The sequence below is a fragment of the Emys orbicularis genome, chromosome 11 (assembly GCF_028017835.1).
Source record: "Emys orbicularis isolate rEmyOrb1 chromosome 11, rEmyOrb1.hap1, whole genome shotgun sequence".
In the NCBI taxonomy this organism is placed as follows: domain Eukaryota; kingdom Metazoa; phylum Chordata; order Testudines; family Emydidae; genus Emys; species Emys orbicularis.
The window spans coordinates 42,519,009-42,663,187 of NC_088693.1; the positions used below are offsets into that span (position 1 = coordinate 42,519,009).

Sequence of the window (144,179 nt, forward strand, 5' to 3'; positions counted from 1 at the left end):
TGTTTGTACAGTGCCTAACACAGAAGCACTAGGACCAAGAGGCGCTATCACACTACAAAAATAGGTTAGGGAAGGAACGGACACAGACATTAAACTAGCTTCCTCCTCGTTTGGGTAGGTTAAAGATGAGACACATTGCTGTGGCAGCTCACAGGGCCCCTATGTTTCTCGTCGATCATTGAGTCCTAAACATCACTTAAAAAATGAAATTCACCTAAAAATAAATAGGAATTGGTCTTTGCAAACATAAGGCCTCATCCTGCAAACATTTGTGTGTATGAGTAACTTGACTCGCGTGAGTCATCCCATTCAAGGCATACTCGGGCAGCTGAAGCTGCAAGTGTACGTGCTTGCAGGATTGGCCCCTTAGCTGGGAACCAGAGTATGGATAATACTATAGAGCTTTTCACTGTATTGGAACAATGGCATTAAACAGCCTAGAAAATAACCTCTGTCAGAAAACAGTATTGCAACAAAATGCCAACTGCACAGGAGCAAGAGCTCACATCTTTCTGCTACTGAACTATGTTAATTTAAAAGCCAGGATTCTCTTGAAATATAATTCACCCTCACATTTTGTAAATCAGAAAGTTCCCCAAGATTGTATCCATTTCTGCATTTGCAAAATATATTTAACTTAGAAGCATCCTCTTTTTTTACCTGACATAATTGCTTACAAGAGGAGAGCTAAAACACAATCTCAAGTGTAGTAAAGGTAATTGCTGCACTTACTGCTCATGTCATGTTGATGTATTACTATGTATCAAAGGTCACAGTTCTGTACTCATACATTATCAAATTTGAAAGAGCAATATTCGGTTCTGACCAACCTTTAAACTGCTCACAATGTGTGTGAAAATGGATGGAAGGCTACCTTGGGTTTAGAAAAAAAATAAACCCATGTTTCGGAAGCTGAGAGGTCAATGAGCCAGACTGACAGGGTTAGATGGCAGTACTATGAATCTAATACTCTCTTAGATTATCAATGAGGTGCAGTGCAATGATCACAAGCTAAAACCGCTACGCTAATGAAAATGAAACAGTCTACAAAAATTAGGTGTTACAGGCCTGTGACATAGGGCAGAACCTTGTGGACAATAATGCAGAAATAAGGACATAAATCACCATTTAGAGACAATAAAACTGATAATACCTACCCTGAAATGTCTATTGAAAGGAATATCCCAGGACAAAAGCCTGCAGCTTCACAATGCTGTACTTTCTTGGGAAGTTGCACTAAATAATCAAGGCAGGTGAGGTTCTTGAATACCCCTACCCCATCGCACACACAAAATTGAGTAGTTTGCCATCCTTACCTTAGAGGATAGGGGGCTGTTCATGCCATGATCCAACAATTTTCACCATTGTTTGCTGTACAGATAAATTGGTCTTATTAGAATCTACTCAACCCTGAACAATTTCTGTATTCTGCCTATACCTCCAATGCAATGGTAGTGGTGGGGGACGGGGAAGGCAAGGGGAAATCCCCATAACTGTGTCAATAGCACATATAGTCATTTTAAGAAGACATGAAATCTAATTGTATTTGATCACACACAATTAGAGGAGAATGGATTATTAATAAAGAACCACATCACCCCAGAAAGAGACCACAGATAATGTGAAACCATTGAAAGGAGAACTAAATATATGTGCCTATGAAAAATTTGGGCAAATCCCAATGCCCTTATTTTGTAGTACAGGTAACTATTAAGCATGTACAGTGCATCAGCTTTGTTTCAACTATAACCACAATTCAGATCAGATAATAAAACTTTCAATGGCCTTTCCAGAATCATTGTTCCTACAGTAAGATGACAGAAAAGGGAGAACACACATTTACACAGTGGACTAAATAATTCTACCAAGCTGTGTGTAGGGCTATGTCTATACAGCAAAGAAAACCCTGTGGCTGGCCCAGACGAGCCGACTCGGGCTCATGGGGCTCAGACATCCGGGCTGTTTCATCGCTGTGTAGACTTCTGAGCTCAGGGATCCCAGAGCTCGGGCTCCAGCCTGACCTAGAAGTCTACATAGCAATGGAACAGCCCCACAGCCCGAGCCCCACCACCCCATGTCTGCTGGCATGGACATGGGCCAGCCACGGTTTTTTTCTTTGCTGTGTAGACAGACCCTAAGGGGGGACTGCTCCGGGCTACCTGTGCCTCATTCAGAGCTTTGTTGGGTCCTGATAGAGGACAGGTGTTCCCTATAGAAAGCCAGAGAGGAACAGGAAATAGGGAAAGTCGGCTAGCTAGGTTGAACTGGCTGGTCAGGGGAGATGAAAGTGATAAATTATACTGAAAGCAGGCTAGAAAATGTGGACAGAGAGTATTGAGGACAACTCGATGCAAACAAGGAAAAAGAAAAGGGTAGGTCCTTTAGAACCAGCAGAAGGAACAGCAAGTGGGAAGGAAGGAATGGGACATGCGGAAAGTTATATCATAGTAAAATCCCTAGCTTGGGGATGTCAGCTCCCTGAGGATTGCAGAGTGGTTCAAAAAAATAAAAATAAAAAAAAATAAAAAAAAAATAAAAAAGTGTTGGAGATATAATAAAAGCTAGGAAACTACCTGGTGGAGACTTGTTAGCAGAGTTCAAAAACAAAGAAGAAGTAGGGAAGCTCCTTAAAAGAAAGGTGCTAGGAAAGCTAAAAATAAGCTGTCAGCTATCAGCTATGTTCCTAATTGAAACGAGAGGGGTAGTATATGGTGTGCCACTTGAAATGTCAAAAGAGGAAATAATGCCAGGAGTTGGTGAAGATGAGGGGATATATGCTAAGAGGCTAATCAGCAGAAGTGGAGGTGATAGCAAGCCCCCCACAGTTATGCTAGTCACATTTAAGACAAGGACAGATCTAGATTCTCCAGATTATCTGATACCCTAAAGTTACTAAGATGTATTTCCCTCCTCCACTGGAATGCTCTAGGTGTCAAAGGTTTGGTCAAATAGGAAATAATTGCAAAGGGAAATTAAGGTGCAGCAAGTGTGGAGGTAACTATTCATATGATGGATTGTGAGGAAGGGACAGAACAAAAATGTTGTAGCTGTGGAGGAAGAGACAGCTCAGCATATGGAGGATGTACTGAGGCAAAGCAAGCTAGAAAAATAAAAAAAACTAAAATCATTAATAACTTCTCATATGCAGAAGCTGCTAGGAAACACCTTAAAGGGGAAAAAAAGGAAGAAAAAAGAAAACTCAAGATGAGGACAGGGATTAGAAAGCAACCCATATTATTGATATGATGACAAAGCCTGGTATAATATGCATACCAGAGACTTGGCCAATACAAAAAAATATGGATATGGTATAGATAGATATGATAGAGAAACAGGACAGGGCATGGGTATCTGTACCCTTGTTAAGGAGAACCAGAACTACTTTGAAGTAGATGTTAAAAAGCTAAATCTCAAGTATAATGCTGTTGATACACTGACACAAAACAACTCTGCATCTCTCAGACCACATAATGCTTCTAACCCATGCAGAAAACTAGAGGCTACAGAACTGAAAGAATTAATTGCAGATGTCACACTCCCATACATTATCTGCAGTGATCTGAACAGACGCAAAAGATTGTGGGGAAGCAGGACAAATGATAAGAATGGAAAATGTCTAGAGAAATTTTTTGAAGATAATGTAGTAATATTAAATGATGGAACACCTACCAGGTTCAATGCAGCGGATGGAAACCTCTCCTGCCTAGACCTGGGAATAGCTTCTAGTAACATAGCAAGCAAATGCTGCTGGGAAATTTACAAAGAGGAGGGAAAGTGACCACTTCCCAATGTTAATTACATATCCAGGAAAAGGAAATACCAAAGACAAGAATACCACCCTCACCTGGAACCTACAAAAAGCAAGTTGGAAACTCTTTAGACACAAAAGTGAAGAATATGTGGGCAAGCAGTGTGTAAGTGAGCATATTGAGGAATTCTGTAGTAATATTACCAAGGGAATTATAAAGAGACAGCCTGGCTATCCCTAGGATACCAACTTTAATTAAAGATAGGAAAAGTGTACCGTAGTGGAACAAGGAATGTGACAAGGTGGTTAAAGAAAGGAACAAGGCTTATAAGAAAGCAAAAAACTACATTAAATGGTGAGGAGTTAATTACATATAAAAAAGTAAGGTAGTTGCACAACGGGCTATAAAAAGGACGAAAAGAAAAGCTGGAGGAAATACTGTGGAAAAATAAATAAAGATACCAATACATCAGAGGTATACAAGCAACTTTGGAAAATGAACGGAATAAAGCGTGAAAGCAACACAGTACCAAGCCTTGCGGTGAAAGGCCATGGAGAAAATAAGCACCAGCAAAGAAAAAGTGACAGAGAGTCCTGTGGCACCTTTAAGACTAACAGATGTATTGGAGCATAAGATTTCGTGGGTGAATACCCACTTCGTCAGACGCATGGAAAAAGTGGAAATTCTGACCACCATGTTTCAAAAAGTCAGTAATGACAAGGATCAGAGGATAGAAATTAGGGAAAGGAAAAGAACATCCCTTAATGATAATTCTGGAATGAAGAGCTGGGAGGCAGATGTGGATCTTATTTTAAATGAAAACTTCGGTGTGAGGGAACTCCAAAAAGTGAAAATAAGGAGGAAAAGCACTGCCCCAAGCAAGGACAAAATAAGCCTTGAAATGCTCGAACACGTAGGTGACGAAAGCCTGAGGGTAATACTAAAATTATACAATAGTATATAGAGAAAAGGGGAAATACCTGAAACATGTCATTATTGTTTCAGTGAGGAAACCAGGCAAGATGCACTGCAGGCCTGAGACATACAGGCCAACTGCCCTCACAGCACGTTTTGGTAAAATGGAGGAAAAACTGGTGACAGAGATTAGTAGCCTACTTAGAAGGAAACAGGCTCATAGATGGAAGTGGGTTCAGAAGAGGTAGGAGTGCAACTGACCACATTGCAAAGACACACACAGAAGAACAAAGAACACATGATAGTGACCTTCCTGGACGTAGGGAAAAAAAACTACGTGTTATGGAGAGAGGGATTATTATATAAACTGAAAACCATGGGTATTGTAGGAAGAACGTACACATGGATCAGAGATTTCCTAAGCAAAAGAACTATGCGAGTCCAAGAAGGGAAAGCCTTTTTCTAATGTATATCCCATTACAAATGGAACTCCATATGGGAGTGTCATTAGCTCATTCTTTTTAACATCATAATAAATGATCTTCCAAAGGGGATGAGTGCAGGAATAGGCATCACATTATTTGCTGATGACTGTGCCATATGGACCAAAAGCTGAAACCTTGAAAATGCCACCAAACGAATCAAAGATGTCCTTCAGGGGAATACAGAAAGAGGAAGCAAAAGTGGGGCTTCAAGTTCTCCATTGATAAAGCTAAGGGAGTGATTTTCACAACACAGAAGATTCAAAAAGACATACAATTATATCGATATGACTAGCAGATAAGGATAGTGAAAAAGTACAAATTCCTAGCTATAATATTTGATAAGCCCATTTGGACGGAGCTTATTGAAAATATTATAGATAAGTGCAAAGGAAGAATCAACTTACTTAAAAGTACATCTGAAATCTCCTGGAGAGCAGATAAAAAACAAAACCAGTGATAAGGCTATACAGAGTGCTAAATCACAACTATTAGCGAGTATGGCTGCCAGGCCTGTAGGTCAGCATAAAAAAAAAAAAATCTGAGAAATCTAGACTCTATCCAAGTTTAGGCATTGTGTATAGTTTATAGTGCCTTCATTACTGTGCATGTAATGCCTATCATGTTTAGAATGAAGCTCCTAGACTTACTTTTTATGCCAAAGTACTAGGTAGTAGTGATAACACACCGAGCTAATATATACTGATTGCTGAGAATTAAGTGGAGAGCGGGTAGGACACTCCAGGTAAGTAGGGTAAATAAGTGGATAAAAGGAACTCAGTGAAAAGAAAAGCTTGAAAGAGGCCACAATCAATAGCTATGGGAAACCATCCCTCTCCCCTTAGATAGACATGGAATTATATAATAAAATAAACAAAAAGGAGAAAAATTATAACGATACATGATATAGCAAATCAATATATCTGTGTCAGATGAATACTGTAAGTGTACATACAGTACTGTATGTAATGCTGGTTCCAAACAGGAAGGAACGGGGAGAGTGGGAACAGCTTTGTGTGCGCCTGCATTCAGACTCAAGAAAGCTATAAGCTAACAGGAATATTGATGGCACTAATCTGGGCCTTAGATGTGGAGTCAGACAGGACAGCCATGGCAGCTGACTCCTTATCAAGGCTGCAGGCTCTATACAATGGCAAGTCTGACAGCAGAAACAGTATACTTAATGAAATATTACTGCTAACAACTGAATTGGCACAACTGGATAAGACCATAGTAAAAGCATGGATCCTGGTGCACATAGGAACAGTTGGCAACGAATTGGCCGACAGGCAAAAAATCCTATTAAGCATGAATGAATTGACCTAGAGATCCCCTGTTTAAACTGGAATTTAAACACTTCATCAAAAATGAGCCAAGGAAGGAGTGGCAAGAACTGTGGGCATGAAATGAAGGGGAAAAAATGCCATTAAGTATGCCCAATAGTTGAAAATGTTAATGTTATCCAAAATCCTGAGAGGAAGAGTGAAGTGGCTTTATTCAGAATTTTAACAGGGCATTGTGGATTAAAGTAGTAATCTATTTCTAAACAACAAGCATAAGGATGGACTATAAGAAACATGTAATGTCCAGGGAATGATAGATCATCTCTTATGGAATTGTGAAGACTGGATCAGTGAAAGGAGATATTCATATGGAAAAAACTTAGAAACCTTAAAGTAACATTTTTTTCTTTGTAACACCTATACAAAATACAAGGAAAATGGCTAGTCTGCAATTCTTTAAGAATACTGGGAAATCTACAAAATCCAGTGAATGGTGGTCATAGACTCGGGAAGTGAGTCTGCTGCACCACTCCCAAGAAGAAGGGCCAGGGAGAGGAAGCTTAGGAAACTGCAGAGAGTGAGAAAAACTCCTGGAGGGAAGAAACAGCAGGAGAGTTTGGAAGGAAGAGCCAGAAGGCGGAGCTCCAGCCAGGGGAGAGAGACAACTGAGTTCTGTTTTGACAGACTGTTTCCAACCTGAGTGGAATGGGTGAAAGGCAAATCAAAGGGACCAGGGAGAAGAACTACTCAAGCCCCAGAAGGAGGGCTATGGGTTCCATTAGTCAAGAGGGAAGGGTTTGGGTCTAGTGGGCCACTGGAGACTGTGAGCAAGATTAAATAAGTAGATCCCACCCAGGCGGTGTAATTTTATTTGAAATACTGTGGGCTGTGTAGTTCTTAAGAATCCTAGACCAGGAGGAAACAAAGGCAAGGTGCTTCTCTGGCCATAAGGAGGCAGCTGACCCTATTACATAGAACAACTGAGCTTTACTGAAATATACCAGATCTCAACAGGTAAGCAAAAGCTTAACATTTTTGCAGATTGCAATCCACAGAAACTAAGAGAGACAGAGGTATTTCATGGTAAGGCATATCTACTTTGATGATACATTCAGAGCATGTGCTGGCAGATCCCTTTGCAATTGACTTTATTGGGGCTCCATTTGAGCACAGAGGTTCACTTGTATATGATCCACTTGTATATAAGGACTGGGGGTCATAGCGAATCTGAATTACTTTTCTGTCCAGATGAAAATCCCCATCTGATTAAAGCTATTGTTTATATAACATTCTTTGAATGCACAAAACTCATACTAATGCAATGTAAAGGCTATTACAGCAACATGACTGGGCCAAACTATACATATGTTGTATTTTCTATCCCTGTTTCTCTGGTTAGAGATATAGCTCAATAAATAACTGTTTATGTACTAAAGTCCATACCATCCTATATCCAGAATGTGTAACATAGTTGACTTAACATTGCACTAGGAACCTTAATATTTGCATTTCTTGACTTTTTATCCTAAACCAGGCAACTTCAATATTATAGAAAGAATCAATTAAAATTTAATTGTCTTGTTTTATTTTTAAAAAGTTCATATGCACGATATTAATAATTAAATGGCTCTAATTAGGCTTTAAATGAATTCACAGCTCATTAATATGAATGGAAAGAACAACTTTCCTCACTGCGATGAATGGGGTGGGGCAGCGTAGAAGTCCAGTCTTCACTCTTCCCATTTTACCTGAGAGTTTTCTACAAGTCTAGGTTAATGGAAGAGATGCACATCCATTTTCTTTGGAAATGAGACAACCAAATTTCGTTTTTAAGTTTAACTTTAACATTTACAGAATGCAACAAAACTGTGGAGAAACCCTAAAAACTTGTGAGATTCTCCAGTTTTTACAACCTCAATTTTCTCTTATCCTGACTATTTAGAGAATTTTGCTGGGTATATTTCAGTCAGCCAGTTGCAATCACCCTTGTGAAAGTTGCTCCAGCAACAAAGAACAGCAGCCACTACCCCACAGTGCCTTTGGGCAAGGCAGGGAGAATGCCTAATGAGCTCACAAAAGGGGAAGGCTTTGTTAGGCTGTGCTGGAAAAATATTAGTGACTTCTTACTGAGCATGCTCCCAAACATAGCATGGAAGCTTATAACCATCTAGCCAGATATTAGAAGTTTGCTTATTTCAAATACTGTGCTCACTGTGCCTTGAAAAGGAGAGAGAAATGCATGTGATGGGAATTGTAGGTCAATATTAGTACATTATGTGAACGAGAGGTGTATCGGCTTCTATTAATTCTCTTTGCAGTCCTGCAGAATCTCTTTGCTGTTTTGGTATGTTCTGGAGTAATCCTGAAACATGCTAGTCTTATACTGGTGGCAGGCCTTATGCTGAGTAAAAAGCATGTGAGGATTAGAAATAGTATTTTATTTTTTCTGGATACAAATAAAGAGACTGATTATAAAATGTTGTTATATAACCCAGAGATGATTAAAGTACAATGAAGTGATTTAAGTTTTGCAGTGTTGCCAACTCAGGATTTTATCATGAGTCTTGAGAAACTTCATTTTTTTAAACCGTCCTAATATTCTGGGGTTTGTCTGACCTGACTGTGCACAAAAGTGTAAATTAGAATTTTCATGCCAAACCTGTGCACCTTCATACTTTAAGTATTCTTAAATGAGGATGAAATCAATCTTTCCGCATTGGTTTTATCATCCTACCTGCTGTGGTTTTTGTGCAGCAAACAAAGTCACTAAGCAGGTAATGGGATCAGTTCGACCCCTCAATATTAATCAATAGGGAAAATGAAAGTACTACACTACCAAGGTCTTTGGAGGTCTCTTGGACCCCAAACAAGTACAAAAATTTAAATAAAACACAATAGGCAAACCACTGTCTCTTAGACTCAGACTTTAAGGCCAGATGGGACCATCATGATCATCTAGTTTGATCTCCTGCGCATTGCAAGCCACAGATCACCACCTATCCAATCCTGTAATAGGCCCATAACCTCTGGCTGAGTTACTGTAGTCCTCAAATCATGATTTAAAGACTTCAAGTTACAGAGAATCCACCAATTACATTAGTTTAAAGCTGAAAGTGACCCATGCCCCACGCTTCAGGGGAAGGCGGAACCCCTCCGGGATCTCTGCCAATCTGACCTGGGGGAAAATTCCTTCCTGACCCCAAATATGGTGATCAGTTAGACCTTAAGCATGTGGGCAAGACCCACCAGCAAGACCCCAAACACATACAAATATTTAAATAAAACATAATAGTCAAACCACTGTCTCTTCTTTCATTCTCAAGCTATGATGAGGACAACCAGTCAGTATTGGTTTTGTCTGTATAGCGGACTTTGTACTTTTAGTGTAGCAAAAATGTCACTCAAAAGATATTGGTGTCAGTTAGATCCCAAATTAATTACTGTATATATTCCAGCATCAGATAGAAATGATGATGATAAAAACTATGTTTTTTGTTTTTTTCAAAAATGCACCAAAAGGATCTCAGGGGACTGTGAGATGTCGGATAACAGTTGCCTCATGTATCATCACAATTGTTCAGCCAACTGAGTTTCTTTGAAGATAATGTTGTCAAACTGAATCTCTGGGACACCTATACTTGCTATGAAGAGCTTCTGGGGAAGCCACAATTGTCAGATACGTTTTCTGGCAAGCCCACACTTGACAGCTACTGTTGCTGGGGCAAAGACTCGTTGCACTCTGCATGTCTGAATGCATACCGTGTTTGGATTTTGTTGAATTACACACAGCATAATAAATCCCTGAGTAATAAATCTCAGTGACCTGGATACCAAAATGGTGAAACCACTGGTGCTGGTAAGGAACATTGCAGCTGTGCCTCAGGGTTCCAGAGAAGCAGCTTCTAGTGTGCTGGGTACTGAACCAGAGCCTAAGAAACCGGAAGATGTTACATCTGTTTCAGAGAATGACAGAAAAACATATCAAAAAATGTTCAAAGTAAAACCCCAAACAAAGTAAAACCTGTGTACGTTCAGAACGTCACCTATTTGCGCCATTTGTTCACAGTAGTAGACCATTTACTGCCACTTTGCTGTGCTACCTAGTTTCATTGTCTAAACCTGGGGTCAATTAGACCTCAACACTTGTATAGTTATAGCATTTTTAAGATGTGTTTGATCATGGGGCCTCTCTCTTTCTCTTCTTAAATCGGGGTTTTCCCTCTTCATGACTTGGCCCTCTGGCCAGGTCACTAATATAGTCCTCCCCTTCTAGGGTAACAGTCTTTCCAGACCAGCTGTCCGGTGGCATTTTCAATGCTCCTGTGCCTGCTAGGGGAACCCCCTGCCTACCACACCGGGTTCCATTCCAGGGACCCTATAACAAGCAACCAAGATCTGCACAGTCCTACCCCCTACTTCTGTTTCCCTGTGCTTCTTCCTACCTTGCCCTCAGGTTTTCTTTCACCACAACTCTTCTGGGGTTGACCCTTCTTCCAGGGCTAGAACCACAGTGCTTATTCTCCCTCTTGGGTTTTCTCCTCCCCTTCTCTCTGCTCCCAGAGAGTTGCTGCAGACTCTCCCCCTGCGGCCCCCTTCCTCTGCAAACACTTCCCAGGCACTTTTGCTGACAGTATGAAGGAATTAATGGGCAAATTATTCAGTGATGCCATTGGGACAGGGGTAAAGTACAGTAGAGAAGACACAGGATATGTCTACACTGCAATTAAACACATGCAGCTGACCCGCGTCAGCAGACTCGGGCTCATGAGGCTCGGGCTGCATAACTGCAGTGTAGACGTTTGGGCTCAGCCTGGAGCCCGGGTTCTGTGACCCCATGAGGGGATAGGGTCTCAGGAACCTGAGCTCCAGCCTGAGCCCGAATGTCTACACCACAACTTAACAGCCTTGCAGCCCAGGTCAGCTGCAGGTGTTTAATTGCAGCATAGATATACCCAAAGGGCCCCTCTTTTACCCCTGTAAGACACAAAGTAACTTGTAAGGAGGAGTTATTTTAACTTCTGATTTTCTTTCAGGATTCCCATTTTATAGAGATCAGAAATAACTGCATGATGGCAGCAACTGAAATTATATTTTTTATGAAATAAAATATTTAAATTACAAAATAAAGGGGGTACAGAGTCAAAACACATTAAAGGAGAGGTAATTGTGTTTTTTGTACACCTGAAACTTACACCGGAACAACACAGCAATTAGGACTGTGGACTAATTACTTTTTGGTATTGAAATGTTTCTTAAAGTTTTCAAACAGCCAAAAGCCATTTTTTTCCAAGCTAAATGTCTGAGCTTGTTTTTTCAATGAAAACCCAAAAACTTTCATTAAAAATTGACATTTCCCTTGCAAATATCAGTTTAGATGAAAAAGCCATTTTTCTTAAAAAAAGAAAAAAAAAAGAAAAATTTCAACCAACTCTACTTTTTATAACTATACCTCCAACCTTCAGTTCCATGGATAGGCTGTGCATGCAGCCCTAACAATTACTATTTTTAAGTGGTTCTAGGACACCAGATAAGTGCTCCATGAGAACAGGCACCTGCAAGAGGCAATTCTCAAAGGAGAATTCTATATAGGAGACCATTTTGCATGCAGGGACCTAAACTCATGTCATTTTAACTTCTGAAACACTAACAACATTCACCTGTTGGCCACTCCACTCACGAGGCTTATAACCAAAGTGCAAACAAAACCTTACTCGTAACAGTGCTAAAGGAGGCTAGAGAAAATGTCTCAACTTGCTTAGTTAATTTGTTATAATACCTTGAGCTTCCTTTCTGAAAAGTAAGCTTTATATATACACAAGCCACTGAAATACAAAGTAAAGCAGCAGATATAGGTATGTACTTGTACCAAGATAACACTCTTGCGTTTTTAGATCATTTTCATCCAAATAGTTCCCATAACACTTTACAAAAAATTAATTGATATTTTAGGATGGGAAATTTAGCATGTTGAACATATTTCTAGTAAGATGTATGTGTATCCCCCTTAGCACTTTGCTTGTATACTGTATCCCTTTTCTCCACCCTCTGGTCTGAGACAGTACATTCTTAAGACAGAGACAGTGTGTCTTATTTGAGAGCACATTTTGGATGCCAGCATAGACTAAATCAATATCTGCATATTGTGTACATGTGCTAGTGAAATGACATGAAGCCAGTCATATGACAAACATTGCATTTATTATGCTCTTTTGACTACCTCATCTGCACTCTGCCCACGGGGCCTACTTCTAACAATCCACGAGCATCTTAAGGCAGCTGCAATTAACATGTTCCATAAAAATATTTCCCCGAAATATGGGGCTTCCCCGCAACACAACCCTTAGTCAATGACAGGTTCAAGTTTGATATCTTAACCATGAAGGTCAAAAAATAGCATATAATTGAAAACTGAAGATTACCAGCTTTCAAATGAAACTACTTGTGTCTCTCTCACTTGTCAATATATGAAACCTAAAATCATATTTAGCAGAAAAGTACACTGTTTTTTGGGATAATTTCATCTATCCTCCTGAGGTGTACAATTTGACTCAAGAGAAACTGGTTTTGCAGACAGAAAGACATGAAAAATGTTGTTTGCAGCATTGTTGTAGCCGTGTCGGCCCCAAGATATGAGAGAGACAAGGTAGGTGAGATAATATCTTTTATTGGACCCACTTCTGTTGATGGACAGGACAAGCTTTCAAGCTTCACAGAGCTCTTCCTCAGGTCTGGAGAAGGTAACAGAGTGTCCAAACTAAATACAAGGTGGGACAGATTGTTAAGCAGAGGTTCTCACATGTAGGAGACCACTTAAAATGAAGTGGAAAAATGCACCATGAAACTAACAATATAATCAACGATATTTTAATCCTCTGGACAGATGACCTGAACTCCCTCAGACTTCCACCACAACTTCAACCACCACCACCACCCATCCAATGAACTCTCTGGAATACTCGCACTCTAGCATCAACTTCCTGGACACCACGATCAGCTTCAGCAATGGAACACTACACACAAGAAACCCGTGGATCACCATACTAATTGCCACACATCCAGTGACCACCCCAGATACACTAAGATATTTTATGTACAGACAGGCACTCAATTTGCTCCAAAGAGGAAGTCTGGGATACACACCTAAACTCACTAAAAATCACCTCCACCAAACAAGGACTCGCCCACCAGAGAAGTAGATCATATCATGGAATGGCCACCCAAAAACCCTGGGAGAACCTGCTTCAATACAGAAAAAACCACACTGACAGCACACCCCTAAGTTGTCACCCACCACCCCAAACTAGAACTCATACGGGGTATCAAATAATTACAATCCATACTTGATAGGGACCACTTCCTGAAAGAAATCTTTCCCAAACCTCCTCTTGTAGCCTTCAAACAACTGCACACCAACCTGCCAAGCTCATCATCAGAAGCAAGCTTCCCACAGACCAGGACATACCAATTCAAAGTGGAACCAAACCCTACCAGCACAACAGACACAAAACCTGCAAGCCTGGACACAAAAACTGCTACGAGGATTAATTACTCCCCCCGCAAAACACACCTTTTAGGATCCATGGGTCCTACACATGCCTATCACAACATGTGGTGTACCTCAATCAGTGTATCAAATACCCCAACAACTACTATGTGGGTGAAACCACACAATCACTAAGCTCTCAAATGAACTCTCTCAGAAAAAATGAGAGAGGACATAAAAGACAAAAACACCCCATCACCTGTCGGTGAACACTTTTCACAAAGCAATCACTCCATGTCTGACCTCTCAGTCCTAATCCTCAAAGGAAACCTGCAGAGAGAGCCTGGAAATTTAAATTAATAACTCTGCTGTACTCTAAAAAACATGGACCTAACGGAGACACTGGCTGTATGGCTCATTAAAACAATTTGTAACACACACTACTGCCTGCTAACCCTTAATTGCCCACTTCATTCTAAGTTGTCTCCTATAGCATGCATGAACCCCTTATGCCTAACTATCTGTCCCAACTTCTATTTAATTTGGACACATTGGTTACCTTCCCCAGACCTGAAGAAGAGCTTGAAAGCTTGCCCCTTCCACAAACAGAAGTTGGCTCAATAAGAGATATTACCTCATGAAAATATTAATATTTTAACAATACTTGAAAATATTTTTTCTGTGCAACGAGGCACATGCAGAGTACATGATGGTGCGGAAGAGGTTTGACTGACAATTATTTGGGATGGCCTGCATTACTCTGTGTCAGACACAAATGGTTTGTTCAGGCCATCCCAAACATGTCAATAAGACTTCTAATATAAGAGAATACATAATAGTCATACATTCTACATACACAAACCAATGAAATATCACCACCTCGGGGGTGAAATGTGACATCAGCTTAACAGTGTAAAGCAACTAATTAAAACTCCAAGGATAATTTTAGGCAGGTAGAATATAACTAGCCAATATGGAAATTGGTTAGGATGATGTGGATCAAAGTCCTTTCTGCAAGTACTACATAGAATTTTTAAAGACCACCAACTACCAGGATCTCTGTTTTACATGCCACTCTTAGGAGGGCAGCTCCAGCAGTAGAACCACTCAACTGTGCTACAAGGTTTTGTTTTTAAAACATAATGGCAGCTCTGCAGTAATCAGCTAAGTGGAAACAACTAAGGCCTTGTCTACACTACCAGGATAAGTTGACCTAAGTTACGCTACTCCAGCTATGACTATGTGAATAACGTAGCTGGAGTTGACGTAGCTTAGGTCAACTTACTGTGGTGTCTACACCACACTGCATTGACAGGAGACGCTCTCCTGTCGACTTACCTTATTCTTCTCGGGGAGCTGGAGTACCGGAGTCGACTGGAGAGTGCTCTGTGGTCAATTTAGCAGGGCTTCACTAGACCCTCTAAATCGACCCTGCTGCATCGATTGCAGCAGCGTCGATCCCTGGTAAGTGTAGACATGGCCTTAGTAATTCAATGTGCTGTTAACCAAAAAAACTGTAATTGTAAATTAGGCACATTTAGAAAACAGTGGAATGTACTAACATAACTCTACAAAAAGCTTCTAGGTTAATTACCAGCCCAGTTCAATTCTACCAGCGAAGTCACATAAGTACTAAAATACATGTTCTTTATAAAGCAAATTGACATATTCCTTCAAGAGTCTCCAGAAACTGTTATAGTTGCTATATAGCACATGAAGTTTTCCCATGATTTCTGGAAAATACAAAGCAAATATTGCTGCTAGATAGTCTTTATTTTCCTTTAACAAAAAACACAAAGGCACAAAATTCACTTATATATTGTCATTATTATACAGGTATAAATAACTCTCAGTATTCAAGTACAGTCAAGTAGAGACTTCCTATACCTTATGTAAACACAAACTAATTTTGTATATCATGTGCCTTCGGCCCATCTGCACATAGGTAATGCCAAAGGAGTTACAATACAGCTTAGTGCTGTTTAACTGCATTCTGTCAAAAAAGTTAAGACAATGACTAAGCTGTTACAGTTATAATGACACTTTCATACTGCTTAAGCTGAATGCCTAAAGACATTTTAGCCTGTAAACATCTAGATATTTAAAAGTCACTCAATCAATTTTAATGGGTAAACATTAAAAAAAAAAATCGAAAAGTTCACAAAACCAAAACTCCACTAGACAAGTTGTTGCCAATTACTGCAGCTTATGTTCAATAACCTAAAACTTAGTATGCATTTGGTTAAGTGTATGGAAAATAAACCTGTAGGTAAATTTTAGTTTTCAAATATACAAAACTAAGCTAAAGCGACCTGTGATTGTGTTAGACTTCAACCAACTGTACATTCTGCAATGCATTAGCTCACTGAAAGAATACATGCTTAATTTTCAATACACAGTAGTGCACATAGCTTCGACGTACTGTGGTAGTGAGGCAGTCTGAGCTCAAGAGTGATTTTAATTTGTACCATTTTCAAAAAGCCCACCTGAAGAGTAACAACTGGCATGAACAAAGCTAAAAGAACTAGCTACAGAAGGCACTTGAAGTACTTATTCTGCTTCCGGGACAGACTCATCACTTTGTTCAGTTGGAACAGCGGAATCGATTTTCGTAACTGAAGGTTCACTTTCATTTGTTGTTTCTTCTTTCACAGCCTCTTCAGATAATTCAACCCCTTGCTGCTCAGTACTCGATGCCTCACCATCTATCTGGTCTGCCTCAATAATATGTGTAATTTGTTCTATGGGTTCTGAGAAAAAAAAATGATTAAATTAATCATTTGATCACTTCCAGAAATACTGAATACACAGTTGACGTTTGTAAGGAAGTGTGGGACTTAGACTTGAACATTTTCTAATCACAGGTTTAGGGTACTGTCACTGTATAGAAGTTCTTTATAAATACCAGGACCAACTTGCAATGGGTTGATATTTCTCTAATGGTAAGGCCAAAAGTAAGAATTTGCAGAGTTTTGTGGGGGGAGAGAAAAGTAGACAATGGGAGGAAGAGATATTGAAAATTCAAAGCTATCAAGGTAGGCATTTATATATTCTAGCACATTTGATACAAGATTACACACAAGAATGTTATTATAAATTGCGAATTTAAGTGCTCAAAAATTAAGTATCAGAATTAAGGTTTCCTATGCAACCTTAATTCAGTACCCTTGTGCATATGCATTATGATATAGTCTTTAATTACATGTTCACATACCATTTTTTCCACAGGACCCCTGCCTCATTCCATGGACAGGACAGCCCTACTCTGGAACTAAATCAGAGCTGGGCAATGAAGGAGGCTGTTTGTAGGACCCCTTGCAGCTTCTGCAAGAGATGAGGCAGCTCAGCTTGAGCTGACTAGGATCTGATTTTTGTGTGTTCACATACCATTTTTTCCACAGGACCCCTGCCTCATCTCTTGCAGAAGCTAGAAGGTGTGTAATATTTATAGTACTGGAGGCAGGGGGGTTTAGGCCTGCCTATAACTATAGGCCCAACCCCTCAACTACGGGGGAGGAACTAATGAGCCCAGACTACAGTTGATTTCTGGGGACAACAAATGAAAAAACAGGCATGGGAGTGAGATCAGAGGTAAAGAATAAGAGATCCAGAGGGGGACACAAAGCAGAGAACCCCAGACAGCACCCACTGCTTCTCTAAGGAGGTTAGGCAGCCAGTGGACACTGCCCAGAGGAACTCTGCCCAAAGACGTAAGCGGTAAAGGGACTGAAAATAGGCCCCATGGTCACAGAACACCCCTCTGTCTAGCTTCCTCCTCCTGGAATGATGGATGGCCATCTTGGCCAGCACCAGGAGGAGGTTGATAAGGAGGTCCTGCAACTTTGTTAGGACACAGATGCGGTGTGCATAGATCAGGAGGTGTGGGAAAAAATGTGGCCAGAACCGGCTCCTCCAGAGCCTCTTGCTGAGGAAGAGGGGCTGCAACCTGATGTGCACCAGGGTCTCCTCAATGCAGAAGGGGCAGGCATCAGGGGATTTCGTGAACTGCACCACGTACATGCCTGTGCTCACAGCTCTGTGGAGGAGCCACCAACTGATATCCCTGGCAGGCTGTGGGACCAGACTGGAATATAGGCTGGCCTGCCAGGGTTCTTAACCCTCCTCTGGTGGCAGCAGGTCCTGCCACTTGGTGTCAGGGCAGGACACAAAGGTGAGGATGTGGATAGTATGAAGCATGAGCACATACAGATGTTCTCTGGGCAGGGTTCGGAGGCAGACTAGCTGGATGCTGTGCAGTTGGCTCAGGTAGCATGTTGGGAATGGCTGGGGAGGCTTGCAGGATAAGGGTCCAATGATGAGTTTCGGAGGGGCAGAGGTGAGGGATGGGAGGGAAGCACCCTCCTGCAGGACTCGCTCGAGAAAAGCGAGAGAAGCAGGAAGCAAGGCTGCCCTCAGCTCCTGGAGTGCACAACAGGTGATGTGCAGGATGGAAAGCCCCATGCACTGGCCTACAGTTGCAGGGTCCACCTAGCCCCTCTGATCAGAGTCCAGGTGTGTAATGAATGAGGCGGGGATGCAGGAAGAGAAAGGGTGGTGTCTCAGTTAAGAATGCTGCCCTGGAAAACACTGCATTCTATCCCTGCCTCTACACAAAGTTCCTGTGTGATGCTAGGCAAGTCACTTAAACCAACTTTTCACAGGTGGTTACTAATTTTGTGTGCTTTATTTTCTGTATGCACAACTTGAGATCCAGATTTGAGTCTGATTTGCAAGAAGACTGAGCACTTATAGCTGCAACTGAAGTCACAGCTGTACTCTGATCATATGAACGGTTAAGTACTCTGAAAAATCAGATCCTAGTCAGCTCAAGTTGAGCACTGAAAGTTAAGGTCAGAAGTGTCCACTAATCTCCAAGCTTCCCATCTGTAAAATGGGGATATCACTTCCCTCTCATCTCTCACAGGTGTTATGAAGATACATTAATGTTTATGATGTACACAGATACTACAGTGATGAGCACCACAGAAAGGCCCCCCGAGCAAATTAATAATTTTGTCTTCAGAGGAGAGTTTCAATACTGCGCAGTAAAGGCATGGGGACACTAACTGAACAATGAGGAGGAAACAAAATATTTAATACTTCTCATTAGCTGGGCATCATTTAACCTGCATATTGAATGAGGCAGGGGTCCTCTGGAAAAAACTATATGTGATCATATAATAAGGCTATCACAAGGGAGCAAATTAAAGTTGGACAGACAACCTTAATTCTGGCATTTCCTAACTTCTGAGTGCTCAACTTTGCAACCTTAATGTAGTTTTTTTAAAATATAATTTACTAGGTCTTTAAGAAAGCAAACTATAAAAACAAATTCCATTATATGGCATCATACTGACACTCATGAGGTTCACCAGCAGCGTTGGAATCTTTAAAGCCACCACACTGATCTCTGCCACTTGAGCTAATGTTGTAAATGGTAGCAGTAGAAGGTACCACCAGACTCCTTGTTGTTTTTGTAGATACAGACTAACACGGCTACCCCCTGATACTTGAGTAGAAGGCTGTCATCCTCTACATGGATCAGCACCAGAGTGGTAAGACATACTGATGGGGGGTTCACAGATATTTGCTGACCACAAAGGAATGGGGAGATTCAGGCATCTTGGATTCCATTCCAGGGTCTAGAGGGGAGTATGGTCTAGTGGGCACAGGCTTCTGCACATTCCCTCCAATTTGACTCCTTCTGCTCTGTCCCTCTAACCAGTCCCTGTCTAGTCTCTTCCCCACCCATCTCATCATCCCAGCCTCATTCTCATTGTCTAATGAGTCTAAGACTCCACTCCTCAGGCTTCTCATCCCAACCCGTTTCCTGGCCCAGACAGTCTGTTTCATCTCCCAGTTCCTCATTCAATCTGTCTCTCCGCTCCTCCTTGGCCTCTAGTCCTTCCCGCCCGCACTGGTTTCCCAGTCCCAATTATTCTCCCCAGACTCCTCATCTAGTGTGTCTCTCTTATCCCCACCCCACGCCCTGGCTCCTTGTCCCAGTCTCAGTCTCCCAACTCCCAGATTTTATTCTATACCTCACTTCAGTCCCTGTCTCATACTCCTTGTTTGAATCTACTCCTTTCTTTGCCCAGTTCTTATCCTCTCTGCATTCAAGTCAGGTAGCTTTCTCCTCCATGGGCTCTGGCCCCAGAGTGGGTGGGAGTGCCATTGAAAGCACAGGAGACACACCCTTCCCCTGCTATCAGTTCCAGTGCCCAGCCGCAACGTAGCCTGGAGATTTTAGCAGCTCCACCAAGAAGTCTGAGCATGTGTGAACTGCAATTTTTCAAAAGCTTATAGCAGCCAAATTTGGGTGGATTTTCAAAGGGAAAGCAAAAGGCACATTCTTGATACAGAGACCACTCCCCTGCCAAATTTCAAGCCCCTGAACTGAAGCATAGAGGCACACTAGAGGTCTCAAAAGAAGATTCCAAGAATGTGAAAAGGTAAGTAAAAAGTAAGTTTTTATCATTTAAAAATAATTCTGGCAAAGGGCTGAACTGTTTGGGCTGAAACTTTCAAAAAATATTCAACCTGAGGAGACACTATGCATAAAAAAATTCAGCATAAATGCTTAAAAGTTGGCAAAGTTATATGCAACTAAAAACAGGGTCTTATAACAGCTCCACCTATTATATAACAAACTCTAATGTTTAAAGCTTTCATGTGCAAATACAAGGATTTAATTTTACATTATAACAAATTGGTTATGATTAATGTCTAAAGTCATTTAGATCTCAGTAACAATTTAAATGCTAGTAAAAGCTGTAATTATAGAGGGCTAAAACTCTGAAAATGAAATTGAAAAGGACAAAATATTACAATGCAAATATCTTATTTAGTTGAAGTCTTTGAGTATTAGCAATTAGCCTTGATTGATTTAATTGAAGGAAAATACACCTACATATATCGGCCTTCCACACAACTGTTGTAGATTGCTTAAGACAGATTTTAATATGTCAAAGCCATTACCATATTATAGCACTCTTAACAAAAACCTGATTCCAACAGCCATGCATTTCTTAACATCCTTGCTTAGCGTTTAGTATTTAACAAAAACATGTAAACAGAGCCTTCTTCACAGTCAGCTAATGAAGTCAACTGTCCTACCTTTGCGGTAGGGAATGTTTCCCACAACAACCAGTGAGCTCACAATATTATGATTTCAGTTTGACTAAGATGGTAGGCATTTGTTATGAGGGAGTTCACAAAAATCATGTAATAAGTAAATACCAAGTGGAAAGGAATCCCCCTACAACCTAACGTGCAACTAGTTATTTTTTAAGAAGCTGTGGTAGCAACACATGAAACCAGATTCTTAGATTTTGAGTGTCGGGAGGAACAGCAGGAGGAAGGAGAGGGAAAAAGGAGAGAACAGAGAAACAACCTATTACCTAGTCTCTCAAATTCTGAAGCAAGAGGCTTTTGTAACACTTCTGCAGCAGTGATGGCATCCAGCCACCTGTAATTCTACACTCAAGGAATCCACCACTAGCAGCAGAATTTCAAGAATTCTGGCTTTTCATAACTCTGTTCACAAAGGCTTAGAAGCAAGGGAATTTAAATCTTTCTGAACTAGAAAAATCAGTATATGATTAAATGGTTTCAAATTCAAAAATTCTCTGAAAACCTGGGTTATCAAAAGTGAAACAAGTTTATTTAATTCAATTCAACCTAGCACTCCACAGGATGTCAATTCTGTATGACAAGAATGGAGCAGCAGAATTACAGTTCAGGGATATACATAAAAGGTATGTGAACAAGTTACTGTATACAAAAGCTTTTCTGCATTGTACTGTGCTTTATCCGGTATTAACAGTATTTCACTCTAAATAATAAAGGTCATCCAAAAAGTTTCAAGTTCGAGTCCGGGGATGCATATGTCTTACTCACTAAGAGTGAAGTGTGACACAGGAAGGTAATATTTGAAAGTTTTCATTTAGTTACACACAAAGCAAAATGTCTATTTTCAACGCAGAATGCCAGGTTTCAGTTTTATAGACCACGTGACATCAGTATTGTGTCATGTAGTCAGCTCCATGGTGTCACATTTAGATTGACTGGCAAATCTCATACTACCAAAGTGCACATTTTGGGGAGCTGTATGGAGTCTCTTTATTAAGTGAATTTTAAATGTTCAGAAGAACCAGCCACCGGTTAAATAAGGATTACTGAGTTAAATCAACTCTTCAACTCCCAGCTTTAAAGAGTCTCATGCCCTGACTTGCAAACTACAGAACTTTTACTAGTAGTAAAAGCATGAGGGGCAGTGCATGCGTCACCTAGCTTGGAAACATTCTGAAACAGAAGCATAACACTAACACTAACACATACCCCAACCTTCTAATCATTTCTTTAGTAGTTCCTTCCACTGACAGAAGTGATCTCAGAACCTTCATTTGCTCTTTTGCATTGGGCAAACTCATTGTTATTTTTATTATTCTTGGTACAATGCAGGATAGCTTAGGAGTTGACAAAAGCAACCAAAGGTCTTAAAGTAACTCAAGTTTTTGACCTTATATGAATTTTCTCAAAGGCTAGGTTTTCTTCTCCACTGTAGCAGACCCAGTGAAATAATCTGACTTTTAAAAATGTGCACTAGTGAGGTTTGCACTTTCCAGTGTCTCAAATACCTGCCTGAGGGATATTTGTCTCACAGGTATTCCGTGTGCATGGCTTTTATACCATGAAGGAAGGAAGGAATACATGCATTTTAGTTTTTCTTGAAGGAGAAAGCCTAACATTTACACAGCAATTGCATCCATATGCCCTTTGCAGTTTTGCCAAAGAGGTAGATGAGAGCTCCTCAGCAAGTCAGACTGAACTGAGTAAAAGGGTCAACAACTTAGGACATTTTTACACTGAAAAAAAGTCATATTAGAAGTAATTGAATCCAAGAAAAGCTGATTCATCTCCTCAGTCCTCTGTGCCAGTGTCAGGAGGTCTGAAGAAAAAAAGCACATAAGACATTTGGAGGCAGAAATACTATTCTTCCAGAGAAAATATCTTACGGGTTTAAGAAATGGTGCCCTAGTGCTGTTCTCTTACAGAGCTAGAGGATGTTAAGCCTTACTGGTTAAGAAACAAGCCAATTCTTTGCCAACAAAGTTTGCTTTCAGATCCAGTTTCTTGATCAGTCATTCTGAGCTGTCATTCAAACCAAGCTAGATTTATTCCCCTATAGTAGTTACTATGTCTCTGCTGCAAGTATCTCAAAAAACATATCTGACATTTGAACCAGTGTCTATTCTTCTGGAGCATCTGGTAGGTAGCCAAACAATGAGGTCAGCACTTAGTCTTAGAAACATGCATGGTTGTCTTCTGAACTTCAGTCTACATTTCTGAATCTCCCTTTTGAAGGGTAGGACTTTTTTACAGGTAAAATAGACGAGCCAGGAAAAATAAAGATATCAGATCATCTGCCACATTGGCCTATCTCCTGGCCTGCCCCAACTGCCATTAAAAAAAAAAAAAAAAAAAAAAAAAAACTTTGAGCATCTTTTTGTTTCTAGTAGTCACCTCATGGAAGAGGTGATTGGTGGAAGAACACTTCATGTTGGGTATCTCAAAACATCAGATACCTAAACCATTGTCAGATCAGCAGTTTAGGAAGGGTCAGATGTGCAGTCATCCTCTCCTGCTTGATGTGCAGTGAGGACTGTGCCTGCCTACCGTTAGCTGCCCTGCGGCAGCGAAGACGTCCTTTTCGCTATACCGCCTGTGGGGGCTTTGGTGTGTGGGGACCCCCTATCCCCTTTGCAGTGAGGCAGGATTTCTGTACTTTGGCAGTGAATTATATGGGATGTGCCCATGTGTGGGTGTGTATACAGATTTTTGAATTTAATGGTTTTTATTCCACTTCTGATATGCAAGAAAACCAATAAAATCTCTATGGGGGGGAAAAAAAATCAGTCTTAAGATAGGATAGGGGACCTAGAGCTCATATGAAACTCCTTGACTTTCTCTACCTTTCTGGATTATTTGTTCCAATATTTTCCAGCACTGCAATCACCTTTGATTGATAGGTCTTGGAAGTTAAAGTTTACATTGAGTTAATGGCATATCAAAACCTAATCTCCTCTCCGGGGTCCTTCTAATAACAAGTTTCTAATGGATAACTCATGTCCCTGTCAGACAGAAGCCATGGAACTAGAACCAGAGCTTTATTGGGGCAGAAGTTTTACTCCAACTGTCCTCAGGGAAAAAGATTTCTGTCCCATTTTTGAGCACTGAAAATGGAAAAAACAGTGAAAAAAGGAAGTTTAGGATGGCTTCTCAGCAGCTAGTATGGCTTATCTGCTTTCTCCCATCCCTTAGTAAATGGACTCATTTTTATCTCCCAATTTATAATCCTATCAACCCTTGGAACACTTGTATGGCTCTGATTAATTTTACATGTTCCTTTCAGACACATTAGCAATATTACTAAGATTACTGGGTTCTTCTTCAGCCTTACACTATTTTTCCTAAAGACAACATGGCTTTAAATCCTCAAGATACATTTTTGCATCCAAGGTGGTCAGAGACTTCTACATAAATCAATGTATTTTGCTTCCACTGTTTCTTCCAAGACATGATCTCCTTGGGGAGAGGAGATTAGATATCTCTGTTGTTAAAATGATTCAATTTTGTTTTATTTAAAAACTCAAATGTAAAAGACTGTACACTTGGGGCTATGGGTGCCTTTGCCATCAGCTAAATGCACAATACAAAAGCCAATTACAAAAATAAAATCAATATAGCAGAATTCTTCCACACACCAGTCACTAGTCAGCATATTACATATTATCTGCCAAACAAAAATCCTACAATCACAGCTCTACCCAAATATCAACTCAGAGGAACTTTGTAGGATGCTTGGATCAGATCTGAGTTATTTTAGAATGAAGCTGTGTACCGGGGGGTTGGGGGGAGGATGCTTTCCCAAAGGACCCAAAGGTTCAAACTGAGTAACTATGCAGATCTCAAATTGTGGCAATATGGTATAACGAGACAGGAAGGTCCTTGGCCATTTAGGTTTAGGGCCTTATAGGTCAAAACCAACACCATAAACTCTGCCTGGAAGCCAATAGGCATCCAGTGCAGATACCGGAGCACAGGTGTCACGTGTTCGCCACGAGATACCACACTTATGAAGCAGCTTCCAAACAAATGTTAAGTATGACCACTTTGAAGAGCACATTACAGTATTATAAAGTACAGGTGACAAAAACATGAAACAAGGACAAGGTCAGCATCAGAGAGAGGACTGCTATCTCCTAATCAAATAGAGAGAGGAAAAAAAGTCCTTATCACTGCCACTAGTTGATCATCCAAAAGCCCCTAGTAATCTAATCAGACCACCAAACTACAAACTTTGGTTACAAGTTTTGTAGATTCACACTCAATCAGGGGTACTGATAACTTCCACCAGCTCGTCTGCTTCCTTACTGCATCTTACCATTAATTACCCGAGTCTTCTCAGGACTGAGTCTCAATCAGCTCACTCTCATTGCACCCAGATACTAGGAAAAAAACACTGAATCATACTCTCTGGATTGGTGAAAAATAAAGTTGGGTGTCACTAACTCTAGCAGCCCCATATATGCAATGAATAAGAGGGATGAGAATAGGGTGACCAGATGTCCCGATTTTATAGGGACAGTCCCGATATTTGAGGCTTTTTCTTATATAGAAGCCTATTACCCCCCACCTCCTGTCCCGATTTTTCACACTTGCTATCTGGTCACCCTAGATGAGAAAGTAGATCCTTGTGGTATACCATGACAGCGCTTGGGGAGAGAGGGAGGGGTAAGAGCAAATCCAATACTATCTTCCACGATCGATCAAGAAGAAAGAAACTAAGGCAAGGAAGTGCAGCTCTGTCCATTCCCTCCAGAGATCCCGGGCATGTTCAACATCACCTCATGATTTAAGGTACTGAAAAGCTGATTGAGGCCTATCTTAAAATGAACACCTGATCTGTTTGCATCAGGTGGTTGTCAATGCAATAAAGCATTCTGTGCCATACTCAGGTTGGAATCCCAGTTGCTCAAGGTCAAGTAAATCAGAACCACAGATCTTCCAAGATTTGTCACATTGCTGCCTTTCTACAGTTTTAATTGGATATTATGCTCTATTTTTGGTTATCAAATATTTTCAGTGTCAAGATTTGGCTTTTTCCAACAGGGATTAAATATGGTGCACTCAACAGAAACATTTGGAGACACAGAACAACAGCTGCTGATCCCAACTAACAGGAGACAAAGAGAAGACTACACATGATTACTTTAAAGCACTCTGTGCTCTGTCTTCAAATGAAACCAGATGAGCAAAATGGATACAACTGTGCTTTGTAGCTTCTTAAAAATTCTGTTGGAGTTTTAGTACTAAAATGACTCAGGTTTTAATCTACTAGAGGGAAGCCAGCTACCATGGTTTCCCTAATGAATTTCTCAATTACTGAGATATATTGAGGCTGCCATTTGGAGCTCAATTCAAACATTTACTAAGCACTAGTCTTTTGATTCAGATGCAAGATAAGATGGTAGGCATGTGAGAGCAATTTGCTCAACTAGTTTTCCTCTGGAATATCTCTGCTGGCTAATCTCTATCGAGCTGAGATCTGCAGAAGCAATTTCATGGAGAAAAGAAGAGCAATCACCTTAGTGTTTTAGTGTCAACAGGTACTTTATCCCCATCCCTCTAGGTCTGTGACCATAAAAGATTATGCAGCAGGCTAGTGAATACTTGAACACAAAAGGGGGAGGGGGGAGAGAGAGGGGCAGGGGAGGGAATTGGACCTGGTCATCTTTACTGAAGGTGGTTAGTCATTTTGCCCATGCGACTGTGGTTTTGCTATGTTGGTAATGGCATTAGCCTTACTCCAAGGCTATGGTTTATCAGGGTTACTGATCCAAATCATGTTTCTGAATGGTGCCAACATTTTGGTAGAAGTTACTTTCCTGTTGCCAACATCTATTGTAATTATAATTAAATATGCCACTTTTTGCCAGGAGAGAACCGTCTTAATAGGTGATCTGCAAAAGCCTTGCTTACAGTTTATACCTCATTAAAAGGAAAGCTTAGTAGCTTAAGTTTACAGAGTTACATTAATTAAACCCTTTAAAATAAGTATGGGTTAAAACTATCTGTAAGCAGAGTTTATGCTATAAATTAGATCTGACAAAAAATGGCTTATTGAAAATGCTTTTCAACAGATTGAGAGAGTATTATTTTCATAAGAGAGGGCTGCTCAAATGAAATGCCTTGACTCAAGTCATGGTCAGTTTGTGCATAATGACAAAATTACAAATTAGCATCAACCTATAGTGCACCATCTAATATGGGTACAAGAAAACATTTTCTTTTGGATAGTACAGTTAGAGAATTAATATTTTGTTTTATACATCTATTATAATGTATTAAAAGACAGTAGGTACAGTATTTATCTAGTATATTATATGGCTGAGATTTTCAGAAGATAAGGAAATTAGATGCCCACATTCCAGTAATAGTGGGTGTTGGGAACCTAATTCCTTCTTCTGTAAATCCCAGCCTGTTTTAAAAATTTAGTCAGATGCACATAGATTATACTTTCACACTTTATTTATTGACAATTAACTTACTGACAATCTGGATTGCATGTTTTGTTTTAGAACACCTTAATCCTTTTTCAATTATATCAATGACTTCCCTGCTTATCTGCATTCTGACTCTGCATTCTACACAGAGAACTTTGGAAAATAAGAAATGGTTAATACAAGGGAGGGATACTTTACAATTTTATCTGCAATAGCAGCAGGAAGATCTGGGTCTGCATTCAATAAACAACTCCATGTTTAACTAATATAACTCAAGATCACACTGGCAGGGGTGGCATTTTTGTAGAAATTTTGGTGGTGCCCAGAATCCGCCCCTGCCCAAACTCCGCCCCCCCCCCCCCCCCCACCTGCCCAAGGCTCTGGGAGGGAGTTTGGGTGAGGGAGGAGATCTGGGATGCAGGCCCTAGGCTGGGGCAGGGGATTGGGGTGCAGGCTCTGGGAGGGGTGCAGAGGGATGAGGTGCAGGGGTGAGGGCTCTGGGGTGTGACTGCAGATGAGGGGTTTGGAGTGTGGGAGGGGCTCGGGGCTCTGTCTGGGGCTGGCAATGGGGGGTTTGGGGTGTGGGAAGGGCTCAGGGCGAGAGTAGGAGTGTGGGGGGTGAGGGCTCTGGCTGGGACTGGGGATAAGGTGTTTGGAGTGCTGGAGGGGCTCAGGGCTAGGGTAGAGGGTTGAAGGTGTGCTGGGGGGGTGAAAGCTCTGACTGGGGGTGTGGGCTCTGGGGTGGGGCAGGGCTGGGGATGAGTTTGGGGTGCAGGCAGGCTGCTCCGGGACAGGGGACAGAGAGGAGGACTCCCCCCAGCCCTTTCCCTGCCAGCAGCAGCAGCAAGCTCTGGGGGAGGAGCCCCCCTTTCCTGCCCCCCCAGCAGCACACTGTCACTGCATGTGCTCCTAGGGCCTCTCTCAGGTCCAGGATTCTCCCTCGCCTCCCCCGTGGTGGGTGCCATGGGGTGCTGCGTGCACCTCCTCCCCTGCTGTTGCCCCTGACTGTAGCTTCACTGGGGGTGAGGGATGGGGCTGCCTTCTTGCCCAGCATGGGGCAGGAGTGGTGACTGCGGGTGGGGGGGGGGTCCCATTGGAAAATGAAAGGGTTTGAGGGGGAAGGGCAGGCTCAGGGTCAGTCTGCCCTGGCAGTGGAGCAGGGGGGCACTAGGACCCTGTGGCAGCAGTTGCTGCAGGGAAGCAGCATGGAGGAGGCAAAGACAGAGACCCCATGCTCTGCTCCAGCTGGGAAGGCGGGGGAACAGCAACTCGGGGCCATGGGACACTCAGGGGAGGCATGGGGGGGCAGCAGGTGGGGCCGGGGGGGGACACCCGGCCCCAAATATTGGTTACCATACATCCGGTTTTTCCCAGACATGTCCGGCTTTTTGGTAATCAAACCCCTGTCCAGGGGGAATTGCCCAAAAGCCGAACATGTCCGGGAAAAATACCGCCGGCCGGGCACTTCCCCTCCCGTGGCTGCTGTGCTCCTCCCCTGACTCTTCGGCTCTGTTTAAGAGCCGAGCTGCCCGAGTGCTACCGGCTTCGGGCAGCCCCCTTGCCTCCGGATCCTGAGCCGCCAGCCGGGCACTTCCCCTCCCAGGCTCCGGGGGCACAGGGTCCAGAGGCATAGGGGCTGCCCGAAGCCGGTAGCGCTCGGGCAGCTTGGCTCTTCAACAGAGCCGAAGAATCAGGGGAGGAGCACAGCAGCCGGAGCCCGGGAGGGGAAGTGCCCGGCCGGGGGCGCAGGGTCCGGAGGCATGGGGGCTGCCCGAAGCCCGAGCGATACCGGCTTCACGGTTTGCTGGGCAGCCTCCAGACCCTGCGCCCCCGGCTGGGCGCTTCCCCTCCCGGGCTCCAGCTGCGCTAGGGAAGCGCCGGCCGGGGGCACAGGGTCTGGAGGCTGCCCAGCAAACCGTGAAGCCGGTAGCGCTCGGGCAGCCCTTTTCGCGTGGCTGGGAGGGAGGAGGGGGAGTTAGGGCAGGGACTTTGGGAAAGGGGCGGAGTTGGGGCGGGGCCGGGGATGGGAAAGGGGCGGGGCCAGGGCCCGTGGAGTGTCCTCTTTTTGTATTTTTTAAATATGGTAACCCTAGTGGAGCTGGGCCCCTGGGTTCTGAATATTGCTGGTGCTCGAGCACCATGTGGGTATGGAACTCGCCGCCTATGCACACTGGTAAAACCAAATTGATGGCCATCATGATTTTCATGATTAAAAAAATCAGTTGAAAGATGATCCCATAGTTAATACATTTCAATATAGGGAATATTAATGTAACATACCTGAGAAAATACAAAGAAAAAATACTTCTTTTCAGAGAAGCAGAATTACAAGGTATCGTCTTTAAAGACAGTTTGCTTCACCAGCAAGATTTTCTCTCTATGAAGATTGAGTTCACAGATAAAAGCAACTACACCCTGGGCTGCTTTAATCTATGCTGGGGACAGTTACAGTTACAGTCAGCTTCAAGAGCAAGTGGGGCCTGTAAACAGCTACTTTGGACTTCCTTCACTTAGTTGCACCCAATAAACTCTGGGTGCAGCAAAGGATTGAGCCTGAAACCTCTTGGCTAAAGAGATTAAAAGGTAGGAAAGGTGGGAAGACTAATAAAGCCAATATGGCTCCATCAGGAGCTCTTTAATTATATGAAAAATCAAAAAGGAATCCTACACAAAGTGGAGAGATGGACAAATTGCATGAGTTTCTTCCTCCTTGTTGTTAATATTAATTGTTAAGCATCTGGCCACGGTTAACCTTATTAGTGAATGCTGAAGCAAAATAGGCATTAAACACCTCAGCCTTTTTGATGTCATCAGTTATTAGGCTCTCCTTCCCCGTTAAGTAGAAGATCTACACCTTCCTTAGAGTTCATCTACACTGCAACGTAAGACCATGCTTGAGCCCGGGCTGAAGCCAAACCTGACCAATGCAAAAAGGTTAAAAAAATTAGGCATGTTAGGCTCGAGAAAAGAAGACTGAAGGAGGTCCTAATAACAGTCGTCAAATATAAGGGCTATTATAAATAAGATGATCAATTGTTCTCCATGTCTACTTCTTGTCCTCCCTTCAGCTTAATCTGCAGTAAGGGAGATTTAAATTAGATGTTAGAAAACTCTTTCTAACTATAAGTGTAGCTAAATTCTGGAAGAGATTACCAAGGGAGAATGGGAAATCCCCATCACTTTTAAGAACAAGTTGGATAAACCCTGTCAGGGACGGTGTAGGTTTTCTTGGTCCTGCCTAAACTCAAGGTTTCTTCCAGCCCTGCAGTTCTATGATTTTATGATTAAGTAGGATTGACTAGAAACTGGAGAACACAACAAGGCCCTGAATAAGGGCTAAAGCAGCAAGAGGCACTCCCACATCAGAGCCACTGAGCAGCTCCTTCGCTGACCAATCAGAAAGGAACTGTCTAGAATGTTCTGGAGCTTCTAAGGTTATGTCTACACTGCGAAGAAAAACTCACAGTGCCAAATCTCAGAGCCCAGGTCAATTGGTTCAGGCTGTGGGATTAAAAATAGCAGTGTAGACATCCCAACTCACACGGGAGCCCTGGCTCTGGAAGCCAGAGAGGGTGGATGGTGGTGAAGCCTGTGTCCCAGCTCGAATGGGATGTCTACACCTCTATTTTTAGCCCCGCACCCCAAAGCCGAGGAGCCCGAATCAATTGACCTGAACTCTGAGACTCCATGCTTCAGGTTTTCCTTTGCGGTGTAGACATACCCTGAGGTACGTGAAGTTGGAGCATATTCAGTAAGTTAGAGCTTTCAAGCCAGCCTGCAGGTGCCTCACTGGATCAAATTTCTCAAGACCTAGAGGCAGTTTCCCACATGACTCATGCTGAGGCAGGAGACATCAGTAATGAGAATTCTGTACAAGTGGTATTTTTAGAGAACTGCAGCACTATTAGCAAGTAATTAGACACTAATTGTGTGTGTTTTTAACCAGTTTAAGCCATTAAAGATCTTAATACACCACTACAAAAAACCCCAAATTTATTAATCTGTCCTCTGTGCAATGGCAAAGATGATCACCCTGCCTCTTCATGCCACATACAAAGTGAAAGACAATGCCACTCTGTCCCCAACATGAAAAGATTACAACGGAAGGGAGTTTTATTTGTTAAACTACTAGAACTATTTCCTGTAGTCAGCTGCCTTTTAAACCTCTTCAGCTAAGCACATAGTGACATGAACTGCTCCATACTCCCCAGCCCCACATGCTTGAGATCTTGTCTGGTTTGAACCAAACCGTAGAGAAATCCATACCTCTTTAGTAAGTAATCAAAATTAAGTCTAACTGAAGATTCTTTGGTTTTAATTACAACTATTTTCTAAACTCTCCTGAAAACATTGCATCTTCTTGTTGGTTGAACACTAGACACCTACTGTATTTGCAGACTATAAAACTTCTCAAAAGGAACTTTGTTAAATTAAAATTGACAATTTGTCTTTGAACTCTTGATTTTAAGCAAGGCAGTTTTACAAGATTTTCCTGCCCTGGGGAAAATAGCAAAACTAACTTAAGGAACAAAGGCAGGAATTTCAACCCACCTCAACCAAATGACCTGCTGAAAAAACAGTGAAATTTAACCACTTAGGGGCAGATTGTCTTGTTAACTATGCACGTAATAGACAGTTTAGGTTTGCTATTTGTTTATCAATGATAAAAAACAGGGATTTCATAAGACAGTATTTTCAAAGGGAAAATAAACTTGCCAGACATGAGTGAAGTAAGACTGAATTTTAAGGAGTTGTATGGCTAAAAACCCTTCAGCAATGCAAATGAAGAGTAAACTACAAACACTAAGGAACAAACAATGCAAAATACACACACTACAGGAGAACAAAAAGGTTAGAATACTTTAAAAACTGCTGCACTTTAAGGAAAAAAGGCTGAACCAAGAAGAGTAGTGACAAAAGGATATCAATGAAAATTAATAATGGCAAGCTTCACAGGATTAGTACACACCTTCCCTTGGTGGATTCTCTTGAAGTTTTACCCCTCCAGAATGCAAAGGTTCAACCATAGTCAGCAATTCTGTTGGCTGCCTCTTTTCACAGCTGAAGTCTGGGAGTCGTGGAGCTTGCGGTCTAGTTTTTCTTGCAGGATTCAGGAAAAAGCAGTATGCACACCTAAATGCTGCACAAAGGTTTACAAAAGCATACACAATAATAGTCTCACTAAGTTGACTTCAAGTCTCAACATACTAGTGTTCTGATACATATTTCCCAAGAAATAAAACTTTGAGTTTCCAAAAAATAAAGCAACGTGACAATATTAAGACACTAAAGGACCTTTGTTTTTAAATTAAAAAATAGTTTTAAAAAATTGGTTAATAGAGCTATGTAGCATGTCTCCCAACTTCAGGCTTAAGAGCATCACCACCAAACCTACTCGGGCCCCTCTATACTACTTCGATTTTCCTCTGTGCGCTGTTGAATGCATGTTCACTTTCAGCTCTGCTGCTGCTACTTGTGAACATTTCTGGAAGGCATTACTAGGGGTGTCACAAACATCAACAAAACATGCACCTCATGATACACACAGTATTGCCAAATGCATAAACTGAATCTTTTATCTATGATTTGGAGTCATTGTGTATGGAAGAAAAGTATACTTAAAGACTTATAATATAAGACCATTCTCTTGGTTTTGTTTTGTTTATAAATAGTCCAGTATGGATATCCATTGCCTTTAAATTATTCTGTCAATTACTACTCAGGCATTTCCTTCCCTGAGGGCTACACCTTGATGTGGTGGGAAGACTTGAGAGTTCTCATGACCTGGAGAGCTATGCCAACAGGAGTTTAACTTCTGGTAAGACCACTCCAGCCAGCCAGGTCAAAGACTAGGGACCAGACAAAAAGCAGTCCATTGCTGGATTAGACAAGACTCCTAGCCCCAGTAGGCAGCTCGTCTAGGAGAAGACATACTCTGTATTAAAACCGGAGCTAGCCAGTCATGGCCCACAGACTTTGGTGGAGCAGCCACTTTCTTCTTCAGGCTGCAGCGACCTTAGCAAGTGAAATTGGCACAGCCCAGGCACTAGGCTGTGGTCACTTTAGCCATCAATGGGATCGGCTTATGATTGTCTCAATTGTTTCTCCTGCACCTCACAAAGTGCTGCATCTTTGTTTGGCAGACCATCTGCACCGACAAAATGACCAAAAAGGATGAGAGAATTACGACCAACTTGCTACTACTTTGAAAAATTCTTTGTGTAGGTCTACAGTCCTTAAATGTACCTCATCCATCAAACTCGATGGGAGACTACATTATTACTTGAAAAATAATCTGCTCTCGTGGCATTTAGTAAGGAAAGCCACATTTGTGTTGGAAAAACATTATATGCTGTCCAATAATTTAAAAATACACTTTTACAAAAGACCAAACAAAAGTCCCTTTCTTGCACATTTTGACTGTTTGTTGCTCAGACTGATACACAGCATGCATGCTGGAATATCAATCAGAAATAAAATAATATATTGCCTATTGTGCTGTATATTTTCTCCCAAACAGAGAGACAGACCCCCATGCGCAATGGAAAGAAAAGAGAGATGCCTGAAACTCTCTTAAACATTAGACTTACTGTAGTTTTATTTTGCCTCTTTTGTACATCATGTGTTCAATAAAGAACTGTGTCTGTCTTAAGTTATTGTCAGCCATAAATTGACATATAACCTCCAGGGCTTGTTCCTACTCCTGTTTTGATGCCTCCCTGAGATCTTCTTGCCAAAACAAGATTTTCTTTAAGTTCTGGTAAAACGGAGCACTTTAATGTCAGATAGTTTTTAGCTATAAAACCCTTTTGAGAACTATTCATAGCCCGTAGTGATTCTCAAGGATGTTTTGGAAGAGGCTTATTTCTCCTGAATAGTTTTACACACACAATATCCTTGGCCTAAAAGTTGTAATAAAGTACTTTTTTAAAACTTAAAATGTATCCTAAGCTACTGAATAGTAAATGACCATAAGTGGCATTTCTTAGCTTGTACTAAGTACTTAACTAGAATCAAAATGTTACAGTGCTGTAACAGTCTCTAATGAAGTACAAAACTTATATTTGAGAAGTATTTTTTTTTTTTTTAAAAAGAACAGACTATGCAAGTTAGTTCTTACCAATGTATTCAAATTCCTCCTTCAGAGCCATACCATTATGAGAAAAACACTGTTGACATATAAGGGCATACCTTAAAAAAAAAAAAAAAAAAATACAGGTGTTAAGTTGAAGCTAAGTATTGAGACAATGGAACTGCTGTATAGTATTTAAGCTGAGCAACTTTTAATATACTTAAAATATTATTAACAAGTAATGCCCAATTCATTTATGAAAAATGTACTGTAAGCAGGGTCTCTTCACTTATACATCAGCAAAAGACAAGTTTTTAATCATAATCTTAAGAATTAAACCAAGATGGCTAGCGCTTAACCGGTCACATAGCTGCAATTTAAGCGTCTAACTGTTTCATACTAGACTCAATAGAAGCCACATCAAAAATACTGGTAATTCAACTTTTATGGTGAAATACAATGATCTGATTAATAGCTCCTCTAACAGAGTTAGCAGGCCAGCTCAAGTGGGTTTGGGACACCTTCAGCAGGCAATTAGTTATAAGCAATTAAAAATACGACATATGAAAAAAGATTAAGAGTCTCGGATGTTTTTAGGTGATAGTTTAATTCATTCTCCCACTCACGCTTCAATCAGGCTTTTCTTTTTCACTAGAGCACTATCATTTTAAAACTGCTCGTGCTAGAGTTTACGCTCCTGAGAGTGGGGTAAAAGAGAGTTCAGTTCATTAGGAAAACTGTATATAAAGCCAGCAACAAACATAAGCAGCAGAATTCTAGAATATCTAATCCTGCACAAACAAAAACCAGACTTTTAACTCATTGTACATGTGCTTTGTTACTTACTATCATTAGCAAAATGTTACCTGTTCTGTGGACCATCACCAACTAAGTATTCAACAACTCTATCCAAAGCTCCCCTTTCTCGAGGAAGAATAGGTCTTGCTAAAGGAGGGCCTGGTGGATGGAGACCTAACAAATGAAGTAAACATAATGAATTGACTTTTAACTACAAAGTCCTACTACATAATGCACTAGTTTTACTGTACATGCTAATACAGTGTATTAATATGTGCAGTATTTCCAAACTGTCCCATTTGTGAAATCCACTAGGGAAGTTGTACCACTTTAGTTCAAGCTCAACATAGTTGGACTGCAGCTAGTTTTCTTTTTTCCAATATGTCATTCTTAAAATGCAATTGCTCTTGCTGTTTAAATGTTTCAGTTTTATCAGTTACTAAATGTGGAATCAAAGTTATGATTTCTAAATCACTTATTTAAAACTACTGGTAAGTTTAATACTAAAGTTACTGTTGTTCAAAAGTCAAATCTTTGAGGAAAAGGATTATTAAAAAAGCAAAAATCCACCCTTGTAAACTGAAGAACATTTGAAGGAATGTGTATGAACACACAACATGCCCAATTCTCATTTATCTTAAGGCCCTTTAACACCATGCTGTCAGCGTAAAGGGGTGCTTATAGTGGGTGTAAATATAAAAGCACACACTGGTGCTTGTGTATTTGCTGGAACAAGGGATCTCACCTCAAAACACTTTTGCTCTCACTGCCTATATTAGCCAGACTAGACAGAAACTAGGGGGAAAACGTTCACCTGCCCCTCAAATGTAGATTACCAAAAATCCAAAAGGTTAGACAAAGTCAGTCTAGATAGCTCAAAATTAGATTCTTAAAAATATAATCTTGCATATCAGCATCTTAATACCAACAATGGACAACAGATTCTCTCTCAGTACCAAAATGGCATTACTTAAAAATAGGTACTGCAGCGAACAGATGAGGAACCCAAGATTGAACACAAAAATGCTGTTATAAAACAAAGAAAGTAATAAACCACTGCATGGTGATGCTAAAGAGTGATCTCGTTTAGCATTACAGTAGTTGGGGAAGGCTATCGGTGCATTCTTCTCTGTTAATTTAAAGGATCAAACAGAAAAAAATTAAAGTAAATTTATGACCCCAAACTATTTTAGAGGGCAAGCCTTAACTTTTTGCATTGCCATTAATATTACAGGAAATTTATGAACACCTGTGGTAGAAAATCTATCAACCGTTGCTTCAATGAAGTTTCATCTCTAATAGAGATACCATATTATGGATCATCTCCCTCCCATTTAAAATCAAGAAATCTCCCTTTTGGAAACTTTGGCAGTTGATGCAACATGAAAAAATAGTGATGAGGAAGAATTTACGTACTTTTAGTCATGTTTCATAAGTGTTTTGTCCTCTCAAATGAATTAATCTCACAATCAGATTTTGCTTCTTTTTGTCTCCCCTCACATATAGAAATAAGACCACCCAACTCTCCATAGACCAGAGTTTGGGAACAGCGGGTCTGCTGTACAAGACATAGGCAACCTTAAAAACCTGCAAATTCTATTTCCTGTAGCTTTAACTCTTCTCTTCCTTACTCCTGAAGTGGTCAGCCACATTATGGAAAAATTCATGTCAAATTAACTTTTCAAATCTAAGTAGTCTCAATTATACAAAACCAGTCAAGTATTAAAAATTATTATTTCATCTCCCTAAACTCACACATTAGCGGACAAGAGTCAAAATTTGGCCAAGAGCTTAACAAATAACAACAACACAGGTACCCTGTGATACACTGATAACAAATACTGGACAGATTTTACTACTGTCATTTCCAGCTGCTTCCTCTGCCATTACTGGATGCCTACATAAACACACTGAGTAGCATTCTATGTTTTAAAGGGAAATTTGCCTCCAACCCAAAATAGTTCTATGCCCTGAAATTTGCAATTCTCTGATCTTCAGAAATAAATCTTACATTGCCCATATCATTCTTCTAGTGTCCCATAAGTGAGTTTGAAAGTTTGCCCAGACTTTATACTGAAGATTTTTTGTTCCAAATTTTAAGCAGTTCATCAGTCAGCAAAACTCAAACTGCTTTTGAAAACAGGGTAACAATGCAGGTGGTAAGGATGAACAGCTTTGGCTTAGACTTCATCCACACTTAACTTTTATGTTTAACAAATCTGAAATGAAAGCATTTATTAATAGATTAAAGCTACAACCCAAATGCTGATTCATGAATAACCAATTTTAAGGTAAACAAAAGTTAACTAACATTAATTACAATGTACTGTTACAGTACCATTAAATGTCAAGGCCCTAAAATTGAGACCCCTCAAAATGCAACACAGGAAAATTTCTGATGAAGTTTTTTTGGTAATGATTCACAAACAATGCACTTTGAATGAAAAGGGCCTTTGAAAACCTACGTTTAAAGACAATAAAAAATGCTGACAGAAAAGGGTTAGTGTTTTCCATAACTCCCCACTCCTGCAATAGATTAAGGGGTAGAAAAGTGACATATGTGTACTGAAATATAGAATGAAGAATTGCTAAATGGTAAAATTAAGAGCTTTGTAAGCTATATTTTAATAATTTGTAATTATGGATAGTGAATGGGTTTAGATGAGGTAACACTTAGACCAAGGCCTTGCCTGGCATAAGTGTGGTTTTGCCAATTCTTCTTTGATATAAATTGCTGTTTTGTTTAAAATGATATTATTGCTGGCAAGACACATAATGTGTCATGTTGGAAGATGTAAACAAGAGATACAAATATGTAATGATAAATATAAAATCCCAGTTTTCTGGGAAAGCTAGGAACAGGGTGACATAGAATGACATGACCCCAAAACTGCAAAACCAGCAGGAAAATTCAGAAGTTGGGTAATTGAAGTTTGCGCGTGCATATTGTATGGGTTATACGCACACACAAAAATGAAGGGGTGATGTGGTAAAAGCCTAGTGGATAAAATTAAGTAATCTGTAATGTAAAAACGTATAAAAGACTCAAGTGAACAAAGCCCAAACTAGAGAGACACTGCACCAGAAACTGCAGGAACAGGACTGAAGGACTAGACCAAGAGATCAGAGAAGGTGATGATCATCATGGAAGGTAGAAGAACTTTCCAGTGCCCTGGAATGCAGTAATTTGGGCCCATTTACCTATTCCATCTGGTCTGTTATTGGCATAAGCATACGTTCAGACATTATAAGTGACAATACTTCTGTCTGAAATTGTATAAAGGCAAAAATTGATTAAGCCTAAATTGGGTGGACTTGTGACTCAGTTTCCCACTTTAATATCCAACATTGGCATCCCTAGGTGGCATGAGTCCATGATGTCTTGTTCCCACTTCTGGCTCTTCAAGATTATGAAGGCTCCAGATACTATCAAGGCTTGGAAGGCTGTAGAGAACAGTGCCCTTGCCTCCAGCCATGGTGTTGTCCAACACCGAGACAAGAAAGTAAGTTCTCATAATCATAATGGAAGAGTATGTTAATATAATTTGCCACAGAGGGATTTGATAGAAAAGTCTTACCCAAGGAAGAACCTTGGGACATAGTTAAAAAGACTTAAGAGTAAAGTTGGGAATAATAAGAAATATAAAAATTCCCATGAACTGTATATGGAAGTAGTATATTTAATAATTTTGTGTCTGAGGGACACGTTAAAGAATGCTGCAAACAGTTAAAAGTACAGAATAGAGAAGTTGTGGCTAATGATCAAATGACAAACTACAGTATTTGCTCTTGGTAAAAATCACTGAGCTATGACAGTGAGAAACTAAGCACAACACAGATTATTGTGCAGTTATGGAAAGACGGAACACACAGTAATATGTCCAAGAATATAAAGTGCAATCAAACTATAGAGAATTTAAGGAAACGTAAGGACATTGGTACTAGTGAGGATCTGTCCTATCTGTACCTTTCGGAAGAAGATAATGGCTATTCTGATTTGTATTCCCCCTCAACCTATAAACCTTTTTGCTAAAATGCTGGCCAGTAGTAACATTAAAGATTATAGACCTCTCTAATTGTTAAAAGTTTGTGTTAAGTCACGGAAGGACAAATTCAGTGGTGGATGCCACTCACCACAAGGATCCATGAAAATATGTTTGTTTGTGCTAGAAACAGAGAAAAAGGTTGGGAGGGGGCAGTGTGGGGGGGGGCGCTCTGGGCTGAGCCTGGGGCAGGGGGTTGGGGTGCAGAAGGGGGCTCTGGGCTGCGGCAGAATGGTGGGGTGCAGGGTGTGGGCTCTGGGAGGGGGCTCAGGGCTGAAGCAGGAGGTATGGGGTGCTGGCTCTGGAAGGGGGTCAAGACTGGGGCAGAGTGTTGGGGTGCAGTAGGGAGTACAGGGTGCTGGCTCTAGGAGGGGGGTCAGGGCTGGGGCTTTGGGTTCAGGAGGGGGTTCGGAGTGCAGAAGGGGGTATGGGGTACTGGCACTGTGAGGCGGCTCATGGCTGGGGGTTCGGGCGCAGGAGAGGGTTTCGGGTGCTGGCTCTGAGCAGGGGCTTAGGGTGGGGCTTGGGATGCAGGAGGGGGGTCAGAGTGCAGGAGAGGGTTTGGGGTGCTGGCTCCAGGAGGGGGCTCAGGGATGGGGTGTGGCCTCCCGCTGGGCAGCACTTACCTCCAGCGGCTCCCAGTCGGCGGCGGGTGCAGTTAGGCTAAGGCAGGCTCCCTGCCTACCCCAGTCCCACACCGCTCCCGGAAGAGGCCAACCCGCGCTGTCCCTCTGTGCAAGCCCCGCCCCACACAACTCTCCCGGCCAATGGGAGCCGTGGGGGAGGTGCTTGCAGCATGTGGAGGGAGACTCTGGCCCCACCCACGGGGCTGTGGGGCTGCGCTGGCCGCTTCTGGGAGTGGCGTGGGGCCGGGGTAGGCAGGGAGTGTGCCTTAGTGGCAGCCACACTACGCCACCAGAGATTGCGATCAACTGGGAGATCCTCTAGGATTGACCAGTCGATCGCAATCAACTGATTGGTGACCATTGTTCTAGACTAAGGCCTGGTCTACACTAGGAGTTTATGTCGAATTTAGCACTGTTACATCGAATTAACTCTGCACCCGTCCACACCACGAAGCTATTTAGTTCGACATAGAGGTCTCTTAAATTCGACTTCTGTACTCCTCCCCAACGAGGGGAGTAGCGCTAAATTCGACATGGCCATGTCGAATTAGGCTAGGTGTGGATGGAAATCGACGCTAATAGCTCCGGGAGCTATCCCACAGTGCACCACTCTGTTGATGCTCTGGACAGCAGTCCGAGCTCGGATGCTCTGACCAGCCACACAGGAAAAGCCCCGGGAAAATTTGAATTCCTTTTCCTGTCTGGGCAGTTTGAATCTCATTTCCTGTTTGGACATCGTGGCGAGCTCAGCAGCACTGGCAACGATGCTCTCCAGCAGAGATGGCCATGCAATCTCAGAATAGAAAGCGGGCCCCAGCATGGACTGATCGGGAAGTCTTGGATCTGATCGCTGTGTGGGGCGATGAGTCCGTGCTTTCCGAGCTGCGCTCCAAAAGACGGAATGCAAAGATCTACGAGAAGATCTCTAAAGCCATGGCAGAGAGAGGATACAGCCGGGATGCAACGCAGTGCCGCGTGAAAATCAAGGAGCTGAGACAAGGCTACCAGAAGACCAAAGAGGCAAACGGACGCTCCGGATCCCAGCCCCAGACATCCAGTTTCTACGAGGCACTGCATTCCATCCTAGGTGCGGCCGCCACCACTACCCCACCACCGTGGACTCTGAGGATGGGATATTGTCAACGGCCGGTTCCTCGGACATGTTAGCAGACGGGGAAGATGAGGAAGGAGATGAGGAGGACGACGCAGTCGACAGCGCTTACAACGCTGATTTCCCCGACAGCCAGGATCTCTTCATCACCCTTACAGAGATCCCCTACCAACCGTCCCCAGCCGTTAACCTGGACACAGAATCAGGGGAAGGATCAGCCAGTGTTTTAAACATCTAAACATTTATTTTTAACAGAACAGGAATATTAACAATAACAACAATGGGTTTCTCATGATTAGTTTGCCCTAGGCGCTTAACGTTTCAGTCCTGGGCAGTGCAACTATTGAAAAAAAATCTAACAATGTCCGGTTTAGCATGATTGTTCTGCCCAAGCCGCTCTACTGTTTAGTCCCTGCCAGTGCAGCTACAGTAAAATGCGGTCTATATGTCCGGGGATAGAGCTGAAATCCTCAATGGACATCTCCACGAAGCTCTCCTGGAGGTAATTGGAAAGCCTTTGCATCAGGTTCCTGGGGAGAGCGGCCTTATTGGGTCCTCCGTAATAGTAGACATTTCCGCGCCAGGAGACAAGCAAGTACTCCGGGATCATTGCCCTGCAGAGCATGGCGGCATACGGCCCTGGTCTTTGCAGGCTTTCCCGAAGCATTCTTTCTTTTTCCGTGTCTGAGATCCTCATCAGGGTGATGTCGCTCATGGTGACCTGCTTTGAATTAGGTAGGGGAATGTTAGTATTGGGACTGCTTGCACGTTCCTTTACAGAGCTGTAACCGGCGGTTTACAGCCACGCGGTGGAGGCGGGAGAGGGGCAGCATACAGGGATCTTTCCCTGGGACAGCCGCGAGGGGGTGGGACAGGGGCAGAGTTCATGCTTGCCGGATTGCTGGCAGCAGGGACTGGCATTGCTTTCAATGTGAAAGGAGGTCAGTGCAACTATTAAAGTTTTAAGCAGCCACAAGTCTACGGCTTACCATGTCAGCCTGCTACCCAAATTCCGCTGTCCTGCCCCGCTTGTCAGATCTGCACTGCAAGACCCCAGGCACTGAATGCGAAGGCCGAAAATTCGACCTTGTCCTGAGTGCGCATGTGATAGGTGCTGTGCATGGTCTTGTTCACAGAGAAAGACTATGTTCTTTGTTCACAACTAAATTTATCTTTCTGAGGAATTCACTCCCTTTTTCCCATTCCCACAGCTGCGACTGTCTCCCAACGTAGCCTGGCATCACACTCCCAGAGGCTAGCGCAGATTAGGCGTAGGAAGAAGAGGACACGGGAGGACATGTTCTCGGAACTTATGGGCTGCTCCCGAGCCCAGGCAGCACAGCAGACCCAGTGGAGGGAGAACTTGTCCCAAATGCACCGTTCACACATGGAACGGGAGGAGAGGTGGCGGCAGGAAGACCAGCAGGCGACTCAAACGCTGCTTGGACTTATGAGGGAGCAAACGGACACGCTCCGGCGCCTTGTGGATGTTCTGCAGGACCGGAGGCAGAAGGACAGAGCCCCGCTGCAGTCTATCTGTAACCGCCCTCCCCCGCCACCAAGTCCCATACCCCCCTCACCCAAAGTCCAAAGAAGGAGGGGTGGCAGAGTCCGTGAAAACTCTCACTCCACCCCTGCAGACTGCTCTACTACTAGAAGGCTCTCATTCCCCAAAATTTGGGAAGTCCTTTCCTTCCCGCCTCACCCAAGCCCCCGTCCAAGTTTCACCCCCCAGTTTCATGTGTAGTTGCTAATAAAAAATACATTTCTGTTAATTACTGTTTCCATCATGTTCTTTAGAGGAGAGTCTGTCTGAAGGGGGGGAAGGGGGTTGGTAATTGGACAGGACAGTCACCTTTACCAGGGTACAGAGGCGGGGGCAGGTTCAGCAGCAGGGCACACACACATTGCAGTCACTAGTTACCCTGGTCAGTCTGGGAGGTGGTTTTAGTGTTCTGTGGGGGGTGGGAGGTGCTCTGTGACTTTGTGGCGGGGGAGGGCAGTTACAGATCTTATGCAGCGGTCCTTATCCTGGATCACAGAGCCACACAGCAGGGGATCTGTAACCGTCCTCCCCCTGCCACAAAGTCACATAGCCCTCCCACACACAGAGTCCCGAACAGGAGGGGTGGCAGGGTCCGTTGAAACCACCAGTCCACCACTGCGGAGCCTGTCATTCCTGGAGTTTGGAAGCGTCATTTGCATCACTACACTACACCCGCTCCCCACCACAGTCTGCGTCCCAGGTTCAACACTTTCCCACGAAAACAGTAATAAAGAAAACGGTGTTCATTAACAAAATTCAAGTGATTTTATTTTTAAACGTGTGTTGGAAGGGGGGGAACGGGGTATGTAACTGGAGAGGATACTGAACATTTAGTGGGTAAAGAAACGGGGGCAGGTTCAGCTTCTCTGTACACAAACTGAAAAGTCACTGGTTACCCTGCTCACTCAGGAACCTAGCTTTCAAAGCCTCCCGGATGCACAGCGCGTCCCGCTGGGCTCTTCTAATCGCCCGGCTATTTGCCTCAACCTCCCACCCCGCCATAAAGGTCTCCCCCTTGCTCTCACAGAGATTGTGGAGCACACAGCAAGCTGCAATAACAATGGGGATATTGGTTTCGCTGAGATCTCAGCGAAACAGTAAGCTTCTCCATCTCCCCTTGAGATGGCCAAAAGCACACTCCACCACCATTCTGCACTTGCTCAGCCGGTAGTTGAAGAGTTCTTTTTCAGTGTCCAGGGCGCCAGTATAGGGCTTCATGAGCCAGGGCATTAGCGGGTAGGCTGGGTCCCCGAGGATGACTATAGGCATCTCCACATCCCCAAGAGTTATTCTGTGGTCCGGGAAGTAAATACCTTCCTGCAGCCGTCTTAACAGACCTGTCCTGAAAACACGAGCGTCATGAACCTTGCCCAGCCATCCGACGTTGATGTTTGTAAAACGTCCCCTATGGTCCACCAGTGCTTGCAGCACCATTGAAAAGTAGCCCTTTCGGTTGATGTACTGGCTGGCCTGGTGGTCCGGTCCCAGGATAGGGATGTGAGTTCCATCTATAGCCCCACCGCAGTTTGGGAATCCCATCGCGGCGAAGCCATCTATGATGGCCTGCGCGTTTCCCAAGGTCACTACCTTTGAGAGCAGTAGCTCAATGATTGCGTTGGCTACTTGCATCACAACCACCCCCACGGTAGATTTGCCCACGCCAAAGTGGTTCGCGACTGACCAGTAGCTGTCCGGCGTTGCAAGCTTCCAGAGGGCTATGGCCACTCGCTTCTGGACAGTCAGGGCTCCTCGCATCCGGGTGTCATTGCGCTTCAGGGCAGGGGACATCAACTCACAAAGTTCAAGGAAAGTCCCCTTCCGCATGCGAAAGTTTCGCAGCCACTGGGATTCATCCCAGACCTGCAGCACTATGCGGTCCCACCAGTCCGTGCTTGTTTCCCGGGCCCAGAATCGCCGTTCCACAACATCCACATGACCCGTTGCCACCGTGATGTCCTCGGCGCTGGGTCCCGTGCTTTCTGACAGGTCTGTGCTACTCTCAGACTTCAGGCCCTCACCGCGGTGCCGTAGCCTCCTCGCCTGATTTATCTGCATCTGCCGCTGGGAAAGGTGGATGATAAGCTGCGAGGCGTTGACAACGGCCACAACTGCAGCGATGTTTGCAGCGTGCTCCATGCTCGCAGTGCTGTGGCGTCCGCGCTGTCACTGACCAGAAAAGTGCGCGAACTGATTTCCCGCCGGCGCTTTCAGGGAGGGAGGGCAGGAGTGACGGTTGGATGACGACAGTTACCCAAAACCACCCTCGACACATTTTTTTCCCCAGAAGGCATTGGGGGCTAGACCCAGAATTCCAATGGGCAGCGGGGACTGCGGGAACTGTGGGATAGCTGCCCACAGTGCACCGCTTCCAATGTCGACGCTTGCCCCGTTAGTGTGGACTCACAAAGTCGAATTACCGTCCTTAGTGTGGACACACACGTTCGACTTTGCAATATCGATTCCACATATTCGATTTAAGTAAAATCGAACTACTCTCGTAGTGTAGACATACCCTAATACATAGTCTTACTTCAAAAGGCAGCTTTGCATATACACACAGACTAATGTATTATCATAATACATATATCTGATGCAATGTATTGTATTTTCCTAATAAAACAAAAAGTAGGTTGAAAATCAGAAAAAACAGAATAATACTTTTTGTAAAACTCGGGAATTTTTCAGTAAAAATCTGTTTAAACTGAAAATGAAGGGGCTTATAAATTATATGTTTATTTCGTAATTTTTTGTTTTATATATTGTAGGCACCTGTGTTTTGAAGAGCTCAAAATATAGAGGGAAAACACTTATGAATGGATCAGTCCTCAAACCAAATACAATCTGAGTTTATATATTTGTGGCATAACTTGCCAATTGAGGAGCATCAAAAACCCACATTAATCGGTTAAAAATGTTTAAAGGGAAAACATAATATTGTTGATATTTTGCAAAATGGTTATAGGAATATTTTCTAAAATGCTTTTTAAATTACTAAATTAAACTGTATTAAAACAAACTGTAATTTTTAGGAACAACAGGCTTCTCTTGGGAGTTTATAGCTGAATATACTGAAATAGTTGCTCCTTCATATAGTTTACTTTAAAAAGGTAATAGTTGGGAATGGAACCCACAAGTGACTGAAGCAGTCACTAAATTGAAAGAGGTATTAGCCTCAATTCCAGTGTTGGTTCAGTCTGACTAGTCACAACCTTTTGTACTGGAATTAGCTGCTACAGAAATAGCACAGGCAGTCGCCTTGGGTCAGCATAGGAATTCAAAACTCAGACCCACTGCTTACGCATTGAGTTACTAGCTCCTGTAGAACAGAAATATACCTGGTATGAAAGACACGTTAGCTACATTTGGGATGATACGCATTTTGCTTATATTGTGGGACCATCATCTTTAATTATCAATATACACCCCAGTCCAATTCTTGTTCTTTGCCCAAGTATTAATGGAAACCCCGAAGAGGGCTAATCAGTCACAATAATGAGGAAGCTGAAAATCACACTATAGCTATAGGTAATGTGAAATGCAATGGGTACATATATATTGATAGATGCTTGACAAGCTTTAAAAGATATCCGCATAGGGAAAATGCATAGCCTCATCACTTGATCATTGCCTGTTAGGTTCACTCCCTCTGGGGCACCTGGCATTGGCCACTGTCGGTAGACAGGATACTGGGCTAGATGGACCTTTGGTCTGACCCGGTACGGCCTTTCTTATGTTCTTATGTTATGTTTTATTTTCTCATTACCAACAAATATCTGCTGGACTGGTATAGGAATGAAACAACTAGTCACAGAGGTTAATATCCTCTGGAATCTAGCTGTGGTAACAATGTCACCTCTTAATTATAATTACTATACAAAAGGCTATTTTTTAAAGTCTTTCCCCCCACTTTCACTGCCAATAAAGCATCCTCAAAGACTCCAATTTTAAGGAACATGTCCAGCCATGTACCTCACATACTGGAAGACACATGGATGGTGGCAAGCACCTCTTCTGGACTGCTGCACAGAGGTGCAAGCCAAATGGATCTGTTGATGTGATGCCCTAGGAGCCATGCAACAAATCTGTGGTATAGATCATAATAATGAAACAGAAACCCAAGAAAGAAATCTCAACTGCCAGTACAGCTGAGTACCTAGAATAGACATAAAACATGTGGGAAATAAAGACCACTGTGTGGTTATACAACAGTAAAAATACAATCATGGAGGGAAAGTGTGCCCATTCAATCAGCTCAATTGGTATTTTATTCTTAAATTCAAAACTATAATTGAATTACTCAAAATTATACCTATACTCAAATTTGTTGAGCCAGTAACAGGAAAAAGTCAACTAAGCTTTGGCACTAAGGCTATACAATTACTTCCTAACTTTAAAATACCTATTGTAAAATTAAATCTGCACTTAAAAGTCTTTATTAAAATAACACACAAACCATAGAATTCACATGCAAGAACAATTAAATACAATAGATAGTGTGTTACAGCCAGTTACTAGGACCAAATGAATACAATTGGGGAACATCCAGATATGGCATTTAGTTTTAAGATAATATTATGGATACAAGTGTTGATAATTGTAGTAATGCTTATAATGTGTTCAAGATAAAGTGGATTTGTGGCTCAGTTTCCCACTTGAAGCCCCAACAAAAATCAGTTAATCTGATGAAAGCTATAAAAATGAATAGTTATGCTTTCTACCATCTTCAGTTGGCTTGAAGACTCTATCCCATCCTTATGGAGGATGACCAGTTATACTGTCTTTATCACCTCCTCGCTGGACTACTGCAATGCAATATACTTGGACAAGAAGCCATCAATGCTTAGGAAACTCAGAGTATAGACTGTTGAAGCATGTCACCTAAGCAACATGGGTTATGATGAGCACATCAAACCTGCTCTCTGCTCTGACACTGGTTTCCCCACAGACTATCCAATCAAGTTCAAGATATTGGTCCTTATCTTCAAAGTTGCTTAATGGCTAGGCCGAGAATATTGAAGAGACTGCCTAAAGCACCAGAAGGAAGTGCTCTCTCAACAACTCTGCTCCTCAGGCACAACAGAACTTACTACCTTTAGTATTTCTACTTTAAGAGTCAAGCTTGCCTGTGCAGGAGATAAAGCCTTCTTTGGTAGACAGTTCCAGACCGTGGAATAAACGCCCACAGGAACTAGCTACCACCACAAACCTGAGCATCTACCACTTAAAGTGAAATGTACCTTTGCCTTCCCTAACAAAACATAAAGCAACATGTATTCATGTACAAGTATATAATACTAAACTGTACAAGACTTCACCCCGGGGGAGAAGGTGAGAGAAAAAGTTAACCACACATGACAGATGTTCATCAGATTGCTCAATGCACTACTGCAAAAAACTCTCAGATACTACAGTGATGAGGGCTATATAAGAACCTAAACAGAACACAATATATGGAAGAATCATATTAATGACATGCTGTGTCAAGACAGACAAGCGCTATAATTATACACAGTAAGGAGGGCAACCCAAAAAAAGACCTCTTTTTTTGTAACTGGTGGTGTTCTTCGAGATATGTTGCTCATGTCCATTCCATTGTAGGTGTGTGTGCGCTCGCCACATACACACCGGTGCTGGAAGTTTTTCCCTCAGCAGTATCCATAGGGGACCAGCTCTGGCACCCTCTGGAGTGGCACACGTATGCCGTGGTATAAGGGGCGCTGCCGGCGCCCCCCACCCTCAGTTCCTTTTTGCCGGAAACTCCGACAGTGGGGAAGGAGGACGGGTCATGGAATAGACATGAGAAACATCTCGAAGAACACCAGTTACGGAAAAGGTAACTGTCTGTTCTTCTTCGAGTGCTTGCTCATGTCCATTCCATTGTAGGTGACTCCCAAGCAGTACCACCAGAGGCGGGTAGGAGTTCATGGACGTGTCAATTGCAACACAGCTCTGCCAAATCCAGCGTCATCTCTGGCCTACTGAGTGATGGCGTAACGCGTCGTAAACGTGTGCACTGAAGACCATGTGTCCACAGATGTCCTGGATGGGGATGTGCACTAGGAAGACTGCTGAGGACGCTTGAGCTCTGGTCGAGTGGGCCTTCAATACAGGCGGCAGTTCAGCCTGTGCTAACTCATAACAGAACCTCCGGATACAGGAGGTGATCCAGTTCGAGATCCTCTGCAAGGACACTGGAAGACCTTTCATCCTGTCCACTGTCCCAGTGAAGAGTTGGGTCGACCTTTGGAAGGGCTTGGTACGCTCCAGGTAGAACTCTAGGGTGTGCCAGACATCCAAGGTATGCAGCCGCCTCTCCTCTGCGGTGGAGTGCGGCTTTGGATAGAGAACCGAGAGAAAGATATCCTGGTTAACATAGAAGTGGGACACCACCTTAGGCAGGAATGCAGGATGGGGTCACAGCTGGACCTTGTCTTTGTAGAAAACTGTATAAGGAGCTCAGGAAGTAAAGACTTTAATTTCAGATACTTGTCTCGCCACGGTAATGGCTACAAGGAAGGCAACCTTCCATGACAGGTGTGAAATGGAACAAGAGGCCAGGGGCTCAAAGGGAGGTCCTGTGAGCCTCAAGAGGATGAAGTTGAGGTCCCACTGTGGAACCGGATCCCAGACCGGTGAGAAGAGTTGCTCTAGGCCTTTTTGGAACTGGATGGACATGTCCTGTGAGAACACCGATTTTCCCTGGTGTGGAAGGCCAACATCGCTGCCAACTGCATCCTGATAAAGGAAAAAGCAGGGCCTTGATGCTTAAGGTACAGCAGGTAATCCAGGATAGACTGCAAAGACCTTGTTGGGGAAATGCCACACAGGAGAATCGCTTCCACTTTGCTAGGTAAGTCGCTCTGACGGAGGGCTTTCTGCTTTCCAAGAGGACTTGCTGTACCTGGCTGGAGCAGGCCCTCTCCTCCGTGTTCAACCATGAAGCAACCAAGCCGTGAGGTGAAGGAAGTGAAGGTTCAGGTGCAGGAGCTGCCCGTGGTCTTGTGAGAGAAGGTCTGGGCAGTGGCCATAGAGGGGCCACTGCCAGAGCCATGAGCTTGCTGAACCAGTGTTGGCGAGGCCACGCTGGAGAGATCATGATGACCCGTGCTTTGTTTGTTTTGACTTTTGCTAGGATCCTGCTGATGAGCGGAATCGGCAGGAATGCGTACATCAGATCCCCCTCCCACAACAGAAGGAAGGCATCGGAGACGGAGTCCCTGCCTAGGCCCTGGAAGGAACAGTATTGTTGGCACTTCCTGTTCTGTCTGGTGGCGAACAGGTCCACTCAGGAAGTTCCCCACCATTGGAAGAGCACTTGGACGATCTCTGGATGAAGGGACCACTCGTGGGGACAGAAGAACCACCAGCTGAGGTGATCTGCCAGCACATTCCAGATGCTGGGGAGGTGCGACACTTCAAGGTGGATGTTGTAGTGGATACACAAGTCCCACAATCGGAGTGCTTCCTGGCAGAGAGCTGATGAACAGGCTCCCCCTTGCCTGTTGATGTAGATCATCGAAGCTGTGTTGTCCGTGAGTATCAGTACCACTCAACCGGAAAGATGGGGCAGGAAGACGCCGCAGGCTAGGCAGACTGCTCTGAGTTCCCTGATGTTTATGTGCAACATCAGCTCCTCTGGGGACCACGTCCCTTGAGTTCGCAACGTGCCGAGATGCGCTCCCGAGCCAAGGTCGGAGGCATCCAATATCAGAAATACCAAGGGTCGAACGGAACTCCTGCCAGCACCACCCTGGGGTCGTTCCACCACTGCAGGGAAGCTAGTATCTTTGGTGGGATTGTGACAACCTTGTCCAGATGGTCTCTGGACAGGGCGTAGACTGTTGTCAGTCACTGTTGAAGGGGTCGCAGCCTGAGCCTTGCATGACAGACAACACAAGTACATGCTGCCATGTGGCCCAACAGCCTGAGGCAGACCCGGGCTGTGGTGAGGGGATACGCAGAGACACTGGCAATGAGACTCGTCATCTTCTCGAATCAGTCTTGCGGCAGAAATGCTCTGGCATAGGTGGAGTCAAGGACCCCCCCGATTAATTCTATTCTTTGTACCGGGATTATCGTTGATTTTTCCTCGTTTATCAACAGGCCCAGGGCACAGCACGTGACCTGCAGTGCTGAGACATCACACTGGATCGGAGACCTGGAGCGGCCCTTGATGAGCGAGTCATCGAGGTACGGGTAAACCTGGATACCCCGACACGTGAGGTAGGAAGCCACCACTGTCATGCACACACAGCCTCGGGGCTGTAGCCAGACTCAACAGGTAATGAGTGGGACCCACCATGAAACACAGGAATTGTCTGTGTCCTTGGAATATTGATACGTGGAAGTACGCATCCTTCAAATCAAGGGCGGCGTACCAGTCTCCCAGATCCAGGGAGGGAATGGAGGCCAGGGAGATCATGCGGATCAGCGACGGTGGCCTGGCAATCTACGCCTCACGCTTCTTGAGCGGTGCCAGTCCGTTGAGCGAGAGCAGGAGTGTGTTGGCTGCTGAAACAGGGAACTTCAGCCCAACCATGGTGACCAATACCAGCACTCCGGTGACCGGTAGCGAGGCTCTCAGGACCATCGCCTTGGGTTTCCGGAGCGGTCCCGAACACTGGGGGAATGGCTAGGTGGGTCCTGGTTTCGGGGCTGCAGGGACGGGCACACCTCCATGGGCCTGCACCATGCCACTGGCAATCGGCGTCTCAGGCCTGACGAGCAGTGCCCTGAATCCGAAGACCAGTGGGAGCTCCGTTGGGCTGGCCTGCCGATGTCCAAGGCCTGATAGCTACACACACACTATTACTGAAAAATTGCTTACTTTTTAATTTTTACCATATAATTATAAAATAAATCGATTGGCACAAATATTTTACTTACATTTCAGTGTATAATATACAGAGCAGTATAAACAAGTCATTATCTGTATGAAATTTTAGTTTGTATTGACTTCACTAGTGCTTTTTATGTAGCCTGTTGTAAAACTAGGCAAATATCTAGATGAGTTGATGTACCCCCGGAAGACCTCTGCGTAACCCCAGGCATACATATACCTCTGGTTGAGAACCACTGGTCCAAACTATTTATCTAAAACTACTTAAATTATCTAAACAAACAAACTACTAAACTATTTACATAAATTTAGAGTAAAACCACTAAGGGATGAGATTGCCTAAGCAACAAGAGGTTCCATCAACCATCACGGGCAGTAAGAAGGAACTTAAGAAGGGCAGGGTCGGTGGGGCCTTATGCCACCACCCAGCTCTAAAGGCAGCACTTTAAAATAGTGTTAAATATAAAAAATATGTTTTTAATTTATAAGGGGGAGTCGCACTCAGAAGCTTGCTGTGTGAAAGGGGTCACCAGTACGAAAAGTTTGAGAACCACTGTTTTAAGGTCACTGAGGCAAAACACTCCCATTAAAAAGGAGTGGGCATAGCTGAATACAGATGTGAATATAAAGCTTTAGAACACTCTGACAGCATATATAGTCTGGAAGAAAAGAAACTGAACACCTAAAATAGTCTAGTAATAATACTTTAAATGGAGGACTGAATTTTTAAGTATTATAAGACTCCCCATAACATTTTATATTGCAAGCACATTTACTTGCTACATGTTAATAGTCAATGCAGAGAAATACATAAAGAAACCTAGAGATATTAAACATGAGAACATGCTCCACAAGAGCATCTTCAATCACTTGCATACTAATAACTCTCAAACCATGCATCTTAGTCTTCATGCTGTTATGGACAACAGTAATTAATATAAACATCAAAAGCAATCATTGTACGAAGACTGGTCATCTTTGCAAAGCTTGGCAAACTCTCAACTACCTGCTGGTTATTAATTTTCAAACATATGGGAGCTCTGTTGTGGTTCATGTTAAATTGATTCTCTTCTACAAAATACAGTAATAAAAATGAATGAATATTCTTACTTTAGAGATAATTAAACCCATTCATATTTGTTGCAAGTGATGCATAAACTAAGGTGGAAAGAGATTTACTCTGATATTGAATTTAGTTTAGACTAAAATGTTGTGGTTTAGAGTGTACATGCACCAAAGTCAGGAAATCCAAAGATATGTCTTCCACAGTAACCATGACATCTCACACAGTGTTTGCAATTTCTGTATATGAGAAATAAGTGAATCATCTTTATATATATATACACACACACACACACATATATACACACACACACACACACACACACATATACACACACACACACACACACACACATATATACACACACACACACACACACACGGCAGAAACTACATATATGCAAGGGAAACATGTCAGTTACTAAAGGAAACAATTTGATTTGTGCATGTAAAATATTAGCCACAAAACTTTCATTAATAGTTTCTTTTTACTTAAAAGACCTAGCAACTGTGCATTGCAATACACCCATTAAATACCTATTTCACTGTTCTATACTTAGAAGCTCAAATTCAAATAAACACAATTTAGTTCAATGTGCCTACATCTTAATATTGCTAAGGAAAATTACACACAGTTAAATAATTAAATATGAGCAAACATTTAACCAATTATTTCAGCAACCCAACAAGGAGCATATGCTTTAGGTACATGCCAAGTTTAAACTTGTTAAACACTGCCATTAAGTAGAGCTGTCTCACTGCAATACATTTACTGGTGGGAAAACTTCACTTTGGTAACTTAAGAAGCTAATCAGGATTTACTAAAAACTTTCCCCAACACCTCAATTTTGTCTCAGAACCAACATTGGAAGTTTCACCATAAAGATAATTTTCAAGTAGTTAATTGTTCAAGAACAGGGCATTACAATTAAAGTGCCTTCTCTAATCATTCTATAGAATTTGCTACCATCGTAGGTCAGCATAAATTAACTTAATATGGTGAGAAGTTTAAATCCTGCTCCATTTAAAATGTTATCCCACTAAGTTGTTTTAAAGTATAGTAAAAATCCATTTCAAAATTAAATTGCCCAAGTTTCTCTTAACAGAGAGAGAGAGAAAGATCATCAATGTACTAATATATTTTATTACCTAATGTAAGCCAAAAACTTAAAATAATCACTATAAACCTTAAAACTAAGGGGACATAAGAAGTCACAGCTAAAAAAACTTCTTGGCAACAGTATAAAGAGAACAAAAACTACTCCACAGAATATGGATTAAATTGCAAAGAATGATACCAAGTATTTTTCATGGAGAATTTCCACTCTGAGTTTTGACCCAGAACTAAGCTGAAAAAGGCATCTGCAAAACAGGAGGCCCATTCAGAAGTGAACAGTTTGAAGTATCTTGTGTAACTCACTATTTTTTAAAACATCGCAACTGTTGCTAAACCCTTTTATTGCACTACAGTACAAAATTAACATGCCATTTTTAGAAAAATCCATCTATCTAGCAGAAAAGATTTTTTTAGGGTACACAGTATTTTACACTATAACTCATGCTGCATCAACATCCCTGCTAGAATAAAAATTTAAATAAATGTCAAGATGCATAATAAAATATGTGCAGAGTTTAGTGAGAAAAGAATGTATACTGAAAGCGTTTTCCTTTTTACCTGATTTATACAAAATCTAGAGCTTTCCTAAACCATGAACATAAAAAGGTATGTTATACTGTTGACTACAGAATACTGCAAAGTTTTATTGCCATTTAAACAAAGAAGCCATAACAGTTAAATGAGCTCAGGCAATAGGTTTCAGTATCACAAGGTGCCAGCTGTAAAGAGTTATGGCTAATTGAATATGGAACTCCTGCTTAATCAGATAACTGCTCTGCTATTTCCAAATGAAATGCCATTTCCATACTGTCTGAAAATGGCCTGTTTTATTGGTAACCAGAGAAAACAATATAAACTGTAAATAACATTAAGTGCTCTGTTTACCCATTCCAGGCATTGAAGTAGCAGGGGATCCAGGACGTCTTGGTAACACATTTGACTGTAAGGCTGGTGCAACGGTTCTTTCTGGAGGTCCACCAGGAGCTGAAGCGTCCCTTTGCAGACCAGGAGATGCTGCTAGTGGACCTGGAACTTTGGGAGATCCCTGTTTAGGACTTACTGGGGTGGCTGCAGAGACATTTCTTTGAGCTGGGGTCCGCTGACGAATTTCTGACAGGAACATGTACATACTGAATTTAATATTCGATACCATATTGCAAGTAACAAAAACAAAGTATTACTACACCTCTACCCCGATATAACGTGACGCGATATAACACGAATTCTGATATAACGCGGTAAAGCAGCGCTCCAGAGGGGCGGGGCTGTGCACTCCGGTGGATTAAAGCAAGTTTGATATAACACGGTTTCACCTATAACGCGGTAAGATTTTTTGGCTCCCGAGGACAGCGTTATATCAAGGTAGAGGTGTATTTTAATCAGTAAGAGAAGTAATAAATAGGAAGTCAAATAAATGTATACAAGACTACACTACAAAGACTAATCATACTCTGATTAAGCATGCATTTCAGTACAAGCAGTTTGATCAAATACACAATCCTATATTTTAATACTAGCATTTGGTTAACAACTGGTATATACTCGGAACAAAGTGTCTCCAAAAGTGCACTAATAGAGAGGTAATTGCTTAGTATACATATCTTAGTGTACAAAATGAGACATTAATTGCTAGAATTAACTTGCTATACTCAAACAGAAAATCTGAACACACTGACTGAAGTCATTTTGCCTGCAACTGGTAAAGTATTCAGTCTGAATTCCCCAGCAGTATTGGCAGTACACACCCTTAATTTTCCAAATTAGAAAATCCAATGGTCCCTTCTTGTCTTAATCTATAATTTCAGTTTGCCCAGTTTCATCCACCCTACTCTAACACCCTATTTTTTTTTGATTGTGTGCTTGATTTGTTATTGCAGCAACAATGCATTGAGGGGGAATGATGTACTATGGTGCTCCCTTCCTGCCTTTTTAAGAAAGAGAAAAGCATGCTTAGACTGAATTATAGGCTGGTCATCAATATGGCAAACAATTTAAGGGGACCTCTTCAATCCTCCTCACTCAGACAGAACTCCCATTTACACCAATAGGAATTTTGTTTGAGTACTGCATTGGGCTTTGGGCAGTTACAACCATTTATGGCAAAACTGAATAGCCGCTGACTTAGCCATCCAGAAATTTGTTAACAAAAAAGTGATACAAGTCAGGAACAGCTTTAATAATGAAATAGCATTTTTCTCTCACACAATTCTCTCTCCACTGGTTCCTAATTACCACTGGCACAACCATCTTCAGGCATCAGTGCCTGTCTCAAATACCTACGAAATAATGTACAACACTTGGAAATCCACCCTAAACACAATGACAAACTTCTTCACTCCATCCTTCCCCACAACAATTTCACATTATCCAAACCATGGGCAGTAGGACGCAGGGCCAGCTCTGGCTTTTTTTCCGCCCTAGGCCGCGCACTCCCCCCCCCCCCCCCCCGCATTGCGGCAGGGGAGGGCGCCGAGCCTGGCCGCGGGCCCAAAGTCCCCGACTGGTCAGAGCGCTGGGGGGAGGGCGGAGAGCCCCCAGCAGCCAGAGCGCCGGGAGCAGGGCGGAGAGCCCCTGGCGGCCAGAGCGCCGGGAGGAGGGCGGAGAGCCAGGCTGCGGCTCTCCGCTCTCCCCGACCGGCCGGAACGCCGGGGGGAGGGCGGCGAGCCCAGCCGGGGCCCCGCTCTCCCCGGCGGCCGGAGCGCCGCGGGGAGGGCGGCGAGCCCAGTCGCGGCCCCGCTCTTGGGCCGGAGCGCCCTGCCGCGCCGCCCCCCTCCAGGCGCCGCCCCAAGCACACGCTTGGTGGGCTGGTGCCTGGAGCCGGCCCTGGTAGGATGGCTCACCAGTATGCCAACTTCTTCCTGGGCCACCCCAAGGAAAAATTACTGGAAAAATGTGCCATGAAACCAACGATATACCTGACATACATTGATGATATCTCCACATGCCTTTCACAACATGTGATGTATCTCCCCTAGTGCATCAAATGCCCCCAACAAAAACAATTTGGGTGAAACCAGACATTCACTATGCTCTCAAATGAACTCTCACAAAAAAATGATAAATGACAAAAAGACAAAAACACCCCTGTGGGTGAACACTTTTCACAAAGCCATCACTCCATGTCTGACCTCTCAGTCCTCATCCTCAAAGGAAACCTGCTCAACACCTTCAAAGATGATCTTGAGAACTTAAATTCATAACTCTGCTAGTCACTAAAAACCAGACTAAAAAGACACTGGTTTTAAGGCTCATTATAATTGTAACACACCTTACTGCCTGCTAACTCTTAATTTCCCACTTTATTTTAAGTACTACATGTGAACCCCTCGTGCTTAACAGTATGTCCCACCTTGTATTTAGCTTGGACATTCTGGTCCCCTTCCTCAGACCCGAAGAACAACTCTGTGAAGACTTGTCCCTTCCACCAAGAGAAGTTGGTACAATAAAAGACTTTACCTCACATATCTTGTCTGTCTTCAGAATCACACATTTAAAAAAAAAAATCCAGCTTTATTTATTGCTATAAACTCACTGCAATAGGGTGGATATTTACATGAAATCAGCAGATAATAGTTTACTAAGCCCCCTTCCAAAGTGGGGAAACTCACAGAACACCAGCGTTCACCAGATGAAAATTAAACCAGTCGTGCGCATGACTGATGAAGTGCATTGTAAGCACTTTCTTTCTGATGGTTTTCCTGGTTACCAACACTGATAAATTTTAGTGAATTTGGTGACAACAGCTTATTTGAAGATTTATGTCAGGGGTTAACTGAGATCAAAGGAAAACCGGCCACTTGTTATATTTAGGGAGTGAATTGTCCCGCAAAACCTCAGACTCCACAGATTACTGTATATTCAAATAATTAAACATAGGCCAGCTCTACATTCAAAATATTAAGTTGACCCAGCTACACTGCTCAGTGGTGTGACAAATCCACACCTCTGAGGAACGTAGCTATGCTGATTTAAACCCCGGTGCAAACAGCGCTAAATTCACAGAAGAATTCTTCCATTGACCTGGTTACCGACTCTTGGAGAGATGGATTACCTATGCAGACGGGAGAACCCCTCCCATCGCTGCGTGAGTGGCTACACTTAAGCATTACAGTGGTGTAATTGCAGCACTGCAACTGTGCTGCTAAAGAATTTTAAGTGTACACATAGGCTTAAACAACACTTGTCAGCCTCCAGTGCTGGCCAAAGGTTAACTGAACTCTGTTCACCCTCATTGGTGGTATAGGGGCCGACTGCTCTAGAAAGTATTGATAATTTTTATTATAAGTTGGTGCAATTAAGTTAATTTTAACCATGTTTTACATTCAAGTGCTTCTTCACCTTGTTACACAATTTTTACAGAAAAGGGCAGGTCTAGATCAAGAGGTAACAGTGTGCCTGCTGTACATAGTGAATGGCAAGATCTCTCTCTCCTCTAAAGAGTGGAGACAAAAAAAGCTAAAGAGACTAGACTGAGAACAGACATTAGAAAAAACAGCTGTGATAAACCATTATTTACCAGGGATAAACTGTGCCAAACATGCTTCTCCCACTAAGCTCTCCACCTTCCCATTCCTCCTACATCTCCTTTGTAAAATCCTAAATGAAGTACACGTGTATCATATTTCAGTCTTCTCCCATCTCTCTATCCCATTCTTTTAGTCTTTCCCCGCCTGTGACCTTTTGTCTTGCTTCTACATTCCTTAGTCCAAATCTTCTTTTTGGTAATTATCTTTTTCACCATCCTCCACTATACAGTCCTTCATCTCTCGCCACAGATAGTATTTTTTCACCACATATGCAGAGCAAGGTCAATGGGGCCCTTATTGTCAGGACTGCATTCTGCTTTGTGCTGTCCCAGGGGTTTAGGGCTCAGCCTATCAACCTCCAAAGGTTTTGCAGAATAGAAGCAAGAAGGGAGAAGAGGGAGGAGTACTGATAGCTGGGGATAGGGAAGCAGTAAAAGCATCTGGGATAGAGAGACTGTCAAACAATGCACAAGGTGCGCAGGAGGAGAATTCTTTTGCTAAAGCAGTTTCACTGCTCTGCTGCTCTTGTGGTGGTCTGCAGGCTTAGGGAGGACAAAGGGGCTGTTTAGCCTGCAGACAAAGCCATCAGAAGGGGGATGGAAAAGACAGAAAGAAAGACAGAATAAAAAAAAATACTATTTTCAGTGGTGTGTGTATCTGAGGACTGCTTTCATCAGCTGCACCTCAGTCAGCAAGAACAGGGTAGACAATGCTTATATGTCTATCTTAGACCAATCACCACTTCTCTGCTAAACCTCTGAATCTTTCTATTCCTAGAGTACATGCCATAGGCAATTTTTGCTGCAAGGTTTCACAAATGTTTGTTGATTTCAGTGAAAACCATTCCCACTGGGAGAAGAGAATATTTTAGTAGCTGTAGTATTCAAGTCACATTCACCTTAAAAGATCATGAAGTAATTTAATGCTTGGGAAAAAAGCAGGAGTCCCCTTTGTCCAGCAAACAGGTATGCCTCCGACAGTGCCAGTACAAGCTCTCTCACATGTCTAATCTGCTTCAACTCTCTAAAAGTACAAATGTTTCATTAGCCATTCAATTTTGGGTGCTCTGAGATTTACAACTAAGAAAAGGACACACTTCCATTATGAATACTCTTAGGCTCACAAGCTCAATAGCTATCAAATGGATAGGCCTAAATTCTAGCAATCTGGAATTAAGTCAAATCTTTCAGTGGTATATTACTAATTACCTAATGTTGGGTTTTAAGTTTAGTTGCCCTTCAAGGGGCTCATGCAATAGACTGGTCTCAACAGAAGACCTAGTAATGGTTGGGAGTGTTCACCCCTTAGTGGGTGGTCTACAACTCCACTGGCAATCATACAGATACACAGGAATGAGATTGATGAACTCTGGCAGGAGAACTACCTCTACCCCAGGAATAAGTATGGTAACATGTTAGGCCTGTGTGCCAGAAGGACCAGAATATTTCTGCTCAAGAGCCAGTGATATGTTTGGTCAAGCAAAAGTGTTTTCTGCTGAAGTAGTAGGGACAAAAAGGAAACTAGAGTACTAATAAACAGTTCCAGCAAATAACTGGATTTGGGCAACTAGGCTGGAAACAGCACATGTTGGCATATATTCTTGCCTGTAGTGAGACCTACACCCAAATATAGGGTAACTGCCAGAAGGAAGCAGAACTATAAGACAGACTGGATTCTATATCCTCAACTAGTCTTATTCTGAAAATGGAATTGATCAGGGCTGAACTACATGAGCACTTATTCAAATTCCAAATTTCTACACTTCCAGAAAACTGCCACAATTTAATAGAATGATTGTGTCACCTGGATCCCATTTTTAATATGGAAGAGAGTTACAAAACTTTTTCCTTTATTTGAATATCTTGCAATTAATCAATTGAGTTTCTTCTGGGTATATGTGCAAACCAGTTATATGAAAACTAAATTCCGCATTGGGAATTATCTGTTTTAGGTCACAAAAAGACAGCCTTGATTTAATTTTTTGGTCTAGGCCACTTAGGTCCAAATTCTGCAATCACTCATGTGGAGTGGTACTCAGACAAGTAGGCAGGCCAATTCAGAGTGGATGTGGTCCATTCCCACTCTCTTAGTATTGCTACCTCCTCCTCAATTATTGGGAGTGGACCACATCCACCCTGACTGAACTGGCCTTGCTAACACTGATTCTCAACTCCCTTCTCTTCATGTGTCAGTATATTTATGCCTGCATCTGTAATTTTCACTCCATGTATCTGAAGAAGTGGGGGGGTTTACCCACGAAAGCTTATGCCCAAATAAATCTGTTAGTCTTTAAGGTGTCACCGGACTCCTCATTGTTTTTAATCCTACTGTTTAAGACTAGAACTATTTATTTAAAAAGCAATCGGCATTGCATTATTGCCACACATTTAGACTAATTCTTTTCTCCAGAGAAATGACTGCTATGCAATTGTGGATCCACTAGATCTTTGAAGTAAACAGCTCTTCAGCTTTATAGATAGTTTCCATTTTCATCTATTCAAATATTTTCTTTTTTTAAATCTGTCATGAGTGCAACATTAAAGTTGAGACCAATCTGGCCACACTTTCATCATTACTTATCCTCTTTTCAAGGAGACAGAATTCACAAGTATTGACATTTAAATGATAATTGAGTTTCTGATATCTACTGCACTTCTGACCAGTTTAAGTGAAGAGAAAACTTAATTAAGGTTTGCACATAATTTAAATATGTTGCATTAATTTAATTTAATTACATTCATGCTGACTTACATTTATCATATGGATCAATTTGAAATTGATATTTAGTTGCACCAATAGTGAATTATATACTGCATAAACCAGTAGCAGATACTGGTTTTGGCTCGGAGCTACTACCTACTTTGAATTGTACTACCCAAGCCAAACTTGAGAAACTAACAATATTCTTCTTGATGGCCTGATCTATAAGGTGAAACACATCTATTAAAGAAAATCAGAGACTAACAAATTTAATACTGGGCTGACAGCAAACTAGTCCAATTTTCACACAGCACTTTGAGCAGCAATGCCTATAAAGAGACTAGGAATATGTTTCCAAGCAGCTTCACTCTTCACCCAGCACTACTCAAATGCTCAGGAGAGCAGTGATGATCTAGCTCTGGTGCATCTGCTGATCTAACTCAAGAAAAAGAATGAGGACTAAAAGGATAAAAGATATGCAGTAGCTCAAACAGAAGTTAGGGCTTGTGACAGGAATCACACTGAAATTCTATGACTGGTGTTATTCAGGAGATCAGAATACAAGATCATAATGGTCCCTTCTGGCGTTAGAATCTACAACTCTATGATTAGGACAGATAAACATAGTGCAGAAGAGAAGACAAAGGCTGCTGCCAAGACATCAGGAAACCAAAGGAGAAGGCTGCTTGTGAAAACAGCACACTGTGCAAAACTTGCTCATTGTCACGACAACGGTAAGCAAGGATGGGCTAGTAAAAAAAAAATCATGATAATTTTGGAAGATTGAGCAAAAGAAAAAGTGGATTTTATTCAACTGGAAGGAGAATTATACAAACAGCTTTAGTGGCAAATTATAATCTATTTCATGTTGTACAAATACCACCACCAGCATTCCAGAAGCTGTGACATGTGAGAAAGTGACTTGCAATAGCCAGGCTGGTTTAAAATTAGGCCTCCTCGAGCTCTTTCCTTCTTCCCAAACAACAGATCACAAGCAAGTGTGGGAAAAGGATGAAAACTAAACAATGGTTTGACTACGTAGGAGTCTTCCAACCAGACTCCCACAAAAGCAGTCAGGGCTACCATGCAACCAAAGATGTGGGAGCTTGGCAAGTCCTATATGTGCTCAGCTGGAAACATGAATCTGTGATTGAAAATCAGATCCCTCTGATTCTAGAATTACTTGTAGTGAACACTAGACCCTGTGCAGCCCCATTGAGTTGACTTGCTTTAAAAGCAAATTAGTCCGTAAAAAAAAAAAAATTCTGGGCAATCTATCTTCAGTTATATTCATCCAACGACACATTTAGATTTGAAATAGTAGCAATAATATTGTAGCATTTCATATTTACTTAATGTTATCAATTTTAACCAGGAGAATAATTTAAGTTTTCCAAAAAGACTAGTGTGTTTATAGCCCATATTTCTGAATTAGAGCCATTCCACTTGATGTGATAAATTTTCCCTTCTCTTTTGGGGTGGGAGAGTGCATGTTTCTCAGCATAAACCTTTTCCTTAATGATTTTTAATACATAATCGTTTTCTATTTCACTAGCATGCATAGTAGTACAACCTTTAAATGGAAAGGTCTAAAACAGTTAAGAACCGTCAGGTTTTAGTACTCCATAAAATATTCAGGTGATCTCTGAATTTACTTTTATCTCTAAAACATTACCCTGGGAGTGTTTTGGCTAAGTAAAGAAAAATACAAATGAGTCGGTAGGAAATCCAAATCAGTCATTACATAAAAAACTCTGAACAAAACTCTTGACTGCAAACTAGTATTCTGAGGGATTGCCACCCAGAAAAATCTCACATCTGAAGATACACAAGATGCATTCTGGAGCCAGATTCACACTATATCAACATCAAGCAGCATTAAACACTTAACTGGCTGAAAAAGCATTAAATTAATTCATCAAATAACAGACCCACTACTAAATAAAGAGCAACTAATAGGCACAATCCAATACCAATTCCCTCCATACCCCCAAAAATGTAATCCCAGTTTACCACACAATTCCCATTAAAAAAAAAAAAAAAAAGACAGATTCCGCTAATGGAATTTGTTGCTATAAATACTGATCTTTCATTAAGAGCAGCAATTTCACAGAGCTAGTACCTTGTCCAGGTCTTGGAGTTCCAGATGCTCCAGCAGATGGCAGTTCAACCTCCTGTCAATTATAGTAATATTATAAAAGTGTAGCATCGAGAAAACATTTTATAATAAATTAGTATTGATACCAGATTCCTACCTTTGCCTTCTTAGATTCTGGATCAAACCTTTCAAGAATTAATTTAGCAGTCTTGTAAGTTTCCTTTTCCATTACTTCTTCAAGCTAGAAACAAAGGTTTCACAGGTCAAGACAGACGTCTTAAAAAAAAAAAAAAAAAAAAAGAAGAAGAAGATTTCAAATGTTTATTTTTCTATTTACAAGCATCACATTAAAATTTGCAAAAGTGCAAAGCCTAGTCCAACCAAGCATTACTGTGCTCAACCACTCTGATTAACTGCATTCAAAGGAAACAAAATCTAGTTTAAAAAAAAAAAATTCTAACTTGTACTCAACTGCTTTATTGCAAGGAAACACCAAATATTGTTAATTGTTTACATATAATGAGGAGAATAATTACATGCACCAACTTCAATAATGGAATGTGCAAAAATCTATCAGCTATCATTATTGGAAGTTATTAGACATGACAAGCAAATGACAGGCAATTCCTCAGATTTATTTCCTCATAGCACTTAATGCTATTAATTTAAAGAAGGTCGTTAGCCAAGTGCTTTACAGAATAAAGTCTCTGTGCCAATTAACTGCTGTCAGCATCGATTTTAGATTATTTATTAGCAGAAGCAATTAGCTTGCTGCAAATGCTGTGAACACTCACTAACTGGGAGAACAGCCATGGAATTTGCTCAAGTGACTTTAAAGGCTAAACTCCATCTTTACGGTTACATTCAAACTGCTTTTCAGAAACAACTGAACATGTTAAGAATTTAAATAAAAATTTACTGAGTATTATGCATACTTTAGGGAGCATAATTAAAACACTTCATTATTACAGCATTTTATTTACAATGCACTCAAGTGGCTTTATAGCTAATACATGGGCTTAATTAAAAAAGTAATCACTAGTAAAGTATCTTTTTAGCGGTTAATAGCCAACATCAGAGGAAGCTGAACTTTAGAACACAGATACGCATAGTTATGACAAATAGCTAATATGTACAGTGAATATAAAGTATTTTACAGAGCCTTAGATCGACCTTATTCCTCAGATATTCCGGTATCAAATAATATTTTGTTTAGAGTACTACAGTTTCATATTATGTTTGGTTGCTGGTGTGAACAGTTGGTAACTTAAAAGGTCAGTGGTCACAAAAGTAAGTTCTGTCAAACAATCATTTATCGCTGCTAAGAAATAAATTTACTGAGACTTCAGGACCACTAGTTTGTAGAGGGTGGGATGGCTGCAATTTTCATTTCTCACCTGCAGATTAGTGATAATGGCTTACAACTATAATAGTGCCTTCTTATCCAGATAGATCCCAGAACATGTGTAAATAAAATTCACTTCATTCACAATGGAAATGCAGCATCTGTTTAACAGCTCACAGCAACACTCGCAATGGTTTAAGACAGGAAATGAAATATTATCCAGATTGTACATTAAGCACAACTGAAACCACTAAATGATTAGGGAAGTAAAAAGCAATTCCCTAAACTGAAATTTGAGCAGGATATTGGGGTTAGCCTACCATCCTTGCAAAAAGTGCAATGGAGCTTTAGTATGAGATCAGAAATAAGGATCTAGAATACACATCCCTCAATAATATTTCTAAGGAGAAGGAGAGGCCAGAAGGGAAATCTCAAAGTGGCTGAAAGATCTGGGAAAGGAAGCTTGGGAAGGAGCCAGTTATGGTGACAAATCACTTTAGGAAGGCCAAATGAAGGAGCACCTTTGTCAACCTCTGGCTCCTCCCCCAACTCAGAAGCCCTGAAACTGGGCTAATTACTTGTTCCTGTTCATGCTACTGGAGAGCCGTTAAAAGATGGGTGTCATGTTTTCATTGCTCTTTGGTAGCCACACAAGGGAAGAGGAAACTGAAGGCAAGTAGCCAGCACCACAAGAAGGCCTTTTCCATTTTCCTCCAGCAGATGACCTTAGGAGAGGCTCCACAACTATTTCAGCTCTCCTGTAAAACTGACCCAGCCATGAGAGCTAGTAGACACTACCACTATCCCATCACCAAGGGGAAGTAATATTCTCTCATTATGCCCCTCTGCTTTCCTTTGGGGAGCAATAGGGGTCGATCTGAGGGGTGGTGAAGAAACAGCCCAGACTCTCCATGCAGTCAAAGGGTTGTAGTAGCCTTCTTCACTCAGACCTCTTGCTGGGAGCATTGCCACTGCAGCTCTAGATTGCTGAAAAGACACTGGGAAAGGTGGATACCTTTCCAAGGCCCTCCCTGCCTTCAGTCTCTTGATCTCTACTGCCACAAAAATAGTATGTGAGCAATGAAAGCCTATCCCTGACCCCCGTCAACATCAGCAGGGCACCGACAGGTAAGCAGCCTTGCTCCAAAGCATCACAGTGGCTTATAGGTAGCATAAAATATTTGCCTAGTAAAGTTTTTACATGGTTCCAGTAGACTACAAACCTGGAAGTCCACTTTCAGTGCAAGTCTGCAGTTAACAGAAGTCTGGATTAACAAGGCTCTACTGCAATCTTTTTATGGACCAAGAAGGATTCCCCATTCAAATGATCTGATGCTTTTTCCTTACAGCCGGTTAATGACAATCTGCCAAATAAAATAAATTCTATACCATTTTAAGATTAGACTCTCACCTAGTTATCCTGTGCATGGTGTCTGAAATGTATTGTCTGCATAAATTGCATTGCAAGCCCTCTAGATATGAAGTGTAGTGCTAAATAGTGCTAAAATAAATGAAATATTGCAGAGGATCTTGCAAGAAGTCAATGAGAAGTAAATGTTACATATAAGGATATAAAGGAAAATTTTGTTAGAGGTCAAACCTAATAGCTTTTATTTCTTGATTTCTCTATACACATTCCATTAGTAATTGCCCCAGATCCTAGCAGGACCCAGCATCATGAAAGGCAGCTGCTCTTCATCTTCAAGAGCACGCACATGTAATTCTATGTTCTCCACACCTCCCTTTCAATGTAACAAGACATCTTGGAGAAGCTACAATAGGTCACAGGTTCTATTTTCAACAATATGGCTATGACATCCACTTCATCTCCTTTTCTGTTAGGCGCAATCAATGGTGTCACCAAGGTATCAGTGTCTGCCAAAGATTAGCACATGGACAGACTGCAACTAACTCCAACTGACCCATGCAAGAATGAAGCAATGGGTGAAGTGAAGCGAAGCACTTCAAAGAGCTAACCAAGACATTGACCTCTCTCCCCTAGGGCATCTTCACCTTCCATTCATCAAGGTAGTAGAGTCAGGCTCCTCCTGATCATCCACATGGCAACTCATTGGTGAGAAATCCCATTCACTGCCAGCTTTTCCTTTCTTATAAGAATTAAGACAAAGATATACTTCACATTTAGGCTAGATTACTGTAATTAAGTGCATTTAGGACTAAAGGTGGAGACTACATGGAAAATCCGATTTGTACAAAATGCAGCAGCCCAACTTCTCAGTCACAAAAACCAGAGTCACAAAATAAGTGAAATCTCTATGTACCTTGATACCACCCTACAAACAGGGGTTTTCAAACTATTTCATCATGATAAGCATATCTTAAAGAGATGGTCTCAAGGACCACAATCTCTCCTATTCATAATTGCATGGATGGTCTGCTCTCCAACTGGCAATCAACAGAATTCCTGTAGCAACTACATCAATTTCATATATGGAAAAGGATTATTATCAATACATTTTAATCTGCTTTTAAATTTGATTTAGCAGCTGAAAATTTTGAGAACCAGCAGCACACCATGCCAACAGCTAACATTCCATTCCACCACAAATGGTCCAAGTAGTTCAGTTGGAGAACTAAAAGAATCGTATGTTCACCGAGCTGCAACATTAATTCACATCTTGTATATAAAAAATAAGAGTTAATATAGCAATCCTTTATTTAAAATAGGAACTAAAGTGCATACATTAGGCCACAACAGTCTGTACTCTGAGTAGATCATCATCTGAGCTAACAGTGTAGTGAACAAATCTAGCCTTTTTTTGTGGACTTTCCATCAACAAGCAGACAAAAATGCCTCCAATTTATTCATTTGGAATTAAAATGAATTTTTTGTTAATTTTACTCTACAGATTAAATGTGAACACAGTTCACTATAAATTTAGTCCTCTATGAGATGTATTGTCTAGGACTGTCTCACCCACGCTACCTGTTCATGCTGTGTTGTCCATGAGAACATGAAGGGTATATCTACACTACCCGCCAGATTGGTGGGCAGCCATCAATCCAGTGGGGATCAATTTATCATGTCTAGTCGCGATAAATCGACCCCCGAGCCCTCTCCCGTCGACTCCTGTACACCAGCGCTGCGAGAGGCGCAAGCAGAGTCGACGGGGGAGCGGCAGCAGTCAACTCACCGCGGTGAAGACACCACGGTAAGTCGATCTAAGTATGTCGACTTCAGCTACGTTATTCACGTAGCTGAAGTTGCGTAACTTAGATCGACACCCCTCCCTCCCCCAGTGTAGACTAGGGCAAAGATCCTGACCCTTGATGTGAGAGAGAAAAGCTTAACAGGCCATAGCCCGCAACTCCTGCACAGCTTTGGCAGTTTCATTTCCATATTTGGTTGAATTAAGCTACCAAAAGGTAAGGAAGCATTTTTGTAAGGACACTATTGTAGTTATAGATAACACACATATGGAGAAAAGATTTGGGGCTTCTAGTTCTGCCACCCGCTGGCTGATGTCATATCAAATCGGACCATATTAGAAGAATTCAAATAGTAGAGAGCAATTGAAAAGAGGGTCACCGTACAGGTTTAAGGTTAGAGAAGTACTGCTGAGACAGCATCTCCATACCTTGGACATAAAGTCCACAGGAGCAAAAAGATTCTAAGTAACTTGGAGAGTAAAATACATGAGGACCAAATTATGAAGGGAGTCTAGTGACAGACTCTTTCCAAAGCCAAATGATTAGTACTTAAGTGTATGCTTGATAGCACAAGGTAGGAGAATGAAGTGTAATTTTTGCATAAGTGAACGAAGATCTTCCGTATCATATTATAAATCAGAGTGGAATGGTTCCCAACACTGCACCATTGTAATGAAAAAAAGAGTTCCTGAGCTTTAAGAATTCTTTCAACTCAAAATCCAGGCTACTAAGATTAAGTGTTGATCCAGGTGAAGCAAAGTACTTGTGAGTGCCAGTTTCAAACTTATTTGGAAGTGTTGTTTGAAGAGCTACATAAAAAAGTGGATGAGCTCAGAGAGGGAGAGGCTGATAGGATAGACAAAAAAACATGAAGTATGGAAGAGAGATTTGGAGAAGAGGAAATGAAAGGAAGGAGATAGAGAACACTGCAGGGAGAAAGAAGGAAAAGAAGAAACTGTCAAGGCAATGCAGGAAAAGATGCACTATAATCTATTACAGAAAAGAAAATATAGAACAAAGCCAGAAAGGGAAATAAGATAACAAAAGTAACTTTTTTTAACAGAGTTAATTAATGATATTACAATTAAATACAATTGTGTACTGTATTTTTAAATTATTGGGGTGTGGTTTTAGTGACATAGCAGCACAGATATTTTTCACCTTGACTAGTCAGCTTAATCCTCATGCCAGTGGGCTTCAGGAAAGTTTTTCAATCCCTGATTAAATGGATCTACAAACTGATCCAACAGTCCCAAAACCATTGGCTTGATGGGACGTCCAAATAAACTAAAATGAGATTGATTTTCAAATGGAATAATCAATTTCGGTTATTTTTGGTGAGGGACAAGACCTCAAATTACAAATTGTAAACACATTACAAAAAGATAGTTTCCTTTCTTTCCCACCTTATGTTCTATAGTCAATCTCAGTTAGCAGAGCTGTAGAGGGAATGTTTAACAGGATATAACGATAGATTTATTTGAAAAAAATTTACTCACTATTTTTTTCTTTTGGGATTTTAGCTCTTCTAATGCTTCACCTAAAAAACAAGATTTATGTTAGTTTTTAATATTAAAAATGTGATAAATATATTTCAGCATAGATTAATTGAATATTTCTCACTTGTGAGAGCCAAACAATATTTTCATTCACTGGCCCCAAGTAATCCCAGTACGTTAGCAAATCCTTCTTGTGCTTAGTTTATTCTCACATAAGAGTTTTAAATAAGCCACCTAAACCTATTGGCAGTTTCAAGTTTTAATTATAAAACCTTTTAAAGCACCACTTAATTAAACAAACTAGTACAGCACAAGTCCTGTTTTGACCTATATTAAAATTGGTGCAACAATAGCAATGTTTGCTTAAATATGTTGATTCAGTTGACTACAGAAAATCTTTTAGTTTGAATTTTAATACAGCTGTTTGATTCCCAGATTCACGTGTTTAATACACTTTCTACAGTGCTGTTGTAGCTGTGTTGGTCCTATGATATTAAAGAGACAAGGTTGGTTAATATCTTTTACTGGACCAACTTCTGTTGGTAAGAGGGACAAACTTTCAAGCTTGCCTAGAGCTCTTCTTCAGGTCTGGGAAATGTACTCAGAGTGTCACAGCTGCATACAAGATGGAAAAGATTGTTTAGAATAAGGAATTAACACATATTTCAAGGGACCATTCAAGGTGAAGTGGCCCGTTAACAATTCTCCAGTCATGAGGGTTAGGGGTTAGTGTATTACAGATTGTTGTAATAAGCCATAAATCCAGCGTCTCTATTCGGTCCATGATTTTTAGTGTTTAGCAAAGTTTGTCTCTCTCACCATCTAATATATTTTATTCAAGTCTCATGCATGCTAGTTGCAAATACTAGATTATTTCCAAACTTATCAATGGGATCTATATATTTCATCCTGACAGCATTTCCAAAATATAACAAAATCCCAGTTTTATAAGAGAAGATATGACTACCAGAAGATCATCTCATTACTACAGAATAGAAGGGACAGTGTTACAGCCAGCAAGCACAACATCTAACCTTTATCTCTAAGAGAAAAAAAAAGTCAGTCAAATGCATGTGGGATTTTTCCTGAAAGTCAATACTAGTAGTTCAGTACTTATGGAAAACTCACTGTAATAAGTCAGAATGAATTCCCTGGATACTACCAATTCTCTGCTACCTCCTTTATAGGTGAACAATGCATTCTAACAAGCAAAAAAATATAAAGGTATTTACAGTTATTTTTCCTCCCTTAGTGTTATTTAACAGTTTGCTCGGTACAGCTCATTTTGTGGGCTCAAAATTTATTTTGCAGCATCAGTTTTTCACAAAGATAGTACAAAAGCGAGAAAAGGCTATAGTGAAAAAAAAACTAAAATTATGGAATTACATAACTATTATTTAGGCCATCGCAAATTCATAAAAGAAGAAGACTGGAATAAGGTTGCATTATCTATGAATTGTTACTCAAAATTTAAAAAAGAGTTTACATTAGTGTTTGTGTTCTCAGACGACATTTCAATTCTTGCTGATTTAGTAGGCTTCTTTCATCAAAGCAAAGATATTTTATTTGTTAATTTATAACATCCACCACAAATGTATTTAATTGGGCATACATACATAATTTAAAACAATTTATACAAAGAGACAGCTATCACCAATCCAGTAACCTCGTCCTCAGAAAAGAGCAATAGGTATGGTGCAAGGCCTAGAAACCCACTGTTGTTGGGCCAGCTGGGAGGAGTAGTTTCCAGAGTCATAGAGCCCCCAAATGATTAAATATTAAGGCAGTTTGCTCACACACTGTGACACTGACAGACTATGGACTGGTATGTGACCCATAACAACTTAACAAGAGGCACTGAATAGTAAAAAGGGCCATTCCTTGTAGATAGTTATCAAAGCCATGTTAAGTAGACTTGAATCTTTAACATGTTTGCCTGTATTGTTGGAGAATCAAGAGTAGATACTAACTGTATTTGTCTGTGTTTACCTATATCTTGTTAGAAGTTTAACAATGTGATTTAATTAGTTTGTAGATGCTAAAATCCTGTTTCTATCTTTTAATGACGTGTTACTGTATTCTACTGAATCAAAGACCAAAGATATAATATAGAAGATATTGTAGGAAGTAAACTATTTACTTTGTCTTCAGCTTACACTGTCTATGCCATAATGAACTGCCTTGATAGTCTGAATGGTTAATTGCCCTATGTTAATTAATACAAATAGTTACCTATGTATGCATAGGAAGCATAAGATTAGCTTCAAAGCAACAATATACATTACCTAGTCTTCATCGAAGGAAGGCCCTTCTGTGACGATTGCTGTCAAGAGGCTATCAGCCTGCTAAAGAACTATAAAGGAAGCTTTGGGCCTGATCCTTTTTCATCTCACATCTGCTTAAACTTTGACAGGGAAAGTCTAAGCCACAAGACCTCCAAGGCCTTCAGGTTTACTCTGGGTTCACCCTGGAATTCTCATAGAAGGAAACTCTGCACCTGGACTGCCTATTGGACTATAACCTTTTACATTGATTTCAGAAAGACTTTACAAATCAGCATTCTCACCATCTCTGCTATGAAACAAACGTAAGGTTTTTATACACATTTGTATGTATATTGAACTATATAGAACTCTCTTTTTTCTTTTAGTAATAAGTCTTAGATCTAGTTAATAAGGATTGGCTGTAAGAATGTATTTGGGTGAGATCTGAAATATTCATTGACCTGGCAGGCAATGTGTCCGGTCTTCTGGAATTGGTAGGACTAAGTATGGTGAATACAGTTTTCAGTAATCTCTCACTATATTAGACTGGGCTGTCTGAATAGGAGCCAAAGGGTGGATTGCTTAAAGGGGGACTGTATTTTGGCTTCTTGGTAACCAGTGTGATATTACAGAAGCTATTTGGCTACTGGCTTAGTGAATCTAATTATAGAATAAACCACCAGTTTTGGAGATTGTCTGCCCTATTCCTTGCCGTTTGCACTGAGAAAGCATTCTCAATATGACCCCTCCAGGCACCATGGTCACACACACCATTACTGAATTTGACTGCCACAGCAAATTACGAGAGAGAGGCAGCCTCCCAGATAGCCCACACCATTTAAGACTACAGATCAATGACAACAACTCAAACTGCACCCAGAAGCAATATGATGCCAGTACAGTTGAACAATTGGAAAATGTTCCAGTGGTTAATACTATATAACAGACAAGCAGCTACATTCTTCACCAAGTGCAACTTCCCGGTGGTCTTCAACTGCAGCCCCAATGAGCACTGCAGTATTTTTAAAACATAGAATCATAGAACTGGAAGGGACCTCGAGAGGTCATCTAGTCCAGTTCCCTGCACTCAAGGCAGGACTAAGCATTATTTATACCATCCCTGACAGGCATTTGTCCAACCTGCTCTTAAAAATCCTCAATGATGGAGATTCCACAACCTCCCTAGGCAATTTATTCCAGTACTTAACCACTCTGACAGTTACAAAGTTTTTCCTAATGTCCAACATAAACCGCCCTTGCTGCAATTTAAGCCCATTGTTTCTTGTCCTATCCTCAGAAGTTAACAAGAACAGTTTTCTCCCTCCTCCTTGTAACAACCTTTTATGTACTTGAAAACTGTTATGTCCCCTCTCAGTCTTCTCTTCTCCAGACTAAACAAACCCCATTTTTTCACTCTTTCCTCATAGGTCATGTTTTCTAAACCTTTAGTCATTTTTGTTGCTCTTCTCTGGACTTTCTCCAATTTGTCCACATCTTTCCTGAAATGTGGTGCCCAGAACTGGACAATACTCCAGTTGAGCCCTAATCAGCGCGGAGTAAAGCAGAAGAATTACTTCTTGTGTCTTTCTTACAATACTCCTGCTAATACATCCCCGAATGATGTTTGCTTTTTTTGCAACAGCGTTACACTGTTGACTCATATTTAGCTTGTGATCCACTATGACCCCCAGATCCCTTTCCGCAGTACTCCTTCCTAGGCAGTCATTTCCCATTTTGTATGTGTGCAACTGATTGTTCCTTCCTAAGTGGAGTACTTTGCATTTGTCCTTATTGAATTTCATCCTATTGACTTCAGACTATTTCTCCAGATCATTTTGAATATTAATCCTATCCTTCAAAGCACTTGCAACCCCTCCCAGCTTGGTATCATCCGCAAACTTTATAAGTGTACTCCCTTTGCCATTATCTAAATCATTGATGAAGATATTGAACAGAACCGGACCCAGAACCGATCCCTGTGGGACCCCACTTGTTATGCCCTTCCAGCATGACTGTGAACCACTGATAACTATTCTCTGGGAATGATTTTCCAACCAGTTATGCACCCACCTTATAGTTGCTCCATCTAGGTTGCATTTCCCTAGTTTGTTTATGAGAAGGTCATGTGAGACAGTATCAAAAGCCTTACTAAAGTCAAGATATACCACATCTACCACTTCCCCCCTATCCACGAGGCTTGTTACCCTGTCAAAGAAAGCTATCACTTTGGTTTGACACGATTTGTTCTTGACAAATCCATGCTGTTATTTATCACCTTATTTTCTTCTAGGTGTTTGCAAATTGATTGCTTAATTATTTTCTCCATTATCTTTCCGGGTATGAAAGTTATGCTGACTGGTCTGTAATTTCCCAGGTTGTCCTTATTTCCCTTTTTATAGATGGGCACTATATTTGCCCTTTTCCAGTCTTCTGGAATCTCTCCGTCTTCCATGACTTTTCAAAGATAATTGCTAATGGCTCAGATATCTCCTCAGTCAGCTCCTTGAGTATTCTAGGGTGCATGTCATCAGGCCCCGGTGATTTGAAGACATATAACTTGTCCAAGTAATTTTTGGCTTGTTCTTTCCCTATTTTAGAGACTCTGATCCTACCTCGTTTTCACTGGCATTCACTATGTTAGATGTCCAATCGCCACCAACCTTCTTGGTGAAAACCGAAACAAATAAGTCATTAAGAACCTCTGCCATTACCACATTTTCTGTTATGGTCGCTCCCCCCTCATTGAGTAATGGGCCTACTCTGTTCTTGGTCTCTCCCTTGCTTCTAATGTATTTGTACAATGTTTTCTTGTTTCCTTTTATGTGTCTAGCTAGTTTGATCTCGTTTTGTGCCTTGGCTTTTCTAATTTTGTCCCTACATACTTGTGTTATTTGTTTATATTCATCCTTTGGAAACTCAGTCAAATTACACTTTTTGTAGGACTCTTCTTTGAGTTTTAGATCATTGAAGATCTCCTGGTTAAGCCAGGGTCGTCTCTTGCCATACTTCCTATCTTTCCTACGCAGTGGGATAGTTTGCTCTTGTGCCCTTAATAATGGGTCTTTGAAAAACTGCCAACTTTCTTCAATTGTTTTTCCCCTTAGACTTGCTTCCCATAGGATTTTACCTGCATGGGCAATTAAAGTGACTCATGCAATAAAAATTAACAGATTACAAGTGGAAAGGAAAGTGATCCACAAGTTAACCTCACGAAGCACCTCCCAGTGGTGGTTAAAATGACCTCCCTGTGGCAATTCCTGGAACTCACTATTAGGAAAGTGTCATATATTTTAGCGCTCAGCTAAATTTAGCAGATGAAAACAACAAGGACTCAATACCATATAGCCAGTATTTTGGAACCAGTGTTATTTAAATAAAAAAAAATAAAAAAAGTCTTAAGGGCTAAACTAGGTCCAGAGCAGAGAAAGCACATCAAATGTCTAACCAAACAGATTAAGAGATACTAGTGACATGGGTCCCAGACACCCTAGAAACAGAGGTCTTAACGTATTCCCAAATGAGGGACTCTTGAAGGAAGAGTTATCTGCATTCTCCTGACACACATTTTAATAATGGGCACTGAAATCCCCCCTACCACATCACCTGAAGATCCAATCTCTCAACCTATTACCATCACCTCTGCCTTAGTCCAAGTAATCTTCAGCCATCCTACTCTCCTCCATGTTCTGTTTTTGGTCAAACGCTGAGAAAGCAAAGAAACCACCACGTGCATCTGATGAAAGTGAGACCGAGCTTCATCAAGCATATGAGGGTGGCTCAATTCAACAGTCTCATTATCCGTCCTCCCCCAACAGCCACACACAGAATATCAAGCAGTATGTAAACCATTCACCTTCCCCTGCAAAATATAAATTCCCCCACTACAGCTTGTGGTGAGAGAGAAAGAGACAAGATAAAAGATTGGCCTCCCAGAATAGCCCCCGTCTAGAACAAAAATAGAAACTCCCACCCCACTGTCACTAGGATTAAGTTTAACAGTTGTACTCAGAAGGAAAAGAGTATGGAGGAAGAGAAGTCTGAGCTAGTCTGTTTAGTTTTGGGCCAAAATTGTTCAGTTTAAGATACAACCTAGTGTCCTTTGCCCATTCAAATTCCCATTGCTTTCAGGTAATCCAAGCTCTATTGACAAATAAAATTTGACACTAGCTTTTTAATTAAGGTAGAGAGCTTTGTCCTTCCCATTTTCTGGAATGGTTAGACTTAGTTCATATTGGCATGTTCCAAGTTGCATAAAAATTCCCTCAACACACAGGTTTAACAAAAAGTATTAAGTTAGTCTGCTGAGTTTAAAACGTCTGTAAACTTAAATATCCAGGCAAACTACACAGATACTGCAGAAAGTGAAAAAAGTGCAACATATTAGCACAAGACACTGATACACTTTCATCTCTAAAGAAAATAATCCTGGAACACATTGAAAAATAAAGCTATAGGTATATTTATATCTAAAATATTTAAGCAGTGTTGAATCAGAGGAAAGATGTTCAAAAAGTTATGTTGCTTAACTTGGTAAATTACAAGGAGTTTCAAATAACCCAAGTACAACTCTTGAATCTCCTTTGAGTCATAAGACACAGGGCCAAATCTGAATTCTCTTTACATGTTTTGCATACATAAGTAAGGAGTGTTGAAGGCAATCTCGCCTTTAATGAAGAGGTCTCTTCATGAACTCTAAATGATATGGACAGGCCCGCCACCACAAATGCCTGTTTTTAAATTTTGCCTTAGAATTTATCCTTTTATTAGAACTCTGGCCATCCCTTTTGAACATTCTGAATTATTCTCATGCCACCTATCTGTACTACTTTAAAAAAAAAAATCAGGAATTCCCATTGCAGTGGATAGGCAGCTCTCAAAATACAACATATTAATATTGCATCAAGAAAATGATGCTTGCCTGTCTCACTTTTCCATTTAGAAGATGCTGCTACTTTTTAATAGCATACTATTACAGCCATGCTACAAACAACAATGAAGATTGCAGTAGTCTCTTCAAAAGAAGGACATTAGAACTTATTTCATATAAACAGTCTTTGCCCTTACTCATAGCATGAGAAAGTTAAGACAGTCAAAATACTGCCAGAGTACTTGTAGTAACTTTTTTGAAGCCTATATTCAATCGAGCTTATATTCTAGTCAGGGGGCCATATGGGTCTCTCACATAAAATCATAGAGTTTAAGGCCAGAAGGGACCACTAGATCATGTATTCTTATCTCAAAAGTAAATGAAACCCAAAGGAGATTGGACTATTGTATGGCACAGGCCATTTTAGAGATGGGAAGAAAAGAGATTAAGTGACTTTCCAGGGAAGTAAGTGGCAGAAACAGAATTTAAAAGCCTACCAAGTCCCAGTTCTGTGCCTCAGCCAAGAGGTCATCATTCCTCTCCTGGAAGTTAATATAAGTACCTGTATACCATTATATTGAGTCTCACTCCTACTAATTAGTTCCACATGATTTGAAAAAGACTGAAAAGATACTTACTGTTTCTTTCTGTTCTTTTGGAAAAGAAGAAAATGAGCACTGTTCTTATAAACCAGATTCTGTGGGGGGGAAAATAAGTTATTTTACATTAAGACTAATAAAACAACTCAAAATAGTTGAATTTGTAATGGGAAGCTAACTTCACCCTCAATTATGGAGTGACTAGCACTCCTCCAAAATGGTTTACAAGTAGCCTATTCTGAAGGTTTAATAGAAACTCAAGTTTCACAGAACAGCTAGTGTCGAACACTTTCACAAAAGGTGGCATTGTTCCCCTCCAACATCTTTTGCAAATGTTGCAAAGGACACCAACAGAAAAAGTAACATTACTCCTAGGTCACATTTCCCTTGTAACACCTAGTTTTCAAAGTAGTTTATCTATAATCACTTCCTTCAAGGAAAGCATCCTTGGCAACTATGCAGAAAATAGTGAAAATCTTCACAAATATATTACAAAGTGGGAAGTTATGAATGATGCTCCATCATTTCCTCCCATCACAGCACTGATTTACATAAAAGGGGGGAGGGATAGCTCAGTGGTTTGAGCACTGGCCTGCTAAACCCAGGGTTGTGAGTTCAGTCCTTGAGGGGGCCACTTTGGGATCTGGGGCAAAATCAGTACTTGGTCCTGCTAGTGAAGGCAGGGGGCTGGACTCGATGACCTTTCAAGGTCCCTTCCAGTTCTAGGAGATAGGATATCTCCATTAATTTATTTAAATTTATTTATTTAAAATCAGTAATGTTTCTATTAAAATATAATGAAGCAAATTATTACTATGTGAAGAGCTAATGAAGAAGCAGCCACAATGGCAATGTCATATTTCATGGGGAAGTTTTAATATATACCCTCCAAAAGTAAATCAGTAAAACCTATAATAGTAAGAATTTTAAAAATAAACTACTGACACATATTTAGTCACACATTATAATATGTAAGGATTCAAGCAAGGATTGATTTTCATGTAGAAACATTATAAATTCAAGGACTATGCTGCTCAAGTAATCTGCTGCAAACAACTTCATTTGCAGGTTACTCCTTGAAATATTTATCAGACATATACTAACCTGAGGACTAGACTTACCAGCTATATTCAAAAAACTGAAGATTTGGGAGGTTAATGGGGAGGGGTCGTACCAGAAAGGTCCACAGAAAACCGTTATTGTGCACTTGCTACATTAAAACTTTTTCCAAGCAGAAGAGTAAACTGACATTATTCTTGTCAGAGTCCTGTAAAATTGAATAGCAGCAGTGATGCTGACCCACCTCTTGTCAGTTTTATCCTGCTGCTTCATAAGACTATGAATATTAGCAGAGACAATGGAGCAGTTTATCTGCACTCTTAGGAAGAAAAAACTGCACTGATTTACATTCATTTTACAGTAGTAAGGTTCCCCTTTCAGGCATAAGGATTAGAAACTATTATTTTAAAAAAATAACTTAAGTGCTACTTAAACTGATGCCTTCAGCCCCTCTTGCTTGTTTGTCAGGAAAATCTACCAACTCCCTAGTGGCAAGTAGATTTTCAAGCCTCACTGAGAATTTTATATAAAACCCTTCATCTGAAGAAGTGAGGTTCTTACCCACGAAAGCTTATGCTCCCAATACTTCTGTTAGTCTTAAAGGTCCACAGGACCCTCTGTTGCTTTTTATATAAAACCCTGTTTGTCATAGGCACTATATAAAAATCTAAAGGCAGACACAGAATTAAATGAAGCCAATAATAAATATTAGAGGTCTGCACGAGGTTAAAGCAAAGAGTTACCAAAAATCATGTTTAGCATCACAAAGAATAAGCATCAGGGGGTAGCCGTGTTAGTCTGTATCTACAAAAACAACAAGGAGTCTGGTGGCACCAGACTCCTTGTTGTTTTTTTAAAGAACAGGCAAAATTCCACTTTTTAACATAACACATTAATATCGCTGTTTAATAAGCACATACTTAGCATTTATATATTACATTATTAAAATGCTTACAACAATTAATAGTCACAAAATCCCTGAGAGATAAGTTAGTTAACTACTATCCCAACTTTCCAGATGCAGATGTCAAGGTATGTAGGTGAAGTGACTACTGAAGGTCACAGACAACAAATCATTGACAGAGACAGGATTAACAAAGGCATACTATACTGACATTCTGCTTTCAAATTCATGGTTTAATAACTATTTTTAAAATAGTTATAAAGTAGTATAAGGATTGCTGACATATTCCTTATATGTCATGTGAGTGGCACCTATTCTCTATAAAGTGATGATACAATGATGCATCATATGTCTATAGGGTCTTAAATTGTTTTGGAGAGTATGCTATAAACCCAGAAGCATTATTTCCTTTAACAATTATGTATTTTTTCCCCAAGTCAAGTTTCTTTCCCCCAACCCCCACCACCTAGTACTATATGTTGAGCAACCAGATAGTGCTTGAGCAACCAGATAGTGCTATTAATACTGAAGTTTCCACTCTAAATTCTCTTTTTTAGGACTATAAGATGTCCACTCCAGCTCTTAAATTTAAAAGGTTAAATGAAGAATCTTGTCAATTTAATTATCAGAGAATTAAACTATTTAAAGTTTCAGCTGAAGGAATGAGACAAAATAATTCTGAATGGAAGTAATTGCAGTTTCAAGAAGCGAGGCCTTCTTATGTGCCACTGTTTTTCCCAAGTCTTCAGTTATTTAAATGTAGGTATTTCGAAGTTAAACATGCTACATATTCCTAGAACCTAGCTCACTGTACCAGCATCAGTAACATACTCAGACCTTGTGGGAGCGACGTAACACAGTACTGTTATTGAGTGACTGCAAGCTGGGGGAGGCAGACATTTTCCAGTTTGCTTAAGGCAGAAAAATCTCTAGAGTTAGTACTGGATGGCACCAGGCATTCAACATAGGTTCACCTCTTGACTGAGAGAGAAGACATGCTGGCAGCTGCTTGCCATTCATACCTGCTAGAGAAAACTGAAGGGGACTGGATTCAGGAAAAAAAAAAAAAAATCAGACACATGCTTCCAAGTCATAAGAGCCTAAATTTAATTTTAAACATTCATATGCTTGGTGGCTGCCTGACCCAGGATTTCATGGAAGCCTATCATTCAAAAATGAAATGTGTACTGAACTTAGAAAAACAGGAGAACAAAAGATCCATTAGAAGATCAGACTAGTAGAAAAAGACAGGCCCTTGAACAATGGCAATACAGTAACTTCTCACTTAACGTTGTTTCGAAGTTACGTCGCTGCTCCATTAGGGAACATACTTGTTTAAAGTTGTGCAATGCTCCCTTATAACATCGTTTGGCTGACTTTACAAGGGAGCATTGCACAAGTTCCTCTTCTCTGCCTCTTCCCCCTCCCTTCTTTCTTCCCTCCCTCCCTCCCAGCGCTTAGGGCTTTCTGGGAGGAAGGGCTTTCTGCCCCTGCTCCTCCTGAGTCCTCCGGCCCGTGCTCACAGGGCCACATTCCGAAAGGGAATTTAGAGCTGCAGGCCAGGGCCCCGGGGCCCCCTTAGCCCAGGGCCCTGCAGCCCCTAAAGCCCCCGCGTTCCGGGTGGCCCTGCCTGGCGGGGGGGGGGGGAAGCTCCCAGAATTGCGGCCATGGGGGCGGTGCCGCGCTGCACAGAGCCACCTGCACACCTGCTGCACCAAACAGGAGCTGCCCCAGGTAAGTGCTCTGCACCTCCTGCCTGCCCCAGCCCTAAGCCTCCTCCCGCACCCCAACCCTGAGAGCCCTCCCGCACCCTAACTCCCTCCCAGACCCCGCACCCCACCCTGAGCACCCTCCCACACCTTAACTCCCTCCCAGACCCTACACCCCCAGCCCCAGGGTAAGCCAGGGGCACCTCCCCACCACAGTACAGTACTGTACAGTATATAATGCCTTTTGTCTGCCCCAAAAAAATTTCCTTGGAACCTAACCCCCCGCATTTACATTAAATCTTATGGGAAAATTGGATTTGTTTAACATCGTTTCACTTAAAGTTGCATTTTTCAGGAACATAACTACAACTTTAAGTGAGGAGTTACTGTACTCATTTCTACACTCATTTGCCATATTTGAGTATGAGAGAGAGGCTGGCATAAATAGCAGGCTAGCTAAAAAGCCTGTTTCACAATACTATCAGGGAGGGAAAAAAACAAAACCTATTCATTCTCTTTTGTCAAAGCCTACTTGAGCCTTCATTTACAGATCAGTTCAGTCAGTGTATTGCTGTACATGTATATTGGTCTACATGTTTTATTTCATGAAATGCATGTCCATTTTCAAGTGAACATCAATATTGTATAGCAACTTAGTACATATTATGAATAGCAAGATTACTACATGTGCAAAAAGCATTTTAAAAGACTTTTGCATGTAGTTTTGCTGTCCATAGTCTGCACAAATCAGTTGTGCTATAATATCTGTATTAAAGCCCCAAAAGGCTAAACAGACTTCCTGCCTCTCTGCTCCCACACAAAGGTGATCCAAGGTGAAAATCCTGTCAAGCCTAAGTTCCAGCAGGGATAAAATTTGAAACTAAATTCAAAAATTTGAAAACAAGACACTTAACAAGCAAAGTAATCAGCTCAAACAAACAGAACTAAAATAAACTTAGCAGCCATTTTTCCTACTGTATATTCAAAGAGTTAACAGCATTCTACGATAAGAAAAAACTCTGTCAAGAATACTCCAGTAGAACAGCTCCTCATGTCAGACTCATGCACGTTAAAGGGACACCATCAACTTTAAAAAAAATCAATTCAACTTGAACATTCACATCGTTTTGTTAGTTGCACCTAAAATGAACTTAAACTGAAAAATTAGAACATTTTTCTTTTCCAGTTTTAGTTTCCAGCATTCCGACTACCTACAAAGTATTTTGTTTGTGCAACTGTTTCAGACAATGGGGTGAGAAAATTTTGTTAAAATCTAAAAGATAATAAAGCCATAAAAATGGTCCAGGAATTTTAGGAGTAGCTGTAGTACCCTAATAATTTAAATATTTTTAAAAGGACTAGATTTTGAGTTGATGATATCCCTTTAAAAACCTCAGAACAGGAGTATAACTTATCTTCAACCCAAATGTAAACTGATTTTAAAGCTGTTCAGATTTACATAACCCTACTGAGTATCATTCTGATAAGCTAAGCATCTTCAGATGTTGACACTTTTTGAACAGAAAAATCTTTCCACTCCAAACCCAGACCCAGCAGAGACATTTCCCTCAAAAACATAAAAAAAAGCATGTGCCTAACTACTCAGATCTATTTTAAAGGGAAAATCCAGCAAGTTGTGATAACTCAAGGGTTGTCAAAAACAAATTCAGGCCCCTGCTGAGATTCACTTTCCACTTCCTTTCAACAAAGAGACAGCAGTTAGGAAAAAGGCATATTTTACTTACATCAATGGAAATGCAAAAAATGGAAGCATCATAATCAGCCTTGCTGTCCATTCATCAGGAAGATACCACAAATATACAATTAAACAAGTAATAAGATAAAGAATTGATGAGTAGAGAAGTAGTCTTCCAACCCATAGCTTCTGTAGCCTCTGATTTTTTTCTCTAAATTCTTCTAATGCTTGGATTTCCTGTAAATAAAGGATTTTAAGTGACTAGTGGCTGAAGTTAACTGATGCTTTATTAGGTTTGTTGATGTTGAGCATTTCAGTATGACATTTGAAAACATTACAAAAGCAATCAGGCTTTCTGTACTTGACACTGTTTGTCCAAAAGATCTAACAGTTTTCATAGCATGAACTACACCTTAATACATTGATTGTGGCATGGACCAATTGCCCTTCATTCATGAGCAGATAACATTCCTTGGGCAACTCAAGAGTGATATTAAGAATATATGTATTTTTAGCTGTCTTAATGGAATTTAGTAACTTGGAAACAAGGGGGAGAACCAGCATCTTGGGACCAGGCAGCTTTTTGTGTTCACAGCAAAGTGTTCCGCAGTCCAGTTTGAGTACTGTTGCTTTAACAGGCATCTGTGAAACTTCAAAATATGTTTTTATATTTTAATAGTACCATCTCCTCCTGTGACAAAGCTGAGCTATTGAAGCCACTTCAATTATTATTATTTATTTTTTTTTAGTACTCCCTCCCATTAATAATACAGTCCTGAATATTTTAACACTGTTTTGTTTTGGGTTTTTTGGCAGATGGATAAATGATCTAGCAGTGCTTTGTGCTTTTAGTGACAACAGGATTAACCACACCTTCATTAATTTGGCCAATGAAAATACCGACTGGATATTTCAAAACAGGTCATTGCTCCATAAACAGACATCTTTCACAAATGCTGACCAGAATCATACTAGATCACTGAACTGTCTCTTTAGTTATTCTGTCCATGGTCTTATTTTACCACCATAATAAGAGTTGCAACAACCTACATTGAAGCTTTTCGAATGAGCCAAATGAATAGGACTTTCTTCTAGTGACATTTTCTGGAGAATATAAAAATGAAGGCCTAACCATTAGCCTTAATTAGATTCTCCAACCAGGCCAATTTAACATTCATTCACTTTACAAGTTGTTGAAATGTAGACTTAGACTATAACTTATGTAGCTATTTCTTGAGGAAGTACTAATGTTCAAAGTCATTTAATTTTGGGGTTCTGCTCTCTGCTTTCCTTCTCCTGAAACTCCGAGTCTCTAGTACATCAGTGGCTCAAGTCTGGAATCAGCACCATTATAATTTTAATTCCATTACAATTAGGCTTGGAAGGATTTGATTTTCTTTATCAGTAAATGTCGGTAAACATCAATTTCACCGTATGCACACAAACCAACAAAAAATTATTTCCATTGATGATAATCAAAATAGACAGACAGGCAAAGTAAAAAAACGCTGCTTAAGAACTTAGATTTTGATTTAATGATATTTACTTTGTATGTATTGACATGTGATGTTGACAATGTGTGTTTTAATGGTTATAAAGCTTTAACTTTCTGAATCTGTCTACTGAGATTAAATAATTACCTGATCCTCCGCCGATAACTTCCTGCAACTTTATAGTTTTAAATAAATAAAAAATTTAAAACATTGATATATGACAAAATTCTAAAAAAAAGTTAAAATTGAGTTCTGCCAACACTAATTAAAATGTATATAACCTCCTCTCCTCCCATATTTGTAAAAGCTTGGTGATTTTAAAAAACTGCCCAGATGTTAGATGTCTATTTCTAAAGTAAACAAAACAGGAATAGTGCGGAGGCAAAATACATACCTTATCAATTTTCTCCAACACTTCTACTGTCGAAGGCTTTGCCTGCTTACAAGGGAGGGAAAAGAGGTGTCATTGAACTCTACAGTGATACCCAAGTTATTCTATTTACAACATCCTGCCAGCAGTACTCGTATGTGGTAACAGATTAAGAGGTTTTCATTCAAAACCAAAATATGAAGTGTCCTTTTACTTTGTAGTATCTAAAACCTACTCATTTTAATTGACTAGTTATCCACTTTCCATGCACATTTCTTGCTGACATTAGCTGCTCATAAAGGCTCCTCTCCTAAGCCACACACTAACAAGGATGTGCACGCTGCCAGCAGACCAAGCACTCAAAGACCTGATCTACACTACACAGGGTAGATCAACGTAAGGCAATTTATGTCGACCTAATTATGTCAGTGTACACAATACAGCCTTGTCCCGCCGATGTAAATGCCCTACGACACCGACATAATAACTCTACCTCCACGAGAGGTATAGAGCTTATGCTGGTGTAGTCAGGGCGACACAGTGTCTGTGTAGACACTGCATTACTTACATTGGCTGTTGGCTGTCTTGTCAATTTCAGGACTAGGTGCTGGAGCCCTGAAATTGACAAGAAAGCCAGGCAGCTAGAGCCCAGCTGCCCCCAGCTCTCTGCCAGGCTGCACCTGCCCAGCTCCCCACTCAGAGATCTGAGAAGCCCGGGCAGCTAGCCTCTGCTCCTGGTGGGGAGCTGTGCAGAGCTGAGAACCCTGGCTCTCAACCCCGCCCCACAGTCAGTGGAAGCACTCCTGGTGAGGACACACACCACCAACAGAAGGAGGGTACTGTGGTGGTTGGTGTCCACACTAATTACTGTGGGGCTGGAAGTCGACCTAACATAGGTCGCCTTAAGTCTGTAGTGTAGACATGCCCTTAGAACAGGGGGTCTCAAACTTCATTGCACCGCAACCCACTTCTGACTACAAAAATTACTACAGGACCCCAGGACAGAGAATCGAAGCCTGAGCCCGCCCAAGCCCAGCTGCCCCGGCTGGGGGGCCAAAGCCCAAGCCCCACCACTCAGGGGAATGGGGGGGGGGGGGGGGACAAAGGCCTGTAATCCTGGGCCCTGCCACCCAGGGCTGAAGCTCTCAGGCTTCGGCTTTTGCCACGGGTGGTGGGGCTTGGGCTTCAGCCCTGGACCCCAGCAAGGCTAACACCAGCCCTTGCGACCCCATTAAAATGGGTTTGAGACCCACTTTGGGGTCCCAACCCATAGTTTGAGAAACACTGCCTTAGAAGAACCTGCTTCAGTGCTTAACTTGTGCCAGGACTTTCCAGGGCTGATCCCTGGCACCTCCAGGCTTAGCAGTTCATAGCCTCGACACCTATGGGCTTGCTGCCGGTGTTCCCTCTAATTTTTCCCACTCATGTGCGGAATGAATTTTGTTATGTGCACCAATATGGAGGCGGCGTGTGATACATCACCTCCATATTGGTGCACATAATAAAATTAATGTGGCAAGGTGGGGCCAAGGGGCTTGGAGTGTGGGAGGGGGCTCAGGACTAGGGGAAAGGGTTGGAGTGCGGTGGGGGATGAGGGCTCCGGCTGGGGGTGAGGGCCCTGGGGTGGGGCCGGGGTTGAGGGACTCAGGGCAGGAGCAGAGGGTTGGGGTGCAGAGGGGTGAGGGCTCCGGCTGGGGGTGCGGGCTCTGGGGTGGGGCTAGGATGAGGCGTTTGGAGTGCAGTGGGTCTCCCCCGGGCTATGGTGAGGAGAGAGGACTCCACCCCAGCTCTCTCCCCACAGCACCACAGGTCCAGGGCGGGCTGGGGAAGGGCACCTGTCCCCCAGCCGCACCAGGTTCGGGGCCAGGCTGGGTCAGGGCCAGGGGAGGGGCACCTGTCCCCCGGCTGCAGCAATTTCGGGGCCGGGCTTGGGGAGGGGGTGCCTGTCCCCCGGCCACAGCAGGTTCCAGCTGAGTTTGGTCAGGGGAGGGGCACCTGTCCCCTGGCCGCATCAGGTTCGGGGTAGGCCGGGGGAGGGGTGCCTGTCCCCCAGCCGCAGCAGGTCCAGGGCTGGGCTGGAGGAGGAGCGCCTTGGCAGGTCCGGGGCATGGGGAGAGGCACCTCTCCCAACCGCAGCCCTGAGTGCATGTGCGGCGCTAAATAGGCAGCTGCACTGCCGCGCAGCTTAGAGGAAACTTAGCTTGCTGCATCAGTTATGAAAGTAAAAAAAAAAATTGGGTAAGCTCCGGCACCCAATTGCTTGAGCACTGGCCACTTTTTCCATTACAAATTAAGAACTCTGCTGTGCAGGAGAGCTGCCCTTCATTGTTCTCTGGGACTCACCTTTCCTCTACCCACTTCCAGTGCTAGTGATCTGGTGTAAACACACAGTGGCAATAAGGAGGGAGGTAGACAAGACTTGGAGGAAGATTGAAAGAGAGAGTACATGTGAAAGGCAGAACACCTGTGTAGGATCGGAGACAATTATGAATGTAGGATATGAAATAAATGAGGAGAGGAAGGAAGGAAAGGAAATATATTAATGAAGAGATGAATGAAACAAGGGAGGAGATGTGAATAGCAGAGACCAACCTCACATTCCAACAAAAAAGTCATGTGAACATTGCTGCCTGTGTGTATTTGTTTTAAATAAAAATTACTAGCAAATGCAAACAGAATATTTTCCCCTCCCAGGAGGATTCCTTTCAGGAATAGATTCCATCTTCCAAAACACTGAGTTTTGAGAAATGAAGAAGCATCTCAACCTGTTCATTATCTTGTTTGGGTCCCCCTCAAACTCAAGTAGAGGTGTCAGCCAAATGGCACAACATGAGCAGGAAAGTTATATTTTACCTTTAAGGGCCTGGTAAAACATCCATTATACAAATTTGACAGGTAAAATCTTTAGAGGACAAGATTTATGCGGTATTATTTGGTTAAAAACTCAAGACATTCTTTGGGCATGCAACACATTTGAGAAATATACAGCGAATTCAGGTTAGCTTTAAATAGTTTGCAGTTTACAAGTGTTTTGTAAAGGAAGCTTTCACACTTAGATACGCCAAAAAAACAAGAAGGACCTAAACCAGGGGTCGGCAACGTTTGGCACGTGGCTCGCCAGGGGAAGCACCCTAGCGGGCCGGGCCAGTTTATTTACCTGCTGACGCGGCAGGTTCAGCCGATCGCAGCCCCCACTGGCCGCGGTTTGCCGTCCCGGGCCAATGGGGGCGGCGGGAAGCCGCAGCCAGCACATCCCTCGGCCCGCGCCACTTCCCGCCGCCCCCATTGGCCCGGACGGCGAACTGCAGCGAGTGGGGGCCGCGATCGGCCGAACCTGCCGCGTCAGCAGGTAAATAAACTGGCCCGGCCCGCTAGGGTGCTTACCCTGGTGAGCCGCGTGCCGAACGTTGCCAACTCCTGACCTAGACTATGGAACTTACTCCTGCAAGAGGCAAGAATTACCAGACTTCACCATTCATGTCTTTGACCTAACTTTGCCATAAGTTCCTCACACATCCCAACAACAAACGTGTAAACTAAAGACGCTAGTTTTCCTTCAGACTGGGAAGGAAGGGAGACTCACTTCTATTTTTAAATATTTGGTAGGCGCTCTTATACTAGTACATACATGTAAGTCTCTAGACAGATAAAGGATGATACTCTCCTTGATTTATCCACTAGTACCTAGGTTAAAAGGCTCAGGAACAGCAACCAAATTACAACCTGTATGTACTGCTACATCTGTCCTGATCCAGTGTTAAGTGATTATTTAGATCTAGAAAAGGATGTCTGAAGGAATCCCTGAGGCGACAGCCATCTTCACCACATTTCCAACAGTTACAAATTCAAAGCAAGGTCCAAAGGCAGGACAAAGAAAGCAGTAAAAGTTAAGTAAGGCACAAAAACAGCCTATTAGTAAGGACATGCCCTAGGTGGATTCTGAACCCAGGCCTATTCAGCTTTGCAGTTTTCCATTTGGGTAGCATGACCAATGTTTATTTGGTTATTGGTTTTCAATCAGCACATAGATGAATTACTAGAAATGTCAGATTCAGAACAGTTTTTTGACCAAAGTATCATGAACAAATACAGAATTCTATTCTAAACCATATCAAAGTATTTTAGTCTTCTGAACTATCTGTAAAGATTTTTATATTGTAATAAGATTTACTTACCCTCCATCGGGACACTAATCCACCCATTTTTTAATTTGTGGAAATAGGTTGTTTTGGTTGCTTATAACAATCTTCTGATGGAATTCACAGCTAGAAGTAAAGCATTACTGTTTAAGAATACGCCAAAAGTACATTTTAAGATGTTTAAGGTGATATTTCACAATTGCATTCTAGAATATAAATTAAATAACACTGCATACAGGTGTCTATCATCTCCAAATTCTTCACACTATCCTGCACTCCAGCCACCAGTTTTAGAACCTCTTTGTATTGTTAAGTCATTCTACTAATTAGCCTACCAAGATTGTGGGCAAGTTTATGTTTTGCTTTGGAGATATCTATCTACAAGCAAAATACAAAATAACTAGTAGTCAGAGACCCAAGCCCTTGTCTTCATTTAAGTGTCACAAAAGTTATAATTTAGCAAATGAGAATTATTTAACTGCTATATAATTTAATTATAATTTAATTAGCCATAAATTAATTCCAACTGCAGATTATTTAAAATTCAGACCACATTAAAAAAAAAAATCGAACTTGTCAAATTCGAATTTAATGTGAATTGAATACTCTTGTGAAGTGTCAGATTGGCCTCTCTTTGTGCCCAGAAGATAGACAATCCAGCCAGCAGCAGTGCAATGGTGCAGCGATAGGTCAGTCTCCAGGTCCAGCTGTCTGCCAAGACTGACAAGGATTCTAATCAGCAAAAATCGTAATGTAGTTTTTACTATATGGATGCTTCACTGAAACATGGAATAACCACCAAATTACTTCAGAGACCAATGAACAGCAATCATAAACCAACAACCTTCAGCCACGAGCTTGCTGAGATGGGTTCAGACAGAATTACAGATGAAAGATTATATATTTTGCTACCATTTTAGTCCCTCAATTTAGAATTTTTATCTATAAATAAGTGAGAAAAAATTAAGTTACAAATTCCTATTTGTAATAAGCAGGGATTCTAGAAATCCCTTTGCCATGGAAAAACATGGAATTTGCATTTTTACAGAGAATCTTTAATTTTTACATTTTGTAAAAAAATAAACACATAGATACACACACACACTATATATATATATATATATATATATATATATATATATATATATATATATATATATATATATATATATATATATATATATATATATAGTAGAACCCCATATATCCTAGCCTCCATTGTCCAGCTCTCCGTATTAACGGAACCACCAGCCGCCCGGGGCTGACAGTGACGGGAGCGTGGGCATCTATGGTTCAGTTGATACAGAGAGGCAGATAATGGAGGCTCAGATAAATGGGGTTCTACAGTCTATCAATAAAACATTGTGTTCAACAGATAGACCTATATATATCATGGCTAGGGAAACTAAAGTTCAGCATTTCATTTTAATTGTGGAAAAAGACGGATTTTTATGGAGTTTTTTAATCAGAGAATTTGGGGGGGGGGGTTAATCACAGAAAGCTAGGATCCCTGGTAATAATCCCAACCCCAAAACAATGGTTTGTACCAAGTGTTTTGAACTCAGGAGATTGAAGTGACACTGTCTCTAAGAGAAATATTCCTTCATTTTAGCAGAGGTATTAAATTACCATTACTAATTATCTTTGGCCAAATTAAAGATACAGCAACTCCATCTAGATCCAGATTTCTTCTCAAAAAGTTTAAGAGGTTGTCAGAACAAGGTAATAACACAGTACACATAGCACTCACTACAGCTAATACTGCTGTAGCTAAGTACCTCTTCACCATTTAAGAAAACCAAAAATTTCCATGGAAGCCAGAACTATGAGAATGCAGTTAAGTCTTATGTTTCTGAAAACAAACCTTAAAGATGTTAAGAAAAATCAGTATTTGAACTACTGCCAAATTAATGCAAAGAACAGATGGACAGATCAACTTTGCTGCTGCCAAATGACTAATCAAGAGGGGTGAGCTGCAGACAAGGAAAAACACAATTACTTTCTGGGTTCCTTAGATTTACCCTGTGGATAGCCACTACTACTACTACAACAGAGTCCACAATGAAAGAGTAATATATTTGTTTTTAACAAAACTTTTTTTAGCATTAAGTTTATATAACATCTACTTGGCAGTCACATGCAAGGCTGTGTATGCCAAATATGTATTATATACTTGGACCATTCTGAGCAGACACTTTGCCCTTGAACACTTCTAAAAAGAGATGCTGTTTTTGTTGCAAAATCATATAAGAAGGGCTAAGCTACAATGTGTCTAATTACTCACCAGAAAGTTTGCATTCTTTAAAAGGACACAGACAATTATATTTAACTTAGCATTATTAGTATCACTTGTCTATTTTGAAACTTATTTGGCAAATATCTGAGAAAGAAAGCAGGCTTGCCAAAATGCGGGTATGGACACATGTTCATATGGACTAGAACTGTGACTTGCTTTAGTGTACTGTTCTGAAAAATCAGACACTTTTAAAGGAATGATATCTGATATGAACAACTAAATTAGGGAAGCAAGTAAATTTAGTACTTTATTTATATGACATGTATTATATTTGAAAGATTAAGCATTCCCCATTGTTTTGGTTTGCACATGAAGTACATTATCTGCCAGCCCTTCCAGTACCACTCTTCTTCCCCCATGTCTTTCTTCTGCAGCTCTTTCACAAACAACCATAGGACAGATTTCCTCCAGCTCCTCCATAAATACAATATCCAAGGGTCTTGCTCACTCTACTTCACACATACACCATTAATATCCTAATATCCACCATGACAAAACTTCCCCTTCCCTAGACCTGCTTCCTGCTCATGCCCTCATGCCAATAGCAAGTTACAGCATATTTCCTCCTCTCTCTGTCTCCACCAGCACGAGTAGACTTCCTCTTTTCACTCCGAGTGATAGTCAGTGCTGTGATAGAACCTACTTCCATAATCATCACATATTACTGAAAATGCAACTGTGTTACCATGTACAGTATTTGCTACCCCAATGCTGCAAAGCAATAATTTAAGTGTCCAAACCTTATCAATTAAGATAAAAGTTATGTGGAAACATTTTACAGTAAATTCCTAAATTGAGAGATGAAAATATGTTGACAGTATCCCTTCAACCAGATAAACTAGCTTCCGTACATTACTTTATAGTAATCAAGAAAATCTATGTGAAAACTGAATGGTTGGGAAAATTAAAGGACTGAATGAGGCAGAAGAGAAAGTTTCAGATTAAGCTTTCTTCTTTTTTTTTTTTAAGGGAAGCTGACCAGTCAATTACTGAGCAGGAAGTCCCACCCATATAAAACAACTGTAGGAAAAACTAATAGCAAAAATCAGAGGAATATCTGCATGCTTAATTTGGTGTTCTGCTAAACTTGTTTCAAGAATTGTGCACTTACACAGACTGCTTTCTTCAGGTAAGACTGAAATATGAGCATTTTGTCTTACTTTAGAACTCTAATAGAACGCTAACCTTAAAGCAAAGATGACAAAAGTGTCAGACCCTCCAACAGCCCTCCGAGAAAAAATGGTGTAAAAAAAAATGATATAGAAAGTCCTCTATTTTCAGCTTCAGGTTTCTCCACACTGCTATAATAAATAGGTGTTTTGTAAAATGCAGGTGATCTCAAAAATCAAGTTTAGATCCTTTAATTTTGCAACCTGAAACACTTATGCACAATATTCTCAAGATTGAAAGTCACCTCAATTCAGATAATATACAAAGGGATGACTATTGAGAGTTTACAAAACTGTATGCAAGAGATTCTATTAGATGATTGCAAGGATTTTTTTTCCCTTCAATAGTAGACATACACCGTTTTGTTTGCAATTTTCACCAGAAAACTATTTTTGCCCATAATTCATTGATGCTTTCTCTTGACAATTCATTGCCAATGCAACAACCACAAATGAAAAAAGTGGAAGCCCATTTTGAGTTGATTCCATTCTCTAAATCCAAATAAAATCTTTTAAAGACACCAATAACTAACAAAATATAATCCTCATAGCCTTGACTAAAAAGCCCCAATATGCTTTGTAATTAGAATCACATCATATGATTTGGTATTTATTCCAGCTTTTTTTTAAAAAAAAATCTTCAAGTACTAAAAAAATAGTCAAGATTGTATAAAAACAGTTGACAACATGTTCAAATGTGGTGCCTAAATTATGTTCTTAAATCAATATTATGTCGTTGATTTAAGAGTAAGTTTTAGACACGCATTTTTGGCCAGTATCATCATAAGTTTTTAATTCAAGAAAGCCAACCCTGCAGAAAAGACAATTAGGTGTGGAACAGCCTGAAACAATCCAAGCTTGAGGATGGATAGACCTTTGAGACTATAATGTTAACATTTTTAAAAGTTTCCTTACCTATGTTGCAAAAACCTTAGATTACTAAGCAAATTCTTAAAATCAAGTCTGTTTTTCACCATTATGGCTGCCTGTTTTTGCATCTCAGTTTGAGCAATGAAAAAAGACTCCTGAACTTAATTTTAGTTGTTTTTTTCCTCCTCAAATTTCAAGTTCTTATAGATTAGCATATGCGCCAGTGTTTGGGTTGCAAACCCTGTAGAGGAACATCTGCTAAAAATCTTTCTATTGATTAGTTTTTTAAATGTCATTGGAAATATCTGATGGTGTTAAGTTTTGTAAAACCTTATTTTAAAAACAGATTTAGGATCAAACGGGACTTCAAAGATCAATTAAGGAGTTTGCTGGTTTCACAGTATTGAGACAGATCTGGGAACTTCCCTGTCTGGTGCAACACCATCAACCATGGTCACTCTGGTTGGCAAAACGGTCCTTAGTAGACTATGCATTTGATGATGAATTAATGAGTGGTTTGGTTAAACACCTTTTTTCAGTCTAGTTTTCTACAGCTGCCCATGAAAACAGACTAGCCAAGAGACACCAACGCTGCAGTGAGGCTACCTGTACTGAGGCAGCTGTACTGGAAACTAATGTAAGCCACTCGCAACTATCTTGTCTGCAAATTACTTATGAAACATGCTCCCATAACACTGTGCCACCTGCTCCGTACTTTACAGAAGCAGGAACAAAACCCTGGAGGCTTTCCCGGGGTCACCCCCAACGGCACAATTCTCGTGTGCGGGCACATGGAGAACAAGCTGCTGTGACAAGCTGCAGCTCTCCTGTCCTCCTCCTCCTCCTCCCCCAGCCTCCCGGGTCGCCCACCCCCCGTGCACTGGGAGCTCACTGGCAACTAGTTCCCCTGAACAGGACGAGACCCGCCCCCCTTCCCCAGCTCTTGCAGGGCGCGAGGCCTGCGCGCCAGGGAGAGGGGCCGCCTGTCAAGCCGGTTGCGGGGGAAGTTCCAGCTGCTGAGCTGAGCGCCGCCCCCTCCCGCGGGGCAGAGCGGCCAGGAACGAGGGCCGGGCCAAGGAGGGCACCCAACCACCGGGCATCCGGGCCGCCTGCGGAACCGCCCCCGGCCGGCCAGCGCAGAGCCCCGGGATACGCTGGGTACCCGAGCCGAGCCCCCGCGTACCTGCCGCGGGCCTGCCCCGCGCATCCTGCTGTCACCTCTGCAGCCTCCCGCCGCCGCTGACGGGGCCGCCGACAGCCCAGCTGCTCTCCCATCAAACACCGCGCGCCGCGCGCAGCCAATCGCCGCTCCCCTTCCCCCGAGCCTGGATCACGTGAGAGGGGAGCGCCGCGGAGCTGGGAGCTGCCGGGCGGCGCTGCTGCTGCTGTGCCAACGGCCGGCGGGGCGGCGCGAGAGCCTCGAGCCCCCCGCAGGGCCAGGGCAGAGGATGGGAGAGCGGAGGGGGCGGGCGGCTGGAGAGGGGGCACCCGGCGCGGGGGGATGGCGGCTCCCGCACTTCGCCTGGCCTCGGAAAGGAGCCGGGCAGGGGGGGTTGAGGTGTTTCTCGTTCGCTCCCGCTTTTCTGAGCGTTCGCAGCGTTGCTTTTTAGTTAAGGGAGGCAGGGTCCACGCGTCGCGTGTGGGCGCTGGGAGATGCACGCGTGCTCGTGTTTACAGGTCTTTGCCGGGGAATAAATACAATGCACGTTGGTGGGTGGCTCTGTCGGCGCTCACATCTTGACAGCAGCAGCGCAGACTTCCCCACCCGGCCCTGCCCATCTAATGAAACCGCTGTAAAGTGCTCTACACCTGCACTTCCCGGACAGATACGTTGAGGCCAGAGAGCACATCTGAAGAAGAGGAAAAGACACAGGATAATTCAGGAGAGGAATATTGAGGGGGTTGTGACTGAGCAAAGTTAAGAAGGAGGAATAGCTAGCTGAGGTCATGCAGGGGGAGCAAAGGTTTGTAGAGTGCAAGGACATGGGGAACGTTCTAGGTATGGTGCAAATGAGAGATATAGGAACATAGAGAGAGAGAGAAAAGGTCAGGAAAGAGATGAATGAGAAGAACAAGGGGAAGAAAAGGAGAAGTGCACAGCAGAGAAGTAAATAGGGACTTTTTAGGTAAAGCCTTTTAGGTGAGAATGAAGCTTGAATTTGATCTGGTGATGATGGGAGTGACATGGAAGGAGAGGGAGATGACTTCAGAAGCAACATTTTGAACAGACTTGACCAGGGTGGACTGAGATGCAGTGAGGCCAGAGAGGAGAAGCGCACAGTGATCAATGTGAAAAATGACCAGCACATGGAGAGAGGAAGTTGGGGTTCATAGGCAGTCAACTAACATTATCTAGTGCCTGCACAAAACTTTAAAGATGTAAATTATATTAGTGCAAGTATTGTTAAGGAGTTGCTAATATATCTCCGGAGTGAATTGTTACTCTGTCTCTAATTGGGAGCTATTCCTGAAAAATCATGCAGAAGTTTTGCCTAGTGCAATATGTGTGTGCACTAATTGTTGGCAAATATAATAGATGCTTTTCAGAGGCGGCATTTTCTTGTGGTTGTAGTTCTAGTAATTGATTTTGAGCCAGAAATCCCTGTGTCCTTTAGTACCTACTTACCCAAGAAACAACCTCTCTCCCACACAGCTGCTGAAAGAGATTTATTAAGATAATTTTGGTAACAGCCCCTAAATATCCCAGGGCTAGAGGCAGGGTTGGGGTTGGGACCTGGACTCCGGGATTTGCTTTTTCACTGCTATATCAGTCGCTATGGCAGGGATTCCAGTCTCTTCCCGCTCCTGGTTCATTGGAAATGTCAGCAGCTAATGAAAGGATGAAAAAGTAATATGGGCTGGGCTTACTCGGCGGACGAGGATCACAAACAGGGTGACCTTTTGGAGAGGGAGTACTATTTCTCAAGCATCCTGCCAACTACAAAGCAGTTATGGTTAGATACCAATTCCAGCTTTGGGAGCTGGTGATATTTTAATTGTATCACTTTCCAGAGGAACAGAAAATGACGTCGTCAAAGGAGCAGGTGGCTATAGGATGTGTAGTACCCAGTTGTCTTACAAGCCACTTACAATGCTTCCAAAATATTGGGCAGTGGGGTCAACTATTTCAGTTGTTAGTCTTGCTTCAAGTCATCAGGCTTTTTTTTTTTTCCATCTGATGCTCAGGCTCATGAAAAGAATCTCCAATTCAGAGGGGTAGCATCTCTTCAGAGCCAAGATGCTAGGGAAGAATGATAGTCTCTGAGGCTCCTACAACTTTGTCAGAGGAAGAAGTCCTTCACATCACCTGCCTTCCAGTACCAGGGCATTATCCTACTTGTACTGGTTTCCATCTGGAGTATCTAAAACAGCAACCTTGTTATCAGGGTAGTGGGAAGCACATCAAAATAGGTCTGCTTTGATTTTATGCCCAACAATCCAGAGCATGTGTTAACATCTACTTTCCACCCTTCCTCTTCTTTCTTTGTGAACTGTTTAATCTTGGAGTATGGTGGATGTTTCCTTGGGGCATGGAGTAGAATCACTATGGATCTGTCAGTCAGTTTGGCTATGCAATCCAATTCCGCTCTATGCTGCCTTCCAACCAATCTATCTTTTTTTCTGAGAAAATGACTAGAGGACTCTAAGATTCTACCTGAGGTTGATGGGGTCATGGATTCCAAGGCTGGATGCCGGATTATTGCAATAATCTAATCTGGCCTCCTGCATAACACAGGCCATAAAAATTTCCCAGAATAATTCCTTTTGAATTAGACCATGTCTTTTTACAAAATCATCCTGTCTTGATTTTAAAATTCCAGTGATGGAGAATCCTCCATGACCGTTTGTAAATTGTTCCAATGGTTAGTTACCTTCACTGTTAAATATTCATGCCCTAGTTCTAGTCTGAATTTATCTAGCTTCAACTTCCAGCCATTGGATCTTGTACCTTTGTCTGCTAGACTGACAAGCCCACTATCAAATATTTGTTCCCTAGTTAAGGTACTTATAAACTGTGATCAAGTCACCCCTTAACCTTCTTGTTAAGCTAAATACATTGAGCTCCTTGAATCTATCACTATCAGACCGGTTTTCTAATACTTTAATGCATACTTCATAAACTTGACGCCTCCATCTTCTTTAAAATTAATGCGGCTACAACACTGGTAAGTGGCAATTCTGTAGATGTAAAGGATATGGGAACACTTTCGAGCATTCCTCCAAAAATCCCCACAACCTGTTTTTGGAAACTTGGTGTGCTGATATTAGATCTTTTTTTCTGTATTCCCATCTATTGTGGTCATGTGATATACATACAAGATAATCTAAGAAATCTCTTCCACCACTGATCAAGAGTTGTGTGGTTCAAATGCTTATTTCTTACATCAGTGGATAAGGAGGTGCTTGTTCTCAGCTATTCTCAAGATATGTGGTTCACTGAGTATATGCCATTGCCCTACATCTAGTTGTCAAAAAAGAATTCTCTAGCAGATATCAGTCACAGAATTCAGGGACAACACAAGATGTCTCCGAAATAGACTGCTGTATGATTTAGCAGAAAGAATTGAGGAGTTGAAGCTATACAATTATTTAATAGCCTTGGCTCCAAACAGGTGCCATAAGAGGCTGCTTTCATGGCACCAGCGGACAGTGCTTTCCTAAGGGTTCCTGAAGCTCTAACCCAGGAATCGGCTGAAATATTGGACTTTAAAGTTGTCATGCTTTCATATATAGAAAAACTACTCTAGGTCATTTGTAGAGTGTTTTTAGATCTCCATCTGAAACCTGTACAGTTAAGTTAATGGTAACTATACGGTGGTGCGGTTTGATATATGTATACATTTCCGTTTTGGAATGGCTCAAAAATGCAATAGCATTAACGAATTGGAGGAGTTCAAGCCTTTTAGACCAAGGAGCTGGTTGTTTGTCTTGCTGATGTTTGTTTAGTCAACACAATATAAAAGCTCAATCTGGAGATTAAAATAGGGATGCTGGGTCTGATCTTCTGCCAGTCATTTTCCTTTGCTGCTGACAGGGAACTCTTCCTTTCAGCCTCAAAAGGTGTTCATAGCTAATCTTATTGCTCATACGTGGGTGTCACAGCAGTAGAGTACCAACTGATTACAGTTGGGGCCCATAAGTAGGACATGCCTCAACTCAAAACTAGTGAAACAGTCAACAAAGAACTGTTGACCAAGATGGATATGGGATGGGATCAAGCCCAGAAGTAAAAACAACCTAGGCTGTATCTAGGCTTTACTTTTTCCTCAGTGAGCTCTGGTCACTTCCTTGAGAGTAGTCTAACATTCCACTGACTAAGCCTTCCCTTTCCCAGGGAGGCCTCTCATCTCACCAGCTTGCTGTAGGCTCCAGATCTGCTTACTAAGCTTCTTCTAGGGATGTTTTCCCCTCTAGCCTGTTCCCTCCTGATTACTAACTGCAGCTGCCGTGCACTCCCTCCTGGCTTGACATTTCTGGCAAAGGATTGTGATGGTGGAGCTGATTTAAGTTTGTCTCCAGGACAGGCCATTAACCTCTTTTTGCCTAGCCTAGTATGGGTTTGTATATCACATCCCCAATATAAATGTACACACAAAGTGAAGGTAGTATGTTTACAGGTTCTTTGGAATTCTGCAGCCAAAATGGTTTTTATGAGACCCTTCCACTTCTAACAGCAATACACATGTGGAATTATGATGGGTAAACAAGCAGCCATTCCTGAAAACCATTCCTATGTCAAATAATACCATCCATCGATGCGTTGATGACCTTGTGTAAAATGTTCAGGACCAGTTGATAGAACACGTGAAGAAGAGTCAATATTTTGTACTGCAGCTTGATAAATCCACAGTCATAGCCAATATGGCTCAGCGTTTGTGTTTACATAAGGTTTGTACAAGCAGGTACAACAGTTGAAGAACTTTTATTTTGCAAAGAAATCCCAACCCAAATAATCAATGAGGAAATGTTCAAGATCCTCAATAAATTGCATCTGAAGAAGTGAGGTTCTTACCCACAAAAGCTTATGCTCCCAATACTTCTGTTAGTCTTAAAGGTGCCACAGGACCCTCTGTTGCTTTTTAATAAATTCATAGTGGATGAAGACCTTAACTGGGCTATGGTTGTGGCAGGGCTGTACACTGTGGGGCTGCAGCAGTGACAACTAAGGGGGTTGCAGTATGAATAAAGAAAAGTGGCACAAGCAGCAATTTGGACGCACTGCATGATTCAGTGCCACGCTTCAGCATTAAAGTTGCAACCTGAAGTACAAAAGGCCCTCAACAAAGTTATTAAAATTGTTAATTTTATAAAATTCCAGGTAATGAACACACATTGTTTTAGTATGCTATGCAAAGAGATGGGCTCTGACCACATAGCTTCTGTTTCAGAGTAAAGTCAGGTGGGTGTCACATGGGAAAATATTTTAATTGTTTTTGAATTGTAAGACAAAATCAGAATTTTCCACCATCTGATAATAGACCTTGCAGATTACATATATAATGAAACTTTTTGACGACGTTAGCTTACCTGGTGGACATATCTGGCAAATTGAATGCACTGAATGTAATGCTTCAAGGTTGGAATAAAAATATACTAGATATGATAGAGAAAATCAAGAGATTCAAGAAGATTTATCTTTGGAGATGCCACATTGAAAGGGGGTTACCAAGATGTTTTCAGACTTTTTTAAAAGGCAAGAGTGAAAGTAATCAAAATGTTGTTATAGATCAAATATTAACTCATTTGTCTGGATTGTATTCCTATTTTAATTAATACTTTCCTGGAGTTGAATATGAATCTCTAGATACTGACTGGATTCTAAACCCATTCTTGGTAACAGTTGGCTCCATTCCAATTCTAAGTATCTCAGCTCAAGAAAAACTCTTAGAATTGCTGAAGACCAAGTTTTCAAATCTAACAATCCAGGAATTCTAGATTTCTGTTAAAGGAGACTATGAAGAACTCAGGAAGGTATGAAAGTGCTGCTTTCAGTTATTGCTGTGGGTCTGGGTTTTCAGCAATAATTTCTCTGAAAAGGAAACATAGAAATCATTTAAACTTGGAAAATGGCTTACATTTGGTGCTATCAGAGATTCCACCACACATGCAGTTATGCAGTTCGAAACAGGCCCATTCTTCTCATTAAACTCTTAGGCTATGTCCAAACACACAAAAACAATCCATATGTTCAAACTATAGTTTTAAAACCCTGGATTAGATCAGCTGATATAATTAAACAAAGTGCATGTAATTGAATAAAGTTGTTCAATCTTCCAAACTCTAGTGTCCTGAGGAAGTAAAAAAAACTGTATTTGTTTGTGGGGAGCCACCAAGTTTTAAAATATCTAGAAGGGAGCCACAGTACTAAAATGTTTGGGAACCATGGACCTAGGGCCATATTGTGGCATTGATTTTTAAGCAGTTCTCTCCAATGAAGTTCTAACCAGAGGCATACAATTATACATCTAATTAACTTGTAGCTGGACAGCTGAGTCTCACATGCAAAATTAAGCAATACTTTTTAAGTGCATGTCTGCTAGTTGATTGTACACTAGAGCAAAGAGGATGCTGTGTACTATCAGTCTTGATTTGCCTATGAGATTACATATTAAACAGAAAAAAGCAGTGTTATACTGCTAGTGAAGCTAATACAACTGAATACAGAATTATGATCTAAATCCCACCAGAGTAAAATATTCATTAATCTGATTTAAAACTGCCCCCTACAGAATATGTAAATTTTGTATATCTAAATAAATACCTCACTGAATATAGCTTCTTACCAGTGAGGAATTGTTTGGATATGTACTTCCCTAATGCTGTGTAACCAGCCTAATGCTAGTGTGTATTCGCATGTTTATTCAATTTGCATCATAAATAATTAGGGCCCTATCAAATTCACAGTCATGAAAACATGTCATGGACCGTGAAATCTGGTCTTTTGTGTGCTTTTACCCTATACTATACAGATTTCATGAGGGAGACCAGTGTTTCTCAATTTGGGGGTTCTGACCCAAAAAGGAATTGCAGGGGGGTCACAAGGTTATTTTAGCGAGGGCCATGGTCATAGGCACCGAGTTTTTAATCTGCCAGGGGGGTGCTCCCCCTCTCTCTGCCCAGGCCCCTCCCCCACTCCACCCCTTCCCCCATGGCCCCACCCCCACCATGTTTCTTCCCTTTCCCGCCCAGTTCCTCCCCCTGAGCATGCTGCACCCTCACTCCTCCCCCTGTGCCACAAAACAGCTGATCCACAGCAGGTGGTAGGTGCTGGGAGGGAGGGGGAGGCACTGATCTGTGGGGCCCACTGGTGGGCAGGAGGCACTGGGGGGAGGGGGAAGTTCTGGTAGGGGGGCTGCCAGTGAGTGCTCAGTACCCACCATTTTTTCTCATGGGTGCTCCAGCACCAGAGCACCCACAGAGTCGGTGCCTATGGCCGCAGTATTGCCACCCTTGCTTCTGCACTGCCTTCAGAGCTGGATGGCCGGAGAGCGTCGTCTGGTAGCCCAAGAGCGGCTCTGAAGGTGGCGCGCCACCAGCAGCAACACAGAAGTAAGGGTGGCAATACCATACCATGCCATCCTTACTTCTGCACTGCTACTGATGGCAGCTCTGTCCAGAGCTGGGCTGCCAGCCAGCAGCCATTCTCCAGCTGCCCAGCTCTGAAAGCAGAGCCACCAGCAGCAGCAGCGCAGAAGTAAGGGTAGCAGTACCTCAACCCCCCCCCCCCCAATAACCTTGTGACCACCCCCGTGATAAATGAAGGGAAGGGGTAGTTCCCTTTTATGGACACCCAGCCAGTAGCTATAAAATCCCTCTTAGTAGTTGTTCTCTAATTGCTCTACCTGTAAAGGGTTAAAAAGTCTCACTCCATAGGTAAAAAGAAGTGAGTGGGCACCTGGCCAAAAGAGCCAATGGGAAGGCTAGAACTTTTTAAACTTCAACAAAGGTTCCCCTTTTGTCTGTCTATTGTTGTTCCCCTGGGGAGAGGCAGATAGTGCAACAGCTATGCTGTAAGAAGCTTTGGACCAGGTATGAAAAATCCTCGGTATCATACCTAGAAACTACTCATTTGAAACACCAGATATATAAGTAGATCAGGAAATGTCTAGGAAGACACAATTAGGTTTCTCTCTTTTTTTTCTTTATGGCTTGTGGATTCCTCTGTGAATCCTCTGGGGTGCTTTTGTTTTGCTTATAACCTTCAAGCTGGACCTCAAGAAAGCTATTCTTGGTGCTTAATCCTTGTAGTTGATCTTTTAAAATCTATCAATAGCCTGAGTTCCCAGATGTATTTTCTTTCTTTTTTTATTAATAAAATTTACCTTTTTTAAGAACAGAATTGGATTTTTGTGTCTTAAGAGGTTTGTGCACGTGTAGTTTAATTAGCTGGTGGCAACAGCTGATTTCCTTTTGTTTTCTGTCTCCGCTCTTCCCCGGAGGGGGGTGATAGGGCTTGAGGGTACCCCACAGGAAGGAATTCCCAAGTGCGCCTTCCTGGGCTCTCAAAGGGGTTCTGCACTTGGGTGGTGGCAGCATCTACCAATCCAAGGTTAGAGAAGAGCTAGAACCTTGGGAGTTTAATACAAGCCTGGAGTGGCCAGTATTAATTTTTAGAATCCTTGTGGGCCCCCACTTTCTGCACTCGAAGTGCCAGAGTGGGAAATTAGCCTTGACACCCCCCAACTCCTTTTTGGGTCAGGACCCCTACAATTACAAGACCATGAAATTTCAGATTTAAATAGTTAAAATCATGAAATTTACGATTTTTAAAATTCTATGACTGTGAAATTGACCAAAATGGACTGTGAATTTGGTAGGGCCCTATAAATAATACTTAACACTCTCTCCATGTTCAGAGTACTGAACAAACAACAACTTATGTTTTAAAAGAAGCTTTTTACAACAAAGAAACATTTTAAAATAAACTTAAAATTATCTGTAGCCTTTAGGACAACTTCTTTGGAAGAATTTTTCCCCAGTAACTTAAGAGTTGAACTGTGTTCTTACCCTGCTTCAACAAGGAGCATTTCCCTACATTCATAAAGCATATATGCATCAGCAATGTATGTATTAAACAGCATAATTTGTGGTCTAAATAAATATATGGTCCTGTACGTCTATCGAAAAATGCCATTTGGTTAAGAGAAGCTTAGCATTGCTAACTGGGATGTTTACTTAATTTGAGCAATCTCTTAAAAGTAGAGCCTTTTAGGCTTTTCTTTCTCCAGGTAAGGAAAGCCATATAGGTTTAACTCATTCAGAAGCAGAATAAGTTTTGATGTAGAACAGAACATGGACAATCTGATGAAACACTAATCAATGAAAGAGCAATTTGATACTTACATGCTACTGTATGCTGCATTTCTTGGACCACAACTGGACTACTGGATTTTATTCTCCCTTGTGCCAACAGGTGTCACACTGCCACTCATCACCAGGGCTTCCACAAGGGGGAGGGCAGCTTTCACTTGCTGATAATGCATAGGAGCCCAGTGGTGAAAGCTCCCCAAAATTTTCAGGGGCACTGTTCATACCCCTCTACCTCAGTTAGTACTTTACTTTTGGAATGACATTGGAACGGTGTCCGCAAAGCAAAGGACCTGGTGTTGTGTGTACCTTGTGCTGCTACAGCCTCATCTGGGCAGACATTCCACTGTTAACAGAAGCCAGCATAAATCAAAGCTGAGTCAAGCCAATTATGTTAAATTTAAATTATATGCTCATCTGGGAGGGGCTATGTTTCCTTCAGGGTTTTATATAGCATGAGCACACTGTTGACACTTAAATGATAACTAGTAATTCTGGTCTTGTCATACAAGGACATTAGCTGTGGGACTGGACATCTCAAGGAGACCCAGTCCTGCTCCCACTGCAGCCACAGGGAGTTTTAACAGAGATTTCAGCTGGAGTCTATAATTGTTGTAGAATCTGACACCTCTAGGTGAGTAGTTAAATCCAACCCAGATCCAAGGTTCTCCACAAGCAGCAAAAGATGGCAACTCCACCACACATTCATTTTCTCCCCACATATTCCCTACCTTGAAAGCTTCTCACTGTTTTTACAGGACCTAAAACAGGCGCTTGGTCTAGATGATCCAAGGGTTCCTGTGAACCTTACCCATCTATAAAGTTTATTTATCCCTCTTCGAAAGGAAAGCAGCATTATGTTATTTTTAGAAAGGGTATCTTATATAGTAGAATCCAAAACAAGACTTCCAATCTATTAAAAGATTAAATATAACCACTTACAGTACAAAATTGTTTGACTTCATTATAGTGAACAAGCTGCAAAACCATAATAAAAATATAGCTATTTAAAAGGAAAATCAATCATAAAATAAACACATTTATCGGTTTAGGATGTTTGGCAACAGTCATGCCATAGCAACAATTGAGTCCCTGCCCCAAGGAAAGAAGGAGCTTGAGCTTAGGGACTGGGGCTGGGGCTAAGAAGCGATCTAGAGGGAGGTCTTTTCAGAAAGGCTGGGAGGCTGGAGTGGGACCGGCAGACAGAGCCGTGCAGTGGGACTGGGATCCTGCGGGTCCCGGAGGACCCACTCTCATATAGCAGTACCTGGTAAAATGTATTTCGTTGCAAGTGGGATTGGGTGGGCAAAATAAATGGACTGTGGTAATTTGTGGGAAAACACTTTAAAACTTTTAATACTTAAATTTAAGCAAGGGATAGAAAGAGATTTGATGTTAATTATAATAGGAGTTAAGTATTTTTTACATAGTTTAAGCAAGATTTGTTTTATGCTTTTAGTGATAAAAACTACATCTGAATTCTGTTTCTATATAATTTAACTGACCTTTTTTGGTTTAGGGTTTGTTTTTAGTATGCGGAAATCTGTCTCTCTTGTGGTATTTGCAGAATCGAAGGTTTTTGCGAGTGGGAGCGGGATAAAAATTCAAGAAACAATGTGGGAGCGAGTGTGAATAGGTATTGTGGGGCGGGATTAAAAAAAATAGCCCCTGCAGGGCTCTACCGGCAGAGCTCCCTTGCTCAGAGGGAACTGGGGAGCAAAGACCTCACACCCTGAAACAAGGGCAAACTCAGTAGTGGATTTAGAGTTAGCGGGGCCCTGTGCACAGCTTCATTTTTGCCCCCCCCCCCAGGACCCAGCCAAAAAAAAGAATATTCTCTCTTATCTCCCCCCCCCCCGTTTTTCATTCTTTTATTCTTCATCCTCCTCCTATATTATAAGTAATGGGAAGTAAATGAAAATAAAGTGATTGGGGCAGGGGGTTGGGGTGCAGGAGGAGGGTGGGGGGCGGGCTCTGGGAGGAAGTTTGGGTGCTGGGGGCGGGCTCTGGGCTAGGGCAGGGGGTTGGGGTGTGCGAGGAGGGGTGAGGGCTCTGGGAGGAAGTTCGGGTGCAGGCTCTGGGCAGGGGCAGGGGTGCCGGAGGGAGGCAGTGGGGCGGCGCTTACCTCTGGCAGTGCGTCTCCCAAAGTGACCAGCACACACACCCCTGCGGCAGCGGCTCCTAGGCAGGGGAGCGGGGTCAGGCGGTCTCCGTGTGCCGCTGCCTGCAGGCACCACCCCTGCAGCTCCCATTGGCCTCAGTTTATGGCCAATCGGAGCTGCGGAGTCAGAGCTCAGGGTGGGGGCAGTGCGCGGAGACACCCCTCCAGCTCCAGGGCTGAAAAATGATAGAAAAATTTTTAAATGGAACATTGAACTGTCAAATACCAAATCAAATTTGCCCAGTTTTCAAATGAATTTTTCATGATTTTTCTTACTGCTTGTGCTGGAGTTCCACATGGTATCTAAAAATCAGCTATATTCTTTTTGCTTCCTACAGTATGGGCTTGTTTACAAGTAGAGTTATTCCAGAATAACTATTCCACGTTAAATCCACACCCTAGCTCAGGGGTCGGCAACGTTTGGCACGCGGCTCGCGAGGGTAAGCACCCTGGCGGGCCGGGCCAGTTTTATTTACCTGCTGACGCGGCAGGTTCGGCCGATCGCGGCCCCCACTGGCCGCGGTTCGCCGTCCCGGTCCAATGGGGGCAGCGGGAAGCGGCGCGGGCGAGCGATGTGCTGGCCGCAGCTTCCCGCCACCCCCATTGGGCCGGGACGGCGAACCGCGGCCAGTGGGGGCCGCGATCGGCCGAACCTGCCGCGTCAGCAGGTAAATAAAACTGGCCCGGCCCGCCAGGGTGCTTACCCTGGCGAGCCGCGTGTCAAACGTTGCCGACCCCTGCCCTAGCTTATTCCAGAGTAACTTCTATGTTTAGACAAGCTCCATCACTAATAATATGTTTATTCTTCCATCAGAACTTTGGCCCTGATTCAGCAAAGTACCCTTATTCCACTACACTTAAGCAGGTGCTTAGGTCTCATTAAAGTCTATTTGCCTGAGGCAAAATAAAATAAAGTTGATTCCCATTAGTTCTTTTAATTTTGCTGTGCTGGTGTAAGCAGAGGATTTGTCCCACCATAGTAGGGAAATTTCTCTATGTATACAGTGCCCCAGCTGAACTGAGTGAGAAAAGGATCCGAGTCCCTGCCCTGATTCACGTCACCCCAGTACCTGCCCACCTTGACTTTCCCTCCTGGTACTGTGTGAACAGGACTCACATCATACAGGTAGGAATGAGCCCCGGGGTTCCTGGTTGTTTACCTCAATCTCTCCCTGGGCAACTTGGAAAGGAACAAGGGTGCCCCTAACTCCAGGATACTCCTATTCATTACCCTTTTAATCCATAATCACTGCAATTCACTTAAACATATATACAATTTATTTACAACAAAAACCTTTTCTTTGGATATTAAGGACATTTCATGATGTAAGCACTGTGAGGAAATGACTTGGGTAAAGTTCAATGCAGCAGTTTCTAAAGTGCAATAGACTTTACAGTTACAACACATCTATAAGTCCGGTGACTTCTTCCTGAACCTGGATGTGGTGCCATGAGGCTGCTAGTGTGGCACTCTCCCAGGATGCATTTGGACTCTATGTGACAGATCCCGTTCTCCTCAAGCCACAGGTCTGGCACTTAGTGGCCTCTTGACTGGTGACATCCTCCTCTGGGTCTGGCACTTAATGCCTTTTCGACAGACTTGGGAAAGGCACCTGTTTCTGCCTCTCTCCCTCGACCGGTGCATACGACTCTGCTGCAAGAGCATGAGACTCATCCCACCAATCCTTGATGCTCTCTAGCACTTCAAGCATGTTGAGGTATCCCAGAACAACTGCATTCACAGCTTCAGCGTTGGCACTCCACCGTGTCCCTGAGAGTGACTTGGGCACTGGGCATCCCTTTGGTAGTGAAGCTCTAAGAATCATCCAATGACTGGTTGATGCAGAGAAAAAAATTGTACAATTCTTGGACAAATCCAAAAAAAGAAACTGCTTCAACACAACAATCCACAGCAGGCCAACAAGGTTGAGTGAGTGTGTAGCACATGGTATGTAATCAACCAAAGTATTGCACTCTTTTATCTTTGCCTGCATCCCTGAATATTTGCCACTCATATTACTTGCATTGTCATAGCTTTGACCATGACAAAGGCTGATGTCAATCCCATTTTTGGTGAGGAAATCGAGTAGGTATGAGGCAGATTTCTCACCTGTGTGGCTGGTGATGTTTATAAAGGTCATGAAATGCTCAACTTGGACATTGGGTAGCACATAAGGCAAGATGACAGTCAGCTGATCTACACGTGACACATCCAGTGTTGAGTCGATGGACTCTGAAAAATATCCCACATATTTTATCTCATCTACAATGGCTAATAGCGTCTTCTTTACCAGCAGTGCAGTGAATTCATCACAAATAGTATTTGATAGATATGATGTATGCCCTTTTCCATGATTTGCATATTCATTTGGGTCGAACTTAGCTATTAGCTCTAGAACGCCAAGCTAACTGCCATTGTGTTTCGATCCAACACTCTCATTTAAGCTACGGAATGGCAGACCAGATTCAGCAAGAAAAACTATGGTTTCAACTATGCTTCAGAGAATGTTCTTCCAATAAGCACAAGCTTCCAAAAACTGGTTTTCCATTTGGGTATCAATTCTGCCACTAACTTTCTTTTGGGCATGGTAGCTGCTAACTGACAATGTATGCTGCTCACTCATTGCATGATTGGTAATGTATGCAGCATTCTTCCATTGAATCATTGAAGCCTTTGCAGAACATTCCCCACTTTTTGGTATCAGAAAACAGATGGCAATAAAAACAGTACACTTTCTTCTTAGAAGGCGAATAGATGAGCCATTCTCGCTTGCCAATCTGTTTGTTAGGCTTCACATGTTCAAACATTGATTTGGTCAGATAACTATTTGGATTGGTGTACTCTCGCTTTGACAAAGAAAGGTCAGCATCTAGCTTCTGACATTTCTGTGGGCCCTTCTAAGTCCAATATGCAATGAGATCTTGAGAAGTTATGTCCCACTTGCCTGGATCATTGGAGAAGGATATTTTTGTATTACTATCACTGGGAAAGTCTTCAAAGGAGTGGGGTGAGACTGCAGCTAGAGAAGTCACAGGAGGCTGCTCCTTTTTATCAGGCACAGGTGCAGCAGGTTCACTTGGGCTGGCATTTGCGTGGACTTCCTCACCACCAGACTTAGTAGGAGGAAAAAAACGTTAGGAGAGAAGGAGAACCTTTCAGCACTACATCTTGTCTTTGCCGTCTTTCTTTGGCCTACTTCAATTTCTGCCATCCTCCTTTCTTTGACATGGTTTCTATTGTCCAGTGTAGGCCTACTGTGTACAAAGTTAAATATTGCTTGGACCCAACACTTACTTAGCCCACAAAGACAAAATCACAACCACCATAAATTGAATTCACAATCTTGATGGATTAATTTGTACAAGCAATATCTAATGAGAGAAAAAATTTCCGATGGCCCCGTTACCATCGCTCAGCTGTTACTTCAACATGAAATGGAGGGCCTACAGTAGGGCCTAAAAATAGGAGGGCCTAAAAATAGGCTTTAGCCTCATTAACCTATGGGTCAATCCGGCCCTGTGTACATTGGGTTCATTGGTAAACTAAGGGCCAAATTGTCCTTAAATGAGAAAACTCCTGCTGGCTTCAATAGGATTTGTACTTGATTAAAGACAACAGGATTTGGACCCAAGTAAATATGATGCTTGAGAGCCAATTCTCCCTGCTACTGAGCATGTAACTCCCATTCAGGATTGCTACGTGTGTGTATAGAGCACAGACAAGTATAGAAACCAGATATCACCCTGACTGTATTTTAATGCCTTATTAGTCAAGCTGGAGGAGATGGGCAATGAGAAGAAAAGTCCTAATTAGTTGAATATATTTTACTGTTAGCTTTTGATAAACTGTTCAAGACTAGAAGGGTAGGTAGAGAAACATTAACATTCTGTGCATTTCGTACTTGTTTCATAGAGTACAAAAGGTTACTTTTAAACACTGTTCTAAACTTACATATAAAACTGTTTTCAGCAAAATACTGAGAACTGGATCTGCTAATAAGCTTTGTCCTGGTTGGAAATCAAATGGAGCCATGCAGTACCAGAATGCCAGAAATAGGACAATAAATGTTTTTGGCACAGTTTCAAAGCTACATAATACCAGACATAGACATGTAAAAGTAATGGCAAGAACTACAAAGATTATAAAAGAAATAAAATCACAGTTCGTAATTCATACGATCATGTTAAATTGCAGGCTTATAAAGCAATTTGCGTAATAAGAGCCACATGTAATTGTATCAATGTACTTCACTCAGTAAAAGATGATAAATATTAGAACTGCCCTTAAAAGCAAATTTACATTTTGAAAGCTGAAGAACAGTAACTGATTGCTTTGTATTTATATTTAGATGAATAGCTTCTGTTTGTCTCCTCACATACATTGACATAAAATAAACTTTCTTAGGGATTATGAAACTCAAAAGCATGCTGATGGTTAGAACTGGTTTCAACTGTTGACTGTTCTGTATCACAACTGTTACTATTTAAAGTTGCAGATAATTTAAGGCCCAGTCTTGCAATTCCTTCACATGTGGTACTTTCAGTGATGTCAACAGGAGTTCCATGTGTGGAGAGCTTCCAAGACTGAGCTCTTAATATATAAATATTTAATATGTGTCTGTGAATCAGAGCCTGATTTGAGGACTGCTGAAGCCAACACTCCTCCCCTTTTTTAAAACAAAACTATTTTATTAAATATGGGTAGAGGATAGACCAAAAGAGGAATTTTCCATATCAAAGTTTTTCACCTGAACCCTGGTCTTACTACTAAATACAGATTTCAAATATTAGAACTGAGGGTCAGTTCAAAACTACTTTGGTTACTCATAGAAACTTAACTTGATTTAAGACTTCTAATCCTTGAATGCTTTAAAATATGTGGGGGGCCTACATGATCTAGCAGTATATGATGCTGCAACCTAGGATGGTTAGGTTTAGATTAGCAGAAGTTAGGATACATTTATATGCAATGAATTCTGTTTCCATGATATAAATATAGCACCCTTGTGCTCCCTTGCTGTCTGATTTATAAATTACCATTAATCAACCAACAGGGTGGGCTAGTGAAAGATAAAACCAAAGAGAAGGTGCTAATGAATGAAAGATGGAGTATAAGGCGGATGGGAAAGAGTAGTCTTAGATGAACTGTCAGTTCCTTAGGCAAAATAAGCCAGAATACCGCAATTGAAATGAACAACTCTGGCTCATTTTTACGAGAGATTGAGTCCCAGTGAGAATAAGGGAAATTACCAGGAAAGGTAATAACATAGGTAGATAAACAGAAGATAGTGGCAACATTTAAGGACAAAATATATATTTTGCATTAGGACCAAATACGTATTTTTGTTAAGTCTGAGTTACTTTATAAAGTAATATTTGTCAACATTGTATGATGGTATTTCTTTCACACCAGGAAAACAAATTGTCTTGTGATACATGTGCACAGCTCTCAGCGACTTCAGAGCTTTGTGAAGAATAATCTTGTTCTACATATACACATATATTTTTGTTAATTCCAAGTGTAGATATGTTTTAGATGTGTATTAATTCTGAAAATTAAAAGCTAGCATACAACAGAACCTCACTAATTCTCATTCTGCTAATCAACATACACAATGGTTTCAACACAAAAGGTGGTAGTCTCTCTGATTTCTTAGCAAAGATCTAATACCAGAGTGCACTAGTGAGGTCTCAAGAATAAAACATCAATATTATACACAATATTAACAGACCAATATTGTCTCATTGTTTCCTTGTGCTCCCCCATCTGTCTGTAAACTCTTGTCTTATACTCAGGGGTGAAAATGGGCCAGTATGGTACCGGCCTGTACGCAGCGACGTTAAAGCGCTGCCGCGACAGCACTTTAAGAAGGGTCCTTTGCTGCAGCAGCTCTTTAAGGACCCTCCTTAAAGCGCTGCTGCAGCAGCGTGTTAACGTCACTGCCCCTTCCCCCCTCCCTGTGTCGGCGGCCCTGCTGGGGGAGGGGGTTAAAAGGGACAGCTGTCCCGGGGCTGACAATTTAAAAGGGCCCAGAGCTCCAGGCTGCTGCCGCCACTATCGCAGCAGTGGCTGGAGCCCCGGGCCCTTTTAAATCGCCACCGGGCAGCACAGGCCAGGCAGCGCGAATGGGCTGGCTGGAGGAAGCTGACCCCCCCCCCAGCCCCGCCCCTTCTTCCTGAGGCCCCACCCCTTCTGGGGGCCCGCTCCAGGCCCCCATACCGGTAAGAATTTGATATGACTTTCACCCCTGCTTATACTTAGATTGTAAGTTTTTGGGGCAGGGACCGTCTTTTTGTTCTGTGCATTTACAGAACCTAGCACAATGGGGTCCCTGATCCATGTCTAGGATACCTAGACACTTCTATAATAAATAAAATAATAATAAATACATTATGAAGATATTCAAATTAATACTAAGAACTTATATAAATAAATTAATAATGCTGATTTTGTAATAGGAATTCTTACTTATTGTGCTTGTCTGCTTACTCATTTACCAAATCCAGAAGTTCTCTGTGGCCAAGATTTTTAAAAGTGACTCATGATTTTGAGTACCCAACTTGAGAACCTTAAAATATTGTGAATCTCAGAAATTACTGAACACAGAACTTTTGAAAAGCAAGCCTCTTTAAAGTGTCCAAAGTTGGGCATCCCAAAATTAAGGCACCCAAAATCACCAGTCATTTTTTAAAATCTTGGCTTATGTGTCTGCTTGTCAGTTATATGAATTAGCAGAATTTGTCTTGATTTATGTCAATTATTTCTTCGCTATTATTAATAATGTTTGTATTATAAATTCAAAAACAATAAAAATATGTTATTGCTAGGAAAAGTACAGGCACCACATATATTCCTAGCAATCTATAAATGCATTCCTACAAACTTGTTTATTAGATAAGTCTGGACATAAATTGGCCAGAAACACAGAACTTCATATGAAAAGGACAGAACATTGAACAAAAACAGCATAAATCCAGAGTATTAGACTTAAAGTTAACTGCAAACTCCTAAACATATATCCCAAAATTCACTATCTTTATGATGTTACTTTATCATATAACTGTCTTAGACAGGCAGATCAGCGTTTAACTTGTTTATCTTTCAGTTAAACAAAATTCATATGTCTCTAGGGAAGACAATGCTATAGCATAACCATATAAGCTTTGCATATGAAATTCAATTTTAGCTTTAGTAGGGCCTGTTAAATTGAAAACTGTAGTATAAGGCCAATATCCTTAATCAAGTTCTATCACACAGAGATCAGGCATTTGTTTTTATTCAGTTTGTCCAAGAGTTCCTTAGCAGCTCCTGGGTCCTAAAATAGATACATTTTCCTTTGGTATTTTGCTTAGTTTTGCAGAGTACTTGATAGATATCACCTCAGTTTTTAATTAGAAAAGTCCACATTAATAGAAGAAAAACATACTCCGTTACTTGTATTTGGTGGTTCACATCTGGGAAAATCATGATTGTCTGCCCTTCTCTTTCCATGAATTCTTCTACCTGCTTCTTCTACCAAATGAAATCATGTGAGACTTTTCATTAATTTCAACTAGAACAAAAGCAAGCCCTTTATCCCCCGCACATGGAACACCCTTCTTGAACTGATCCATAAAACAACCACACTCTCTTATTTTAACTGTCCCCTGAGGACACATTACTTCAATCAAAACCTACAAGAAAACAAAGATTATTTTCTATTTAATCTCATTTTATATTTATTTTAACATTTTTTTGCTCCATCACAGGTCATGAGACTAATTCTTCATACTGGAAAAATGCCTGATGAGTGGCAAAAGAGCACATTGGTCCCTGTCTTCAAGCGTAAAGGAGATGTGCCAGAATGTTGTCATTACTAACCCATCAAGTTAATGAGTAACATGTTGAAATGACTGGAAAGAATTATTGAGAAAAGACTTTGAGAGGAGCTGAAAATCAAGTATGCCACAACCAATTAGGGTTTATTCCAGGAAGGTCAGTAATGCAGTGTTTGCAGCCCAAACATTTTTTTTTTTTTTTTAAATGGAGATATCCTATCTCCTAGAACTGGAAAGGACCTTGAAAGGTCATCAAGTCCAACCCCCTGCCTTCACAAGCAGGACCAAGTACTGATTTTTACTCCAGATCCCCAAGTGGCCCCCTCAAGGATTGAACTCACAACCCTGGGTTTAGTAGGCCAATGCTCAAACCACTGAGCTATCCCTCCCCCCATTGCAGGAGAAGTACAGGGAAAAAACACAAGGAATTGCATTTAGTGTTTGTGGATTTGGAGAAGATTTAGGACAGCGTTCCTAGATAAACGTAATGGTGGTGCCTGCAGTCATGCAACATGCCAGAGATATATGGTCAAGCTATCATGGAGGGACCGTAGTAGTGAGAACCAGCTAGTGGCTACAGTGAGTCATTCACTGTGAGGGTATGTCTACGTCAATGATCAGTCTTAAGTCCTTTCCTATTTGTAGCTGTAATAGAGACCTTGACTCAGAAGATTAGGGAAGAGGGTCCATGAAGCATGCTTTTCACTGATGACATTATTTTGTGCTATGAAGAGAAACAGAACCTGGAAAGTGACCTAGAACAATGGAGACCTGCATTAAAAGAAAATGGCTTACAAATCACTCAACAAAAGATGGAAAACATGCAATGCTTCATTGAGAGGGACAAAAATAGTTAGTAAAATGAAATGGTATAAAGTCTTGCAACAGTTTAAATACAGTAACTTGTTTCAGTGTTGAGCCATGATGGTAATGTGTATGAGCATATTAGGATCCACATGAATAGTGCTTGGTGTAAACAGAAGGAGTTGTCAGGAATTCTCTGCAATAAGTATATGCCATGTGAACTAAAAAGCAAAGTGTATAAGATTATCATTAGGCAGCCACGCTGTATGAGTCAGAATGCTGGCTAGTGAGGAAGAGAGATAAGAACAACTACCAAAATGAGAATGCTCAAGTGGACACTGGGTAAGACAAGAGCTGATAGGCAAGACAATGAAATTATAGAAGCCACGATGCAGGTAACCCCCCGTCATGGAATAGCTGAGGGAGTATCAGTGGAGATGGTTGGGTCATGTGAGACAGTAACATGTGGGATATGTTGGCCAAAGCGTACAAGAACTAGTAGTCACATGACAAAGACAGAGAGAAAGGCCTAGAAAAAGTGGCTCGAGATGTGGAGGCAGACATGAAGAAGGCTGGTGTCAGCTTAGAAGGTGCACTTGACAAGAATACTTGGAGATGAAGAACAGGAGCCAAGAGACAAGGCAAAGACAAAGAATTTGTAAACTTTCACCTTTAGAGCTAAATATTGTCTTCAGATAAGTGCACACAGCTCTATGATTTCAGCGGGAGTTGTGAGTGTTCAGAGAGTTCTATAATAAAAGCTGTGCTAAAGGGCAAAGCCTCAATCCTGTATCAATACCAAGTAAAACACTTTGGTGAGTGGGGTGGTAAAGCCCCACAGGGGCTGGGAGGGAGAATTCTCATCCATGCCTCCAAGCCACAGAGTTGTAGAAGTACCACTACACAGCTGCCGCTGCTGCAGCAGCATACACAGGATGTGTCCCTGTCATGCCTCTTCCTGGTCACTCTGGGGATTAGCTCTAGAGGCAGATGCCCCCTTCCGCAATTCGTATGCCGTCACTCTGACTCTGGCCTGCAGCCCCCTCTCGCTCCAGGAACCGCAGCGTCTTCTTTGTGACTTAGCCCTCCAGCTAGGTCACTCAGCATTCCCCCTTCCAGGATATATCAAAGTCTTTCTGTCAGCAGTCCTAGGCAGTCTTCCCATTCACTGCTTCAGGTCTATGCCACACCTTTGGTGGCTGATAGGGAAACCTGAGCCCACCCTCCTCTCCAGGTTTCAGTCCAGGGACCCTCAGCTCAGCAGTTCTGGGCTTTCCTCTCCCAGCCCTCTTCCTTCCCTGGACTGCTTCCTACCACTCTGTTTCCCCTTCTCTCTCTCTCTGAGTGTACCAGCTCCCAACCCTCTCCCAGGGAGTGACTGAAGCCTGCATGACTCTGCAGCCTACAAACACTCCTTCCTCTTCCCAGCAGCAACCTGTGGAGTTAATTGGCCTACCTGGCCATCTTAACACCTGTCAGTCTTAAGTGGGGTGGACACCCCATCACAATCCCCTTAGTAAAGGGAATGGCCAGTGAATCCATGTAGCTGTGAATCTAGCAGCCATGCCCTCAGTCTGCCACCAAATCTTTGGTGGAGGTTTATGCCACCACAGAAGTGGGCTCCACAATGTTCCACCATCCATCATAGGAAAACAATACTGATTCCATTGTACCCAGAGCATGCTTCACCCATAGTGGCCCAGAGCTGGATTTGCCCCTTAGTTATTCAAGATGCATGATAGGGATTCTTTCAGTATACACAGACATAGTCACATGCCTTCTTTTATAGAAGACAGTATGTTATGAGGAGTTCATAACAGGCTGGCTTGCATTTTGAAAATCTCTGCCTTTGAAATCCGAATGAAATGATCCACCCAGCTGCAGACAATTAAGACTAGCAGCCTAGTATAATAGGGTGGGGAACTTTTAATGGGTGTTTATAGATTGGAAGCATCAATCCCTCTTTTAAATGAAAGAAGCAGAGGAAGAAATAGTAAGTGTTAAATGATAACTCTGAATTCAGAGAGCCCTCACAAGCAGAAGATCTGTTATCAAAGAGCTGTCAGGATACCACGCCTTCAAGAGAACTCTGCTCTTCAAGAATCAGTAGCAAGGGGAGGGGGGAGTTACTTCAAAAAAAAAGTTATTTAAAAAGAATATTTCATTAGCATTTTTAGCTGTTTTAAAGGTTAAAGCACATGCCAGCAAAAGTCTCTAGCATTAGGTATGAGAGACAAAAACAAATATTGCTCCATGAAATCACTACACTAGCATAAAAATAAATACTTAGTAGGCTTAAGGTGAGAATTTAGGGCCCTTTTTTTCTCCCCCTTTTTTTGACAGGAAATACTGTTTAGGCATTTTATATAGAGGGTTCTGCATTTGTGAAAGGATAATTTGCTCTAAAATATGTGGGCAACCAGCCTAAATTCTCTAATTGAGTAGTTTGCTCATAACCTAAGGCCATTAGGTGAATGTAAACTGTTACAGGCTTAGTAAAAAAAAAAAAAAAAAAAAGTCCCATTAGGATTTTAGTATTTGTATGTGGTTGTGGGTTAGTGTGACTGTTTCCAAAATCATGGATTAATGAAAAGATCTTTTTTTCTGAGTTTGCAAATAACTGCTTTGAAATGCCCAAACTCAAATTAAGCCAAAGGGTTCTTTATTCCCAACTCCTCCTCCCCCGAAAAGGAAAACAATACTTTTACAAGTTCAAGGCTTTACTATGAGTTCCAGGGTGAATTATCCAGGATAAATCACAGACATATAGGCATTTTTTTTCCAGTAAATAATAAGAAAATCTCTCTCTTTATAACTTTTCATTTATTGAAGGCTCCCATAGTGGTGCCTAGTCAGTTTTGCTCTACAGTTAATAAACTCACCTTAATTTTGGGAGCCAGCTATGAGTACAATAAAAATGTCTAATGCAAGACTTACTTTCTCATCTAATATGAGAAAACTATGGCCCTTCCAGAAGTATAAGTATTTAGCCTCATGCTTTGTACATGTATTTCACTAGTTAATGCTCATGATCACACAAGGTGCTCATAATTCTATAAAGAAGAAGACAAGTTTATGTGCAGATTCTATATGCTGCTAACATTAAATCTTATGTTTTACCTACATTATACATGTCCTTAGTTAAATAGTCTGTTCCTCTTTCCATTCCTAAGTTACCTTTAGCATTTTGTTTTTACTAACCTTCACATATATGCAATATGCTAAGAAATTAAAAGGAACCAGAAAATTGTAATGAAAATTAACATGAATGAGTGAGCCTAAATCCAGCCTACTATTTATAAATGTCCATCTGGGTAACAGGAAAAAGTATATATTTGTATTTTAATCCTCCAGAAATAACTCAAAATCATTTGATTTTAAAATAGTTACCTTTATAGTTTTCCATATACCTTCCTTTTTTCACACATCAAACTAGCTATAGTAGTGTTGTGAGTAACCATACTACATTCCATGTTACCATTCCCCTTAACTCTGAACTTTATATGTTAACATATAACTTGATAAGTTATTTCCTCTGAACTAAAATCTGGCTTCTCTTTTATTTAGTTCTAAAAAGTCTGAGCTCTTTGTTATTTTCTTTGTACCAAATGAGACATGTCCCCATTAGAATACACAAGTCCACCTTTTGTTCCCTTGAAACAGAAGCTGAAACAAAAGCAAAGATGACATTCATAAGATAGGATTGCAGTGTGAGGGTCTTGGACACTACCTGACTTTTTCTTATAACAAATTGAACATCTGCCTGAAACCACTTTTACAGTGTTAGACTGAAATCCCTACCCATGAGATGTTTTAGTGCAGCAATATGGGTAAAGAAATATGAACTCCAAAGAAACAAGGCTCTAAAACAAACATGCCCCGAAAGAGACTCGCTACAGGAGAAGAGTGTGAAAAACTAGTTGTGGCAGTGGAACTTGGTGCTAAACATCAAGAGAGAAATCCTGGCCCCACAGAAGTCAATGGGAGTTTTGCCATTGAGTTAAATAGGGCCGTGATTTTACCCCAGGAATTCCCACTGAAGTCATGGAAACTTGCAGGTGCAGCTCAGCATCTCTCAGGATTAGGCCTCAAAAGCACGGTTCTCCCTGCACTGGCAGCAGCTGTAGTGGTCCTAGATCCAAAAAGTGGTACAATTTCCACAACAGTTGGCAGATTTGCCAGTATAGTACAGGAAAACAGAAGAAACTGAGAGGAGAATCTCAGAAGTGGAAGACAAAATGCCCTGCAACAAGGCCAGGTTGGCGTGCTCGGAGGAAGGATATGGTGACAATGAAAAAGAGAGTTGAACGTTCTGAAAACCAGGGCTGCTAGGGTAAGCTTCATATTATACAAATAGTCGGATTGCCCAGGGGATTAAATGAAATAACCCCAACAGCAGCTTCCCCAAGGCATTAAAATTGTATGTAAAAGGGATTAATTAAATAGAATTACATAGCTTGTTCCATCTCCCTGATGATTCAAAAAGATCATAGGTAATTATTATTATTTATATTGTGCCATTGATGTAAGTGACATTGTACAGTAGATAAAGTGAGATAAATACCAAGTCCCTACTCTGGGGACTTTACAAATATAAAGGCACTGTGGGTACAATAAAGTACAGCACAAAACAAACACAGAAACATGTGATTGTAGAATAGGTGGGTCTTCAGAAATGTACTGAAGTAAGGAGGGATCTTGATGTACATTAAGTGATAAGTTCCTCCAGCCATATCAGGAAGGCATGGAGTGGATGAAGACGACAAAGGTAGCAGTCAGAAGAGAAGTGTGTACAGACCAAATGGAAGCTTATAATGAACATCTACAGCTGAAGGTTTTGGAATTGGTCAGAAAAATTGGTCAGTTTGAAACAGCAAATACAGTTCTCAGAATCTGAGATGATGGTGAACTTTGGACATGAAGTGAAACAATTGGTGACAATCAGGAGATGCATTGCTGGAATTAAGAGGGTGCCTCTTAAAGTAGAAGGTTGCAACAATGCAAGGCCTGTTTAAATCTGATTGTGCATAATTATATAGGGAAAGAAAGAATCAATGAAATCCCTCCCATACTTCTGGCTTTAGTATGACATTTAAGATACTGATCTGATTCATGGTCAGATGCACATCACTTGAGTTTAACTCACGACCTCCCTCCCCAGTTTTTTTTTTAGCAGCAGCTGATGGAAACTGGGCTACAACCCTGATCTGGCATTTGTCAACAACAACATAGCTGACTCATGTCACAAACCTTGGGTCCAATTCCACATTCACAACCCTGGCCCACTGCCATCCAGATCAATGCAGCCATAACACCGAACTCAGTACCATTCCAGCACCATTTTAATTTTAAGAAAGCAGAATGGAAGGACTTCACCAATGACCTTAATGCCATTGTAAGAAAGAACAAACCAACAACAGAAAATTATGATGAGTTTGTCAATGTAGCATGCACTGTCTCGAAGAAGCACATTCCATGAGGCTGCAGAACAAACTATGTGCCAGGGCAAATATTCAAGTTATCAGATCAGTATACAAGATACAAGCAGAAATTTGAAGCAGACCTATTCACTGAGTATACCATTGCAGCTGGCAAATAATTGGTCTCTGCAGTAAAGGTGGAAAAACAGAAGTCAAGGCAGAATCTCATTCAGAATATGGACATAACCCACAGCAGCATGAAAGCATGAATAACTGTCTGGAAGCTTAACAATGACCCAAGGAAGGCAGAGCAACACTACATTACTGCAGACCAGGTCACACACCAACGTCTAGAAAATGGCAGGGTATTGAACAAACAACCCAAGACAAGGCTTAAGCAGCAAGAAAACTAAGACATATAATTTGGGGGCACAATACCAATGACGAAATTAACTTCTGGAATTAACACCCTCAAGAATGGCAAAGCTACCAGTCTAGATTCATACTGAACAAATCAAACATTTGGGACCAAAGTACTCAAGTTGTTTAACACATGCTCAACCACTTACAAAGTACCCAAGATCTGGCACTGAGCACATGTTGTAACACTCCTGAAGCCACAGAAGGTCACAATGGAGCTGAAGAACTTTAGACCTATAATCACTACTATGTCACCTCTACAAACCGTATGAGCATTTCATTCTAAGCCACCTATCACCACTTGATGAAAAGCACCTAATCCCAGAGCAAACTGGATTCTGCCAAGGCAAATCATGCACTGGTCAAGTGCTGAACATTACTCAATACATCAAAAATGGCTCTGAAAAGTGTGGGAGAACAGGCACCATGTTAGTTGACCTATTAGCAGCATATGACACAGCGAATCACTGAAGACTCCTCACTAAAATATACAACATGATGAAAGATCATCACCTTACATGACTGATGCAATCTCTACTAGAGAACTTACATTTTTAAAGTGAACTATGCAGGAAGCAGAGCCAATGACCGCAATGGAAAAACAGCCTACCATAAGGGAACGTACTGTTGCCAATAATTTTCAACATCTACGCTAATGATTACTTAGTCCCATCTCAGCACAAGAAGTTTTATCTATGCTAATAATATATGCTTTGCTGCCCAAGCCAAGGATCTCTTCTAGATGAAAACTACATTAACATCGGTGCTCCCTGGGCTCTCAGTCTTTTACACCAAGAATCAATTTTGCGCCAACCCAGCCAAAACACAACTGAGTCTCTTCCATCTTTGGAATTGTGAGGCCAATAGACAACTCAGCATCACCTGGAATGGGGTATCACTTGTCCAGCACGGAAATCCTGTCTACCTTGGATGCTAGACCACATTCTCTCCTTCAAGGCACATGTGGAGAAGACAAAAAGCAAAATTAGCATCCAGAACAACATACTCAGGAAGCTTGCAAATTCAAAACGGGGAACCAACTCAGCTGTACTAAAAGACACCACACTTGCACTTTGCTTTTTGGTGGCCAAATACGCATGTCTGGTTTGGGAAAGATTAGCTCATGCAAAGAAGCTGGACCCTGTGCTGAATGACAGCTGCCACTACATCACGGGATCTCTAAAACCAACAAACGTGAACAGCTTTTATGTGCTTGCCAGACTAACTCCTCTGGATATTAGGAGAGCAATCACAAGCTAAATGGAATATTTACGAAAGGTTAAAGATACCAGATGTCTGTTACATGGCCACACCGCAGCAGTTAGCTGCCTGAAATCGCAAAAAAGCTTCCTAACTGCAACAGAACCACTTTAAAAAAAATCACTGATGTCTGCACGACTGGAAATGTGGTGCACACGGCTCAAAATACGCAATGAGGACATCAAAATGCACATTGATACTGCCAAATGCCTTTCCGCTGGTGCAGAGAAAGATTGGTAGAGTTGAAGATATTTACATCACCTCCAAACAAGAATTGGCAGGTCAAAAGTAAATATGCAGATGTGGGGTTATTCCAGTGACCCAAATAGATGTGACTGCAGTGAAACACAAACCATAGAACATCTGTTGGTCTGCCGACTCCTGGAGGAACTATGCACCATGGAAGATCTTGCCAGTTCTATAGACCAGGCCATATCATGTGCCCAACACTGGGAAAAAAACTATGATTTTGATGGAAAGACACAAGAACAAGAAGTCTGTTCCCTCTATCTCCTCCTCACAGCCTGCTGGTCACCAACAGGAGAAGCATTGAGAGCACAGGAAAGACAGTATCCCTGTTCTCAGTTCCAGTGGCTGGAGCCACAGTGGTCCTCAGCTGCTGGGAGAAACAATATACTGCATGGAAAATCCTGTCAGCCCTGACAGCCCTGGAATGGTCTGAAGCATGCTGTCACTATATGGGGATGGCATACGCAGAGTCCACTGAGCACACAGGAGTTGTGATGTAATGGAGCATGCTCAGTGCAGATGGACTCTTCCATGAATTTAGCTCCCAAACTCTAACAAGTGGGAACTGAGATTGTTCAGAAATTTATAACTTGGTCAAGTTTGGATGGATTTTCACAGGAATGGCAAGAATCACATGTCTGACCCTAGGGTGACTCCCCTGCCAAATTTCAAGCTGTTGCTCCAGAGCATGTAGGCACAAGAGCTGCTCAACAAAACTGTTGTAAAATTATTTTTAACACAGGCAAAATATATTTCATTAACCTCATTATTGGAAATGACTATTTCTTTAAAGCTGAAACTTTCAAAAAATCAGCTTGAGACAGATACCTGACATAGGAAATTTCACCCTTAATGGTTTCAGTTTGGCAATATCACAACCCCCTGAAAACAGAGTCTTATAATGGGAAGTGTTGGGCAACATTAACTATCGGGCAATCTACACTACCTATAATGAATTTATAATTCATTTGCAAACAAAATAGTAGTAGTAATCTTGTACAAATCAAGATTTTCCCTGCAGGAGAAGTGAATGAATTTTCATCGTTCATTAATCATTTTCAATGTTATTGTCTTCACTAGTGTCATGACTCCAACAAGATCAGCAGCTAGCTCCATTAGTGGTTCTGGTTTGTGTGACAGTACAATACAGCCTTTTCATATTCTCACCAGAGCTGTTAATACAGTACAATGACTTGTCAAAGAACTGCTTTCTGAGTTGTTCTTTCACACTGTTTTTTAAAAAGTACCCCCCAAGTAAATTAAAAGCAGCAGTATTTTATCACATTATAGATTCTGAACTTTGAAACCAAAAACAGAATACTGATTTTCTTATTAGTTGCATCAAATACTGTTGTTCTGAATTTAATTCAATACAAAATCAGGCTCACATTGAAAAAGAGTATTCCTATGCAACAGTGGAAAGAAATGATTATTTGATGGGATTGGGAAATTTGTTAGAAGGGCTCCATCTCATTCCAAAAGAGAATAGCAGACCATGAGCAGCATCTGCTTTCCTCCCCCTTCCTTCTCAGCCTTGATTTCTGCATGTAAAGGTACACTGCTTCCTGCTCCCATCTCCCAAACCCCAATCTGGAAGACCCAGCTCTATGGTGCTTCAGGAGTTGTCCAGTTTCCACACACATGATCCGGCTGTCTCTCCCAGCTCAAAGTTCAATCCCACGCGCACACACACACACACACACACACCCTGTGGTCTCCAAAGGGAGAAGCAAGATATTACAGGTGGGCAAGTATCTGGTGTGTATGTCGTGGGAATTCTGCAGGTATTCTAATGTTTAAATGAATTCTCTTTGATGGCATTCACAGGCCCTCTTCTGTTTGCATTCTTGACTATCCTAGTATAAAAATGGGAATTTTTAAGTAAACATTGCAGAATATCTGCAGAAAGCCTAAGGCTATGGCTACACTTCCAGCTGGAGATATAATTCCCAGTTCTAGGAGACATATCAAGGCTAGCTCTGATCTAGCTAGTGCACTAAAAATACAGTGTAGCCATGGTAACACTACCATGTTAACTAACGGGAGGGGCTACCCACCCCCAGTACTGTTGTGGCAATTAGTCTAACTTTTGCCTTCTTGGGAAATTACCATGAAAGATAGGTCAATTTATTTTCAATAAAGAATGTTATAAACAGGTGCAAGACAGAGGGGCTGGATTAGTCCAAACAAAAATGGCCTATTGATAAATGCAAGGACGGTTGAGATTATGCTTGTTAAAAAACAGATGATGTAGGTCCCCAAATTAATGAACCAAAATAGGTGTGTAGGATATTAGGCCCAATTGGTGGACAAAGTAATGAGGGTATGGGCTATTCTACCCATCACTCCCCTTTTGGGTCCTTAAAGAAAGAGACTTGCGGGGGGGGGGGGCAGGAAGAAAATACAGAAAGAACAGAAGAAAAGACAGAGAGGCTACTGAATTGAGCTTCACCATCATGGCTGCTCTCTCACCATCTTCTGGGATCCCGAGCCTTTGTCATCCTGATTCTGACCAGACCAGGCCAGAGAGAGGGATCCTGAGGACATCGTCACCTCTACCAGCTCCAGCTGAATCCCATACACTACCTGGGATGAAACAGGATCAGATGTTAACAGCAGCAGCAGCAGCAGCAGCTTCAGCTCATCTCAACTAAATTCTTCTCTTTTACCCAAAAGAATAGTTATTACGTTTGATACCATTGAAAAGACTATCAAATAAGCCGGGGGGGCAGGGATTCTTCTAAAAAAAAATTTCCAGGTAAAAAGAAAGGGAAACAAAAATGTTTTTTAAATGCCTGACTTAATACTTATGTTTCAGATGCTTTCACTGTTTTTTCTTTTTTTCTGTAATAAAAAGTTTAAAAGATTTTTATGGGCATGTTCCCCATGGTACTAAGCACGCTAAAGTCTCCATATGCCCAATCATAGGACTGGAAAAGATCTTGAGATGTCATCTAGTCCAGTCTCCTGCACTCATGGCAGGACTCTCATCCCCGACAGGTGTTTGTCTAACCTGCTCTTAAAAATTTCCAATGATGGAGATTCCACCACCTTCCTAGGCAGTTTATTCCAGTGTTTATCCCAGACCTTGTTTAACACTGTTTAATGTTGAACAGTGACTGGGTTAACATCTTTGGCCCATTTACTCCATCTAAGTTAATACAACAATACATACCATCTGAGATGCTAGGTACCTACGTGGGCAGCTAGCCCCTCCCAGCACTCTGACTATGCTTTATTTTTAGAGCATTAGCTCAACCACAGCTAGTGCTGGTATGTCTTCCCTATGCTGAGAATTACACCCCCAGCTCAAAGTGTAGACCTACTCTACATTTCAGACTCAGGTTCCATGTGCAAATACTTGAGATTATCACTTTCAAAAAATTTATAAATGTCAGTAATAGTACAAGAAGCATGATTCTAACAGGTACACTCAGTCAGGGAACAGAAACATACTATGTGGCCTATGGCCAAAAAAAAAAAAATTAAAGCATGGGAACCAAGTTTAAGCATATACATGGCCTTATTTTTATTATCATGACCACTGATATGAAGCTTCAGATGCTGAGCACCTCTGAAAGTCAGGTCACTTTTATTTAAGTGTTCAAATAGAGTCAGGGATTTGGAATGTAGAATCTGACAATTAAATGGTCGCAAACAAGCAAAAGACAAAATTATTCTTAGCTATTATTAGCCAAAAATACTTGAATGTAAACAGAAAATGAAAAAATATATAATCTGTTGGTAGACATTTCATAAACAGAAAAAGTAGTAATATTACTGGAATGAGATGCACATTATTAATTCTTCACCCATTTCTACAACTATGAACTGCCTTCCCTCTTTTCCAACACTGCCTTTGTGCTGGGAAGAGTGAACCACCAACAGGTTCTTTCCAGGAATGTCTCCAGGATGATATTCATGCCCTGTGCAATGGAGTTGCAGCAGGCCAGTTTCATCCTGGTGCCTCTAGAGAGGGTTGGAACTAGCTCTGAATAGATTGTTCCATAAATCTTTGCTGTTCTAGAACCTGATCACATTCTGCCTTCTCCAATCTTTTCACGTTCTTTGAGATATCTCCCATCTGTTGTTGTCCTCCCAAGAGCTATGTTCTACCCTTGATCTCTTTTTACACATTTTGATATAAAGTCCTTTTCAGGATTTAATATCAACAGTTTAAGCTTTATGAACAGCTTAAGTTAATTTTATTTTAGCTTTAAACTATCAAGTTTCTTGGATTTACATTGGAAAGGGTTTATAGTATGATCAAATCACAAGAACCCTAATTTTAAAATTTGTGGGTTGACATAAATAGTACTTACTAAACTGTCCTGTACAATGGATACAGGAACAGGATCTAACAATTCCAGGGAAGAGGGGAACAGGATCAAAGCCAGGCTTCATAGACATATTTAATAATGTATTTCTGGTAAAGCGATAAAGTTTACAATATGGCCCCTGTTTGCAAAAAGGACATTGTTTTGCCATGTTCTTCTTGTAAATTCCTTGTGAGACTCAAAGTGTTATTTTATATGTTATTCATAAAGACAACTGTCAGTTCTGTATGGGTGTACCAATGTGTTATGGGGATTAATCAAAAGGAAATGTGTATGTTAAAATCATGTGTGTCATTAAGAATCCTTTGCCAATAAAGTGGAACTCATTATGGTCAACAGAGTGAATGCCTAATGCATAAAGTTGCAGTGGATCTTCTGCACTTCCTGGAAAAGTGATACAGAATAATTTCCAAATGCAATTGTTCATGCTTTTATTCAACCAAATATTCTGTAAGAGAAAAAAACCAAGGGAAATATTGTGTGAAGATTCCCCTCACTGTGCTTTTCTACTGCCTATCAGTATAGAACATTGCCTTAAACACTAGAACAGCAGGGGAATGGAAGGGGGAAATAGTATTTTCCTCCCAAGCATTATCAAATAGTAAAAATCTATGTTGCTGACTACATAGATGCATACTATGTATTGTATTTGAAACCAACATACATTTTAGTTTAATTAGATGATTATAGCTGTAGTCATTTGAATCCCAAATTTCATCCACTGATTGCTTTTGGCATGTAGATACGCAGGGGCCCAAAGCCAGAAGCTGATACATGGCATGAGCCTCCTTGATGACTTCACACTTGTGAACCAACTTCTAAAAAACACATACGTGGGATGTCATAACTGAAAAACAAAACTAAGGTTCACTGCACCCTTTATGTTAAATGGGGGAAATGAAATAGGGGGAGACAAAGATAATGGGGAGTGTGAAAAAAGACAGCTGGGAGATGGAAGTGAGATTTAAATTGTCCTTCCTCCCTCACCCCCCAAATACCAACCAAGCCTTCAGTAGCACTTTGCATTGTTAAAAGAAACCCTGAAAGGGAATTGTTCAATGTTCCAATTTTATTTTTTATAACAGAAAGTGAGTTAAACACAGCTATTGGGCCAAAAACTTCTGCTGAAAGGACCTACAGGGGTTAATGTTGACTGAAAATGAGAAGATCAACAGCACATGAAGCTGGGCTGATGTAAGAGTATTATGAAAGGGAATGCTGACAAAACTCTGAAAGGCTGCTACTGTGTTAAAAACAATACAGGGAGCTTTGTTGTAATGCTGACTTACGTAAAGAGTAAATAAAAGGAGAATCATATAAAAATTGAATTAAAGTGATGTTAATGATCAAACAAACCCACAGGAAATGGAGAGAGAATTCTAGCATAATCTCCCATCCCATTGTGTCTATGTATTGAAGCATGCATAGCCCTACATCACCCGATCTCAGTCAGTCCATAGCCTGCAACAAATGTGCATTGGTTATTGTTAAGTGGCTAACAATGAGTAAATAATGATCAAATGAGGATTACAGGAAAATGAGGAAACATCCAGAAAGGCAAAAAAACACAGCCCTAGTATGATCCAGGAGTTTTCAATTGGCAATGAAGTCACTTAAGAAGCGTGAAATAAAGTTATACAGAAAGACAGACAGGAAGCAAACCAAGAACTTAATGAATCCTACTGGGCAAAATACTTTTAAAAATGCACATCTGCTTTCCACACCCACCAGTGAGGAAACCATCGGCTCTACAAGCTGAGCTAAGAGAAGATCATCTGGTGTAAATTTATTTATATATATACACATACATATACATATACATATACATATATATATATATATACACACACACACACACACACGCTTTGAAGGAAACATTTCCCAAAATTGATAAAATGAACTGCTTCAAAGTGTTATCAGTACTAATTAATAACTTAACTCTGGTAAAGCTAGAAATATTCAGGGCTTGATTCTCCATTCTGATGCACCAGTGTCATGACACCAATAGAACTCTATTTATTTCCATTGTAAAAACTTATGTAACAGATTTGAGAACTGGGCCCTTGGTTTAATGTATCTGTTTCCCTCACATGTGCACCTTAGGATGGCTCAGGGGAATTTAGAGAATGAGATCCTCACATCGTTCCAGTGAGATATAGAGCTGTCCCACAAGGGAAAAAAAGTGGCACCATCCCTGGACTCTGTAGCAGCTTCATTTAAATTAAAAATGTAGAGTTTTAATTAACGGAATGAATAGTATACTCTGTACAGTAGCTACAATGTTAGTCATGTTTATATACAACGTGATTTATTTTACAGGGACCCCATATTTTAGTTTTCAATATGCAAAAGATTAATTACACAACTGCACCATGGAAATTGTCTTTGGGGGCAGCTGGAAGTTTTGGGTGCTTTTGGCATCTTCGGAGGCAGATTGGGGTTGTGGGATAAAACTGTTAAAATGAGCAGCAGTGAAATAGTCAATAGTGTCGATATTTAAATTGTCATTAGATAGCCAACACCACACTGAGATGGATCCTCTCATTCTGTTTCATTCCTCTTAGAGCTGTTGTCCAGTCTGTCTGCAGATTCTGGAAAACAACAATGCATTGTTTGTAACTGGTATTCACTTCTTGTTTTCAAAGTCATCTTTACAGCCCTGAGGACTAGAAACACAATATTTTAAACATCAAGACTATAGATTCTTGAGCACAGTTCTGTGGGAGGAATGGGTAATGGGTGGATTCTGTGGCTGTAGTTGCCAAATACATAGAGCCCACACCATGCTCTTTCAGTAGAAGAGTGTACCTGAAATATAATTAAAAGGAACAGCTATCTTTGTCTGGTGCCAGTTGTTTTTGTAGGGTTGCCTTGTTTATATTGTAAACAGGGGAGCCAAAACATGTATACTCACTAGAACCTATTTTTAATCATCCATGAGCTTTTCCAAAATAGCAAGAGAAACTTGAATTCATGTAACCCGTCATGTGTCATGGGGAAATCTTCCTTTCCCTGAATTTGGCTAAGTAGCATCTTGCTGTCATTAGGAGGTGCAAGATTTAAAAACTCTTTAAAATATCTAAATTAAAGATGGTGGGCTTAGAAATAGCAGAGTATTGAGAAGTAGCCAAGAACCAGTGGTTTTGAAGATTAAGGATATGCATCCAAAAATAGCTACCTTGCAAAAGCATGGAATACTACTAATAAAATAACCCTGTCCTGTGACTCTCAGCCCATCCACAATCATACATGCTACCAGGCAGCACTATCATTATAATGCCTGGTCCTGCTTTGTTATTGGTTCGCTGCCCTACCATCTCCCAGGTCTGTTAAAGCTACAGGGGGAGAGTTACTGCTGCTTAGGGCAGCAATAACTTACAATGCAAATTGCACTGTCAAGGCAGCAAAATTTACAGTGCAATGTGTCACATTGAACATTTTACCTCTATGTGGTTAAAAACAAAGGACCAAAATCTCTGTCCCAACTCACAGCCCTTTCACTTACATGCCACCACTTCAGTGGGACTGTGAAGGATGGAAGGGAGGTTAGAATTTGTCCCTAAAGCTTAAAGTAACAGCGAGGCCATTCTAAATATAAAATAATTGCTGATTTCAAATGTCACTGACGCTGGCCCTGACTTGGTTCACCTTTTGTACACATTTACCATGGACTAAATAGTCACACAAGAGAACAGTAGTTTGTTTACACTGTGTTTGGAATATTTTTGAAGGCAGATCACTTTTTTTTTTTCTACCCTGAGTTACAATTCAGTTCAGGTAAATGTAGACTATCCCTTAGGAAACTAAATATGGCAACTACTCAGAGATTAAATGAGATTGTATGTTGTTTTTGTAAGTTGCAATTAGACAGCCAACAGCTTCACTTGTAAATACCAGACTGTAAAGGATAAAAGACCAGTGCCTGCTTCCTTCAATAAAATGCCTGTGGTTTTTTTTCCCCCCCAAGGAAACAAAAAGCCACACACCTTTTTGCCAATTGTACTGGAAAATTATTTCGGTGGAGCCCCTCTAATTGGACACATCCCATTTATACCATATCTTTCCCCATTATGTGACCGCAAATGTGGTCTTTGTTCCTTAACATGTGAAAAGCAGGTGCTGTAGAGTCAGAATGCTTCTCTCTTGAGGTGAAACTTACCCGTCTTCAGGAGGGCTCCATGCTACTGTTGGGATGAGGCTCTATAGTCTGTAAAGGTAGTGGAACAAGAATACTGTAAATAAAGTGCATGAGGTGTTTTACCAGATCATTTCCAAGCCCTGCGTGAGGATATAAAGTAGGTAGGAGCAAGTCCACCCTGCTACAGCTGCCTAAATCCCACTGTGGATATAGCCCCAAAAATCCTATTTTCAGACAAAGATTCCTAGTAATAAAAAAAATCAGGAGACAAAATATGTTATTCACCTGAATCATCCCTGGAGAAAAAGAAAATAAAGTTTCTCAAGACATGTTTCCAATAGGTATTAAGAATTTGAATTTTTCTAAAACATGAATTGTTTTCCTTAAGTGCCTAGAAAACAAGAGCTTTATTCAGGACAATCAAGTCTATTGTTGAGTGTGTGTGTATGGCTAATTTTATTTAACTCTCACATTTTGTTCTCCACCTCCCACCACCTCCTTGAATAGGGAACGCTCTTTTGAGCAAGTGAATGAAATGCACAGCACCCTCTGAGAGCACAACCAGTGCTGTATTAGCAGAAGTGAATAGTGATGCACTTTACACTTGAATCTCAAGAGCCTCATCCAAAGCCCAGTGAAGTCAATGGGAGTCTAGAAGGCTTGCACAAGCACCACTCAAGTCCTCAGAATAGGGCATAGGTGTCCTTTTCCATCACTCTTATAGACTACATAGCCTCATTCCAACAGTAATATAAAGCCCTCAGCTCCTGAGGCAAGGAAGGAGAGGTCTGTGATAGGGTTCCCTCACCACCTGCTCCTAGCTATCCTGACAATCAGCTCTGCCAGGTGCTTCATCCTCCTCCGTGGTTTCTCTACCTATTGTCTTCTGTCTGCACCCTCTTTCTCTCCCCTTCTCAGAGTGGCAGCTTGCAGTTTCTGGCTTGGCCTTCCAGCCAGGTCACTAAGTTCCTTCCCTTCCAGGGAAATCACAGTCCTTCCTGACCAACTGTCCAGCTGATATCTCCAATACCCTGTACCACTAGCCATAGTGGAACCCACCCCACGCTCTACACTGTGTTCCAGCCCAGGGACCCTATAACGTGCAGTCCAGGCCTGTACTGTCTTAGTCCTTGCTGCTGTTTCTCTGGGCTTCTACCTACATCACTAGATCCCATCCTCTCTGAGTACACCAGCCTCTCAACTCCCTCCTTTCAGAGAATAACTGCAGCCCTCCTTGCTGCTTACAGCTCCTGGGCTTTTTACAGGTCCTTCCTATTCCTGCCCAGCTGTGCCTGACTCTAATTAGTGGCCTTCTTGTAGCCTATATCGCTCCCCTACTGGCTGCTTAATTGGTCAATTAGGCTCACCTGGCCTAATTTACCATCTCAGGAGCCAGTGTGGGGAATACACCCATCACATGGTCCCTCATGGTTCTGGCTCTTACTCTACTACCCTCACTCACTCACTTTGTTCCTCTACTTCATGCTTCCTTTCTGTGTCTTTTGTACCATCTGGGTAATTAATTAATTAGCCTTTTAACTCTCTCCATCCCACCCCAATCTATCAGTTGAAAGCAGTTCCCACAGTCATGTGTGCAGCGGGGCAACTAATTGGAGTTGTAGTGAGCAGAGTACTGGCCCAGCTTCTGTTGCTCAGGGTGTTTTACCAGAACCCCCCAGCCTGGTATGGAGGGACACCAGAGACCCCTGAGACGTGGTCCATCCCGACCAGACCTACACCATCCCGGGCTGCCACATCTTTGATAACTTGTATTTGGTCTAGGACCTCCTGAAGCTCAGGTATAGGGATAGTCTGTTGTTTGCTCTCTGGACCAGGAGAAGGCATTCAACAGGAAGGACCATGGGTATCTCCTGGCACTCTGTGGGCGTTTGGCTTCAGGCCCCAATTTGTGGGTTTTCTCCAGGTGCTGTACACCTCCGCGGAGTGTTTGGTCAGGCTCAACTGGACCCTGACAGAGGCGGTCAGCTTCAGGCGGGGGATGCATCAGGGGTGTCTGCTGTCAGACCAGCTGTATACTTTGGCGATCGAGCCCTTCCTCTGTCTCCTCCATCGGAGGTTGATGGGGTTGGTGCTCTGTGAGCCAGAGATGCAGCTGGTCCCATCAGCGTACGCCAACGACGTGTTCCTCATGGTCCAGGATCCGGGCGACCTGGTGCGGGTGGAGGCCTGCCAGGTGATCTACTTGGCAGCCTCCTCCACCTGGGTCAACTGGGTCAAGAGCTCTGATGGTTGGGGCAGGGTGGCAGACAAGCTCCCTCTCAGCCGTGCTTCAAGCCATTTGGTGGAGCACGGGTCCACTGCTCTATCTTGGTGTTTACCTTTCCATCACGCATCCTTCTCTGCTGCAGAACTGGCAGGATTTGGAGGCCAGGGTGGGTGAGAGGCTGCGGAGATGGACAGGACTCCTCCTGGACACTAGGGCACTGGTACTGAACCAACTAGTCCTGTCCATGCTCTGGCACCGGCTCAACACCTTGAGCCCGGCCCCGGGGGTCCTGACCTGGCTCCAGAGGATAGCTCTGGAGTTCTTCTGGCCAGGACTGCACTGGGTCTCTGCAGGGGTCCTGAGTCTTCCCCTGGAGGAGGGAGGACAGGGCCTGGTCTGCCTTTGCAGCCAGGTCCATGTCTTCTGCCTCCAGGCCCTGCATAGACTCCTTTATGGTGCAGGTAGTCCGACGTGGAGCACGTTGGCACACGCCTTCGTCCACCACCTCCGAGGGCTCTGATACGACCGGCAGCATTTTTTTCTCCACCTGAGGGGTCTTCCGCGAGACCTCTCCGAGCTGCCGGTCTTCTACCATGACCTCCTCCGGACCTGGAAGCTGTTCTCGGCAACCAGGTCTATTGTGGCCACCAAGAGGGCGAACCTCCTTGTGGAACCCCTGCTACACAGGTGTGCAGGTGGCAGAGTCCCCCTTGGTGTGCCGGAGGCTGGTCCTGGCAGAAACCAACAGAATCTGAGACCTCCTGGACTACGACAGCGGGCACTGGTTGGCGCATGGGGCTCTCCACCCTTCTGACCCCCATGCACGTGCTCCATGAGGTGGGGGCAGCCTTGTCACCCACCTCTTGGGTTTTCCTTGAGCGGGTACTGTGGGAGGATGCTTCCCGCCCACTCCTCTCCCCAGGCCCTTCGGACCTTTTCATCGGGCCCCTGTCCTGTGAGCCCTCCCGGCCCCGGCTGTTGCACAATCCGAGCCGGCTGCATGTCTTGCTTCTGAAAAGCGCCAAGGAAACAACTTTACATGTTCATGCTCCACACATTTCACTTCCTCACCCTCGTGTTCCACCCTGATACCAAATGGCGGGACTATCTACCACCTGTGAAGGGTGAGGAACCCCGGTGGGCAGCCTCTATTCCATCCTGGTCCCACAGCCCACCAGGGATATTGGTTGGCAGCTCCTCCATGGAGCTGTGAGCATGGGCATGTATCTGGGGTGGTTCACCCCCATCCCCGACACCTGCCCCTTTTGCGGCATGAGGGAGAACCTGACACATGCTTATCTCAAATGCGCCATGTTTCAGCCTCTATTCCGGCCCCTCCAGAACCTCCTGTTGAGGTTCTGGCTGCACTTTTCCCCACACCTGTTTATATTTGCACACCCTGTCCATGGCTCCACAAAGTCACAAGACCTCCTCGTCAACCTCCTCCTGGCCCTGGCCAAAGTGGCCATCTTCAACAGCAGGAGGAAGATGCTAGACAAGGGGATACTCTGCGACTGTGGGGCCTATTTCCGCTCCTCCCTGGTCTCACACATCCGGGCAGAGTTCCTCTGGGCAGAGTCTGCTGGTTCCCTAGACAGCTTTGAGGAGCAGTGGGCACTGTCTGGGGTTCTCTGCTCGGTGTCCTGCTCTGAATCCCTAGTTTTGAACCTGTGATCCTCACTCCTGACCCTGTTATTCCTTAGTTGTCCCCCTATTCAGTTGGTTTCCGGGTCCAGTGGTCCCTCCCAGGATTTCCAATAAGGCCAGAGACCCCTGAGACCTGGGAGGGTGCCAACCCTGTCATCACCGGCATCTCTGGCCACCTGGGCCCCACTGACACCCCCTGTCTTCTTCTGCCTGACGCCACTTCTGCTCAGGCCTTGGGGATAGCGTCCCTGTCATGCCCAGACAAGCGGGTGGGCCCCACCACCACTGTGTGCAGTCAGGCGGAGCCCACAGAGGAGGAGGCAACTGGGCCATCTCCGGACTTGGAAGAGGGTCCACCCCAGGGGGAAGTCTCCCTTCCCCCTGTCATTCCACCCCTGCCTCACTGATGCCATCGCCCTCGCCCCCTGGACCCACCCACATAGGCTAGCCCTCCACTGTCACTACCACCTTGGAGGGCTGAGTGCTTTTTCAGGGGAAGCACAACAAGTGGAAAGTGTGAACTCAGCACCTCCACCTTGGTGTGGAGGGGGAGGAGGCCCCTGTAACACCATGAGGGGGCTGCTGCGGCCGAGCCCTCCGCTGCCCCCCACCCCCGCAAAGGCCAATGGATGGAACCAACCAAGGAAGGTGTCACCCCCTCCCAGAGACCTTTCCTGAGGAGGCCTTGGAGGGAGCCCCCTACCCCCGCCCTTCTGTCATTCATGCCCTCCAGTGGTACCAAGCTAGAAATCGCCCCAGTTGCTGACCGGGAGGACCTGTGGTGGTGTGTGGAGACCTGCACTCCATCTTCTAGGAGATCGAGGCCCGGGGTCTGACCCCTGTCTCTCCGGGGGACGACAGTCTGGGTGATGGCTTTGTCGCACCACCCTCTCTTCCTCTCTCCCCTTTTCCCCAGGCTGCCATCTGCACTCTCACTTTTGGGGCACCCCTAGCCTCACCCACCTGCCTGGCCATAGAAGGCACTCCGTTAGAGGCTGCCAGGCCCATTACACTGATGGCCGGTGCCAAGCAGCTAGGCCCCAAGCCTTTTGGTGTGTCCCTCTCTGAGGCGGTACAGCTGCCCCCTTTACAATCTGGGGGCCTGGACCTAAGCAATCCCCTGCCTGCTGCCATGGTTGTGGGTGCCACGCTGGCATTGTAGAGAGCCTCCTTCCCACACCCGCCCCCTTTACCCCCATGCCCGGTCAAGTGGTGCCATACCGGTGGCCTAGCTGCTGGGGCCCCTGCTCCCAGTCCTGCTCCCATCCCTGGTCCCCATCCTGCCCCTTGTCCTGATCCTGTCTCCCCTGCCACTACTCCCACCCCCACCCATTCCCCTCTCCCCCTGCTTCCCATGTCACTGCCACCCCCGGGCTTGTCTTGTTTCCCTTCTCTCCTGACAGCCCCCGGGATGCAGTGTTTGTATTTCCCTCTCCCAGCCCCCGCTCCCGGGCTGCTGCTCTCCCTCCTCTGCCGCTCCTTGTACTGGGGACTGAGGTAGGCTGTGCAGCACCTGAAGAACTGGTGCCATGCTGGGGTCCGCCCCATGTTTGCCAATCTCTGTAGGTCACAAGGCCATTCCAAGGGCGCAGCTGGCGGACGACCGGGAGTCTATAAACCTGGCCCCACATGTGCTGCAGGATGAGCTGCACCATTTCCTGGTAGACACTTGTGGCTCCAAGGGCAAGGTGCAGCTCACTCGCCAGCCCTGGCAGGACTTCCACCTCACCCTCTGGGCCGTGAGGACCATTTTGAGGGAGGGTAAGGGGACCAGGAAGCAGGATGCTGCAACCTATCGGCAGACCTGCTGCTTCCATGATTCCCTGATCGCCTTGGGGTTGATTGTGGGTTGCTGCAGGGCCCTGTGAGGGCTGGCGGTGCTCCTGCCCATGAGGATCCTCTCCTGCCCCCATGATGAATCTGACGACCTTCGGTACCCTGAACATCTGGGGCAGCAAGGAGAAGACCTTGCTGACTGCAATTGTGGGGGTTTATTTTTGTTCTGCTCAATCATTCCACCATCCTATAGGACCAACCTTGTGAGCTGGTGATTGTCTATTGCAAAGTGATTTTTGTTTCATAAACCAGTTAAATACATTTGTCCATATAGGTAGCTATTTTCTCAGCAGAAATTAAAGGTGCTAGGTGCAGGCTCGGGGCTGGGGCAGGGGGTTGGGGTGCAGGAGGGGGTGAGGGGTGCAGGCTCTGGGATGGAGTTTGGGTGTAGGCTCTGGGCTGGAGCAAGGGGTGGGGGTGCAGGGGGGGTGAGAGGTGCAGGCTTTGGGAGGGAGTTTGGGGGCAGGAGGGGGGCAGGGGTGAGGGCTGTGGGGCTGAGGATGAGGGGTTCATGATGTAGGAGGGGGCTCAGGGCTGGGGCAGAGGAATAGGGTGCGGGGGGATGAGGGCTGGGGCTGGGGTTGAGGGGTTTGGGGCATTGGAGAGGCTCAGGGCTAGGGCGGAAGGGCAGGGTAAGGGCAGCCTGCCCTGCCATTAGTGGATGTGGGGCACTAGGACCCTGCGGCAGCAGTTGATGCCGGGAGCCGGCAGAGCAGAGTCAGCCTGAGCTGCAGGCTCCGGGGCCCCGGGGGGCAGCAAGTGTGAGCTGGGGGACACTCGGGGGAGGTGCGTGGGGGCGGCAGATGGGGCCGGGGGAGAGGCCTGGCCCCAAACATCGGTAGAGCAAGGCCCCCAGGCCCTGAATATTGCTGGAGTCCGGGCACCACGAGTGTATATAACTCGCCACCCCTGTCAACAACCCTGCCAGTGCTAAATGGTATAGGGTCCCCAGGTAGGGTGACCAGACGTCCTGATTTTATAGGGCCAGCCTGATATTTGCGGCTTTGTCTTGTATAGGTGCCTATTACCCCCCTGTCCCGATTTTTCACCCTTGCTATCTGGTCACCCTATCCCCAGGGCTTCCTGATATGGTAAAGGTTGAGAACTGCTGTACAAGTGCAGCAAAGTGAAAATGTTCTAACCATTGAAACACTAGTGTTTCCCCATGTATCTGCCTTCTGTGCAAAGCTGAAACATGGCAAAGAATTGTCTGCTAAATGCAAACTTTGCTGAAATTTTCTTAGTCAGAAAAAGAAGATTATTCGGACCCAATTTTACATTTTTAATGACAAAAGTCTATGGATACAAAGTTATCTATTGTCAGGACAATGGCATAATGATGCCAGTGCAAGTCTGTAGAAGTGTCCTGTTACAATGTCAAATAATGACTAAGCGGTATCAGCACATCTTTATGAAAAATGGTTTGATACAGTGGTTTGTACAGTGATAGCTTAAGAAGGCACTCTCTGGTGAATGACAAGCCAATAAAAGTTTAGGTAGATCACCAATGACACTGTCAAATTGTGGGCAAAATTCCACTGTATATGGCTGTTTGCTTAAAATATCAAGAGTAATACAAAAGAATTTCATTACTAAAAGGGTTCCTATATAGCTAGGTACACCAAGAAACATCTAAAAATATATTAATTAAAATAAGACTAATACTGAGCCATCATCTCATAAAGGCAAGGAAGTTATGAGTCAGGACTGCTACAGGTTATATAAACTGAACCATTTTGCTACATCCAAAAGCCTGCAGTCTGAATGGGACCTGGACATTCAATGAGTGCAACATTTGCCCCTTCAGTTCACAAAACTCTTTTCACCAATGAACATGTATTATTTTTACATTTTTAATTACAGTTAATGTCTCATTGAATGCTGCAAAGAGCATCAGCAGTAACAGCAGCCATCTTGTTGAAAAGTAATGTCACTTATGACATCACAAAGCAACTATGAATGTACCACCAACCAGATTGCCTTATTGATAGAACATCTCAACACTTTATTTTGCTAAAAGCCATATCATCTCATGCACTGTAGTGTATACACTGCTCTGTTGCAATTTTATACAATATTCTAGTATACATATATTTTTAAAATCTCTGGATAAACATTCCTCCCTGGCACATTCTGGTTTACGGAACCAGAATATGGCTTCCACTATATGCCAGTTGGGGGGCCAAAGCATACAGTCTTTACAAAGCTAACCATATTTTACAGCATCATCAAGAAACACACCGGTGCTTTATATAATTATAATGGCTCCCCTGCCAAGACTCTTCGGGGTATTATAAAGTTCTTTCATTTACTGTGTGGGTAATTCCAAGAACCTCTCACCTGAGGTACTCAGTATCACCCAAATAGTAAATGAGAGAAGTTTATAATACACAAAAGAGACAGGCAGGGGAGCAGTTATAAATATACAACAGCAGTGTGAGAACCCAGTGGAAGAAACTGTAGACGACTTTCCAACCTGCTTTAATTTTGGTTTAAATGTCCGAAGAAAAGACTTATTACTTAAACCAAATATAATATCACATTTATATTAAATTTGGTTTAAATAATGTATTTTCTTGTGACTATTAAGTCTGTATTAAAGGTGGCTGAGGACTGTTTTACATTCTCTTGTATAGGCCTGCCAGTGTCACACATGATTTCACTTTTCAGCAAGATGGCAACTATCAACACTCAGCTGAAAAATACCCACTACAGTGAAAAATGTGTGATAAGATCCCACAACACTTGAAAATGGTACATCCCACTGGGAAAATATTTATTTTTCCATGAATTGTCCAAATATTGGTTCAGCTGTGTTGATTTTGAGAAGATTTCTAACTTATTTTGAATGATGAATTGGATAACTTGACTGGCAGAACATCTTTTTTTTTTTTTTCAAAGGAGATGCAGGCTCATGCAATGGAATGGGCAGCATGCTGTAGTGAAGATCTCATAACACACCCACCTGGATTTCCTAAAGAAAATACTTCATTTAATAAACTGAGAAAAGATTTCCAAGGAGCGAGAGAAACCAATCTAGCCAGCTTTCAGAAGTTGTCTCTAGAAGCTTCATCTCCTGTCTGCCTATCAGGAGCTCTCAGCAGAGCAGTGAAAGCAGCTCTTAGCTCCAGTCATGCAAACCCTTACTCATGTGTCTGCCAACAACTATGAAAACAAAGTTTTTCTAAGTGCTTACCTATCCTGCTGCAGCCCTTTGTTTACTCAGGTGAGCTCTCCTGGATCCTCCACATTGGGGATTCAATTTATACATCCCCCACCCCCAACCTGCCTCCTTCTCTGCCATGACACAATCAGCCACCCTCTCTGTGCTTTGTTTCTCCACACACAATTCCCACTTAAAGCAGCGAAGAGTCCTGTGGCACCTTATAGACTAACAGATGTATTGGAGCATGAGCTTTTGTGGGTGAATATCCACTTTGTCGGATGCATGTGACGGATGCATGCATCCAACGAAGTGAGTATTCACCCACGAAAGCTCATGCTCCAATACATGTTAGTCTATAAGGTGCCACAGGACTCTTTGCTGCTTTTACAGATCCAGACTAACATGGCTACCCCTCTGATACTTAATTCCCACTTAGTGTGTTTTATCCTCAAATATCCACTACCCTCATCCCATCTACAGCAACCTGGGCTTCCTCATGCTCCTTATATACTTCCCAAATTCAGCATTCCCCCTAAACCACATCAATGTTCTAACATACCCCATCTGACTCCCAGCTTCCACCACTCACCCAACTACCACAAATCTCTCCATTCACACATACACACCCATTTCAAATTTGCTAGCCATTCTAAAAAATAATTCAGAGGCAGAAACGTTAAAACACAATATTTACTATCCACTGTATTATTCTTGGTGTCAATAAGACAGAAACACTTGTTTTCTTACAGGCATTATGGTCTAGCCAAAACTGTTCATGGATAGAGACAAACTTATGCTAATCCTGTTTTATTTGTATTATGTAAACACTTGGTGACTTCCTATCTAAAATGACTTTCTCCTGATGATGCATTTGACTCTAGGAATGCAGTCTAAGGGATATCAGTTAGCATGGCTTCTTGAGAACTCCATGCATATTACAATACCTTGAAGTTTTGTGGTTAACAGTTGCTTTTACAATATTTCCTCTTTTCTTGTTTACTCATTGTTAATTTTATTATACTACTCTAAGCCCTGTTCATTAATCAGCCTAGCCATCACTTCAGTGGCACTTCCTTAAGGGCTAAAATGCTTTAATCTTTGAAATTTAATAAGGGTTCAAATCTCATCTCAGATCTGCCCATACACAGGGTAAAAGTGAAACAACTTATGCATTTTAGCTGGTTGCAGCAGCATAAGATCAAAAGCATAGCAAAAGGCCCATTAGTTTAGATACGAATTCCATACTCCAAAAGGCCTATTAGGACAGATATGCATCCTCTGAAAAAGCTTACTAGGACAGATATGCTTATTCCCAAAAAATTAATCTCCAAAAAGCCATGCTCTGGCCAAAGTGGGAAGTCAAGTCTAAGCTCTATACAAAGATAGCAATCCATATGTGAAATCCAACATTCAAGGACTTTATATAGATTAATGATAACCTGTATGAGATTTTTGTTTCATAAACCAGTTAAATACATTTGTCCATATAGGTAGCTATTTTCTCAGCAGAAATTAAAGTAATATATATGGGTAATATTCTTTAATAAGTAAGATGAACACAATGTAACAAAAGCTACAGTTCAATAGTTGCTAGTTAACTATTTCAAAACATCATGTAGGAAAGAATGCAACTAAATGGAAATTGCTTATACAAAATGTGAAAAGCAACTGCAGAACTTTATAACATGTGGCATGCTTCTCAATATAATTAAAAACATATCACATCCTGGTTTTATCAAATGAGCCATTTCACAGGCAAAAGCTCAACTTTTGACATCCAGCTCTTTATTGAGAAGCATGTCATATGTGTCGATCTAAGACCTTGTTGAACTCAGGCTATTCTCCATTGGTGATGTCTCAGAGAGAGGGTAAGATACACATTAATTTTTGGATATTGAGAATAATATATCAAAATCTATAAATACTGGTTTCTCCGTTGACCTCAGAACAGGGTTCAAAATCCAGGTCCTAAACTGCAGGCATTTCACAGATTGCGACTAGGTTATCTCAGAAACCACCTTACCCCCCTTGATCTCCCAAGACAAGTAACTTTCTGGTTCAAACTACCAAGCAATGAGAACACAGCATTCTTGATGGTGTGACCCTGGCTTTGAAACTCAAATTTCTAAGAAATTAGAATGACCCCTGCACCTGATGGTGTTCCGTGAAGGTTGTGCTGGCAAGAATTCAGCTGCAGGATGTAGCCAGTAAAGTAAACGCAGCCCAGAGCTGTCAGTCAAACTGTTCGCTGGGCTACCTTAACAGGTCCATGCATGCACAGAAGAAATTCCTTATCTAAGGAGTGGGCAGTGCACCAAAACCCTTGGCATGCCACCAAAGTAAACTGAGTAAGGCAGCTGTTACGCTAACCGCACATTGTGAATTTAATGGTAATGCAGGATAGCGCAGCAAGGCTGCAATTACATGGAACTCAGAAGACCACCTGTAGTCATGAATCGTATGAAAGGCACCTGCTAACCAATGATAATAATGATTGTTCATATGATAGGTGCATGGACCTTTGTTGACTGGTTGATTGTCAGATAGTTAGTAAATATAAGTTGTGTGCTTTTGGTATCTTGTTGGAATTATCCGCTGGACAGGTTATACCACCATGACTCTGTCTGATCAGCAGAGCTCTGGTGTTCTATAACCTCGTTTCTTCAATAAAGAGCTGTTTATTATTTGCCAAGACTCCACAGGCAGGGACCAGACGGGTAGCAGATGGAAACCCGTAGGGAATACTATCACTTAGAAAGTCCAGGCTGTATAGTGACCCCAACTTTCAGACCAAAATGTAAAGCATATATTTTCTATAGGACCTTCCCATAGCATCAGTACACTTATAAAAAGATACTATACACAAAGTTATGCTCTTCTGCCCCTGAAGAATGGAGGGAGTTAAACATTAGGTGAAAACCCAAGATAGATAAATAGCTGTGACAAAATGCTCTAACCACCGCAGCAAGATGTTGCCATACATACAGGCCAAGTATATACTAGATCTCAGCTACATTATTTGTGATTGCAACAATCATAAATAGGATATGAGAAATGGTGGAAAATATATATCTGTCTTTCAGGTGTGGCATAAAACTGACATCCTGCCCATTTGTTGACATTAAAGATCCCACTGCTAAGGCTGGATTTTATTTATTTTATTTTTTCACAGAAAAAAAGGGCCATTTTTCATAGCACAAAATGGTAAATTTTGTGGGGCAACGTTGCATTTCATAAACAGATATTTTAATAGACACTGTCAACCAAATAATGCTTTATAAGGCACTAGGAATGATTCAGTGCATGTCTGGAAAAGGTGTAAAGAACTTCTATTTACTTTGAGCTTGTTGAAATCTCATTGTTTTCTCTAGGGGGGGGGCCTTGTATGTGGGTCAGACATGACTCAGAGACCCTTTCTATCATTTTTCCCATCTTCCCATAGTGCAGCTAAAGCAAGGACCCTGCCCTGAGGAGCAGACCATTGAGAGCAGCAGGGGCAAGAGAGAAAAGAAAACACCTTGTTTACACTACAGTGGTAAGTTGACCTAAGTTACGCAACTCCAGCTACGTGAATAACATAGCTGGATTCGACGTTGCTTAGGTCGACTTACTGCTGTGTCTACAATGCACTGGGTCGATGGGAGACGCTCTCCCATTGACTTATCTTATGCTTCTTGTTCCGGTGGAGTACTGGAGTCAACAAGAGAGCAATCTGCGGTCGATTTAGCAGATCTTCGCTAGACCCGCTAAATCGACGCCCAGTGCATCGTCAATCCCTGGTAAGTGTAGACATGCCCTCAGGAGATCAGAAGACTACTTCTAACCAAACAAAATCCCTTTGGCCCCCTTTTAACCTCTGTTTCTTTTTCTGTCCCTGCTCCTTGTCTTATTCACGTGACACCCACATCCACTCACACCCACACACTCTTTGTAGTCTGTCCTGTGCAGAGCCACTATGATGATGGGCCCTATTAGAAAACTCTGTGTGATGATGATAGTTACAGTTTAGTTTAGTTTAGATCTAAAACAGGTCAGCTTGCTCTAGGTAAGACCCCATTCTACCTGCCCTCTTCACTTTCATTTTTACCTCAGCAAAATCGGTTGAACAATAATATCCACATCTCTCGGGTGTTTCTACATTCATGTACAATATGTGAAAACTGGTGACATTTTTGAATTTTGTGTTTCATTCATTTTTTTGTAAATTGCAAACAGTCCATTTAACATTTCTTGTGAATCTCATGACAACCATTAAAGTAATACAATTTGATCAATGGCACTTCTCTTTACTCCCAGAAGCTGGGGTGTCAGAGCTGGTTCTTTCCAAATCCCAGTTCTCCCAAACCTCAAATTCTCTCATCAATTTCAATGAGAAAAAAATATCTTCGCTTTCTGTTTGGAATAATTTTGTAATGTCACTGGGCACGATCAGATGGCTGCTGCCTTCCACCTGCAGGCAGCTGCAGGGAGAATTTAAGACAAGCAAAATTTGGAATTTGGAAAACACCAAAACTGAAGTGATTTGTGTGTTAATCTGTGTACAAAATGCTGTGGCGGATCTGTGCATGAAGGGTACTGTACAAATGTCAGTCAGTAATCTGACTGTATTTCCTGCTCATACATATGATGAATATGCTGTTGGGGGTTTAAACTTCCAGCTGAACACTGTTTATTTCTCACATAATGATAATCACAATCACTATGAGGGTCTACATCAAGTCCAAGAAAAAAATGACTAGAAAACTCATTCTGGATTGGGCAGCAAGGTGACACTCAAGGAACATAAAAACAACCCCCCACCTTCGCCCCTCCCCAAGTAAACGTAAGTAGAAGCCCATTGATAGACACAAGCATCATATGATCATACATCATATTTGGCAGAGGGTTGATATAGAAACCCAGTCCATAGACAGATCCACATAAAGGTCTGCCAAAACAAGCAGAACAGCATCTGGCATAGGCTGGGCTGCCCTTATATCATGAAAAAGTGCCTCCTTTGCCAGTTATTCACTTTTTTCCTCCCAGCAATCAGTGTCAGACCTTTAAAGCCACTATGATATCCTGTCTCAAATCCAACCTTAAGACTCACTTCTACCAGCATGCCAGTAGCACAGTCCCCCATGATAATAGCTTGACAGATGGCAAGCTGAGACTGTGGCCACTGATCTGCTTATCTGACTGCATTAACAGAACAGAAACACATTATATCTACAAATTCTGTATCCATCTAGTATATGGGGGGGAAAAGCATGTATTACTGTTCCCCCATTCCATTCCTTTCCCCCAATTGTTGGCTTCATCTACCTGTTACATCTCATCTTGAACAAAAGCTGTGAGTTCATTGGGGCAGGGACTGTTTTTTACTATATGTTTGTACAGTGCCTTGCAAAGAGGGGCCCTGCCTTGGTTAGGACCTCTAGGCACTACCATCATGCAAATAAATAATAAAACGATACACTGAGGGTACATCACTCAAGCAAAACAAAAGAAATTGAAATAGTCTTGAGTCAAATGGCAAATGCTACTGACATAAGGCCTGATCCAAAGCCCATTGACTACACTGTATTTCAGATCAGACCCATAGTAACTATGCTTTCCCACTGTGGAACAACTGAAGGACCTACACATGCATTTTTTTAATGGCTTGAGGTTGGGGACACAATGGGGGAGTGGAAGGAGAGAGACTGGTACTGGCTTGACAAGGAGCCCAAGGGGATGAGTGAGAGACTAGGATCGACTGGGCAAAGGGCCTGGAAGGAGACTCTGATGAGGAGCATAATATGGAGTGGAGATGGGACTTGAACAAGGAACCTGGAGAGCATGACTAGGACTAGCTAGTCAAGGGAACTTGAACCAGAATGAGGAACCCCACGGGGTGGTTACTGGGACTGGGATGAGGATCTAGGGCTTAGGAAAAGAG

At 42.1% G+C, this 144,179-nt stretch overlaps 1 protein-coding gene across 5 annotated transcripts; it reads right to left on the reverse strand.

The window, feature by feature from the left end:
* Positions 1-15,668: 15,668 nt before the first annotated feature.
* LNPK (lunapark, ER junction formation factor) lies at positions 15,669-93,738 on the reverse strand. Of its 5 annotated transcripts, none has more exons than XM_065412895.1 (13): positions 93,652-93,738; positions 88,170-88,259; positions 84,019-84,060; positions 82,181-82,368; positions 76,803-76,861; positions 69,034-69,074; positions 63,176-63,259; positions 63,043-63,094; positions 54,580-54,804; positions 35,419-35,524; positions 34,601-34,671; positions 32,450-32,620; positions 15,669-16,662 (listed from the first exon to the last, which is right to left on the reverse strand). In XM_065412895.1, exons 2-13 carry the CDS (start codon positions 88,194-88,196, stop codon positions 16,463-16,465), a joined length of 1,266 nt encoding a protein of 421 aa, XP_065268967.1. In that variant the 5' UTR covers positions 88,197-88,259; positions 93,652-93,738; the 3' UTR covers positions 15,669-16,462. The 5 variants fall into 5 exon arrangements, with proteins under 5 accessions (XP_065268967.1, XP_065268965.1, XP_065268966.1 ...); XM_065412893.1 differs by having other exon boundaries at positions 84,019-84,063; XM_065412894.1 differs by lacking the exon at positions 93,652-93,738 and adding an exon at positions 89,998-90,067 and having other exon boundaries at positions 84,019-84,063.
* Positions 93,739-144,179: the final 50,441 nt, after the last annotated feature.

What these genes read in the sequence shown, in the direction of transcription:
- LNPK (XM_065412893.1), bottom strand. Translation starts at nt 88,196, where the DNA reads ATGGGTGGATTAGTGTCCCGATGGAGG. An exon ending in CAGAATCTAAGAAGGCAAAG is followed by an intron (nt 63,095 to 63,175) that starts GTAGGAATCTGG and finishes TATAATTGACAG; the next exon opens with GAGGTTGAACTGCCATCTGC. An exon ending in AACTCCAAGACCTGGACAAG is followed by an intron (nt 54,805 to 63,042) that starts GTACTAGCTCTG and finishes TGTTCCTGTCAG; the next exon opens with AAATTCGTCAGCGGACCCCA.